Source organism: Hyla sarda, chromosome 4 (genome assembly GCF_029499605.1).
Source record: "Hyla sarda isolate aHylSar1 chromosome 4, aHylSar1.hap1, whole genome shotgun sequence".
In the NCBI taxonomy this organism is placed as follows: Eukaryota; Metazoa; Chordata; class Amphibia; order Anura; family Hylidae; genus Hyla; species Hyla sarda.
This window is the reverse complement of record NC_079192.1, coordinates 352,990,188-353,134,366: the sequence shown is the minus strand read 5'-3', so window position 1 is coordinate 353,134,366 and position 144,179 is coordinate 352,990,188. Positions and strand designations below refer to the sequence as shown.

Sequence of the window (144,179 nt, the reverse complement as noted above, 5' to 3'; positions counted from 1 at the left end):
CTAGTCCCTGGTTTACCAGTTTGTTTTCAAGTACATGTAATTATTAAGGGGCTTCCTTCCGCCCTAATTAATTACGCTAATAATTGAAATGGTCTAACTTTATTAAGACTAGTCATGGACACATACTTTACAATTCTAAATTCCTTCTAGTACAACTATTTCCAAAATAGGTTGAGACATGTATCAGGATTATTGTTTTGCTTTTGTATCCCTTATTTAATTTAGTGTTATTATTTATTTTCTCATTTTCCCTATTATTGTGCACTTATGTGAAAATGTGAATGTTATTTTATTTTCATTTTATTTTTGAAAAATAAACAGTTATATAAAAAAACAAATATATATATCCTTTTTTTTTTTTTTTTTTGGCAACACCACAGTGAACACTCATCATGTGAGAAGGACAAGAAATAAGGGTGGGAATAGTACGGTATGTGGTGCTGTCTGACTACAGGGAAAAATACTTACCGGTGAGTAATTACCGGCTTTCCACCCGTCACGACAGCACCACCAGAGAGAATACAAGAGAAGTATTAGGCAAGGACCACCACCTGAAGAACTTTGCGCCCAAAAGCCAAGGAGGATAGATAGTCAGCCCTGGGCCTATAGTGCCGAAGAAAAGTATGTGGGGACGACCAAGTAGATCTGAGCAATAGAAGCACCTCATTTCTCTGCCCATGATGAGGCGACAGCTCTAGTAGAGTGGTCTCTCAGGTTAGTTGGTGGAGACAGACTTGCAGAGGAATAAGCTGCAACAATGGCTTGCCTAACCCATCTAGCATTAGTATCTGCTCTGACACTATTGATAAGAATGGACCGAGTGGGGGCTTCCAAATGTGATTGACTGTGCTGCTATATACTTTGCCAACTGTCGACACAAGAAGATATACACCACACAGAGGATGTTGGTATACACTCTTTCTTAGCAGGAAGCTCTGCTGCTCCCAAAAGAGTTCTGCTTTATTACAGGAAGTAAATTTGGTTTTTACATTCGGAAGAAAGGAGGGTTGGTTATGATGTCACAATTAGCATGTTACATTTGGATTGGTTGTTCAACTATTGTGTCCCTATATATAGGCATATCTAGTGTCCATTAATTTCTTGGCAGAAATTCTCTGTTCATCAGATATTTAGTCTTTTACTCCCGCATGGCGTCATGGCAAGGTCTCAATCCGGAGTCACGAGCAGATAGCATTCGGATGTATATGGGTTAAAGGGTAGGGGAACAGATATTTTTTCCAGCTGCAATGGCATATTAATATTAGTATATCGATCAGTCATTAGAAACATAAGGGTCATCCCTATCACTATTTCCCCTATTTGGACCTGCAAACTGAATAAACAATTTATCAGATTTCCTAAAATTTTTGGTCCTTTCTAAATATTCTATAACACATTTGTGGACATCAAGCAAGTGGAACAGATTTTCATCTTCGGAAGATGGATTTGCACAGAAGGACGGAAGGACAACTTCTTGAAATAAATGGAAATCAGACAACTTTAGGTAAAAAAAAGCAGAATCAGTTCTTAAAATAATCCTATCATCTAATATTGGAATGCGACCGGCGGCGTCGGAAAGCTGGGGGAAGACGCTGGCCAGGAGCCTTGTGTGGAGAACGGAACTCACCACCATCAGGACAGAGGTGGGTTTTTGCCCCTGATGGTGTTCTAAAAATGTGAGCCAAGGACAAGGTGGGCTTAGGAATGTGCAGGATGCATTATGAACGTTTTAAAGAACTGACTCCTGTCTCTCCATCTGGCTTATACAGCTGCATTACAACACTGCTGCACTGTAATAGTGACCCCTGCAGCTGCTCCTGTCGTTTGAAAAAGAAAGTCTGTGGAAGTGGAAAAAGCTACAGAACTGTGAGTTGTTGGATTAAGAATTTATCCTTGTTTGGAAATTTTGTAAAGACTGTAGTGTAAATAACAGCAGACTACATGTGGGAGATACTAACATACTAAGAAGGTGTCCCCTTCCCCCTCCCTCCTTGTGCCAATCTTATATAGATACATTGCTATACTGAACAAGATATATACCAAGCTTCAGTGGGTACGGTGGATAGAAGGAAGAAATAAGACACTAAAGTTGGGCCATGCCATTTGGTTTTCCCACGAGAAAAAGAGTAGAATTAAACCTTAAACCCTGTTCTTGTGGAGGTAAAGGAACCAAAACACCTTTGTCTATTAGGGATAATACTTCTCCCTGTAAAGAAGACTGACCTGAAAGTCCTGGAGGAGATTTAGTGACCAAGAAACGAGTAGGTGGCAAACTAACAAAATCCAGACAGAGACCATCCCGAATAGTTTGAATTATCCAAGAACTACTACTCAAGGAATGGGGGTTAGGTTTTTTGGTGGAAGTACTAGGCTGATTGAACATAAGGCCACTCCCCTTACAAGAAAATTTCCACTTGTTAGAAAGATCCCTATTCTTACTCTTAACACCCTCTCTCTTTCCTTTAAAGTGAAAATGCCTATTTTGTTATAAAACAGAGAATTTGAAAGCAGGAGTTTGAGATCGCTGTGAGTGTTACTTTTCGTACACTGTACAGACTTTAACTCACAAGGTCTACTTAGAATTTCATTCTAATAGTTACTATCTGTTTTTGGCTGTTAATCTGTGAAATCCCCATAACTAGATGGCCTTCATGTTGGAAAACGCAGTCCGGTGTACATCTTGTGCAATGTATGCAATCCTTGAACAGCAGTTTGAAGGTGCATATTGTTGTGGGAGATGCGTGTGAGTTGTTCATTTGGAAGCCCAGATCCTGGATCTAGAGGAGCAACTGGCAACATTGAGACTCATTGACAACTTGGAGAGGAGTCTCCTGCTCACTGAGCAAGTACTCTCTGGGGTAGAGGTGGGGGAGGATAGTGGGATGGAGGTGCAGGACAATCAGGAAGTTAGCTGGGTTACAGTCAGAAAACAGGGTAGAGGGAAAAGTGTCAGGGAGGCTAGTCGTGAACTTGCACACCACAACAACTTTGCCCGGTTTGCGGATGAGGGGGATGCCATTACAGAGCTAGCAGTACTGCAGCAGGACTCTGCCTCTGACCACCAGGGGGTGTCTGCTCCAGTAAGAAGGGAGGAGTGCAGGGCAAGCCAGATAGGTACTGGTAGTGGGGAACTCAATAATTAGGGGGACAGACAGGGCGATCTGTCACAAAGACCGGGATCGCCAAACAGTGTGCTGTCTTCCTGGCGCTGGAGTTCGGCACATCGTGGATCGGGTTGACAGGTTGCTGGGTGGGGCTGGAGAGGACCCAGTAGTCATGGTACATATTGGCACCAATTACAAAGTAAGAGGAAGGTGGAGTGTCCTTAAAAATGATTTCAGGGATTTGGCCGCAAGCTTAAGGCAAGGACCTCCAAGGTAATATTTTCTGACATATTACCTGTACCACGAGCCACACCAGAGAGGCAGCGGGAGATCAAGGAGTTAAACAAGTGGCTCAGAAGCTGGTTTAGGAAGGAGGGGTTTGGGTTCATGAAGAACTGGGCCAACTTTGCTGTCAGACACCGGCTCTACCGTAGGGATGGGCTGCATCTCAATGGCTGTGTTTAAACTAGGGACAGTTACCTACAACAGAGGGGGGAGATAGTGTAGATAGAGAGGAGGGACTTATTAATGTACCTGGGGTGGAGTGGAGGGAGGGGTTAGAATAGTTAATAGGGATATGCTTCATAGGAAAAAAAAAAACATACATCAGTGAAATGCATGTTGACTAATGCCAGAAATAGGAAATAGTGATCAGAATATAATACATTATAACTTGTTCTTCAATAAGGGAATCTCGCGAGGGGCCACAAAAACAAAACTTTAGGAAGGCAAAGTTTGATCAACTCAGAGAAGCCCTTAACAATATAAAATGGCATAGTGTCCTCAAAAACAAGAATACTGACACTAAATGGGAGACTTTTAAACATATCTTAAATTCTTACTGTAAGAGGTGTGTATATATATATATATATATATATATATATATATATATATATATATACATATACACACCTTATGGGAATAAAAGTATCAGAAATAAAAGAAAACCAATATGGATGAATAAAAATTTTAAAGTATCCCCTAGGGATACTCCCTAGGGGCGGAGCCATGACGTCACGCTGATCCGGCCCCTGTATCACCCGTCATTACGCACAGAGCGAACTCGCTCTGCGCAGTAATGATAGTGGGGTGCCACAGCGGCGATCCCCGGGGTCCCCAGCAGCGGGACCGCGGCGATCTAACATCTTATCCCCTATCCTTTGGATAGGGGATAAGATGCCAGGGGCGGAGTACCCCTTTAAGGGGGCAATAAATGACAAAAAGAAAGCATTTAAACTACTAAAACAGGACGATCGTGAAGAAACATTAAAAAGCTATAGAGAAAAATGTAGAATATGTAAAAAAAAAATTAAAAATGATAAAAGCTGCAAAAATAGAGACAGAAAGACTCATTGCTAAAGAGAGTAAAACTAACCTCAAAATGTTCCTTAACTATATAAATAGCAAAAAGGTTAAAAATGAAAGTGTTGGCCCTTTAAAAAACAATAAAGAAGAAATTATAAACAGGGATCAGGAAAAAGCAAATATATTAAACAAATTATTCACTGTATCCACCGAGGAAAATGAAATGCCAGGTGAAATACAGCGAGATAAGGTAAACTCCCCAGTACAGGTCACCTGCCTAAACCAGGAATAAGTACAGTGCAGCCTACAAAAAAATCAAAATAGACAAGTCGCCAGGTCCAGATAGCATTCACCCCCGTGTTCTAAGGGAATTAAGTAATATAATAGACCGACCCCTATTTTTAATATTCAGGGACTCTATAGTGACAGGGACTGTTCCCCAGGACTGGCAAATGTGGTTCCAATATTTAAAAAGAAAGGGTCAATAGGTGACCCCGGGAATTATAGGCCTGTTAGTTTAACCTTGGTTGTATGTAACTTGTTTGAGGGTTTCTTAAGAGATGCTATTTTGGAGTATCTTGATCATTATAAGTGCATGACTCTATATCAGCATGGCTTTATGAGGGATCGGTCCTGGGGGAATCACTGGATGATGTTGTATATCTGGATTTTTCCAAAGCTTTTGATACGGTACCACATAAAAGATTGGTACATAAAATTAGAAGGATTGGGCTGGGGGAGAATGTGTGTAAGTGGGTAAGTAACTGTCTCAGTGATAGGAAACAGAGGGTGGTTATTAATGGTACTTATTCTGATTTGGTGGCTGTTACTAGTGGGGTACCACAGGGGTCAGTCTTGGGTCCTGCTCTATTTAAAATATTCATTAATGACCTTGTAGAGGGTTTGAATAGTGTTGCTCACGAATATTCGCAATTCGAATTTTATTTGCGAATATCGCATATTCGCGAATTCGCGAATATTCGCGAATATAGCGCTATATATTCGTAATTACGAATATTCGTTTTTTTTTTTGTTTTTTTTTCACAGTACACATCACAGTGATCATCCCTCTCTGCTTCCAGTTTATGTGGTGTAAGAAGGCTCTAATACTACTGTGTGAGACTGGCGTGCGAATTTTCGTATATGCGAATATTTGCATATGCTAATTTTCGCATATGCGAATTTCAGCTTATGTTAATTTATTGTACATGCAAATTTTCGCATATGTTAATTTTCGCACCCGCAAATATTCGCATGTGCGAAAATAAAACGAGAATATTACGAATATGCGAATATTCGCGAATATGACGAATATTCGTCCATATATTCGCGAATATTCGCGAATTCGAATATGGCCTATGCCGCTCAACACTAGGTTTGAATAGTAAAGTAGCAATCTTTGCAGATGATTAGTGTTGCTCGCGAATATTCGCAATTCGAATATTATTCGCGAATATCGCATATTCGCGAATTCGCGAATTTCGCGAATATAGCGCTATATATTCGTAATTACGAATATTCGTTTTTTTGTTTTTTTTTTTTTCTTCACAGTACACATCACAGTGATCACCCCTCTCTGCTTCCAGCTTGTGTGGTGTAAAGAAGGCTGTAATACTACAGTGTGAGACTGGCGCGCGAAAATTCGCATATGCGAAAATTAGTGTATGCTATTTTTCACATATGCGAATTTCCACATATGCGAATTTTCGCATACGCGTATTTTCGCATACGCGAAAATAAAACGAGAATATAACGAATATGCGAATATTCGCGAATATATGACGAATATTCGTCCATATATTCGCGAATATTCGCGAATTCGAATATGGCCTATGCCGCTCAACACTACAGATGATACTAAACTCTGTAAAGCGGTAAACACTCTAGAGGACTGTGCACTATTTCAAATGGATCTGGATAGGTTGGAGGTTTGGGCTGGGAAGTGGAAGATGAGGTTCAACACTGATAAATGTTGAGTACACTTGGGACGACTGATGTAGAAAAGGACTTAGTGGTCTTAGTTAACAGTAAATTTAGCTGTAGTGACCAGTGTCGTGCAGCTGCTGCCAAGGCAAATACAATCATGGGGTGCATCAATAGGGGCATAGATGCCCACAACAAGGAAATAATTCTACCACTGTACAAATCCCTAGTCAGACCACACATAGAATACTGTGTACAGTACTGGGCACCAGTGTACAAGAAAGATATAGTGGAGCTGGAGAGGGTTCAAAGATGGGCAACCAAGGTAATACGGGGAAATGGGAGGACTACAATACCCAGAAAGATTATCAGATTTGGGGTTATTTAGTTTGGAAAAAAAGAAGGCTTAGGGGCGACCTAATAACGATGTATAAATATATCAGGGGACAGTACAGATATCTATCCCATGATCTATTTATACCTAGGACTGTATCTATAACAAGGGGGCATCTTCTACATCTAGAGGAAAGAAGGTTTCTACACCAGCGCAGACAAGGGTTCTTTACTGTAAGAGCAGTGAGACTATGGAACTCTCTGCCAGAGGAAGTGGTCATGGGGAACTCTGTAAAAGAGTTCAAAAGGGGTCTGGATGCATTTTAGGAGAGTAATAATATTGCTGGTTATGTATACTAGATTTATACTAGACAAAACGTTGATCCAGGGATTTATTCTGACTGCCATACTTTGAGTCGTAGAGAAAGGCGCCTCATGTGCGGGATCAGTAGATCTTGCAGGTGGGGGTAGGGGACGGTAATTCCCAAGCCGCTTACCAAAGTTGGTTGTGCGCCCACACACAACAAGGTTAAGAGCAGAAGAGATATAGAAGAAGGTCCACTGCAGCCCTCCTGGGTAAGAGTAAAATTAAAAACGAATGACCAGGGAGTCAGGAGTTTGTCTGGCGCAGAGAGGAACCATCAAGGCAGCCAAGTAAAATCAATGGATTTATTAGATGCAACGCGTTTCGCTGCGCATGCGCAGCTTCATCAGGTCGGGAAGGAATTTTTACCTCGAGTATGAGGGTTTTTTGCATTCCGTTGGATAAACTCAGTAGGGACTCATTAGGTATATAGGTTGAACTTGAAGGACTCTGGTCTTTTTTCAACCTTATGAACTATGGGGGAGATTTATCAAAACCTGTGCAGAGGAAAAGTTGCCCAGTTGCCCATGGCAACCAATCAGATTTCTTCTTTTATTCCTAGGAATAAAAGTCTTCTTATCCGGAGTCTCCCATTCTCTCAATTAATTGAGAAATGGTTCTACGAACCGGAAAAACTCGACGTTTCCTTTCTTCTAGGCCCTCGAACATGATCTCTTGAATAGACTTCTGCTCTTTAATCTCCTCAAGCCCCATGGTGGACCTCACGGCTTTAAATCAATTGCTCAGAATCCTCAGACAGAAAAAGAAGCTTTCCTGACAAAAGAAATACCTGAATCAGAATAAATAGAAACCACACCTTCTTCCTCCTCTATCACCAGGAACAGAAGTTGCCATTTACCAGCTGCAGAGGGGTAACTACTGGGAGAAACCCTTTAAGGGCGGATTCTATCTGGCTTTTAACCATCTCTTGCATCTGCATAATTAGTGACGGGGATTCTAAAATTTGACATAAAAAATTTTAATTAAACATTTTTCCCTTTTTTTCTTTTTAAAATACACCTGCACCAATGATCCTATTAATGCAAGCCTTACAGTTAGGCTTAGTATAATCAGGTGTTAACGCAATTCTACACATAAGGCATTCCCTTTGTTTAGTCTTAACAGCTTTCCTAGGAGTATCCTAAGAAATGAGAATTTTCTTTATGAGAAAAAATGGACAAAAAAAAAAGAGCCCTGACCCTCACCCTTCCGCTAGAAACGGTACCATAGAAGCAGTCCTGGAATCCCCACGGTCCTGCTTGGAAGAATCGTCCCCAATGGAGCTCATATTCCTACACACTTCTCCCTCCTGGAGGCCAGACGCAGCTGCTGGGGGGCACAAAACGGAAACCCCCCAACCAGGGCGTTATCGCAGGCCCAGATCACTCTCCCAACTCGGAGAGAATAGCCTCCTCTGGACCCCCAAGTAATTAACTTTTAATACCCCCCCCCCCCCTATAAAGGGCCTCCTCCCTTAGGCCATATTGCTTTTTTTCTTTCCTGTGCAGGACAGCAGGACGGCGCAGGCTCTATCTCTATGAGCCTGCATGGAATGGTCGGTGTCTCCAGCCTTCGGTTCGGAAGTTTTTCCGTGACGACTCTGGGATTGGCGTGAACAGGAATTTGTTTTGGCATGTGGTTGCGGACGCTTTCGCCAGGCTCCATGCTTGTGGCGTTCTTTTCCAATTCCAGCGCTGGAGCTCCGTGAAACCGGTGTGGATGCCGCTGACTGGCATATATTACTGTATAAGCTGCCCGTAATCTTTGATCTTGAGGTTAGGGAGGATATATACTAATTTATTTATAGAAATAACCTATTAATGTCTTGTTTTACTTCGCTGACATCTATTCACAGAATGTGTCACTTCCGGGGGCGGAGCTTGTTTAAATTTTGTGCCCGCTCCCCTATTTAAGGCAGCTCCTCTATGCTGCAGGTCTCTTGCTGCCTGGCTGCGAGATTGAAGTATTTGCTGTGTGGTTTTTTGCCTTTGTTGGTGCATTAGTCTCTTCAGGTAGTCGCCGCTGCAGTTTATGCGCGTTCCGCATTAGGCTTTGTTTTATTTTACTGAACTTACTTTCTCTTTCTAGAGATGTCTACTCCACCTAGTGGTGAATTATACACTGGGAGTCGCAAGGCTACTTCAAAGAGACGCCATCTCACTTGTGCGGAATGTGGAACCCCCCTTCCGGATTCCTATGAGTTACACAGGTGTCCTGGGTGCCGGCCACCTCCTAATCCAGCTGAACCTACTGTCCAGGACATGTTAGTCTGGATGAAGGAATTCATGGGAAACTAAAAAGTGTTTTTTCTGCTAAAAGGCCTAGAATTTTCTCTACTGAAATAAAGCAACAGACAGCACTCTGTAGTGTGATACAGTTGTTAAACGGAGTTAGGGTAGTAGAAGTGGTGCTTACCACACAAAAGGTGGATATGGAGGTCACCAAATTGTCCAAAAGAGTTCTGGTCCCTGCTGATGATGGAAGCAATCTGCAGGATCCCCTGGACAGGAAGGTGGATTCATTTCTAAGATGTTGTTATTCGGCTCTTCTGCTAATGTGGCTATAGCATCATCTGAGCTCGCTGAATTTGCTAAAGACTGAGATCTCCATATACAATCGGATATTGAAGGGAATGTTCCCAGAGAAGAAATTCTGGACTCATTCAAAACCCTGCTTCTTAGTCTGGATTTTCTCTGTCGTCCCTACAGCACCTTAGATTGGCCGCAAAATCCATGGGCCTTGCTTCCGCAAGTAGGCGTCCTTTATGGTTAAGCCCCTGGATGGCGTATAATTCCTCCACGTTTAATTTGTGTGGTCTTCCCTTTGAACCCGCTTGAGTTAGACCGAAGTATGGAAGGCTTTGCCGACAAAAAAGGCAAATGCCTTCCTGTTCAGAATTTTCGCGGCCGAGGTAGAGGAAACGGGGGTAGATACCAGGGCCCTTCTAGGTCTCAGAAGCGCCAATCCAAAATGTGGTGGAGGACGCAGTCGTGGTAAAGACCGCAAATCTGACCAATGGCCAATGACATAGTTTCCACCCACGGTTTCCCTCCCCCTTCCCTTCTAAGTTACATAGTTACATAGTTAGTACAGTCGAAAAAGACATATGTCCATCAAGTTCAACCAGGGAATTAAGGGGTAGGGGTGTGGCGCGATATTGGAAGGGATGAGATTTTATATTTCTTCATAAGCATTAATCTTATTTTGTTCCAGGAATGTATCTAACCCTGTTTTAAAGCTGTTAATTGTTCCTGCTGTGACCAGTTCCTGAGGTAGACCGTTCCATAAATTCACAGTCCTCACGGTAAAGAAGGCGTGTCGCCCCTTGAGACTAAACTTTTTCTTCTCCAGACTGAGGGAGTGCCCCCTCGTCCTTTGGGGGGGGTTTAACCGGGAACAGTTTTTCTCCATATTTTTTGTATGGGCCATTAATATACTTATATACGTTTATCATATCCCCCCTTAAACGTCTCTTCTCAAGACTAAACAATTGTAACTCCTTTAATCGCTCCTCATAGCTAAGATGTTCCATGCCCCATATTAGTTTAGTCGCGCGTCTCTGCACCCTTTCCAACTCCGCAGTGTCCCTTTTATGGACAGGTGCCCAAAACTGAACAGCATATTCCAGGTAAGGCCGTACCAATGATTTATAAAGGGGGAGTATTATGTCCCTGTCCCTTGAGTCCATGCCTCTTTTGATACATGACAATATCCTGCCGGCTTTGGAAGCAGCAGCCTGACATTGCATGCTATTCTGTAGTCTGTGATCTACAAGTACACCCAGATCCTTCTCTACCAGTGACTCTGCCAGTTTAATCCCCCCTAAGACATACGATGCATGCAGGTTATTAGTACCCAGATGCATAACCTTACATTTATCCACATTGAACCTCATTTGCCAAGTGGATGCCCAGACACTTAGTCTATCCAAGTCATCTTGTAACTTATGCACATCCTCTATAGACTGTACTGTGCTACAAAGCTTGGTGTCATCTGCAAAGATAGAAACAGAGCTGTTAATACCATTCTCTATATCATTGATAAATAAATTAAACAACAGCGGTCCCAGTACTGAACCTTGGGGTACACCACTAATAACCGGGGACCAATCAGAGAACGAATCATTGACCACCACTCTCTGGGTACGATCCATGAGCCAGTGTTCAATCCAGTTACAAACTAAAATTTCCAAACCCAAAGACCTTAACTTACCTGTCAGACGTCTAAGTTCTCAGGTGGAAAGTCTATACACCAATCCCCCTCCAGTAGGAGGTCATTTAAGTTTGTTTCTAAATACCTGGATGCACGAAATCCAGGATCCTTGGGTCCTAGATGTAGTCAGGTCGGGCTACAAAATAGACTTTATTTCCCCCCCACCAAGGAAGTTTGTTTTGACCAAGTTATTACCCTAGCCAAAACAGACCATTCTAGAATATTCTGTTCTTCAATACATAGAGAAGCATGCACTGGAGGTAGTTCCCACCCCACCCCCATCAGAGGGGGTTAGGGGTCTACACCCTTATCTTCCTGGTCCCAAAGGCATCAGGGGACTGGCACATGATTATCAACCTTCGTTTCCTGAACAGTTTTATAAAGAAAAGACGGTTCAGAATCTGCATCCTGGACCCTCAAGATTTTATGGTTACTATTGATCTGAAGGATGCCTACCTTCACATTTCTATTCATCCTTCTCACAGGAAATTCTTGAGGGATGCTGTTACCATAAAAAGGTATGGTAAAGCATCTCCAGTCCGCTGTTCTGCCTTTCAGCATTACTTCTGCTCCCCACAACCTTTACAAAGGTTGTGGCTCGGGTGGTCTCTGCTCAGACTAAAAGGTCTAGAGATCATTCCTTATCTAGGTGACTGGCTTCTAAAAGCCACTACTCTAGACGTTTTACAGTCTCATCTTCATCTGGCTCTAGATGATTTTCTCCAGCATTTGGGCTGGATTATAAACTGGGAAAAGTCCGAAAATGTCCCTTTCACCTCCAGGAAGTTCCTGGGCTTTGTAGTCGACTCCTCTCAGATGACTGACTACAGAGAGGAAAGGTTGAGTCACAAGAGCCGCAAAGTTCTTGCTGAGTCCTCGCAAGGTCTCCATCAGAACCCTGATGAAGATGTTGGGTTCATATGTTAGCATCTGCAGAGGCAGTTCCCTGGGCCCTATGGCATCTCCAACCGCTTCAAGATCAAGTCTTGACAGTCTGGAATCGCAACCCCATGGGGTTGGTCAGAAAGTGCACCATGTCTCCCGAAGTCCATGAATCCCTCAAATGGTGGATGGGTCGGACATGAATCCTTGATTCAACCTCGTTTGATCACTTTGACTGCATGAGAATCATGACCAGGGTACTTGGAACTAGTGCTGGGAAGTATGGCCTAAAATGAATATCACGGTATTTTTTCTTATCGCGGTATTACCGCCTGTCCCCCCCCCCCCCCCCGCGAGCGGGGTCCCTGTGCCCACTAGCGGTGTCAAATGTGCCCCCCGTGAGCGCGATCGCTACCATCACCGCTAGCGGGGTCCCTTTGCCCACTAGCGGTGTCACAAGAATGCTGAGCGCGGCTCCGTTCCCCGTCCCTGTCAGCTCTCAGGGTACGGGAACAGATTTAAAAGCCTTGCGCGCATCTAACGTAGTACTGCGCAAATAGCGTAAGGCTAACGCTAGGCTCCTAGCGCTGCCTATGTTAGCCCTACGCTATTTGCGTAGTGGTGCGCCTGCGCAGTACTATGTTAGCCGTGCGCGAGGCTTTTAAATTTGTTCCCGTACCCAGAGAGCTGACAGGGATGGGGAACAGAGCCGAGCTCGGCATTCTTGTGACACCACTAATGGGCACAGGCATCCTGCTAGCGATGATGGTAGCAATCGCGTTCGCGGGAGGCATTCTTGTGACACTGCTAGTGGGCACAGGGACCCCACTAGCGGTGATGATAGCGTTCGCGGGAGGCATTCTTGTGACACTGCTAGTGGGCACATGGATCCCGCTAGTGGTGGGGATTGATCATGCTCGCGGGGACACTGGCTGACAGGCACAGCGGGAGGCCACAGAAGCACACCGGGACAAGTGAGGGCACCGCGCTGGGCTCTACCATTCATCCGGAGGGTGGGGGAGGTGCCCGACAGGTATAGCGGTATGGGCAAAAATCCATACCGTGGGAGAAAGAAAAAAAAACGGCATCCCGTTCATACCGGTATACTGCCCAGCACTACTTGAAACCCTCAGGAGAGGCTTCTCTCATCCAACATGTGAGAGCCGAGAGCAGTTTGTCTAGCTTTCCACCACTTCGCACCCCTTATTCTAGGGAAAGCGATAAGAGTTTGGTCAGACACCACCACTGTGGTGGCTTACATCAACAGACAGGGTGGCACGAAGCCTCAAGTGCTCCTCAAGGAGTCCGGACTAATTCTCTCTTGGACAGAGACCAACATAACCCACCTTTCAGCAGTCCACATCAAAGGAGATCTCAACATAGTAGCTGATCGTCTAAGTCGCAGCCTTCCAGTCCAAGGCGAATGGTCCCTGAACAAAGATATCTTCAAGATGATAACTCTACGGTGGGGAGTGCCAGAGATAGATCTCACGGCAACTCCTCTGAACACCAAAGTGAACAGGTTTTACTCTCTTTACAAAGAGGACAATCCTGTGGCGATAGATGCTGTGTCCATTCCCTGGAGGTTCAGGCTGGCCTACATATTCCCTCCACTTTCCATGATACCAAAGGTATTGATGAAAGTCAGGCAAGACGAGATCTCTGTGATTACCATCATACCATTCTGGCCCAAGAGGTCCTGGTTCACCCAGCTCATGAGGATGAGTCAAGGGTGTTATTGGAGGCTTCTCCCCCCCCCCCCCCCCATGCAGAACCTTGTGTCTCACAACACAGGCTCTTGCCTAGATCTGAGGAGACTCAATCTGACAGCCTGGAGATTGACAGGACCCTACTAGGTAGTGGGCTTCCTGCAGTGGTCTTGAGAACCATTGCACACTCTAGAGCAGAGTCAACAAACAAAAGTTTATTCCATGATAAATCGGATTTTCCTTCAAGGGTGTGCTACAAAAGAGGTAGTAGCCTCAGATCCTCCTCTTCCTGCACTACTACATTTTCTTCAGGATGGCCTCGACAAGAGTCTTAACCCATCCACTTTAAAAGTTCAAGTTTCAGCACTATCTGCCTCTTTAGGCAGTTCTTTGTCGTAAGAACGCCTAATCAGAAGATTCCTCAGGGGGGCTGAAAGACTCAAAAGAGAACTCCGGAATATAAAAATTGTCCCCCATACTGCTGGCAGTAAAAAAAAAATAAAGATGTACATACCTACCTTCGCGCCTCCAGTCTCTGCAGTGATCCTCTTCCTGGTTGCCGGTGGTCAGAGAATCACACCGCGCTCAGCCAATCACAACGAAGTCCCATTCAGCCGGCGATAGGCTGAGCGGCAGTGTGAGAACGCTTCAGGACACAAAATTCTTCACAACACCGGCAGCTGCTGCCGGGGCCGAAAAACGTCACACTGAGTAAGACTCTCGGACCACCGGCAACCAGGAAGAGGATCGTGGCGGAGACCGGAGCCGGTTACCGGAGGAAGAGAATCAACTCTGCTGTGCTGGGGGAGAGAATCCTGGAAGGGGTGGCTGAGTATTTAAACTAGGTGAGTGGGGGGAGGATAATAAAGCAAAGAAAGCAGACAGTGGGATGGATAGGTTAGAGAGGGGTCAGGACATAATGGTGGGTGAAGAGGAGTCCTGTGGGGGGAGGTTAAGAGCAGTGGATAAGGAGATTCATGCGTTACAAACCAGCTGTAAAAATAAATGTAGCCCGAAAAATTGTAATCCCAATAATTCAAAAAATTCCATTAGCCCCAATAACTCAATAACTACAATAAGCCCCATTAACTCAAAAAAATACCGTTAGCCCCAATAACTTAAATAACAACGTTAGACGCAATAACGCAAAAAATCCCATTAGCCCCAATAACTTAAATAATAATCGCAATAGAAGAAGGAAATGATGTCCGCACTCACCATGCCGTAGAAAATTGGATATGCTTTATTAGCATCTTCAGAGTTCCATAAGAAACAAAATCCAAAACACCCGGTTGCAGGGAGGGGGAGCTGCTCCTGGCAAGGAGACTGGGAGCGGCTGTCAGGAACAACAGCACCGTTTACCGTTATCCACGCTTCTTCCGGTTCCTGGTTCTCTGGAATACTTTTCAGGTATATATTGGGAAAGACGGGAAGGGGAGGTGTGAACCCATCACCAATATAAAATACCTCATAAGAATACAATAAAAGTTAAGAACAGAGAGGACAGTATAAATCCTATTATCATGGATACTTATTGTTAACTACTGGACCATATATTATAATTTATAGAAAAGAACTAAGATCGTTCCGATCGTTAAATCCCATTGGGCCCAATGCCTTTAATTTAATTATCCATCTAGCTTTGCTTTGAATTAATTTAAGGTGCCTGTCCACACCTTGCGGTTGTAGCGGGATATGTTCTATTCCTGCGAATTTCATGCATTCAAACTTTCCTTCGTGATTTTCTTCTATATGTGTAATAAGACGTGTCGCTCCTATTTTAGATTTTAATGAGTAAATAAGTTCTCTGAACCTTGTGTTTAAGTTTCTTTTAGTTTGTCCAATATAATATTGTCCGCAAGGACATACTATGCAATACACTACAAATTGCGATTTACATGAAATAAATTGGTTTACATTGATAACATTACCTCCTAATTGAAATGATTTCTTTTTTTAATAGAAAAGTACAATATTTACAATGCTTGTTATTTAGCCAATCGGATTTATTAACGTTATTTTTTTTATCTTTTTTAATTACATCTGCTATTGTTTTATTTTTTCGAAATGTAATAATAGGTTTGTTTTTTGCTATATCTGATACAAGAGGATCCTGTTCCAGCATATACCAATTTGATCCTATAGAATTTTTTATGGCAGTGTTCATAGGGCTATTTTCGAACGAAAAAATACATTTTTTCTGTTTGAAATTGGATTGTTTTCTCTTTTTTACTCTGTTGGGAATTAGTAGCTCTTCTCTTTCTCTGGATTCTGCTTTCATAAATGCTTTATCAATTACATTTTTTGGATAATTCCTTTCTTTTAGTCTTTTTTTCAGATCTTCTGCTTGTTTGTAATAGGTGGTTGGATCACTATTTATTCTTTTTAGTCTGACAAACAGAGTATGGAATATTATTTTTAATATAATAAGGATGCGAGCTTTGATAATCTAGTAGGGAATTTCTTGCTGTAGTTTTTCGATAGCCCTCTGTTTTTAACACATTATTTTCTATATTTAAAGTCACATCTAAGAAGTTCAGAGATTTGCCTCCATATTCATGAGTGAACAACATATTCATGTCATTTAAATAATGTACAAATTCTTCAAATTGTAATTCATCTCCGTCCCAAATAATAAGGATGTCGTCCACATATATCAGGAATCCCCTCACAAAACGTGTGAAGGGATTCCTGAGAGTGTGGACGTAGGCCTGTTCAAATACTGCCAGGTATATATTAGCCAGTGTACATGATACCGGTGACCCCAACGGGGTTCCATGAATTTGTCTATACCATTCTTCGTTAAACATAAATGTGTTATTACTTAAAATGAATTCAAGGGCTTCACTAACAAAATCTATGAAATCTTTTGATTTTCCTGAATGTGAAAGAAAATGGGTCATAGCTCGTATCCCTGCTTCCCAGGGAATACGCGTATAGAGACTTTCCACATCTAGCGAAACTAGTTTGTATGAATCTTGCCAAGTATACAGTTCTAAAATACTGAGTAAATCACTTGTATCTCTAACATAAGAATGAATACTGGGGAGCAAGGGTGAAATTAACCATTCAATATAACTAGATAAATACTGTGTCGCTGACCCGATCCCCGCGACAATAGGTCGGCCGGGGGGTCGGGTCAGCGACTTGTGAATTTTTGGGAGTATATACCAAGTAGCGGGTTTTGGATGATCAGGTAGGAGTTTGGCAGCAGTGTGTTCAGTAAATACATTATTTTCTATAGTTTTTCTCAAAAGAGAGCGTAATTTGTTAATAATTTTAGAGGTAGGATTCGTAGACAATTTTTCATAAACGTTTTTGTTGTTGAGCTGGAGCATGGCCTCGGCGTCGTGGTCGGCTCTTGGCCATACTACCACGGCGCCGCCCTTGTCCGCTCTAGAAACAACTAAATTATCATTTGAACTTAACCATTTAATGGCTTCCCTGTGTGGGATAGACAAATTAATAGTAGGTTCTGGATAAATCAATGCATATACATCTTTTTTTACTGTCTGCCAAAACAGATCGAGACTACTGCCTGGTGCAATACCTGGGCAGAATTTCGACCTGTTCCCTCCTTTGAATGCTTCCATGTCTGGGGATTCTATTATTAGATTATGTATGGGCAGATCATTCGACATAAGTTCTACCAGCATGGAAACATTCATGTCATCAATTTCATCAAAATCTTTTGTAATAGGAAAACCCAATGAGCTAATATTACAAGGTTTTTCACCTTCTTTTTTATTTTTATCGATATCCCCTGTGTTATATTTATTTTATTTTTCTTTGCTGTTAGTGACCTTAAAAAATCTTTCCAAACTAATTTTTCTCATCGCCTTAAATAGATCTATTTCGAAAGTCTCTTCCTTGAATTTTTCACATAGTCCATAATTCAGTCCTTTTTGAAGAACTTCCAGACAAGCTTTAGATAAAGTAATGTCCGCAAGGTGTGGACAGGCACCCTAAATTAATTCAAAGCGAAGCTAGATGGATAATTAAATTAAAGGCATTGGGCCCAATGGGATTTAACGATCGGAACGATCTAAGTTCTTTTTTATAAATTATAATATATGGTCCAGTAGTTAACTAAGTATCCATGATAATAGGATTTATACTGTCCTCTCTGTTTTTAACTTTTATTGTATTCTTATGAGGTATTTTATATTGGTGATGGGTTCACTCCTCCCCTTCCCGTCTTTCCCAATATATACCTGAAAAATATTCCAGAGAACCAGGAACCGGAAGAAGCATGGATAACACGAAACGGTGCTGTTGTTCCTGACAGCCGCTCCCAGTCTCCTTGCCAGGAGCAGCTCCCCCTCCCTGCAACCGGGTGTTTTTGATTTTGTTTCTTATGGAACTCTGAACACGCTAATAAAGCATATCCAATTTTCTACGGCATGGTGAGTGCGGACATCATTTCCTTCTTCTATTGCGATTTTATCAGGACTGTTACCTGTGTATGTCCAGCACCTTATCCAGCCACACCCGGGAATACTGATTAGATGTTTGCATAGTGGTTTTTCAGCAGTGCCCACCCACTCCTCTCTTACTACTATTAACTTAAATAATAACGTTAGACCAAATAACTAAAAAAATCCCATTAGCCCCAATAACTTAAATAGTACAATTAGCCCTTATAACTCAAATAATAACATTAACCCCAATAACTCTGAAAATCCCATTAGTGAGACTATATGTGTAAAACTTAATGGAAATGTAAAGTGTATGTTCACAAATGCCAGAAGCCTAGCAAATAAAATGGGGGAGCTTGAGGCCTTGATACTGGAGGAACATATTGATATAGCTGGGGTCACTGAGACATGGCTGGACTCCTCGCATGACTGGGCTGTTAATCTGCAGGGGTTTACATTGTTTCGCAAGGATAGAATGAACAGAAAAGGTGGTGGAGTCTGTCTGTATGTAAGAAGTGGTATGAAAGTCAGTGTGAACGATGCCATAGTGTGTGATGATTCTGAGGAGGTGGAATCACTGTGGGTAGAATTACAAAAGGAGGGAAATACTGAAAAAATTATATTTGGTGTATTCTACAGACCCCCTAATATCACTGAAGAGATGTGGTACCAATCTTCAAGAATGGCTCTAGGTCTTCGCCAGGCAATTATAGACCGGTAAGTCTAACGTGCATTGTGGGTAAATTGTTTCAAGGACTTATAAGGGATTACATACAGGAATACATAGGGGATAATAGTATTATAAGTGATAGCCAGCATGGGTTTACTAAGGATAGAAGTTGTCAAACCAATCTAATTTGCTTTTATGAAAAGGTGAGTAGAAGCCTTGACAGAGGAATGGCTGTGGATATAGTGTTTCTGGATTTTGCCAAAGCGTTTAACTTACCTGTCAGACGTCTGTGAGGGACAGTATCAAGGTCCTTGGGCTTGGAAACTTAAGTTTGTAACTGGATTGAACACTGGCTCATGGATCGTACCCAGAGAGTGGTGGTCAATGATTCGTACTCTGATTGGTCCCCGGTTATTAGTGGTGTACCCCAAGGTTCAGTACTGGGCCCGCTGCTGTTTAATTTATTTATCAATGATATAGAGGATGGTATTAACAGCTCTGTTTCTATCTTTGCAGATGACACCAAGCTTTGTAGCACGGTACAGTCTATAGAGGATGTGCATAAGTTACAAGATGAATTGGATAGACTAAGTGTCTGGGCATCCACTTGGCAAATGAGGTTCAATGTGGATAAATGTAAAGTTATGCATCTGGGTACTAAGAACATGCATGCATCGTATGTCTTAGGGGGGATTAAACTGGCAGAGTCACTGGTAGAGAAGGATCTGGGTGTACTTGTAGATCACAGACTACAGAATAGCATGCAATGTCAGGCTGCTGCTTCCAAAGATGGCAGGATATTGTCATGTATAAAAAGAGGCATGGACTCGAGGGACAGGGACATAATACTCCCCCTTTATAAAGCATTGGTACGGCCTCACCTGGAATATGCTGTTCAGTTTTGGTCGCCTGTTCATAAAAGGGACACTGCGGAGTTGGAAAGGGTGCAGAGACGCGCGACTAAACTAATATCTCAGGAACATCGTAGCTATGAGGAGCGATTAAAGGAGTTACAATTGTTTAGTCTTGAGAAGAGACGTTTAAGGGGGGATATGATAAACGTATATAAGTATATAAATGGCCCATACAAAAAATATGGAGAAAAACTGTTCAAGGTTAAACCCCCCCCAAAGGACGAGGGGGCACTCCCTCCGTCTGGAGAAGAAAAGGTTTAGTCTAAAGGGGCGACACGCCTTCTTTACCGTGAGGACTGTGAATTTATGGAACGGTCTACCTCAGGAACTGGTCACAGCAGGAACAATTAACAGCTTTAAAACAGGGTTAGATACATTCCTGGAACAAAATAACATTAATGCTTATGCAGAATTATAAAACTACATCCCTTTCCCTTATCCCCTTACACCCTTCCCTTCAACTCCCTGGTTGGACTTGATGGACGTATGTCTTTTTTCAACCATACTAACTATGTAACTGGCTCCAGAAAGTTAAACAGATTTGTAAATTACTTCTACTAAAAAAAATCTTAATCCTTTCAGTACTTATGAGCTTCTCAAGTTAAGGTTGTTCTTTTCTGTCTAAGGCTGGGTTCACACCGTATACGGTTTTCCGCAAAAAAACGTATACGGCCGTATCCGAAACCGTATGCATAGACAATACATTGTAAACCGTATTCCAAATTTTGTGTACGGTTGCATCCGTTTTGCCTCGGATACGGTTTTGCCGATTTTTCAATCATAGGCAAAAACTCTGTCGACCACGTTTTTGACTCCAGTTGGAAAACTGTATGCGATTCTTTTAACATTGTTGTCTATGAGAATCGTACACAGAATTTCAGAATGCGGATGCACGCGGTTTTTCTAATCCATTTTTGGAGTTGACACATGCGCAGAAGGAATTTCTATAGTACAATAGTAACTTTATTAAATTGCTTGAAAACTACCGTATTTATCGGGGTATACCACGCACCGGCCTATAACACGCACCCTCATTTTACCAAGGATATTTGGGTAAAAAAAGTTTTTTACCCAAATATCCATGGTAAAATGAGGGTGCGTGTGTGCGCGTGTTTACCCCGATACACCCCCAGGAAAGGCAGGGGGAGAGAGGCCGTCGCTGCCCGCCGGCACCGATAGTCAGGGGGACAGAATGGGCAGCGGCGCCGATAGCCAGGGGGAGAGAAGGGCCGGCAGCAGGGCTCTAGACCCCAGGAAAGGCAGGGGGAGAGAAGCCGGCAGCGACGGCCTCTCCCCCCCTGCCTTTTCTGGGGGTGTATCGGCATATAACACGCACATAGACTTTAGGCAAAAAATTTTAGCCTAAAATGTGCGTGTTATACGCCGATAAATACGGTAATTCCAACAAAATAGCAAAACCGTTGGCAAAAACGGATGCAAACGGATAGAACCGTACATACGTTTTGGAACCGCATACGGTGAAAAAACTTATTTGGAGTCATACGGTTGTATACAGTTGCATACGGTTTTTACCATACTTTTTTTAGCGGAAAACCGTATACGGTAACCGTATTTGAAAAACGTGGTGTGAACCCAGCCTAAGTGCTCTCTGATGACACCTGTCTCAGGAAACACCCAGTTTAGAAGAGGTTTGCTATGGGGATTTGCTTCTAAACTTGGCGTTTCCCAAGACAGGTGTCATCAGAGAGGACTTCGACAGAAAAGAACAACCTTAACTTCAGAAGCTCATAAGCACTGATAGGATTAAAGGGTTTCTCCCTTGTTTATACTGTTTTTTGTTATGTTTGTGTGTTATGTGTGTATAATTATGTGTTTTTTCTATGTGTGTTGTGATTATGTATATATGTATTTTCTTACCTGTTGTGAAGATCCGGAAGCTGGTCCCTTTTTCTTCCAGTGGCTTGCTGTGTACCTCGGCCTCCGCCATGTTGTTTTTGGTACGTGGGATGTCGGGGTGTGTGTTCTTGCTTCTGTCCTTCCTATCTTCTGACGTCCGAGGCAAATCTTTTTTTCCTGTTTCTTCTGTGGCTCAGCGACAAATCTGCGGCCTCTTCCGGCGCATGCGCAGGTAGTTTGTTTTTTTAACCAATAAAGTTTTTTTTGTCTAATTGACAAACTGTCTGCGCATGCGCGAGTACAGGTCTACGCTAATAGCATAGCTTCGCGCAAGCGCAGACAGTTTGTCAATTAGACAAAAAAAACATTATTGGTAAAAAAAATTTAAAAAAAACTACCTGCACATGTGCCGGAAGAGGCCACAGATTCGTCGCTGAGCCACGGAAGAAACAGGAAGAAAAGATTCGCCTCGGCGTCAGAAGATCTCCCCGACACCCCCCCGACATCCCACGTACCGAAAACAACATGGCGGAGGCCGTGGTACACAGCAAGCCACTGGAAGAAAAAGGGACCAGCTTGCGGATCTTCACAAAAGGTGAGAAAATACATATATACATAATCACAACACACATAAAAAAAAAAAACACATACTTATACACACAAACATAAAAACAAAAAACAGTATAAACAAAGGAGAACCCCTTTAAGATTTTTTCATAGAAGTAATTTACAAATCTGTTTAACTTTCTGGAGCCAGTTGATATATAAAGGGGGAATTATGACTTACCGATAATTCGGTTTTCTTGAATCATCACATCAGCACCACAATGAGATTGCTCCCCATTGACCCTAAAGGAACAGGAAGCACAAAGAAGTTAAAAGGCCCCTCCCCGGACAACCCCTCAGTGTTTACAAATTACTAAGAAGCATACATATAAAGAACTAAACATACGTACACTACTTAGGGAGGGATTAAAGGGTGCTGATGTGATGATTCAAGAAAACCGAATTATCGGTAAGTCATAATTCCCCCTTTTCATATCATCATCACCACAATGAGACATACCAGATAAATGATGTCTAGGGAGGGACTACAGCTTGCAGCACTTTCCGTCCAAAGGCCAAATCCTGAGACGAGGCTACATCCAATTTGTAGTGTTTAACCTCCCTGGCGGTATGATTCTTTCTGGAAATTTGTACCAAAAGCGGTACAATTTTTTGCACTGAATTTCACATCTCCCCATCACATTCCCCCTCCCTTGTCACACCCCCCCCCCGTCACATTCTCCCCCCTCCTTGTCACATCCTTCCCCCCTTGTCACATCCCCCCCTTGTCACATCCCCCCCCTTGTCACATCCCCCCCCCTTCATGTTACATTCCCCTCCCCCTGTCAAATCCCCCCCTTGTCACATCCCCCCCCCTTCATGTCACATTCCCCCCTCTTGTCACATTCCCCCCCCCTTCATGTCTCATTCCCCCCCCTTGTCACATCCCCCCCTCTGTCACATTCCCCCCTTTGTCACATTCTCCCCCCATGTCTTGTCCTGCAGCAGTATACACTGGGTTTGCCGGGCAGATTTCAAACCTAGTGTATTTGCTGCAGAACAAGCCCTTTCCCCTTCAGCCAATCACAGGCTTTACACCACTGCGGCCTGTGATTGGCTGAAAAGTGAAAGGTCCTGTAAGATGAATAGAGCAGGGACCAGAGCGCACGGAGGGGAACGACATCTTCAGGGACCGGGACTAGGTGAGCAAAAGGTTTTTTTATTTTACTACTTTTTCCTTTTACATTTAGCTCAGTGTTTTTCTGACAGGGTGCCTCCAGCTGTTGTGAAACTACTACTCCCAGCATGCCCGGACATCCTTTGGCTGTTCGGGCATGCTGAGAGTTGTAGTTTTGCAACAGCTGGAGGCCCCCTGGTAGGGAAACACTGACTTTTAGTATTTTTCTTTACCTGCTCTGGCCGGCCCCCGCAACAGGAGCTGACCAGAGCAGATAATCGCAAGTTTTCCCGGGGGCCGCATCGCTATATCGCATTGCTTTTGCGATATATCGTGCAGCCCGGCCGGGAACTCTGTAATTCTACCCCGAGCGTGACTCGGGGTTACCGATCCTGGCAGGGAAAATTAACCCCGAGTCACGCTCGGGAATACCGCTCAGGAGGTTAAAGAAGGTGTGAGGTGTCGACCAAGTCGCTGCTCTGCAAATCTGCTCCAATGAAGCAGAAGATTTTTCAGCCCAGGAGACTGCCATTGCTCTGGTTGAATGAGCTTTTAGCTGTTCAGGAACTTGTTCTCCAGATCTTCTGTAAGCTTCAGCAATAGATGACTTCACCCATCTGGCAATAGAGATTTTAGAGGCTTTCTTCCCTTTATTAGGGCCCTGGAACTGAATAAAGAGATTTTGATCTTTCCTCCAATCCTTTGTCTGTTGTAGGTAGAAAAGGATGATTCTCCTGACATCCAAGGAATGGAATATCTCTTTTTTATTTTTGGGGGAATTACAAAAGGTTGGTAAGATAATATCTTGAGACCTGTGAAAGTTTGTTACCACTTTCGGTAAAAAAGCTGGATTTAGTTTCAGTATAATTAATTCTGTCTTCAAGCACGGTAAGGTAGGGTTCTTCAATTGATAATGCTTGAATCTCACTTACTCTTCTTGCAGTTGTAATAGCTGTCAGGAAGACTGCTTTCCAAGTTAGGAATTTTATAGAAGAGTCTGAAAGTGGTTCAAAAGGTTCCTTGGTGAGACTAGAAAGCACTAAATTAAGATCCCAAGGCTGAGACAGGTTAGATATTTTCGGCTTCAGTCTTTACACAGCAGCAAAAAATCTTCTGACCCACTTATGCTCCGCAATACTTGTATCAAAAAAGCAACCTAAGGCTGCTGCCTGTACTTTCAAAGTACTGATTGATAATCCTTTGTCAAATCCTTCTAGAAGAAAGTTTAAGATTTGTGGTATATCAGGGTTCAGAGGGTTTGGAGGGGAAGAACCACACCAGGAGACAAATTTTTTCCATTGTTTCCAATAAATAGCCGAAGTAGAAGGTTTTTTGTTTTTTAATAGAGTATCTATTACTCTGTGGGACAGGCCCCTCTGAATCAACACTGACCGCTCAAAAGCCAGGCTGTCAACTGCAGGTTTGTTAGATCCTTAAACAGTAGAGGACCCTGCTGCAGGAGATCTTCTCTTACTGGTAGAGGGTAAGGGTGATCTATGGAGAGATGTTGAAGTAGAGTGTACAAACCTCTTTTGGGCCACCTTGGGGCTATGAATATCACTTTGGCCTTCTCTATCCGTATCTTCTGTAGAGACCTGCTGATCAGAGGGAAAGGAGGGAATGCATAGGCTAAGCTGAAGTTCCAACTTTGTTGAAGTGCATCTACTCCCTCGGGGAGATTGCCTGGAAACAGGGAAAAGAATTTGTTTACCTTCCGATTTTTCCTTGTGGCAAATAGATCCACTTCTGGAATGCCCCACTTCAGGACAAGATCTTGAAAAACTTGTGGATTGAGTTTCCATTCTCCTCGATTGATCTGATGTCTGCTTAAATAATCTGCTTGGATATTTTCGCTTCACTTGAGATGCACAGCAGAAAGTGACAATATCTTGTCCTCCGCCCAAAAAAAGATCTTTGCTGTCAAGGCTTGTAGAAGGCTGTGTCTTGTTCCTCCCTGATGATTTAGGAAGGCTACTGTGGTAGTGTTGTCGGTGTAAACCTTCACATGATGATTCCAGATTTGGTGTTGAGAAGCCTTCAGCGCCTTGAATACGGCTTTCAGTTCTCTGAAGTTGGAGGAGTGCAGACGAGTTTCCTCTGACCAAGTGCCCTGTAGGTAAGAATTCTGAACATGTGCGCCCCAACCCCTTTGACTGGCCTCTGTTGTGACTGTCACCACAGGAAGGGGAACCCAGGTACTCCTTTTTCCAGGTTTTTCCTCTTCATCCACCAAATGAGAGAATTTTTGACAGAAAGAGGAATTTTCATCTTCTCCATTGAACTCTGCGAGCGGTTCCAGACTTTGAGAATGTGTTTCTGAAGGATTCTTGTGTGACTCTGGCACCATGGGACTGCTGGAATGCAAGAGGTCATGGAACCCAACAGGGACATCGCATTCTTGATTGTGGAGGAATTTGCATGGTGGAAGACTTTGATCTTTTGGATTAGAGCAGTAATCTTTTCCTCGGGAAGGAAAGTCGTTTGCCTGTCCGAGTCTAATATCATCCCTAAAAACAATTTTTGTTTTGCAGGGAGGAGATTCGACTTCTGGAAGTTTATGATCCAGCCCAAATCCTGTAAAAAGAGAATTGTTGAGTTTACATGTTGGGACAGAAGTTCCTTGGACTTGGCAATAACTAGGAGATCGTCCAGATATGGAATGAGTAGGATTCCCTTTTGTCTCAAGGATGCCACTACTTCTATCATAACCTTGGTGAAGATTCTCGGGGCTGAGGATATGCCGAATGGTAGAGCCTGGAATTGATAGTGGAAGGTCATAAGATTTTTGATTACAGCAAATCTCAGGAATTTTTGATGTTTTGGAAAAATTGGCACATGAAAATAGGCGTCCCTTAGATCTATGGTTGCCATCCAGGCATACTGAGGTATCAGGTGAACGGCTGTTTTGAGAGTCTCCATCTTGAAGCGTTTGTATATTATGAAACGGTTCAGATGTTTTAGATTTATTATAGTTCTGAAAGAACCATTTGGTTTGGGAACAAGAAAAAGGCGAGAGTATTGGCCCTGTTCTTGTTCCTCTAGAGGAACAGGAATGACTGCTCCCAGAGCCAACAAATCCTGAACGCCTCGAAATAGCTGGTTGTTTAGAGACTCTGTGCTGAGATTTGTTGTGCGGAAAGATTGAGGTGGAGGGGAGACAAGCTCTATTTTGAACCCGTTCTTGATGGAATTTAGAATGAACTGGTTTGTTGTTATATCCTTCCACTGATGGTAGAATAGAGTTAGTCACCCCCCCACCGGAGGCAAGTCACTGTTTTTTGTCAGGGTTGTTAGGGTTGAGCAGGAAGTCTCGCCCCTTACCTCGTTTAGGATAACTCCACCTTCCAGACTTTCCTTTTCCTCTATACTCCTTCTGTCTATTTCTGAAGGGACGAAAATTCTTCTTTGGTTTTGAAGATTTCTCTTCAGGAAACTTCTTTTTGTCGTCTGCCGCTTTCTGTAGGATGTTATCTAAGACAGATTCGAACACCAGTTTACCTTCAAAAGGAATAGAGCATAGTTTAGTTTTAGAGACAGAATCTCCCTGCCAATTTTTCAGCCAAAGAGCTCTTCTGGCAGAGTTGGATAAGGCCGCAGATTTTGCTGCCATTCTTACTGACTCAGCTGACACATCCACTAGAAAAGCAGTAGCTAGCTTCAGCATAGGGATAGAAGAAAGAAGTTGGTCTATGGGTGTCTTATTTTCAATATGGTCTTCTAATTGACCCAGCCATAGAAAAAGGGATTTTGCCACGCTTGTAGCTGCAATGTTGGGATTTAATAAAGCCGATGATGCATCCCAATTTTTCCTAAGAATTCCTTCCATCTTCCTATCCAAAGGTTCCTTCAATTGTGAGGAATCTTCAAATGGGAGAGAAGTTTTCTTGACCACTTTAGGCACTTGAATATCTATCTTGGGAGCTTCACTCCATAATTCAGTATCCTCACTACCAAAAGGGAACCTTGCTTTAAATTCTTTAGATAACATGAGCTTTTTATCTGGTTCTTTCCATTCATCCATAATTAAACTTTTCAGGTTCTCATGAATAGAAAACGTATTTTGTTTCCTAGGTTTTAACCCCGCAAACATTTCATCCTGCACTGAAAGGGTAACCTTAGGGTCTTCTATATTCATGGTACTTTTTACGGCATTTAGGAGAGTATCCGTATCTTCAGCCGAAAGATAGTATCTCTTATCCTCAAATTTTTTGGAGGAAGAAGGAATATCATTCTCTGACTCCAGGTTAGAAGATAAGGCATCTACCATATTTATCGGCGTATAACATGCACTTTTTAGGCTAAAATTTTTAGCCTAAAGTCTATGTGCGTGTTATACGCCGATACACCCACAGGAAAGGCAGGGGGAGAGAGGCCATCGCTGCCCGCTTCTCTGCCCCTGCCTTTCCTGGGGTCTAGAGCCCTGCTGCCGGCCCTTCTCTTTCCCTGGCTATCGGCGCCGCTGCCCATTCTGTCCCCCTGACTATCGGTGCCGGCAGCCAGGGGAGAGAAGGGGCAGCGGCACCCATTGCCAATGCCGCTGTCCCGTTGCCTCCCCCCATCCCCGATGGCATAATTACCTGTTGCCGGGGTCGGGTCCGCGCTGCTTCAGGCCTCCGGCGTGCGTCCCCAGCGTCGTTGCTATGCACTGCACGGCGCATGACGTCAGTGTGCCGCGCCGTGCAGTGCATAGCAACGACGCAGGGGACGCACGCCCCAAGCGGGCGACGGCCTCTCTCCCCCTGCCTTTCCTGGGGGTGTATCGGGGTATACACGCGCACCCTCACACGCACCCTCAAACTTTTTTTTACCCAAATATCCTTGGTAAAATGAGGGTGTGTGTTATAGGCCGGTGCGTGGTATACCCCGATAAATACGGTATTTCAGAATCTGAATCAGAATCCACATTAATTGTAGGCTTAGATTTTTTAGCAGGAGGAGGATCACAAGAAGTTGGCTTCAGCAGAGCAGCTGCCACTGAGGCCTGGACCTGTTGATTAATTAGTGACCTTAATTCGTCCATAAAAGATGGAGTCTCCTGCTGAACAATCCTGGCCGTACAGGAATGACATAAGGATTTAAGATGTCCTTCAGGTAATTTTTCAAAGCAAATGGCACATTTCTTAGGCTTGACTTTTTTGGGGTGTCCTTGTCTGCCTAAAAAAGGAGAAAAGGAATACCCATAAATAGAGGAATAAACCTCACAAGATAAGTGAGTGACACCCCCCCAAAGGGGCCAGATACTCACTGGGCTGATCGACTTCCCTAGCTCCGCAGACTCAGAGCGAATTGCAGAGGTAGCGTCCATTCTAGCAGAAGACATAAAATGGGTGAGTCTTACCTTTAAAAAGCCCAGCTGATTCGGGTTTTGGCACCTCCCAATCGGCATCCCCACGTGCAGCACCGCCCGGCGATGATTCAAAATCCGCGCCGAGAGAAGAGGCGGAACTTCCGGTCTCCGGCAATCCCGGCACCCCGCGTGCAACATGACGTCACACGCCAGCGCCGGAACCGCCGGAGACCAGAAAAGACCAGGTGGGACACGTGCGTGCGTCCGAGGTCTCCGCACGCCTATCTCCCCGCCACTTAAACTCACCGAGCGCCGCGGCGGGGACTTGGAGGGTCCGGGAGGCTAGCGCAGAGCGCGCGACCCGGAGCGGCATCCTGAGAGGGGGAGATCCTAGGACGATCGACCTCTGCCGCCTGGCTTGGCCCACATCGATCCTGACACCAGCCCCAGGACCAAGAGGTAAAACCTCAATGCTTCCTAAAGGAACAGGAAACACTGAGGGGTTGTCCGGGGAGGGGCCTTTTAACCTCTTTGTGCTTCCTGTTCCTTTAGGGTCAGTGGGGAGCAATCTCATTGTGGTGCTGATGTGATGATGATATGAAAAAAAAAAGTTTTTTCCCTGGATAACCCCTTTAAAGCCTCTAAACCCTCTCTAAGCAGATGGATTAAAGAGGCAATCCGGGAGGCTTTTGTAGCCCAGGCGTGAACTTCTCCTGCCGTTGTCACGAATAAAGTGTGTGTGTGTGTGTGTGATATTATAATATTTATTTATATATACATACACACAGAGTCATGGCCTTAAATGTTGGCACCCCTAAAATTTTTCAAGAAAATTTTGTCTTTCTCACAGAAAAGGATTGTAGTAACACATGTATGTATGTAAAAAGCTCCTTGGGTTCACATGTCCGTGCCCTGCAGGTCTTCTCACAGACACCCTCTGCCGCCTCTCCCTGCACCTCCCCCCTCCTCCTCAGTTCCGAGGGCAGAGAAGAGAATGCAGCCCCTGGGAGGAGGGGGATAGCAAATGGGCATGCTGGGAATTTTAGTTCTGCATCAACTGGAGGCAACCTGGTTGGGCACTATAATGAGCACCACAGCTTCTGTATTTCTTCGTTTCCTTCATCAGGCTCACAGGGAGGCCGTCATGGACATGCAGGGGCGCTCTGAGCATCCCTGCGAGCCCAGTGCTGTCTTTCAACCCAATAATGGTTGCTTCGGGGCATTGCTAGGAAGGAGAGACGTTGGCAAGTCACATGGTGTCTATCTCGGAAGGTGGGGGCTGCAGAAAGAGGGACAGCAGCTGAGACGGAGATGCCTCAATGGGAGCAAGACCAACGTTTTCATGAAATTTTAAAAGGTAATATGAATGGTGAAAGGACACAACATTTTTAATGTATGTAAGTTTAATAAAATAAAAACTGGGAAGGTGGGAACTAATGTAAGATTAATAATATTAACTGGAATACCCCTTTAAGTGTTACATGTTCTGCAATTGAAGCACATATGCATAGGATTTCTTTTTAATTTCATCCAGTATAATAGAGAATACTTTTAATGCTAGCCATGCATACTGTATTACTCATTCCAACATGTCTGCTACTTATCTGCTATTGGGAGAAACACAGTGTCATTGGTACCCCTTAAAAATCGGTGTGACTAATCTAAAGGTGTATAATCTGGAAAGATTTGTTTATAGCCCATAGTTAACAGTGCAATACCATACAAATCAGGGAATAGACTTATAAAAAACCCTATTTACATGTAATGTGGCTTTGGGAGACATGCTTTATTATTCTGTAGATCCTCAGAAAACATGATGCGGATATCATCTTTTTCATTGGTGTATTATATGCAGCAGCATGTGAACATGCCCCAGCATATTATAATTAGGGATCGACCGATTATCGGTATGGCCGATATTATCGTCCGATAATCACGATTTTGGGCATTATCGGTATCGGCAATTATCTTGCCGATAATGCCCCGCCCCCCGCACCGCCCCCACCGCACCGCGACCGCCAGCCCCCCCTCCGACCCACCGCACCCCCACCGTGATGCTGGGCGGTATACCGGTATGGATTTTTGCCCATACCGCTATACCGGTCAGGCCCCTCCCCACCCTCAGAGTCAAAACAAAAATTAAACTTACCCGTAATGGGGGTGGTCCGGGCCATCCATCCTTCCTTCCTTCCTGTAGTGTCCGGGGGCGTTCCGGGTGGAGGGTGAACCGGTCCGGGCTGTCCTTCTCCGGTGGTCCTCTTCTCCACTCCAGACAGGCTCCGGCCTAGTACATTGCATAGACGCCGCTACGCCGTGATGTCACGTGCGTCACTGCGCAGCGGCGTCTATGCAGCGTACTAGGCCGGAGCCTGCCCGAAGTGTAGAAGATGACCGCCGGAGAAGGACAGCCCGGACCGGTTCACCCTCCACCCGGAACGCCCCCGGACACTACAGGAACGATGGATGGATGGCCCGGACCACCCTGACAGGTAGGGGAGAGAAGCGGGTGGCGGCGGCGGCCTATGGCCTCGCAAAAGCCAATGCAGATCATTGATTTAAAGCGCCCGCTTTAAATCAATGATCTGCAGCGGTGTCGCAGGGGGTTAAATAGCCGATAACTTATACCGGAATATCGGTATAAGTTATCGGCTATCGGCCCTATCCTGCACCGATTATCGGTATCGGCCCTAAAAAAACGATATCGGTCGATCCCTAATTCTAATACAGCCCATATAGGTAGACTGATTTCTGGTTGGCTCCTTAACCCGAGTAGGATCTTCCCACAACTTCTATAAAACCAAGCTTATACATATTAACGCCACACATGCCTTCTCTATACCCAAACTACTAAAATTGTAGTAGACCTATTTAAAGTAGGGATGAATGCAACTTTGGTCGTCAAAAATTATCAGCTAAAAATGGCATTATTGGCCTAAGGCTGAAAGAGAATTTTGGAGCTGAAAAGTATTGGTGGGCATCCCTACCAAAAGGGAGTGGCTTAAAGGACTGTGGCAGAAGGAGGAGGCCAGTGGAGGAAGGAGGGGATGGAAGGGCTGACAACTTCCTGTTGGCTCCTTGGTGACTGGTCTACATGGCCCAAGCATCTTCAATTAAACCAACACTTTGAGGGTGAGCTGGGAGAACGATGACCGTGCCTGCCCTGCTCACCGCATTGACTGCCAGTACCTACTATGTATACACCTCGCTGCCCAGCACCCGGACCAAGCCCTGGAAGCTTGTGCTGCTGGATGCCACCTTAACATGTGCCCAGGATATGGCAAATGCACTGTGGTGTGTGCAGGGAATCACCGGCCACTAAAAATCCGAACCAGCTGTTTCCTGCACAGGCATGCACTTTCACAAGCTGTCAGCTTGAAAGGTGTGTGCCTATGCAGGAAACAGCTGTTGCTGATTTTTATTCACTGTCTGCAAGCAGCTCCCTGCTGCAGTTTTTGTAATGCACCGAACAAGAAATCAACATAAAGAATATTTCCAGATGGGTGAGAGACTTTTTTTTTTTTTTTTTTTTTTTTTTTATACTTTGCTATTGAATTGATGTACTTCTCATTTAGCCTCTACAGGTGAAAAGAAGCCCTGCAGAGGCTCAGTTTGGGAAAAGTTTGTTAAAGGAGATCTACGGGATTGAAAATTTTATCCCCTATCCTAAGAATAGGGGATAAGTTTCAGATCGCGGGGGGTCTGACCGCTGGGGGCCCCCCATGATCTCCCGTACGGGGCCACGGCTCTCTTCATAGAGAGTGCGTGTCGACCACCGCACGAGGCGGCGGCTGACACGCGCCCTCCATTTACTGCTATTGGAGAGCCGAATCGCTGCCTTCGGCAATTTCTGGCTCTCCCATAGCAGTGTATGGAGGGGGCATGTCGGCCGCTGCTTCGTGCGGTGGTCAACACGCCCTCTCTAACCAGAGAGCCGGGGCCCCGTACGGGAGATCGCGGGGGGCCCCAGCGGTCGGACCCCCCGCAATCTGAATCTTATCCCCTATCCTTAGGATAGGGGATACATTTTTCAATCTTGTAGTTCTCCTTTAATGCAGTGTTTTCCAACCAATGTGCCTCCAGCTGTTGCAAAACAACAACTCTCAGCTGAAGGTACACTATTTGGAAAACACTGCTCTGTAGCACAACATGTGTGGGTGAAGCACAGTGTTTACCAAATAGTGTTCCCCCAGCAATGAGAATTATCTGTGTCTCTATAGCACGTTTAAAAGTACAGCTCAGGCTGCTTTCACACTGTGAAATAGTTCCGTTTAGGAACTTCCGCCAGAAGTTCGGTCACTATATCGGCGAAACCAGTAATTTTTCCGCCACGATGTCCCGTCACTATATAACGCCCGTAATGAATTACGGGCATATGCGGGTGCAAACGGGCAGTTACAAAACCCCATAGGCTGCAATGCCGTCACGGCCGTCAGGGGTTTTGTAACGGCCGGGTTCCACCGATATAGTGACGGAACTTCTGGCGGAAATTCCTAAACGGAACTATTTCACAGTGTGAAAGCAGCCTCACACACAACATGTCCTGATAGCCTTTGGCTTTCATGCATGCTCTTTTGCACAACATGCGTGGGAGTCGTAGTTTCGGTTAAAATGTTCATTACGGTGCACCACTAATTAAAAGTATATTTAACTATTGTAATTAACTACAGGACCATGTCATATGTAAAAACAATACAAAATGTTTATTTAATAAGAATTCATTTTTTCTTCAATTTTATTTGGGTAACTGGTACACAATCAACAGTAATAGTTTCTGTAAAATTCACAAAAACTTTTTCCAAAGAGCAATATAATAAACTGTGGCCTGATGTTCCTTGGAGGTCAATAGAGAAATATAAAATGCTATACCTACAGTTTTGTTTTTTTCTACTTTGTGGCATTTTCCTTCACTTAGGATGCTGTCAGTGGCAGTTTTGCAAGAATGCAGGTATAGTGTTTTACTCCCATAGACCTCATGGGAGAAAAACATGCACGCAACATGCCGCAGTTTTTTTTCCAATAATAAACAAAGATATGAATAACTTCAATCGAAAAAAAAAAAAAAATTCCAATAGTATTCACAGTGTTGAATAAAAACAGTGTGCTTATCTTGTGGAAAATAGTGACAAATAGTCCTGATAAATCAACATTCATGATAAACGATCCAGATGTCAGTTATTCTATAGTAAAAAAAAAAAAAAAAAACAGAACATTAATACATCAAGTAGTACTAAAATGCACCCAAGGGAGATACTTTTGGTAATTATGTACATGTATCGTACCCGTTTCATAATTTCATCTCTTGTTGTAAACTGTGGTGCATCTTCAACTTCAATCCCTTCTGCCATACTCTGCACCCTTTCCAAGAGTTCTTCACTATATCTTGAGAAAAAAAAAATAAAAATAAAATGTCTCCATTGCTTCCAAATTTCCAGAAATGTTACCATAATTATTACTTGCAGGCAATTTGTATACATTTGCTAACATTTACATACAAACATGGCAGGAAACAATATATTATGATGCATTACATGTTGCTGCTTGATATACAGGTCAAATCTTAGTGACAGTCTCCCTTTTAACCCCTTAACGACCACGGACGTAAAAGTATGTCCTGGTTTGGCTGTACTTCGCACACCAGGACGTACATTTACGCCGTGCATGACCGCGAGCATCGGAATGGTGCTTGCGACATACACGGCAGGTTCCGGCTGCTAGCAGCAGCCAGGGACCCGCCAGTAATGGCTGACATCCGCGATTAACCCCTCAGATGCCGTGATCAATACAGATCACAGCATCTGCGACAGTGCGGTACTTTAAATGGATGATCAGATTGCTCGCAGTGGGTCTTCTGCTCTGGTCCGAGATAGAGCAGATCAGGGCAGATGATCACCGATAATACTGATCAGTGCTATGTCCTATGCATAGCACTGAACAGTAATAGCAATCAAAGGATTGCTATAGATAGTCCCCTAGGGGGACATAAAGTGTAAAATAAAAGTTGAAAAATAAAAAAAGTTAAAGAAAAATTCCATCCCCCAATAAAAATGGTCAGTTTTTCCCCCTATTACCCCCAAAAAGCGTAATTTTTTTTAAAAATAAACATATGTGGTATCATCGTGTGCGTAAATGTCCGAACTATCTAAATATATTGTTAATGATCCCGTACGGTGAATGGCGTAAACGTAATAAAAAAAATAAAAAAAAATGCTGCTTTTTTGTCCCATTTTATTTAAAAATATTAAAAAATGATCTAAATGTTTTATATATGCAAATGTGGTATCGATTAAAAGTACAGATGACGGCGCAAAAAATGAGTCTTCATACCGCCCTATACATGGAAAAATGAAAAAGTTATAGGTCGTCAAAATAGATTAGATTACTAATTTGTACAAAACGTTTTTTTTTTTTTTTTTTTTTTTTAACGGTACAAAAATATTATCTAGCCATGGGTATCATTTAGGGATGTTATTTTTTAAGACCGAGTACGAGTACCGATACTTTAATTCTAGTACTCGCCGACAGAGTACGAGTACTTTTATTTTAAAGGGAATCTGACACCAGGGTGAGCCGGTTTCTGGCGCTGCTTACCGTGCTGATATGTGGGTTCTTGTTGTGTGTGATGGAGGCGGCTGCTGTAGTATGAGCCAAGATTTCTCTCATCTCCATTGGACAGAACAGGGAATTTGCATTGGCGACGAGACCGATTTCTCCAGAGCGATTGCGCCGACGTTCACATGGTGAGCAGCGGTAGAAACCAGGTCACCTGCACTATCTACATATAAATTGAAGTTAGTGCAGGTGACTTTGCTGTAAGATTTCCTTTAATAGTGGGTAGTATCCCCTTGTAGGTAGTATAGATAGCTGCAGACTTAAGTAGCAACCCCCCGTGTAGACTGCAGCCCCCCCCCTTGTAGACAGGGCCCCCTCTTGTCCCCCTTGTAGACAACAGCCCCCCCTGTAGACAAGGCTCCCTCTTGTCCCCCTTACAGACAGCAGCCCCCCCTTTGTAGACAGTGGCCCCCCTCCTTATAGACAGGGAGAAGCCCCCCCTCCATGTAGACAGGGAGAAGCCCCCCCGTGTAGACAGGGAGAAGCCCCCCCCCCCCCTGTAGACAGTGCTCCCTCTTGTCCCCCTTAAAGACAGCAGCCCCCCTCCCCTTATAAACAGCTCACCTGCGGCTGTCCTCTGGTGTTGCCGCTCCGCTGTCCCGATTGCATCTTTGCGTCCTATGGAGGAGCATGTGACATACACGTCACTCTGCTTCCTCCGTAGCGTTACGCTGGGAGGAGGAATGATGTTTATGTCACATGCTCCTCCATGGAATGCCGTGATGCGATCGGGAGAACGGGTCAGCGGCCGCACAGCTGTAGGTGTCGGACATGGTATCGGGGACATTAACCTGTTAAGGACCCAGGGCGTACCTGTATGTCCTGAGTCCGCTCCTGATCTATAACGCGGGGCCACGGTGTGTGACCCGTGGCTAATAGCGCGCCGCATTGATCGCGGTGCCGCGCACTATTAACCCTTTAGACGCAGCATTCAAAGTTGAACGCCGCGTCTAAAATGAAAGTGAAACCATGCCGGTTAGCTCAGGGAGCTGTTTGGGATCGCCGCGGTGAAATCGCAGCATCCCGAATAGCTTACATGACAGCCGGAGGATCCCTACCTGCCTCCATGTTGTCCGATCGCCGAATGACTGCTCAGTGCTTGAGATCCAGGCACGAGCAGTCGAGCGGCAGAATCATCGATCAGTGGTTTCTTATGAGAAACCACTGATCAATGTAAAAGATCAGTGTGTGCAGTGTTATAGGTCCCTATAAATAAAGATGAATAAAGATCATTTAACCCCTTCCCTAATAAAAGTTTGTATCACCCCCCTTTCCCCATTAAAAAAAAACCCAGTGTAAATAAATATATGTGGCATCGCTGCGGGCGGAAATGTCCGAATTATAAAAATATATCTTTAATTAAACCGCACGGTCAACGGCGTACGCGCAAAAAAATTCCAAATCCAAAATATTGCATTTTTTTTGTCAATAAGTCCTATCAATGCAAAAATGGTACCGCTATAAAATTCAGATCACGGCGCAAAAAATTAGCCCATATACCGCCCCATATGCGGAAAAATAAAAAGGTTATAGGGGTCAGAAGATGACAATTTTAAACGTATAAATTTTCCTGCATGTAGTTTTGAATTTTTTCCCAGAAGTACGACAAAATCAAACCTACATAAGTAGGGTATCATTTTAACCGTATGGACTTACAGAATAAAGAGAAGGTGTCATTTTTACTGAAAAATGTACTATGTAGAAACTGAAGCCCCCAAAAGTTACAAAATGGCGTTTTTTTTTTCAATTTTGTCACACAATGATTTTTTTCCCCGTTTCGCCGTACATTTTTGGGTAAAATGACTGAATTCATTACAAAGTAGAATTGGTGGCGCAAAAAATAAGCCATCATATGGATTTTTAGGTGAAAAATTTAAAGAGTTATGATTTTTTAAAGAAAGAGGAAAAAAACAAATGCAAAAACGGAAAACCCCCGGGTCCTTAAAGGGGTACTCCGGTGAAAACCTTTCTTTTAAATCAACTGGTGGCAGAAAATTAAACATATTTATAAATTACTTCTATTAAAAAATCTTAATCCTTCCTGTACTTATTAGCTGCTGAATACTACAGAGGAAATTATTTTCTTTTTGGAATGCTCTCTGATGACATCACGAGCACAGTCCTCTCTGCTGACGTTATTATAATAATAATAATAACGCTTTATTTATTGTTGTCCTTAGTGGGATTTGAACCCAAGTCCCCAGCACTGCAAGGCAGCAGTGCTAACCACTGAGCCACCATGCTGCCCTTAGCATACATCTGCTATGCATGGTTGCTAAAATGGACAGAGATGTTAGCAGAGAGCACTGTGCTCGTGATGTCATCAGTGTTCCAAAAAAGAAAGGAATTTCCTCTGTAGCATTCAGCAGCTAATAAGTACTGGAAGGATTAAGATTTTTTAATAGAAGTAATTTACAAGTATGTTTAACTTTCTGCCACCAGTTGATTTAAAAGAAAAAAGGTTTTCACCGGAGTACCCCTTTAAGAGGTTAAACGAGTCCCAGGCACCATGCAAATGCAGAGTAACATCCCTGTTACCGAGACTAGTATTGGTATCAGGACATCCCTAGTATCATTTTAATCATATTGACCCACAGAATAAAGAACACATGTCATTTTCACCATAAAGTGTACAGTGTGAAAACAAAACCCTCCAAAATGTGCAAAATTGTGGTTTCCATTTAAATTTCGTCCCTAAAAAATTATTTTGGGGGGTTTGCCGTACATTTTATGGTAAAATGAGAGGTTTCATTACAAAGTGTCACGCAAAAAACAAGCCCTTATATGGGTCTGTAGATGGAAATATACAAGTTATGGATTTTAGAAGGCAAGGAGGAAAAAACAAAAAACGCAAAAATAAAATTGGCCTGGTCCTTAAAGGGAATCAATCACTTTTTACCCCCTGTAACTATAAAAAACACGTCCTAGAGCATGTAACCATTGTTCCTACCATGTTTCTGTAGTGCATGGCAATGAATGAAAAGCTCCGAAAATCAACTTATAAAATGTCCTGCGCTGTATGTTAATTTCTGTAAGTAGTCCATTGGGCGGTGCTGCATTCCTATTTAGTCACCGTGGCCAGAGCTGAAATCACGCCCCTCCCGTCCTAAACACGCCTACATGGGCGTGATTAACCCCTTAAGGACCAAGGGTGTACAGGTACGCCTTTTCTCCCTGGTACTTCAGGACCAAGGGCATACCTGTACGCCCGTGGGAATTTCGGTCCCCGCCGGGCGGGGATCGGGCTGGGGTGACTGCTGATATCTATCAGCAGGCACCCCGCGCAAATGCCCAGGGGGGTCATTAGACCCCCCCCATGTCGGCGATCAGCGCAAATCGCAAGTGAATTCACACTTGCGATTTGCGCCGATTCCGGGTCATTACGGGTCTATGGTGACCCGGAATAGAAGGGGGATCGCGGGTGTCCTAGACACCCACGATCCCCCTGTAGCGATAGGAGTGAGGTGGCAGAGGTGCCACCCCTCCTATCTCTGCTATTGGTGGTCTAGACGCGACCACCAATAGCAGATCAGGGGCGGGGGGTTTACTTTTGGTTTCCCCGTTCTGCCCTCCCACAATAGGCGGGGCAGGACGGAGAAATCGACAGGGACCGGCGCCAAAGATCCACTTACCCATCGGCGACGGCAGCGGGCGATGATCGGTGGAAGAAGAAGAGGACGGCGACGCAGCTCCCTGGATCCGACGGAGGCCGATGAGTTACTTAGCAACATCTGGAGGGCTACAGTCAGACCACTATACTGGTCTCTAAACTGTAACCCTCCAGATGTTGCAAAACTACAACTCCCAGCATGCCCAGAGAGCTGTTTAGGCTTGCTGGGAGTTGCAGTTTTGCAACAGCTGAAGATCTATAGTTTGAGACCACTGCAAAGTGATCTCTATACTGTGCACCTCCAGATCTTGCAAAACTACAACTCCACAGTTTGGAGTCCACTGCAGTCTCTAAACTATAGCTCTCCAGATGTTGCAAAACTGCAACTCCCAGCATGCCTAAACAGCAAACAGCTGTCTCTGCATGCTGGGAGATGTAGTTGCGATCCCTCCAGCTGTTGCATAACTACATCTCCCAGTATGCCTTTCGGCGATCAGTACATGCTGGGAGTGGAAGTTTTGCAACAGCTGGAGGCACACTGGTTGGAAAATACTGAGTTAGGTAACAGAACCTAACAAGGTTTTCCAACCAGTGTGCCTCCAGCTGTTGCAAAAGTACAACTCCCAGCATGCACGGTCTGTCAGTACATGCTGGGAGTTGTAGTTTTGAAACAGCTGGAGGTTTGCCCCCCCATGTGAACGTACAGGGTACATTCACACTGGCGGGTTTACAGTAAGTTTTCTGCTTCAAGTATGAGCTGCGGCAAATTTTTCGCTGCAGCGCAAACTCCTAGCGGTAAATTCACTGTAAACCTCCGCCAGTGTGAACGTACCCTAAAAACACTACACTACACTTACACATAATGAAGGGTAAAACACTACATTTACACCCCCTTACACTGTCCCCCTAATAAAAATAAAAAACGTATTGTACGGCAGTGTTTCCAAAACAGAGCCTCCAGCTGTGGCAAAACAACAACTCACAGCATTTCCGGACAGCCACTAACTGTCCAGGCATGCTGGGAGTTTAGCAACAGCTGGAGGCACCCTGTTTGGGAATCACTGTCATAGAATACCCCTATGTCCACCCCTGTGCAATCCCTAATTTAGTCCTCAAATGCGCATGGCGCTCTCTCACTTCAGAGCCCGGTCGTATTTCAAGGAAACAGTTTAGTGCCACATATGGGGTATCTCCGTACTCAAGAGAAATTTCACTACTAATTTTGGGGGCTTTTTTTTTTCCCTTTTACCCCTTATGAAAAGGAAAAGTTGGGGTCTACATCAGCCTGTTAGTGTAAAAAAATTTTTTTTTTACACTAACATGCTGGTGTTGTCCTTTACTTTTTATTTTCACGGGAGGTAAAAGGAAAAAAAGACCCCCAAAATTTGTAACACAATTTCTCCGGAGTACGTAAATACCCCATATGTTGGCGTAAAATGCTCTGCGGACGCACAACAAGGCTCAGGAGTGAGAGCGCACCATGTACATTTGAGGCCTAAATTGGTGATTTGCACAGGGGTGGCTGATTTTACAGCGGTTCTGACATAAACCCCAAAAAAATAAATACCCACATGCCCCATTTTGGAAACGACGCCCCTCACGGAACGTAACAAGGAGTATAGTGAGCCTGAACATCCCACAGGTGTTTGACAAATTTTCATTAAAGTTGGATGGGAAAATGAAAAAAAAAATGCTGGTGTCACCCTAAATTTTTCATTTTCACAAGGGAAAAAAAAAAGCCCCCCAAAATTTGTAACCCAATTTCTTCGGAGTAAGAGCATACCCCATATGTGGATGTAAAGTGCTCTATGGGTGCACTACAATGCTCAGAAGAGAACTAAGTTTACAAAGCCCCCATGGTACCAGAACAATGGACCCCCCCATATGTGACCCCATTTTGGAAACTACACCCCTCATGTAATGTAATAAGGGGTACAACAGTGAGCATTTACGCCCCACAGGTGTCTGACAGATTTTTGGAACAGTGATCCGTGAAAATGAAAAATTGAAAAATTTTCCATCTGCACAGCCAACGGTTCCAAAGATCTGTCAAACGCCAGTGGGGTGTAAATGCTCACTGCACCACTTATTAAATTCTGTGAGAGGTGTAGTTTCCAAAATAGGGTCACATGTGGGGGGGGGGGGTCCACTGTTCTGGCACCACGGGGGGCTTGGTAAATGCACATGGCCCCTGACTACCATTCCAAATTAATTCTCTTTCCATAAGCTCGATGGTGCTCCTCCTCTTCTGAGCATTGTAGTTCGCCCGTAGTGCACTTCCGGTCCACTTATGGGGTACCTCCATACTCAGAAGAGATGGGGTTACAAATTTTTGGGGGTATTTTCTGCTATTAACACTTGCAAAAATGTGAAATTTGGGGGGGAAACACATTTTAGTGAAAAAAATATATATTTTTTTTTTACAGGTGCAAAAGTCGTGAAACCCGTGTGGGGTATTAAGGCTCACTTTATTCCTTGTTACGTTCCTCAAGGGGTCTAGTTTCCAAAATGGTATGCCATGTGAGGTTTTTTTGCTGTTCTGGCACCATGGGGGCTTCCTAAATGCGACATGCCCCCCGAGCAAAATTTGCTCTCAAAAAGTCAAATATCACTCCTTCTCTTCTGAGCATTGTAGTTCGCCCGTAATGCACTTCAGGCCAACTTATGGGGTACCTCCATACTCAGAAGAGATGGGGTTACAAATTTTGGGGGGTATTTTCTGCTATTAACCCTTGCAAAAATGTGAAATTTGGGGGGAAACACATTTTTGTGAAAACATTTTTTTTTTTTTTTTTTTTACATATGCAAAAGTCGTGAAACACATGTGGGGTATTAAGGCTCACTGTATTCCTTGTTACGCTCCCCAAGGGGTCTAGTTTCCAAAATGGTATGCCATGTGAGGTTTTTTTTGCTGTTCTGGCACCATAGGGGCTTCCTAAATGCAACATGCCCCCCAAAAACCACTTCTGAAAAACGTACTTTCCAAAATCCCCTTGTCACTCCTTCGCTTCTGAGCCCTCTACTGCGCCCGCTGAACACTTTACATAAACATATGAGGTATGTCCTTACTCGAGAGAAATTGGGCTACAAATATAAGTATACATTTTCACCATTTACCCCTTGTAAAAATTCAAAAATTGGGTTTACAAGAACATGAGTGTAAAAAATGAAGATTGTGAATTTCCTCCTTCACTTTGCTGCTATTCCTGTGAAACACCTAAAGGGTTAAAACACTTACTGAATGTCATTTTGAATACTTTGGTGGGTGTAGTTTTTATAATGGGGTCATTTGTGGGGTATTTCTAATGTGAAGACCCTTCAAATCCACTTCAAATTTGAACTGGTCCCTGAAAAAAAGAGAGGTTCAAAATTTTGTGAAAAATTGGAAAAGTGCTGCTGAACTTTGAAGCCCTCTGGTGTCTTCCAAAAGTAAAAACACGTCAGTTTTATGATGCAAACATAAAGTAGACATATTGGAAATGTGAATTTAAAAAAAAATATTTTGAATATCCATTTTCCTTACAAGCAGAAAGCTTCAAAGTTAGAAAAATGCAAAATTTTCCAATTTTTCATCAAATTTTGGGATTTTTCACCAAGAAAGGATGCAAGTTACCACAAAATTTTACCACTATGTAAAAGTAGAATATGTCACGAAAAAACTATTCGGAATCAGAATGATAACTAAAAGCATTCCAGAGTTATTAATGTTTAAAGTGACAGTGGTCAGATGTGCAAAAAACGCTCTGGTCCTAAGGTGTAAAATGGCCTTGTCCCAGTGGAATCAGCTCGTGCAGTTACAGAAGCAAGGAGTGCGAGTCTGCAGACTGCTGGAGTGCCGCTGGGTCCTAGTGCCAGCCGGATACATACACTCTCCTGCTGTCCGTGGAGAGCATAACATCTAGAGATCGGCGAGGGACACATATTGTAATTCAATCCTCCTGTCTTCTTAGGTAGATTACCAAATGTTAGGTGTATGTATTAAATTACTGTATTTATCGGCGTATAACACGCACTTTTTAGGCTAAAATGTTTAGCCAAAAGTCTATGTGCGTGCATACCCCGATACACCCCCAGGAAAGGCAGGGGGAGAGAGGCCGTCGCTGCCCGCTTCTCTCCCCCTGCCTTTCCTGGGGGTCTAGAGCCCTGCTGCCGGCCCTTCTCTCCCCCTGGCTATCGGCGCCGCTGCCTGTTCTGTCCCCCTGACTATCGGTGCCGGCGCCCCATTGCCGGCGTCGATAGCCAGGGGGAGAGAAGGGGCAGCGGCACCCATTGCCGGCGCCGCTGCCCCGTTGCCTCCCCCCATCCCCGGTGGCATAATTACCTGTTGCCGGGGTCGGGTCCGCGCTGCTTCAGGCCTCCGGCGTGCGTCCCCTGCGTCGTTGCTATGCGCTGCACGGCGCGGCGCATGACGTCAGTCTCGGCCTTTTGGCTAAGATCAAGTGTAGTATCTGTTCTTATCAGTTTTCATGCCGGTGGTACACTACGCCGGTATGGGGCTGGTGGGGATGGGTGCTGCATGGAGGATGCAGGTGTACCAGGGCTTTCCGGGGCTGGTTCTGAGGAATCAGCTCGACGGCTGCCCCGATGTGACCTGTTCCCTCCGGGTCTCGCCATGAGGCTGAGAGGGTCTAAAGCCGAGGTACTTTTTGTGCCTCGGGGAGTGGTGACCCCGAGGTGCCGAAACTCACTGGGAGGAAGGACTCACTGAGTTGAAGCACGGGCACCATAATCTCTTCACCTTGTGGCACTCACCTCTTGATTCCCGGCCTTCTGGCTAGGATCAGAGAAATTTTAATAGATCCGGCCGGATGTCCGGGCAGTATATCTGCACACATTCACTTATTTATTTCTTTTTGTCTCACTGTCACTTTTTGCGTGTTGTGTGTTCACAGGATTTGTCAGGATGCGGTAGCCCTTCTGGGTGTCCCTCCTGGCGGTCTAGGGGAGGTGTGTGTGGCCATTAGGTTCCGCACCTCCCTGCAAACACCCCGGGTACTCCTGCTTTGGCAGGGTACCTACCGTTATCGGCTCTGCGGGCAGATACCTTGGCTAACGCCAAGGGGGATGTCGGGAGCATTTGTGGTCCCCTAGTAGCTTCGGCGAAAAGGGACATCGAACCTGGAACCACGCAGGTACCTTTTGGTCCGGAGGCGAAGGGTAAGGTTTGTTGGGGGGCCTCTCTCCTGTCGGAGAAGGGCTTGCGATAGACCGCATCCTTTGTGCACGATTTTTTAGTGTAACACGTTTGCACTTTTTCTTGCACTTTGGGTGAATCGAGAGCACGTTCCTCGGCTTTAGATAAAAAAAAAAAAAAAAAAAACTGAACTCTACAGTGTGTAAGATCTGCCCAGGAGCTGCAAAGGGGAGCTGAAATATCCTGCACAATGTCTAGCATATTATTTAGCACGATGCACTGAGGGCATTATGACTCTACAGCCCTGTTTCCCAACCATGGTGCCTCCAGCTGTTGCAAAACTACAACTTTTAGCATGCATGAACAGCCTTTGGAGTTTTGCAACAGCTGGACACACCCTGGTTAAGAAACCCTGCTCTACAGACAAGCTCCGCTCAAAGGGAACTGAAATATTCAGCTCTATACAGCTATTATACATTATCTTAGTGTCCCCCAACCAGGGCGCCTCCTGCTGTTGCAAAACAACAACTCCCAGCATGCCTATGGCTGTGTGGGCATGCTGGGAGTTGTAGTTTTGCAACAGCTTGAGGCAACCTGGTTGGAAAACAATGATCTATCCTATTTATCCATCTATCTTTCTCAGACAGATATATTTTTCACAATCAGGGTGCTTCCAGCTATTGCATAACTACAACTCCCAGCATGCCCAGGCAGCCAAAGGCATGCTGGGAGTGGTAGTTTTCAACAGCTGGAGGCACCGTGGTTGGTAAATACTGATCAGTATTTCCCAACCACGGTGCCTCCATCTTTTGTAAAATACCACTACCAGAATGCCTTTAGCTGTTTGGGCATGCTTGGAGTTCAAGTTTTGCAATAGCTTGAGGCACCCTGGTTGGGAAATGCTCTCATATCTACCTACCCATCTCATATCCAGACTGGCAGGCCATGCACCTAGGCACTGCCCAGGGCCTGAGAGGGTTCAGCCACTGCCAGCACCTTTTTTTTCCCCTTAAATCTACCTTCAGCCTACTTAGACACTGGGCAAGAAGGGGGGCCAGCATCCAGCCTCAAATTTCAAGACTAGTTTAAGAGCCCCCTCCCCCACATGCCCCTACTCAGACCCTGGGATGGGCTGTGGGTCCTTTAAAATCAACACAGGTGCTGCCAGGGGTGGACATCAACTGGGGGCACTATACACTGGAAGCATTACCTACCTGGGGGCTACTTTTGACTGGGGGCATTACCTACCTGTGAGCATTACCTACTGGCTACTGGGCGCATTGCCTACTACCGACCTACCTGGGGACATTACCTAATACCACCTATGGGGGGCATAGCTTACAACCTGCCTACTGGGGGGGGGGGGGGGGGGGCGGGTTTACCTACCTGATTCCATTACCTAGCTACTGGGGGCACTACCTAACAGGGTAGGGATAACTACCACCACCCAATCCCTCTACCCTTTCCCCACAACACACTTACTACTTCTCCTTCCTATTATGCAGGGCACCATGGTGGGAATTATTTGGGGCATGTGGGGAATGTGCTGAAAAAGTGCAGAGCCTAATATGTTTGTTGTCTGGCAGATTCTGTGGAGAAGAGTCATGGTTGGAAGAAGACTTTAAGGCAATCTGAGCAAGACAGATGAAAAAGGAAAGAGAGCGATGCCAAGAAGATGCCTCCTGTGAGTCAGTAAATGTAACTGCACTGTAATCACACAGTCTGCAGGGCCTGTGTACAGCTGGGGTTACTACTATATGGGTTTTGTATGGGGAATATTGATATATGTTCAGTGATTTTTATATAGTCACTATACGGTGGTAATAGTAGAGGTCAGGTTGTGGCAGTATTATTCTACTAGTACTATTATTGTTAACATTGGTCAGTAACAGTATTATGGTACAGTATAAAGTGATATTTCCTCGTTCCTTTCTCATTAACCCCTTAAGGACCTAGGGCGTATGGATACGCCCGTGGGAATTTCGGTCCCCGCCCCACACCGGGCAGGGACCTGGGTGACTGCTGATATCGATCAGCAGGCACCCCGCGCAAATGCCCAGGGGGGGCGCAATTCGCAGGTGAATTCATACCTGCGATTTGCACCGATTCTGGGTCATACGGGTCTATGGTGACCCGGAATATAAGGGGGATCACGGTTGTCACCCACGATCCCCCTGAAGGGATAGGAGTGAGGTGGCAGGGGTGCCACCCCTCCTTTCCCTGCTATTGGTCACCAGAAGCGACAACCAATAGCAGATCAGGGGGCGGGGGGTGGTTAACTTGCGGCAGCGGGCGGCGATGTCGTGCGGCTAGCTTGCTGGATCGTGCGGAAGCCGGTGAGATGCCTCGCAACATCTTGAGGGCTACAGTCCGAGACCACTATACAGTGGTATCTATACTGTAGACTTCTAGCATGCCCACACAGCAGTTTGTTTTCTGGGCATGCTGGGATTTGTAGTTTTGCAACACCTGGAGGGCCACAGTTTGGAGATCACTATGCAGTGGTCTCTAAACTGTAGCCCTCCAGATGTTGCAAAACTACAAATCCAAGCATGCCCAAACAGCTGTCTCGGCATGCTGGGAGTTGTAGTTCCGTACCTCCAGCTGTTGCATAACTACATCTCCCAGCATGCCCTTCGGTGATCAGTACATGCTGGGAGTTGTAGTTTTGCAACAGCTGGAGACACACTGCTTGGAAAATACTGAGTTAGGTAACAGAACCTAACTGAAGGTTTACAACTCCCAGCATGTACGTTCTGTCAGTACATGCTGGGAGTTGTAGTTTTGAAACAGCTGGAGGTTTGCAGGGTACATTCACACGGGCAGGTTTACAGTAAGTTTCTTGACGTTTGAGCTGCGGCAAATTTTTCGCCCCAGCGCAAACTCCTAGCGGGAAACTCACCGTAACACGCCAGTGCGAATGTACCCTAAAAACACTGCACTACACTAACACATAATAAAGGGTAAAACACTACATATACACCCCCTTACACTGTACCCCCCCAATAAAAATGAAAAACGTATTGTACGGCAGTGTTTCCAAAACGGAGCCTCCAGCTGTTGCAAAACAACAACTCCCAGCATTTCTGGACAGCCACTGACTGTCCAGGAATGCTGGGAGTTTAGCAACAGCTGGAGGCACCCTGTTTGGGAATCACTGGCATAGAATACCCCTATGTCCACCCCCATGCAATCCCTAATGTAGTCCTCAAATGCGCATGGCACTCTCTCACTTCGGAGCCCTGTCGTATTTCAAGGAAACAGTTTAGGGCCACATATGGGGAATATCTGTACTCGGTAGAAATTGCACTAGAATTTTTTTTAATTTTTTTTTTTGGGGGGGGGGGGGGGCTTTTTTCTCCTTTTACCCCTTATGAAAAGGAAAAGTTGTGGGCTACACGTGTCTCAGGAACCGCCCAGTTTAGAAGGTTTGCTATGGGGATTTGCTTCTAAACTGGGCGGTTCCTGAGACACATTTCATCATAGAGCTCTTAAATGCAATATAAAAAGGAGGTCCCAGCACTCACCGATGCAAGCAAAAAGAAGATTTATTGTATATCCAAATCACAGGACGCGTTTCGACACTTAGCCTCTCTGCTGTCAGCAGAGGAAGGCTAAGTGCCCAAACGTGTCCTGTGATTTGGATATACAATAAATCTTTTTGCTTGCATCGGTGAGTGCTGGGACCTCCTTTTTATATTGCATCACAATTTTTCCTCGTGCACCACGACCACTCAGAAGTGCCGACCATTTCTTCACTATCATAGAGCTCTTAGCCAGAAAAGAACAACCTTAACTTCAGAAGCTCATAAGTACTGAAAGGATTAAGATTTTTTAATAGAAGTAATTTACAAATCTAATGAATTGTTTGCAAGTCCAATTAGCTGTATCCAATTAGCCAACTATAGTATACGGGATAGGTATGCTGCTGTGACCTCAGAGTACACAATACCTGCTGCGTGGAGGTGCAGACCACTAGCTGAAAGTAACTTGTATCAGCTAGTTGAATGAAGTAGAAAGAAGTCGCACTCACCAACCAGGAGCAGTATACAAAGTCGTGTCCTTTATTCACACCGGCAGAGTGGAATAATAAAACACGGTCACTCACCCCCCACCCCCCCCCCCCCCCCCCCGTGAGTGATCGTGTTTTATTGTTCCACTCTGCCGAGCGAGAGCAGCCGCTCTCAGGATGCGGGGGCACACCACCAGAGGTGACCAGAGTTTCGCGTCACAGCTTGACGCTTCTTCCGGCCAATAAGGTGTACGCCTACCTGCACAGGTAGGTAAGTATTTATACAGCTTCAAAACAGAGGAGGGGGGGGGGGGTTCGTGGTGACCGTAACACATTACTATAGAGTGTAAAGAAAACCACATACCATTTTAAAATCAGGACATTGCATGAACACCACTTAAAACAAAACCACCTAACAGAGGTAGCAGATTCACAGAAAAGCTGACAGATCTTGTTTGTCATTCATCCCCGTCGGTCCCATGGCTTTTAGCTTAATAATCCAGAAAGCCTCCCGGCATAGAAGGAAGGCATGTTTATCTATGCCGACGGGGACGTTCTCTATTCTCTCGAGTCCGGCAAATTTGAGCCCCTCGCTCACACCGCCATGACATTCATTCATATGAGCAATGAAGCGAGGGGACCCCTTACCTGATCGAAGAGAGTAGAGATGCTCTCTCACACGTGCATTTAATTCCCCCCCCCCCCCCAATAAAAATGAAAAACATCTGGTACGCAATCCCTAATTTAGGGATCAAATCACTTCTATATGGTCTCTCTCACTTCGGAGCCCTGTTGTATTTCAAGGAAACAGTTTATGCCCACATATCGTGCATTTCCGTACGCAGGAGAAATTGCGTTACAAAATTTGGGGGGCTTTTTCTCCATTTACCCCTTACAAAAAGGTAAAGTTGGTGTCTACCCCAGCTTGTTATTGTAAAAAAAAAATTTTTTTTTTTTACACTAACATGCTGGTGTTGCCCAATACTTTTTATTTTCACAAGAGGTAAAAGGAAAAAAAGACCCCCAAAATTTGTAACTCAATTTCTCCTGAGTACGGAAATACCCCATATGTGGGCGTAAAATTCTCTGCGGGCGCACAAGGCTCAGGAGTGAGAGCGCCATGTACATTTGAGGTGATTTGCACAGGGGTGGCTGATCATTACAGCGGTTCTGACAAACACAAAAAAACAAAACAAATTAAAAAAACGCCCACATGTGACCCCAATTTGTAAACTACACCCCTCACGGAACGTAACAAGGGGTATAGTGAGCCTTAACACCCCACAGGTGTTTGAAGAATTTTTGTTGAATATGAAACATTTTTATTTTTTCACTAAAAAATGCTGCTGTTATCCCAAATTTTTCATTTTCACAAGGGGTAATAGGAATAAAGCCCCCCAAAATTTGTAAACCCATTTCTTCTGAGTATATAAATACCCCATATGTGGATGTTAAGTGCTCTGCGGGCAAACTACAATGCTCAGACGAGAAGGAGCGCCATTGGGGTTTTGGAGAGAGAATGTGTCTGGAATTGAAGGCCACGTGTGTTTACAAAGCCCCCATAGTGCCAGAACAATGGACCCCCCCCCCCACGTGACCCCATTTTGGAAACTACAACCGTCAAGTAATGTAATAAGGTGTACAGTGAGCCTTCACACCCCACAGGTGTCTGACAGATATTTCGAACAGTGGTCCGTGAAAATGAAAAATTTTATTTTTCGTTTGCACAGCCCACTGTTCCAAAAGTCTGTCAAACACCAGTGGGGTGTAAATGCACCCCTTATTACATTCCGTGAGGGGTGTAGTTTCCAAAATGGGGTCACGTGGGGGGGTTCCACTGTTCTGGCACCATGGGGGGGGCTTTGTAATCGCACATGGCCCCCCGACTTCCATTCCAAACAAATTCTCTCTCCAAAAGCCCAATGGCGCTCCTCCTCTTCTGAGCATTGTAGTTTGCCAGCAGAGCACTTGATGTCCACATATGGTGTACTTCCATACTCAGGAGAAAATGCCCCCAAAATTTGTAACCCCATTTCTTCTATTACCTCTTGTCAAAATTGTACATTTTGGGAAAAAACTGCATTTTAGTGAAATTTTTTTTTTTTCATTTACACATCTGACTAACAAAAAGTCGTCAAACAAATGTGGGGTGTTAAGGCTCACTGTAACCCTTGTTACGTTTCTTGAGGGGTGTAGTTTCCAAAATGGTATGCAAGGTGTTTTTTTTTTTTTTTTTTTTTTTTTTTACTGTTATGGAACCATAGGGGCTTTCTAAATGCAGCATGCCCCCCAAAAACAGTTTCAGCAAAATTCACTCTCCAAAATCCCATTCTCTTCTGAGCCCTCTAGTGCATCCACAGAGCTCTTGACATACACACGAGGTATTTCCTTACTCGAGAGAAATTGGGTTACACATTTTGGGGGGGCTTTTTCTCCTTTTACCCCTTGTAAAAGTTCAAAAACTGTGTCTACAAGAACATGTTAGTGTAAAAAAAATTGAGATTTAGAATTTTCTCCTTCACTTTGCCGCTATTCCTGTGAAACACCTAAAGGGTTAACAAACATTCTGAATATCATTTTGTATACTTTGAGGGGTGCAGTTTTTATAATGGGGTAGTTTATGGGGTATTTCTAAAATGAAGACCCCCTCATATCTACTTCAAAACTGAACTGGTCCCTGAAAAATTCAGATTTTGGAAATGTTGTGAAAAATTGGAAAATTGATGCTGAACTTTGAAGCCCTCTGATGTTTTCCAAAAGTAAAAACATGTCAACTTTATAATGCCAACATAAAGTAGACATATTTTATATATGAATCAATATAGAATTTATTTGGTATGTCTATTTTCCTCACAAGCAGAGAGCTTCAAAGTTAGAAAAATGCTACATTTTCAAATTTTTCATAAAATTTTGTAATTTTTCACCAAAAAATGACGCAAGTATCGACGAAAATTTACCGCTATGATAAAGAAGAATGTGTCACGAAAAAACAATCTCGGAATCAAATTCATAAGTAAAAGTATCCCAGAGTTGTTAATGCTTAAAGTGACAGTGGTCAGATGTGCAAAAAATGCTCTGGTCCTTAAGGCCAAAATGAGCTTGGTCCTTAAGGGGTTAATGTTTAAAAGTGACAGTGGTCAGATGTTAAAAAAAATGGCCGTGTCCTTAAGGTATAAATGGGCTGGGTCCTTAAGGGGTTAAGGACCACAGGTTTTTAAATTTTTTGCACTTTAGTTTTTTCCTCCTCACCTTTTAGATAACGCTTAAAAAAAATTTTGCGCCACCAATTGTACTTTGTAATGACAAATCATTACAACCAAAATTTATGCCGAAACCAGAAAAAAAATTTGTGGGGCAAAACTGGAACGCTATTCCAGTCGCTATTTTGTAAATTTGGGGGCTTCCGATTCTACGCAGTGCACTTTTTTGTAAAATGATTTATAGTTTTTTTTTATTTTACTTCAAAAATGTTATACTAAAATTATAACTACATGCACCAAAATGAGTGTGTTTACAATTGTCCTCTTCTGACCCCTATAACTTATTTTTCTGTATATCACTTTGTATGTATACTCAAAGAAAAATTATCAAAAAAGTGACCAAAAATACGCAATTTTGGACTTTGGATTTTTTTTTTACATGTACGTCATTGACCATGTGGTTTAACCTCTTAAGGACCAAGGACGTACCGATACGTCAGAGTCCTTTCCCTTTCTATAACGCGGGGCCACGACGTGGGCCCGAGTCATAGCGTGTCGGGCCCGGCCTCTAACAACGTCCGAGACCCATGGCTAATAGCGCGCGACAATGATCGCGGTGCCGCGCGCTATTAACCCTTTAGACACTGCGTTCAAAGTTGAACGCCGCGTCTAAAGTGAAAGTAAATCTTTGCCGGTTAGCTCAGGGGACTGTTCGGGATGTCCGTGGCGAAATTGCGGCATCCCGAACAGCTCTGGGACATGAGGAGGGTCTCCTACCTTGCCTCCTGGTGTCCGATCGCCGAATGACTGCTCAGTGGTTTCCTATGAGAAACCAATGATTAATGTAAAAGATCAGTGTGTGCAGTGTTATAGCCCCCTATGGGAGCTATAACACTGCAAAAAAAAAAAAAAAAAAAAGTGAATAAAGATGATTTAACACCTCCCCTATTAAAAGTTTGAATCACCCCCCTTTTCCCATTTAAAAAACATAAACAGTGTAAATAAAAATAAACATATGTGGTATCACCGTGTGCGGAAATGTCCGAATTATAAAAATATATTATTTAAACCGCACAGTCAATGGCATACGCGCCCAAAAATTCCAAAGTCCAAAATAGTGTATTTTTGGTAACTTTTTATATAATGAAAAATGAATAAAAAGCGACCAACAAGTCCGATCAATACAAAAATGGTACCGCTAAAAACTTCAGATCACGGCGCAAAAAATTAGCCCTCATACTGCCCCATATGCAGAAAAAGAAAAGTTATAAGTGTTAGAAGATGACAATTTTAATCATATACATTTTCCTGCATGTATTTAAGATATTTTTCAGAAGTATGACAAAATCAAACCTATAAAAGTAGGGTATCATTTTAATCGTTTAAACTTATTATTTGTGTTTACATTTTTTTTTTGTTTGAAAGGGGAAAAGGGGGGTGATTCAAACTTATTTAGGAAGGGGTTAAATCACATTTATTAACTTTTTTTAATTTAAGATTTTTAACAATTTTTACACTATGTTTTAGCCCCCATGGTGGACTATTACTTGCAATCCTTTGATTGCACACACTGTTCAATGCTATGCCATAGCATAGCATTGATCAGTGTCATCTGCATGGAGCACAGTAAGGCACCTCCCGCTGTCCTCACAGCTATTCGGGATGCCACAATTTCACCGTGGCTGTCCCGAACAGCTCCGCTGAGCTAAAAGGCATTGATTACTCCCATTTTAGAGACCAACATCAACTTTGATCTTGGCATCTAAAGGGTTAATACCGGACATCAGACCGATCGGCGATGTCCAGTATTCGCGGCGGGTCCTGGTTGTTTATAGCAGTGTTTCCCAACCAGTGTGCCTCCAGCTGTTGCAAAACTAAAACTCCCAGCATGCACGGACAGCCTGGGAGTTGTAGTTTTGCAACAGCTGGAGGCACACATGTTGGGAAACACTGGATAGCAACTGGGACACAGCAGATACAAAGTGCGCTCAGCTTCTGAACTATAAAAATATTGCGGTGCGGTGGGTGGTGCGGGGCATTATCGGCAAGGTAATTGATAATATCTGCCAAACCCATAATCGGTCGATCCCTACTACAGAGGAATAAATGGCAATAGTAGAAAGAACAATCCCGGCACTCACTGTAATCTTCTACCAAGTGAAATGTGTTTATTGAAAAACACGGTGCAAACACAATATGACGCGTTTCGGCCAAAGCCTTTATCAGACTGACTGATTGTTCTTTCTACTGTATGGAGGTCATACCGGCACGTGGAGGCCACACATACTACTGAGCCTCATTTTGACTTGTTTTAAGGACATTCCATCAAAGTTGGATAAGCCTGTAGTGTGGTTTTCCATTTTGATTTTGAGTGTGACTCCATATCCAGACCTCCATGGATTAATAAATTTGATTTCCATTGATAATTGTTGTGTGATTTTGTTATCAGCACATTCAACTATTTAAAGACAAAAGTATTTCACATACAATTAGTTCATTTATTCAGATCCAGGATGTGTTATGTATGGACTATATATTTCAATCTTTAGATAGCAAATACTGATCAGTGTTAGCAAATTAGTCTTTACAACAAGTATTCCCTGGGTTGAGTAGCACATTGTAAAATTAACTGGGATTATAGCTGTGCAATTTAGAGACTTAAACCATTCAACATATCAGACTCTCCAAATTCAGTGCAAAATTAAGTTGAGATGAAAGGGGATTATCATTTTCTATGGAATGGCAAATAAAAGGATGGAATGCCCATAGGGTATAATAGGAAGGTGAATGCCCATAGAAAATAATGGAAATTTAATACTTGAACTAAAGACGCAATGATCTGTCAGTAGCATCAACTGTCACACAGGCTTGTAGTGCAGGTGATGCTGATCAAAATGATACTCAGGGCGACCAGATTCACCCAGCTGTTCCGCCGCAATTTGCCTTTTTATGCAAATGAGGGCCTTGGGACATGGGCTCCGAACAGAGCTAGGGGAACGCTGACCTCATCTTCGCTGCTCCGCCCAGCTCATCAACATTCATAACCCCCCTCCCTGCTCTTGCACCCAGTGTTAATGTACGGCGCATGCGCAGCTTCCTGGGTACTCCCGGAGGTGGTGATGTAAAGTTTTCTTCGATTTGTAGAAGTCTGCATGATCAGCGTATGTTTGTGAATGCGCAGTTTTTCTGGGGCAGTCCATAAAAAACTGTGCGCACGTGCAGTTTACTACGGACTCCGCGTTCGTAGTTAGAGTAGGTAACAGTGTAGCAGGCAGGGAGTGAGGGTTAACCAGCGTAGGGTTAGCATAGTGTAACATCATTGTAGCATAGCTAGCATATCTTCGGTTTTAAAGTAGGGCTGCAGCTAACAATTATTTTAATAATTGATTAGTTGTGGATTCTTTCATCAATCGGAAAAAATTTCAAAATGCCCAAAAAAGGGGTTGAGTTGATTCTACTTGAAAAATTATGTACAATGGCCATATTAAAAGTTTCTAGCAATTTGGGATTTTTTTTTTTTTTTTTTATAACGTTTACCGCCGGTTGCTGTACAGGATCATTATTAATGATCCTGTACAGAAACCAGCATAAATTTGATATTGCCACATAGGTAACTGTCTGAATTAAAATGTTCATGATTCACTAATACTTTAATACAGTAACCCCCCCGACCTACGATGGCCCCAACATATGATGCAATCGACATACGATGGACTCACAGAGGCCATCGCATTTCGATGTCAGCATCGACATACGATGCTTTTATATGTCGGGGCCATGGCATTAACTGCTATCTGACAGCGCAAAATGTTTAAGCTGCTGTCGGATAGCAGTTTAAGCAGCCCGGACAGGTTCACTTACATATCCCCGCTGCTCCAGGTCCTCTTCGCGATCCTCCGGCATCTTTTGAATCTTCTCCAGGGTCCGGGCCTCGCTTTCCGGCGTCGTTATTACGTCACTACGCACGCCGTGCCGGCGCAACAGCGTAATAACGTCACCAGAAAGCGAGGCCCGGACCCTGCAGAAGATGCAGAAGACACCGGAGGATCCGAAGAAGACGCCGGAGCAGCGGGACAGCATCAGGAGCCCCTGGGACAGCATCGGGAGCGGTGAGGATGCGGTCCGGAGCGGCGGGGACAGGAGAGTATAACTTCCTATACTTCACATTGCACGGATCCCTCAACATACGATGGATTCGACAAACGATGGGTCGTTTGGAACAAATTACCATCATATGTTGAGGGACCACTGTAGTTCAGAAAGTTAGCAATGCGGCAGTATCACATATGTAAAAAAAATAAAATAAAATACTATATATATATATATATATATATATATATATATATATATATATATATACACACATACACATATACACATACACACACACACACATATACATACATACACACACACACACATATACATACATACACACACACACACACACACATTATATATATATATATATATATATATATATATATATATACATATACATACACACACACACACACACACATATACACACACACACAGAAGAATTTAATGAACAGTGGCACACCAGGTGTCAGCAAAAAAAAGGTGATTTATTCAAAAAAACATGTTAGGCAACGTTTCAGCTGGCTCACCCAGCCATTATCAAGCAATAAATGACTCACAGTGATACATATATATATAGGGTATACAATCATTAACGTCTAATATATTAGTGTACAAACAAGTGAAAAAATACATGAATCATAATAAATATAGTCATAAAACAGTGTTTAAGATGCACATGTACATGGTCTGGAAACCCGATCATGTTCAAATGTGGATCCGCATAGACAGTATGAAAGTGTATATTATAATTACATAATAGTTGTGCACAGGTGGATATTTCCAAAGTGGGGCGGGAACAGAGTGGCTATACTTAACCCCTTAAGGACCAAGGACGTACCGGTACGTCCTTGGTCCTGCTCTTCTGATATAACGCGGGGTTACACAGTAACCCCGCATCATATCACAGCGGGCCCGGCGTCATAGTGAAGCCGGGACCCGCCTCTAATAGCGCGCAGCGCCGATCGCGGCGCCGCGCGCTATTAACCCTTTAGCCGCGGCTAAAGTTCCCGGCTAGCTCAGTCGGGCTGTTCGGGATATCCGCGGCTAATCGAGGCATCCCGAACAGCTGACAGGACAGCGGGAGGGCCCCTTCCTGCCTCCTCGCTGTCCGATCGCCGAATGACTGCTCAGTGCCTGAGATCCAGGCATGAGCAGTCATGCGGCAGAATCGTTGATCACTGGTTTCTTATGAGAAACCAGTGATCAACATAGAAGATCAGTGTGTGCAGTGTTATAGGTCCCTATGGGACCTATAACACTGCAAAAAAAAAAGTGAAAAAAAAAAAAAGTGAATAAAGATCATTTAACTGGTAGAGAAGGATCTGGGTGTACTTGTAGATAGACTACAGAATAGCATGCAAAGTCAGGCTGCTGCTTCCAAAGCCGGCAGGATATTGTCATGTATCAAAAGAGGCATGGACTCAAGGGACAGGGACATAATACTCCCCCTTTATAAATCATTGGTACGGCCTTACCTGGAATATGCTGTTCAGTTTTGGGCACCTGTCCATAAAAGGGACACTGCGGAGTTGGAAAGGGTGCAGAGACGCGCGACTAAACTAATATGGGGAATGGAACATCTTAGCTATGAGGAGCGATTAAAGGAGTTACAATTGTTTAGTCTTGAGAAGAGACGTTTAAGGGGGGATATGATAAACGTATATAAGTATATTAATGGCCCATACAAAAAATATGGAGAAAAACTGTTCCAGGTTAAACCCCCCCAAAGGACGAGGGGGCACTCCCTCCGTCTGGAGAAGAAAAAGTTTAGTCTCAAGGGGCGACACGCCTTCTTTACCATGAGAACTGTGAACTTATGGAACAGTCTACCTCAGGAACTGGTCACAGCAGGAACAATTAACAGCTTTAAAACAAGATTAGATACATTCATGGAACAAAATAACATTAATGCTTATGAAGAAATATAAAATCTCATCCCTTCCCCAATATCGCGCCACACCCCTACCCCTTAATTCCCTGGTTGAACTTGATGGACATATGTCTTTTTTCGACCGTACTAACTATGTAACTATGTAACTCCTCCCCTATTAAAAGTTTGAATCACCCCCCTTTTCCAATAAAAAAAGAAAGTGTAAATAAAAATAAACATATATGGTATCACCACGTGCGGAAATGTCCGAATTATAAAAATATATCATTAATTAAACCGCTCGGTCAATGGCGTGCGCGCAAAAAAATTCAATAAGTCCTATCAATACAAAAATTGTACCGTTAAAAACTTCAGATCACGGCGCAAAAAATGAGCCCTCATACCGCCCCATACACGGAAAAATAAAAAAGTTATAGGGGTCAGAAGATGACAATTTTAAACGTATTAATTTTCCTGCATGTAGTTATGATTTTTTCCAGAAGTCCGACAAAATCAAACCTATATAAGTAGGGTATCATTTTAATCGTATGGACCTACAGAATAAATATCAGGTGTCATTTTTACCGAAAAATGTACTACGTAGAAACGGAAGCCCCCAAAAGTTACAAAACAGCGTTTTTTTCAATTTTGTCGCACAATGATTTTTTTTCCCGCTTCAACGTAGATTTTTGGGCAAAATGACTGACGTCATTACAAAGTAGAATTGGTGGCGCAAAAATTAAGCCATCATATGGATTTTTAGGTGCAAATTTGAAAGTTATGATTTTTTAAAGGCAAGGAGCAAAAAACGAAAATGCAAAAACAGAAAAAACCCCGGTCCTTAAGGGGTTAAACGCAAGGAATTACAATGGATCTATGAACTCAATACTTTGAAACCCTCTGGCTTTAATGTAGATTTTCATGTAACAAAAGAAATTTATAATACATAACCATATTGTACCTCCTATTCTTGCTTGCTACCTCTCTGTATTTTTGACTGTATATTTTGCTTTTATATTTATTCTCTTTTCTATTTTTATTTTCAGATCACTGGACACTGGAGATGGGATACACTCACAAATATTTGTACACCCTATATTTTTCTTTATTTAACAACAGCACACGCCCCTACAGCAAGAACCTTATTTACATCTAATCACCTAACCATCAACGCATATGATAGCCACCCGAACAACACAGAAGAAAATAGGCTGCACTTCTTCACATGGTGCAAAACAGCGCCCCCCGAAACCCGGCTCATCAGGGATACTGGTGCTCTGGAGAATAGGAGGTTCAGGTTCGCTAGACGGGGACGGGGCTCCGGCCTCCGCCTGGCTATACCTTGCGCTTGATCGCGTACTGAAGACTGCTGTGCTCCCTATGAGTATGTGTGTGCCCATAACCAAGATGGTTGACGGTGTCTATGTTCTTGGTCTTGCGCATGCGCCACGGCGCTTGACACGCAGGATAACATGATACTCTATCAGAGTCGCTGCTTCCGGTTCCTGTTTGTTGGCGTGTGCTGTCTCCCTTGGTAATGGCGTCCTCGTGGCCACTTTTGTATATATTCCTGGTGAGTGGATTCATCTCCCCGCCCAGTTGATAATGATTTTAATATCCACCTGTGCACAACTATTATGTAATTATAATATACACTTTCATACTGTCTATGCGGATCCACATTTGAACGTGATCGGGTTTCCAGACCATGTACTCAATGTGTATGTGCATCTTAAACACTGTTTTATGACTATATTTATTATGATTCATGTACTTTTTCACTTGTTTGCACACTAATTAATATATTAGACGTTAATGATTGTATACCCTATATATATGTATCACTGAGTCATTTATTGCTTGAAAATGGCTGGGTGAGCCAGCTGAAACGTTGCCTAACACGTTTTTTTTTTAATAAATCACCTTTTTTTGCTGACACCTGGTGTGCCACTGTTCATTAAATTTTTCTGTATTTTGGAGTGGTCCCCAACCTAGACCCGACACAGTAGGCACCCGAGCACCTTTTCTTACCCCGGAGTGCTGCAATCTAATTTAATCTCCTCCCCCTCCCCCTCTATATAGATCACTCCTATACACATGGGGGTATGTGCAGACTGCAGAGCATTGCACCTGACCCATTGTGCGGCTGTGTTTCTCTTTTTGTGTTGCACATTTGTAGTCTCTCCCTTCTTCCATGGTCAGCACGCCGCTCCAACCATTTGGCCCAGGCCTTTTTTAATTAGCAGGAAACTGCATAAGGCTAAGTTTCCACTTGGATTTTTTCTGGCAGTTTTTAAAAAACTGCCACTGTAGCTTTTGAGCCAAAGTCAGAAGTGGATCCATAAGGGATGAGAAGTATAAGTCCTTCCCTTATATGTTCTATTCCTTTTGAATCCACGTCTTGCTTTGGCTCAAAAACTGCAGTGGCAGTTTTCCAAAAACTGCCAGAAAAAAAAAAACAAATGGAAACTTAGCCTTAGGGTTTCTTTCTACCATTCTCACAGCCCTCTGGCAGTGAGCACATGCTAGGTTTCATACTGGTGTGGTTCTCTGTGGTGGCCATTGTTTCTGTGATGCTTTGTCTGTGGGGTGGAGTGGCCCAGAGCCAGGGGCTTTTTTCCCCATACAAGGATGTATGAGGGCTCATTTTTTGTGCCATAATCTGTTTTTTGTATTGGTATTGATCTGACTTCAATTGCTTTCAACATTTTTTCTGGGATATTATAAAAACTGCAATTCTGTGTTTTTTTTTCTACATTTACATCATTTACCGTACAGAATACATAATGTTATATTTTAATAGTTTGTACAGTTACGCACCAAGCGATATGTTTACATGTTTTATATAGGAAAAAGGGGTGATTTGAACTTTTAATATGGAAGTGGTAGCAGAGGTAATGTAGCAGAGGTAATTAATGTAGCAGAGGTAATTTCACTTACCTACATTAACCCCTTAAGGACCAAGGGCGTACAGGTACGCCTTTGCTCCCTGGTACTTAAGGACCAACGGCTTACCTGTACGCCCGTGGGAATTTCAGCCCCTGCCGTGCGGTGGAAGACTGCTGATATCAGCAGGCACCCCGCGCAAATGCCCAGGGGGGTCATCAGACCCCCCCATGTTGGCGATCGCCGCTAATCGCAAGTGAATTCACACTTGCAATTTGTGGCTATTCCGGGTCATACGGGTCTATGGTGACCCGGTGATCCAGAATATATCCCATCCCTGCTATTGGTGGTCTAGAAGCAACCACCAATAGCAGATCGGGGGCGGGGGGGGGCTTTACTTTCGGTTTCCCCGCTCTGCCCACCCACAATAGGCGGGGCAGGACGTGGAACAGACAGAGGTCCGGCGCCAACGTCCGGCGAGCGAGGCTGCGGGAGAAGATCGGTAGAGGAGATCTGAGTCCGGCGTTATCGTCCGGCTGGCTCCCTGGATCCGGCAGAAGCCGGTAAGTTGCCTAGCAACATCTGGAAGGTACAGTTTAAGACCACTATACAGTGGTTTCTAAACTGTAATCCTCCAGATCTTGCAAAATTACAACTCCCAGCATGCCCAGACAGCTGTTTGGGCATGCAGAGATTTGTAGTTTTGCAACAGCTGGAGGGCCACAGTTTGGAGATCTCTAAATTGTAGCCCTACAGATATTGCAAAACTGCAAATCCCAGCATGCCCAAACAGCGAACAGCTGTCTCGGCATGCTGGGAGTTGTTGTTGCATACCTCCAGCTGTTTCATTACTAAATCTCCCAGCATGCCCTTCGGCGATCAGTACATGCTGGGAGTTGTAGTTTTGCAACAACTGGAGGCACACTGGTTGGTAAATACTGAGTTAGGTAACAGGGAGTTGTAGTTTTGAAACAGCTGGAGGTTTGCGCCCCCCCCCCCCCCCCCCCGTGTGAATGTACAGGGTACATTCACTCAGGCAGGTTTACAGTAAGTTTCCTGCTTCAAGTATGAGCTGCGGCAAATGTTTCACCGCAGTGCATACTCCTAGCAGTAAGCTCACTGTAAACCGCCGCCTGTGTGAATGTACCCTAAAAGACACTACACTAACACATAATAAAGGGTAAAACACTACATATACACCCGCTTTCACTGTACCCCCCAATAAAAATAAAAAAACGTATTGTAAGGCAGTGTTTCCAAAACGGAGCCTCCAGCTGTTGCAAAACAATAACTCACAACATTTCCGGACAGCCACTGACTGTCCAGGCATGCTGGGAGTTTAGCAACAGCTGGAGGCACCCTGTTTGGGAATCACTGGCGGAGAATACCCCTATGTCATCCCTAATTTAGTCCTCAAATGCGCATGGCGCTCCCTCACTTCGGAGCCCTGTTGTATTTCAAGGAAACAGTTTAGGGCCACATATGGGGTATTTCCGTACTCGGGAGAAATTGCACTACAAATTTTGGGGGGGGCTTTTTCTCCTTTTACCCCTTATGAAAAAGAAAAGTTGGGGTCTACACCAACCTGTTAGTGTAAAAAATTTTACACTAACATGCTGGTGTTGGCCTTTACTTTTTATTTTCGCAAGAGGTAAAAGGAAAAAAAAAGACCCCCAAAATTTGTAACGCAATTTCTCCTGAGTACGGAAATACCCCATATGTGGACGTAAAATGCTCTGCGGGGGCATAACAAGGCTCAGGAGTGAGAGCGCACTATGTACATTTGATACCTAAATTAGTGATTTGCACAGGGGTGGCTAATTTTACAGCGGTTCTGACATCAACGCAAAAAAATACCCACATGTGACCCCATTTTTTAAATGTAACACGGAATGTAACAAGGGGTGCAGTGAGCCTGAACACCCCACAGGTGTTTGAAGAATTTTCTTTAAATTTGGATGGGAAAATGAAAATGCTGGTGTTACCCAAAATTTTTCATTTTCACAAGGGAAAATGGGAAATAAGCCCCCCAAAATTTGTAGCCCCATTTCTTCTGAGTAAGAACATACCCCATATGTGCATGTAAAGTGCTCTGCGAGCGAACTACAATGCTCAGAAGAGAAGGAGCGTCATTGGGATTTTGAAGAGAAAGTGTGTCTGGAATTGAAGGCCACATGTGTTTACAAAGCCCCCATGATACCAGAACAGTGGACACCTCACGTAATGTAATTAGGGGTACAGTGAGCATTTACGCCTCACAGGGGTCTGACAGATTTTTGGTACAGTGGTCCGTGAAAACGAAAATTTTAATTTTTCATTTGCTCAGCCCACTGTTCCAAAGATCTGTCAAACGCCAGTGGGGTGTAAATGCTCACTGCACCCCTTATTAAATTCTGTGAGGGGTGCAGTTTCCAAAATGGGGTCACATGTGGGGGGGTCCACTGTTCTGGCACCACGGGGGGCTTTGTAAACACACATGGCCCCTGACTTCCATTCCAAACAAATTCCCTTTTCAAAAGCTTAATGGCGCTCCTCTTCTGAGCATTGTAGTGCGCCAGCAGAGCACTTGACGTCCACACATGGGGTATTTCCATACTCAGGAGAAAATGACCCCCAAAATTTGTAACCCCATTTCTTCTATTATTCCTTGTAAAAATGTAAAGTTTGGGGAAAAACCGGCATTTTAGTGAAAAAAAAAAAAATTCTTCATTTACACATCCAACTTTAACAAAAAACCGAGGAGTCGGAGGAAAATTTGAGTACCTGGAGTCGGAGTCTGCAAACAATGCACCGACTCAGACTCCTACTAAATTTAGATTGGAATAAAAAAAATAAAATAAAAAAAGCAAGTTTAAATGTTGTCCCAATTCACAAAAAGTTATAATTAATGACTTCTCTACTGTAAGAATAAAGACCAATGCTTGCAGTGCCTCACGTAACCGCAAAACAAAACAAACACGTTAAGTGACCGTGAAGACGCATGCTTTTCATGTGCTTCACTATATGGCACGCAACGCACAATTAGGAGCGGCAATACTTATACTTTCCATAGTGTTGTGTTCTGCTGTTACAGGGAACCCATGGGTAACCTAGCCTCTCACTGATAAGGGATTAAATAAATATGTTTTTTGCAGGACTAGAGACACTTGTATAAGTGAAGGGAATGGAGGGTTAATAGTTCAAGACTGAAGATTTAAACCATTGGGAAAAGGCTATAAAAACTTGTAAACTCGTTTGTTAGCTTAAAGGGGTACTCCGCCCCTAGACATCTTATCCCCCCCCATCAACAGGATAGGTGATAAGATGTCAGATCGCCGGGGTCCCGCTGCTGGGGACCCCCTGGATCGCCGCTGCAGCACCGCGCTCTCATTACTGCACAGAGCGAGTTTGCTCTGTGCGTAATGAAGGGTGATACAGGGGCCGGAGCATAGTTACGTCATGGCTCCGCCCACTCAATACAAGTCTATTGTATTGAGGGAGCTGGCCGTGATGTCACGAGGGGCGGAGCCATGACGTCCCGCTGCTCCGTCCCCTGTATCGCCCATCATTACGCACAGCGTGAACTCCCTCTGTGTAGTAATGAAAGAGCACTGCCCTATCCTCCCACTGCCCTATTTTCAGCATTAGATCAGCACACAAACTGTTCAATACAGTAGACTGTTGGCTTCCCAGCCAGTAGTCCTGTGGTAATGACATGTATGTTGCTTTTCTTTCCTTCAAAGAATGCATAAAATACATTCGCATATTAATACAGAAGAGTCGGAGTCGGAAGTACAAAAAACTCTGGAGTCGGAACATTTATCTACCGACTCCACAGCCCTGCTTTGAAGCCCTCTGATGTTGTCCAAAAGTAAAATCATGTCAATTTTATGATGCAAACATAAAGTAGACATATTGTATTTGTGAATCAAAATATAATTTATTTAGAATGCCTATTTTCTTTACAAGCAGAGAGCTTCAAAGTTAGAAAATTGCTAAATTTTAAATTTTTTCATCAAATTTTGGAATTTTTCACTAAGAAATGGTGCAAGTATTGACAAAATTTTACCAATAACATAAAGTAGAATATGTCACGAAAAAATCTCGGAATGAGAATGAAAGGTAAAAGCATCCCAGAGTAATTAATGCTTAAAGTGAAAGTGGTCAGATGTGCAAAAAATGCTATGGTCCTACAGTGAAAATTGGCCTGGTCCTTAAGGGGTTAAAAGGGGTACTCCATTGGAACACTTTTTTCTTCTTTAAATCAACTGGTGCCAGAAAGTTAAACAGATTTGTAAATTATGCAATAATGTAGAAGCGGGAAAAAAAAACAGCTGCCTCACCGACAAGTTCTCTTCAGGTTCTCTTCTTTATTAATATACTCACATATTCATATAAATAAAACAAGGGAGGAGGATGGGACGGGGGGGGGGGGGGGGGTGTACACAAATCCGGCGACAATCTCTTTCACACGTCAAGCGTGCTTCATCTGGCCTGTAGTGGAGTATCACTTGCGGTTTCTTATACAGGTGAGTCTTTATTAGAGTGACATCAGAGGCTCTCACCTGACCTGATGTAGTCAACAGGGGCGTACCAAACTAATGGACTCACCAATCGGCTCCCTGACTAAATATCGCATCAGGTAAAGAAACGCAATTACACAACAGTAATATTGCAAGGTGACTATAAAACCAAGGGAGAACATATATTAGGTAGATTAAAAGCAAGGAGCATAATCTATCATTGAGACCGAGGGGACCAAAAGCAGCAGTTTCAAGATCCAATGTGTTTCTCTCTGTAACAGGAACTTATCCAGGTTTTGTTTTAACCCTTTCAATTCCTGCAAAGCGCAATGAATCAGGTTTACCGTTGTGGCATTCTAATACATGGGCAATGAAGAGAGGGGCTCCTTTCAGAGTGCATAAAGAATAAAAATGTTCGCGAATGCAGGCGTGCAACTGGCGAATAGTCTTGCTGATGTAGTAGTATCCACACAGGCAAAAAATGACAGACAATAAATTTAGTTCTGCAAGTGATTAGGTCTGTGACTTGGTGTAAACATTGGCCCATACGAGTAATTTTTAGTTCGGAAATTATAGTTTCTGCAGGCATAATTACCAACAAAAGTATATCTATCCAGTCAGGTATTCTCTCAGTTTTGCTTTTATTTAAGTTTCTCTTCAAAACTGTCCCTATTGTTTTATTCTGCCTGTAGGAGACGTGGGGTTTTCTGCCTGCAATTTCTTTAATTTCACTATCTCCCTCCAAAATGTGCCAATTCTGCCTTATTGCTTGTTCGACAACTTTATTCAAGGGGGAATTTTGAAAAGTAAAGGTGAACTTTTTGTTGTCGTAATCTCGAGGGGGTTTCTTTTTAGGAACTAACAGGTCTTCCCTCTTCAAACAATTAGCTCGTTCTCTACCCTGAATAATAAGGGTCTCTGGATATCGCCTCTCAAACGTTGGTGCCTGTATTTTGTAAGACAACACTTGTTCATTATTACTCTTCAAACGGACAAATTGCCCGTAAGTAACACCCTTTTTCACTGAAAAAGGGTGGGAACTCTGGAAGTGGAGGAGGGTATTCCTAGCAATTTCTTTACGATATCCCTCACTAATGATCTTATTCTCTACCACCTTAAGTCTGACTTCTAAAAACTCTAGCAACTCTCCCCCGAATTGAGATGTAAAAGACATGTTCACTGTGTTTACAGTATTCAGGTATGTGACGAACTCCGAAAACTGGGCAGGGGTACCTGCCCAGACAATCAGAATATCATCTACATACCTAGAAAAAGATTTTGTGTGTCCTATAAAGGGATTAGAAGAAGAATATACAAGTCTGTTCTCAAGGGCTGCCAAGAATATGTTGGCATACGTGCAAGACACCGGGGTCCCCATCGGGGTCCCGGTGTCCTGCCTATACCAACTGTCTCCGAACTTAAAAAGTGCTATTAGTTAAAATGAAATGTAAAGCATCATGCACAAAAGTAATAAACTCTTGTCTGTCTCTCTAAGAAAATCACAAACTGCTTGTATACCTGCAGTGTGAGGTATGCGAGTATACAAGCTTACTACATCAATGGAGCATAAGCTCCAATTTTGCTCCCACGGAATACTTTTAATTGTTTGCAACAAGTGTAACGTATCTTTGATGTACGCTGGAATCGATGTGAGCGAAGGACTGAGCAGCCACTCGAAATAGTGGGACAGATGTTCGGTGACAGATCCCACCCCCGAGACAATTGGTCGTCCAGGGGGTGGGGTCTGTCCCTTGTGAACCTTAGGTAGATGGTACCATATCACAGGCTTCGGGGTATCTGGTAGTAATCGTAATGCATTCTTTTTTGACAACATTCGTCTCTCTACAAAACCATGCAAAAGTGAACTTAAATTTTTAAGGATTTTCGGAGTGGGATCAGACTGTAATGGGGTGTAAGTATCTCTATCGTTAAGCTGCCTTTCGGCTTCTGCTAGGTACATTTCCTTATACAAGACAATAATACTCCCACCTTTATCTGCTTTCACTATAGTAATATCCTCTCTCTTTTTTAATTGGTGAAGAGCGTGGCTCTCCTCTGTAGATAGATTACTAGGTGCTTGTTTATACAGGACAGATTTGACATCTTTTAGTACTGCAATGTGAAAAAGATCCAGGTGACTCCCTGGATAAATCTGAGGATTGAAACTTGATTTAGTCCCTTTAGTAAATCTAGTGATGTCATTCTCTGTAACTGTATAAACATCACTGAAATCAGTTGCTAAGAAGCCTATACAATTCTGTTCTAAAATGGTACATTCAGCAGGAAAAACCCTAGTTTACTCATTGTAGCCGGGACATCGCCCTCACAGAGTGGCTGCTCAATTGTTGGTTTATTCGAAAAATATTTGTGTAAATTAATGTCTCTGACAGATTTTGCCAAGTCTTTCAAAAAGCACTGGATCGAACTGTTCGACTAGACCAAAATTAAGTCCCTTAGACAGGAGAGAGAGTGGCTTGATCGAGGGGTTCGGATGTCAGGTTAATCACGTTAGACAGTGGTGGCTGTCCTTTTAAATGTTCGCTTTTCTTTGGGTGGTTTTTGTCTTTGCCTCCTCTTCCTAAAGGGGGAGGAGGATTCACTTTTTCTTGTACAACTGCAGATTTCTGATGGTCTCTTTCAGGGATCCCTGAGGCTCCTGGTGGTTCTGGGTCTGGCTTATAACGGGCATTACGATGAAACCTTTTATTTATGGCAGAAGGTGGCTTAGTGTACCAGGTGAAAACTTTATCACTTTCATAGTCAGTCCTATCTCGCAGGAACTTTTCTCGTTTTTTGTTTTTCACATCTTCTTGCAGAGCAGTAAGTCTGGCTTGAAGCTTAGGGAAAAATAAACGCATCTGCTCTTCTGTTGCTTGTTTTTTTTTTTTTATATTCCGCTTTAATTTTCTTTAAACTGCAAGTGATACTCCACTACAGGCCAGATGAAGCACGCATGACGTGTGAAACAGATTCTGTCGCCGGATTTGTGTACCCCCAGTCCCGTCCTCCTCCCTTGTTTTATATGAATATATGAGTATATTAATAAAGAAGAAAACCTGAAGAGAACTTGTCGGTGAGTCAGCCGTTTTTTTCCGCTTCTACATTTTTGCACAGTTGATACTCATTGAAACCAGAGCACCACCGTTACTCCAGGTACAATAGACTCCTGCATATTCCTAGCCCGTGTGTCAGGCTTACTGGCCTCAGCAGTGCCGAACCAGCTTTGTGTTTACTGAGATTTGTAAATTACTTCTATTAAAATATCTTAATCCTTCCAGTACTGCGCTACTTTTATGATCCACAGGAAGTTCTTTTCTTTTTCAATTTTCTTTCTGCCTGACCACAGTGCTCTCTGTTGCCACCTGTCCCTTTTAGGTGCAGAGCAGGAGCAAATCCCCATAGAAAACCTATCCTGCTCTGGATAGTCCCTAAAATGAGCAGAGATATCAGCAGAGAGCACTGTTGTCAGGCAAAGGAAATTCAAAAAGAAAAGAACTTCCTGTGGATCATAACAGCAGCTAAGTACTGGAAGGGTTAAGATATTTTAATAGAATTTAATTTACAAATCTGTTTAACTTTCTGGCACCAGTTGATTTATAAAAAAAAAAAAAAAAAAAACATTTTAGAGTCCAGCACTCAAGGAGAATATTAAAACATATGCAGTTTTATTGAAGACTTCTTAAAGGGGTAGTCCAGTGGTGAAAAACGTATCCCCTATCCTAAGGATAGGGGATAAGTTTGAGATCGCGGGGTGTCCGACCGCTGGGGCCCCCTGCGATCTCTCTGTACGGCCCCGGCTCTCGGCCCATATAGCGGGTGTCGACCCCCGCAAGAAGCGGTGGCCGACACGCCCCTCAATACATCTCTATGGCAGAGCCGGAGATTGCCGAAGGCAGCGCTTCGGCTCTGCCATAGAGTTGTATTGAGGGGGCGTGTCGGCCGCCGCCTCGTGCGGAGGTCAACACGCCCCCTTCCCTCGGGCTGTTGGGGCTCCGTACAGGAGATCGCAGGGGGCCCCAGCTGTCGGACCCCCCGCGATCTGCAACTTATCCCCTATCCTTAGGATAGGGGATAAGTTGCTCACCACTGAGTCACCACTGGACTACTCCTTTAAAATGGCCATACGACTAGTATACAATGTATAAAATCAAAATATTTCACTGTAGTCTTTATCAAGGCTTGTGAATTTAACCTAAGACAATATACGGTATATAGGAATTGATTGAGGAATTGTATGATCCTGTTCATCATGTTGGTGATCGGTGCCCATGTTGGTGATCGGCGCAAATCGCACGTGAATTCACACCTGCGATTTGTGCCAATTCCGGGTCATACGGGTCTATGGTGACCGAGAATATAAGGGGGATCGCGGTTGTCTAAGACACCCACGATCCCCCCGAAGGGATAGGAGTAAGGTGGCAGGGGTGCCACCCCTCCTTTCCCTGCTATTGGTCACCAGAAGCGACAACCAATAGCAGATCGGGGGCCGGGGGGGTTAACTTTCAGTTTCCCCGTCCTGCCCACCCACAATAGGAAGGGCAGAACGGGGAAACCGACAGAGGACTGGCGGCAGAAGATCCACTTACCATCCGGAGGCTGCGGGCGACGGTGATCAGTGGGTGGCGATGTCGTGCGGCTGGCTCCCTGGATCCTACGGAAGCCGGTGAGTTGCCTAGCAACATCTGGGAGGGCTACAGTCTGGGACCACTATACACTGGTCTCTAAACTGGAGCCCTCCAGATGTTGCAAACCTGCAAATCCCAGCATGCCCAAACAGCAAAAAGCTGTCTCGGCATGCTGGGAGTTGTAGATGCGTACTTCCAGCTGTTGCATAACTACATGCTAGGAGTTGTAGTTTTGCAACAGCTGGAGGCACACTGGTTGGAAAATACTGAGTTAGGTAACAGAAGCCAACTGAAGGTTTTCCAACCAGTGTGCCTCCAGCTGTTGCAAAAGTACAACTCCCAGCATGCACGGTCAGTGGATGCTGGGAGTTGTAGTTTTGAAACAGCTGGAGGTTTGCACCCCCCCCATGTGAATGGAAACAACGTAACCCGCCAGTGCAAATGTACCCTAAAAACACTACACTAACACATAGTTTCTCTCCCCCCCCCCAATAAAAAACTTATTGTACGGCAGGGTTTCCAAAACGGAGCCCCCAGCTATTGCATAACAACTCCCAGCATTTCCTGACAGCCACTGACTGTCCAGGCATGCTGGGAGATTAGCAACAGCTGGAGGCACCCTGTTTGGGAATCACTGGTGTAGAATTCTCCTATGTCCACCCCTATGCAATCCCTAATGTAGTCCTCAAATGCGCATGGCGCTCTCTCACTTCGGAGCCCTGTCATATTTCAAGGAAACCGTTTAGGGCCACATATGGGGTATTTCCGTACTTGGAAGAAATTACACTACAAATTTTGGGGGGAGCTTTTTCTCCTTATGAAATGAAAAAGTTGGGGGCTACACCAGCCAATTAGTGTAAAAAAAAGAAAATTTTTACACTTACATGCTGGTGTTGCCCCATATTTTTTATTTTCACAAGCGGTAAAAGCAAAAAAAGACCCCCAAAATTTGTAACGCAATCTCTCGTGTGTACGGAAATACCCCATATGTGGACGTAAAATGCTCTGCGGACGCACAAGTCTCAGGAGTCAGAGCGCACCTTGTACATTTGAGGCCTAAATTGGTGATTTGCACAGAGGTGGCTGATTTTACAGCGGTTCTGATATTAACGCAAAAAAATAAATACCCACATGTGACCCCATTTTGGAAACTACACCCCTCACAGAAAGTAACAAGGTGTTTGACAAATTTTCATTAAAGTTGGATGGGAAAACATTTTTGATTAAAATGCTGGTGTTAGCCTAAATTTTTCATTTTCACAAGGGAAAATAGGAAAAAAATATGTGGATGTAAAGTGCTCTGCTTGGCCCACTACAATGCTCAGAAGAGAAGGAGTGCCATTGGGATTTTGAAGAAAAAATTTGTCAGGAATTGAAGGCCACGTGTGTTTACAAAGCCCCCATAGTGCCAGGACAATGGACCCACCCACATGTGACCCCATTTTGGAAACTACACCCCTCACATAATGTAATAAGGGGTACATTGAGCATTTATACCCCACAGGTGTCTGATAGATTTTTGGAACAGTGGTCCGTGAAAATGAATAAAATTTTTCATTTGCACAGCCAACTGTTCCAAAGATCTGAATAGTATGTGTATTGTAAATTTATAATTACCAGTCCTCTAAAGTACTATAAGTATAGGTTATAGAATAAAAAATAGAATAATGATGGTATAAGTATATATTTTGTTAAATATTATAAATATATAGAATATTTAATAAAAAAAAAAAAAAAAAAAAAAAAAAATTATATATATATATATATATATATATATATATATATATATATATTAGTTTATTAAATATTCTATATATTTATAATATTTAACAAAATATATACTTATACCATCATTCTATTTTTTATTCTATAACCTATACTTATAGTACTTTAGAGGACTGGTAATTATAAATTTACAATACACATACTATTCAGCTACAGGCCTTTTTAGGGTGAAGGCAACACCGTTAACCTCGGGTACTACATCTTATATCCTAGGTGAGCTACACAATTTTTTTACTTTCCATGCTGTTCCAAAGATCTGTCAAACTCCAGTGGGGAGTAAATACTCACTGAACCCCTTATTAAATTCTGTGAGGGGTATAGTTTCCAAAGTGGGGTCACATGTGGGAGGGGGGGGTCCACTGTTTTGGCACCGGGGGGGCTCTGTAAACACACATGGCCCCCGACTTCTATTCCAAACAAATTCTCTTTTCAAAAGCTCAATGGCGCTCCTCTTCTGAGCATTGTAGCGTGCCAGCAGAGCACTTGAGTTATACACATGGGGTGTTTCCATACTCTAGTTTTGCAACAGCTGGAGGCACACTGGTTGGAAAATACTGAGTTAGGTAACAGAACCTAACAGAAGGTTTTTAAACCAGTGTGCCTCCAGCTGTTGCAAAAGTACAACTCCCAGCATGCACGGTCTGTCAGTACATGCTGGGAGTTGTAGTTTTGAAACAGCTGGAGGTTTGCCCCCACTCCCCCATGTGAATGTACAGGATACATTCACACGGGCAGGTTTACAGTGAGTTTCCTGCTTCAAGTTTGAGATGCAGCAAATATTTCGCCGCAGCGCAAACTCCTAATGCGAAACTCACTGTAAACATCTGCCTGTGTTAATGTACCCTAAAAACACTACACTAACGCATAATAAAGGGTAAAACACTACATATCCATCCCCTTACACTGTCAATATAAAAGAAAAACGTATTGTACGGCAGAGTCTCCAAAACGGAGCCTCCAGATGTTGCAACACAACAATTCCCATCATTTCCGGACATGCTGGGAGTTTAGCAACAGCTGGAGGCACCCTGTTTGGGAATCACTGGCATAGAATACCCCTATGTCCACCCCTATGCAATCCCTAATGTAGTCCTCAAACGCGCATGGCGCTCTCTCACTTCGGAGCTCTGTTGTATTTCAAGCAAACAGTTTAAGGCCACATATGGGGTATTTCTGTACTCGGGAGAAATTGCACTACAAATTTTGGGGGCTTTTTCTCCTTTTACCCCTTGTGAAAAGGAAAAGTTGGGGGCTACACCTGCCTGTTAGTGTAAAAAATAAATAATTTTTACACTAACATGCTGGTGTTGCCCCATATTTTTTTTATTTTCTGTAGCGCAATTTCTCCTGAGTACGGAAATACCCCATATGTGGGCGTAAAATGCTCTGCGGGCGCACAACAAGGCTCAGGAGTGAGAGCGCACTATGTACATTTGAGGCCTAAATTGGTGATTTGCACAAGGGTTGCTGATTTTACAGCGGTTCTGACAAACGCATAAAAATACCCACATGTGACCGCATTTTGGAAACTACACCCCTCACGGAACGTAACACGGAGAATGGTGAGCCTTAACACCTCACAGGTGTTCGCAGAATTTTCATTTAAGTGGGATGGGAAAAAGTTTTCACTACAATGCTGGTGTTACCCTAAATTTTTCATTTTCACAAGGGAAAATAGGAAAAATGCCCCCCAAAATTTGTAACCCCATTTATTCTGAGTAAGAACATACCCCATATGCGGATGTAAAGTGCTCTGCTGGTGTACTACAATGCTCAGAAGAGAAGCACCATTGGGATTTTGGAGAGAAAACGTGCCCGGAATTGAAGGCCACGTGTGTTTACAGAGCCCCCATTTAATGTAATAAGGGGTACAGTGAGCATTTACACCCCACAGGTGTCAGATTTTTGGAACAGTGGTCTGTGAAAATGAACGCACATGGCCCCTGACTTCCATTCCAAAAAATTATTTTCAAAAGCTCAATGGCGCTCCTCTTCTGAGCATTGTAGTGCGCTAGCAGAGCACTTGATGTCCACACATGGGGTATTTCCATACTAAGAAGAAATGGGGTTACAAATTGTGTGGTCATTTTCTTCTATTACCCCTTGTAAAAATGAAAAATTTGGGGGGGGGGGGGGGAACAGCATTTTAGTGAAAATACCTTAGGGGCTTCCTAAATGTGACATGCCCCCAAAAAACCATTTCAGAAAAACTCACTCTCCAAAATCCCATTGTCACTCCTTCCCTTCTGAGCCCTCTACTGCGCCCGCCGAACACTTCACATACACATGAGGTATTTTCTTACTCGAGAGAAATTGGGTTACAAATTTAAGGAAGATTTCTCTCCTTTTACCCCTTGCAAAAATCCAAACACTGGGTCTACAAGAACATGCAAGTGTAAAAAAATGATTTTGAATTTTCTCCTTCACTTTGCTGCTATTCCAGTGAAACACCTAAAGGGTTAACACTTACTGAATGTCATTTTGAATACTTTGAGGGGTGCAGTTTTCATAATGGGGTATTTCTAATAAGAAAGCCCTTCAAATCCACTTCAAACCTGAACTGGTCCACGAAAAATTCCAATTTTGAAAATTTTGTGAAAAATTTGGAAATTGCTGCTGAACTTTGAAGCTCTCTGATGTCTTCCAAATGTAAAAAAAACATGGCAACTTTATGATGCAAACATAAAGTAGACATATTGTATTTGTGAATCAAAATTTAATTTATTTGGAATGTCTATTTCCCTTACAACCAGAGAGCTTCAAAGTTAGAAAAATGCTAACTTAAATTTTTTTTAATCAAATTTTGGAATTTTTCACCAAGAAATGATGCAAGTATCGACAATTATTTTACCACTAACATAAAGTAGAATACGTCACGAACAAACAATCTCTGAATCAGAATGAAAAGTAAAAGCATCCCAGAGTTATTAATGCTTAAAGGAGTACTCTGGCGCGCACTTTTTTCCTTTTATCCCGTCCGGGCTGCAAAATAAAAGAAAACACACTTTCTCTTACCTGCCAACGAGCCCTCGGAACTCCGGTACAGGTGTTCGGTCCCCGGGCGATGTCCCGCCTCGGCCGGTGATAGGCTGAAGCTCCGTGTGACGTGCCGGGCTAACAGGAAGAAGAATACAGCCCAGGGACCGAACACCTGTACCGGAGCACCGGGGGAGCGTATGCAGGTAAGAGAAAGTGTGTTTTCTTTTATTTTGCAGCCCGGCAGGATAAAAGGAAAAAAAATGCACGCCGGAGTACTCCTTTAAAGTGAAAGTGGTCAGATGTGCAAAAAACACTCTGGTCCCTAAGGCCAACATGGGCCTGTCCTTAAAGGGTTAAAAAATATCACATACAAGGGGCGTGGTTTGGTCGCCGAGCTTAATGGCCGCATAACTTCAGAGCTCCGTAGCTGATTCGCCGAAACTAGCGACTACTGCCTGCCAGCAACCCTACTCGCTGCTCCTACCGGACCGCAGGTCACTATAGGGAATATGGGCAGAAAGCGCCACAACAAGCCGGGGGATGGAGGAAGTTTAAAGCACTTTTTTGGCCCGGAGAAGATGGCCGCGCCAACAAGCAAAGATGGTGCGGCCTCTTCGCCGCCTCTGCACACTACCCCGCCCGCACAGCACTCCCGCTTGCCGCTGCCGCAGAAGCGACCAGGCAGAGGGCCCCCTGAAGGTAGGCGCCATTCCCCAACTACAAGGGCGGCTTCCACCTGCCTCTTACCTGCCCAGTGGATGAACTCTGATAGTGGGGGAGGGCGCACTATGGCCGCGACCGAAGGCAATTACGATACCCTGCCCCTTGAACCGTACAGTCTCAGAGATGCCGGGAGAAGACAGCAGCACCCCACACTGCACCACCTCGTCACCGCAGGTCAGCCGGGTGAAACAGAAGCTGAGACTTTCCTCGCCACTGATGGCGATTGGTCGGCTGCCCCGGCCAGCGCGGATGATGGTCCGGGTGAAGAGGCTGATATGTTTGCATCTTATGTGACTTCAGATAAACCGACCTCTGAAACTTCCCTTAAAGAGATGCTTCTTTTATTCCGTTCTTCCCTGCATAGGGAATTTTCTTCAATTCTGCAGCCTGTTCGCAATTGTGTGGTCGCACTGGAGGGAAAGATAACACATGTGGAGCACAAAATGGCGTCATTCGCCAAAGCCCATAACGAATTAGTTGACGCGCACAATGCCCTAGATGAAAAGTTAGACACCATGCTAAAAAATTTACCAATTAGGAAAACCGTAAAAGGCAAAATAATATTAAATTTATAGGTATCCCGGAGGATATACCCAACTCCCAAATAGCCAAGTATGTCCGGGAGCTGACCCGCCACTTTTTGCCTGACCTGAATGAGTACGAATATAGCATCGATAGGGCTCACCGTGTGGCTAAGCCGAAGTCTCTACCTGAGCATCTTCCTAGGGATATCTTAGCACGCTATACATTCTACAATACCAAGGACTTACTATTGCAGTACTCGAGGAAACGAAGGACTCTGCCTGCACCCTATGAGGACATTCAGCTGTTTGCGGATCTATCTGTGGCAACCTTACAGGCGAGAAGGAACCTACACCCACTAACACAGGAGCTACGAAAATGTGACATTCCGTATCGCTGGGGATTCCCCACGTAGTTACTTATACAACGTCACAATTAACTCCATGTTTTCACTTCAGCTGAAGCGGGTCTGGAGGCTTTGCTTAATTGGGGCTACCCAGTAGCGGACCGTTGTAACTCCCCTGACCGCAACTTGAATCCGGACTGATGATTGACTTTAACCAGGCTAGCGGTATTCCCGAGCGTGACTCTGGGTTAATTTTCGCTGCCAGAAGCGGTAACCCAGAGTCACGCTCTGGGTAGATTACCTTCTCCTGGGTAGATTACCTTCTGGGTAGATTACCTTCGCGTGGGTAGATTACCTTCTGGGTAGATTACTTTCTCCTGGCGATCCAGCGATGTCCCCGCTGTGATCGCCGGTGAGAGCCCCTGCGGATGCCTCCATCTGACTTCCTGGTTCCGTCTCTGTGAGCCGCAGCGGCTCATGGGGGCGGAACTGGGCGGTAAATTCAAATGTTTCAAAGCATAAAAGTGACACACACAAAGTCAGTGTCAGATTACACTGTATCACCTCAGATTTGACATTTGATCATCCTACACTGCCCTGCCTGCCCTTTTTGCTGTAATTTCTGCCCAAAAAAGACATTTTTTACCATGGCATCAAAGAGTCACTTTAGCATCTCCAAAGCGGGTTTGGATCAGATGAGTGACAGCGGCAGCGACACAGCCCCTCGCAGAATTGAGCGACAGTGATTCGTGGCAAGATTCGTCATCCAACTCTGACACTGACCAGAGAAGTGGCGACAGCGACGATTCTGCACCCGAGCTCCCTGATGTGCGCACTTGGTGCTCTATTGATTGTGGTATGGATGAGGTACCGCCGCCAAGATTTCCGTTTACTGGATCACCTGGGATGAAGGTAGACGTTGAGCACAATGATCCTTTGGCGTACCTAAAATTATTTCTCACAGATGATGTCATTGAAAAGATTGTCACTGCGAAATCAATACAACGGGCAGCAATCCGCTACTCTGCATAGCAAGTTTTCCAGGAACAGAAAATGGGAACCGGTGGCTAAAGAGGACATCTGGAAGTTTCTTGGGCTAATACTTCTTCAGGGTGTGGTAGGGAAACCCCTGCAGAAATGGTACTGGACTACCAATAAATTGCTGGCAACCCCATCTATGTTTTCCAAGAAAAAACTGAAAACAGGAGAAATGGTTGCCTGGCAGAAAGGAAAGATGATGGCAATGCGTTGGCGTGACAAAAAAAAATAAAAATAAAAAAAAAAAACACGTGTGCCTAATGAGTACAGTGCATAACACCTCCACTGCCATGGTCCACACAAGAGGTGGGAAAGATGTCATGAAGCCACAACTTGTTATTGACTACAACACCACCATGGGAGGAATCGATAGAGCCGATCAGGTGATGACATTTTATCCGGCTATGCGGAAACAACAAAAAAAATTACAAAAAAAAAAAATCTTCAGGCATATCCTGGAACAATTCCTCTGGAATGCCTATATACTGGACAGAGGAAAGAGTGACAAGCCTCTTGTTCATTCTGACTTTATCTGGAAGGTGGCGGAGCGGATTTTTGTGAACTACCTAACGCCATCAGTGGCCGAGAACAGATCTGGACGTCGTGCTGTTGACGTTCTCAACCCAGAACGCCTGACTGGTCGTCACTTTATGGATTACATCCCGCCAACCACAAAAAAGGCAGCACCTACAAGGATGTGCGTAGTTTGCTGCTCAAAGCAAGATGGCAATGGAAAAAAAATCCGAAAAGAAACCAGGTTCCATTGCCCTGATTGTGACGTCGGTCTATTTGCAGTCCCATGTTTCAATATTTACCACACCCAGGATGTTTACCAAATTTTCTTTGTTTGACAAATGTCATTATTTATTACATTATTGAATAAAATGATATTCTATTATTTATTAGATTATAATTCATGATTTATGTTTCGAACTTTATCACATCTGAGAGGTCTACTAGAGTCTTCTTTGGTCAGGTTTAAGTAATTACCGTATTTATCAGGGTATACCACGCAAGTTTTTTACCCAAATATCCATGGTAAAATGAGGGGGTGTGTGTGTGTGTGCGTGCGCGCATGCGTATACCCCGATACACCCCCAGGAAAGGTAGGGGGAGAGAGGCAGTCGCTGCCCGCTTCTCTCCCCCTGCCTTTCCTGGGGTCTAGAGCCCTGCTGCCGCCGCTTCTCTCCCACTGGCTGTCGGCGCCGCTGCCCGTTCTCTCCCCACGCTGCTTCAGGCCTTTAGGACGCACACCGGAGGCCTGAAGCAGCGCGAACCCGACCCCAGCAACAGGTAATTATGCAACCGGGGATGGGGGGAGGCATCTGGGCAGCGGCGCCGGCAATGGGTGCCGCTGCCCCTTCTCTCCCCCTGTCTGTCGGTGCCGCTGCCCCATTGCCGGCGCCGCTTCTCTCCCCCTGGCTATCGGCGCCGGCAATGGGGAACAGATAGTCAGGGGGAGAGAACAGGCAGTGGTGCCGATAGCCAGGAGGAGACAACGGCCAGCAGCAGGGCTCTACACCCCAGGGCAGGCAGGGGCAGAGAAGCCGGCAGCTCTGGCTGTCTCTGCACCTGCAAAGCCGCTGCAGTTCATTGATTTAAAGTGCCCGCTTTAAATCATTGAACTGCAGCGGCTTATCAGCGTATAACACGCAGGTAGACTGTAGGCTAAAAATGTTAGCCTAAAAAGTGCGTGTTATACGCCGATAAATACGGTACTAAGAATTGAAGGCCTACAATACATAACACCAAATTTCCATGCAAAAAAATGGTACCGCTTTTGGAACAAAATTCCTGACAATCATACCGCCAGGGAGGTTAAGGACCACGTGCAGGGTTGTCCGGGACTCCTTCCATCCCCATACCGGTTTGTTTTATACGATTTGGAGAAGTCTTGCTCGCCTTCTTCTGTTTTGATAAGTTCCTTATTTCCACACACCTCACAGTGTTACACACCGCCTGTCTCTGTTCCATTCTTCTTGTCTGCCCCTAGGTGGATAATTGTGATTGCATATATAGTCTCTTCTCTTTTTATTGTCTTTGTTTCTATTGTTTGTCTTTATTTTTAATTTCAGTTATTTTTCTCTTTTTTAGCAGTCTGTGGTTTGACTTTTGCTACTTGGATACTGGCACCGTCTACTGACTTGACGGAGTGGGACTAATAGCATCTCTTCTTCAGTGGGTATCACCCGGTGAGCGTCTTTTCGTTTCTACTCTTTTTGTCTCCTTCTCTTCACATCCCTACTCTTGTTTTCTTCCCTTTTCTAGGTGCATTCATGGGTCCAAAAATATTCTCGCTTAATGTAAAATGGTCTTAACAGCCTGTTTAGAATAAACTCCATGTGGCGTGAGGCTACGAGGTCAGAGGCTGATGTCCTATGCCTGCAAGAGAGACATATGTCAACTGTCAACCCCCCCGCCTTGCGCCACTGGAAGTTTCCTGTAGTTCTCTCCTCATCATTTCCAAAAAAGAAAAGAGGGGTTCTTATCGCGTTTAGTGATAGAGTAAAGGTGGACATTAAGGCGCAATATATCGACCCTCAGAGCAGATTTATAGTTGTGGTCTGCTCTTTAGACAATGCGGACTACACATTGGTGAACCTCTATGCACCCCACGTTAGGCAAAATAGATTTTTTACTAAACTTTGGCGTAGAATCCAGCTTATGCGCGAGGGTGCCATGGTCGTTTGTGGGGATTTCAATACCGTTGTTTCTACACAGATGGACCGGTCATCTGGAAGCGCAAGTAGCGCCTTCTGTCTAAACGCATACCTGCTTAAACACGACTTGTATGATATATGGCGTCTGCAGCACGCCACTGAACGCGACTATACACACTGCTCAGCAAGACACCACTCATACTCCAGAATTAACCTCATCTTGATTAGTAGAAACCTAATAGAGTAGGTGGTACACTCTGATATTGGGATTCAAATTTTTTTTGACCATGCCCCTACAGGGATGTGGAAATCCTATCGCCCGACGCCCGGGACAAGTAGTTTTGGGCACCGGGCAGGTGAATTTTTTTTTAATAGATTTAGCCCTGTATCGGGCTAGCAGGGACAGACCGACTTTCCCCTTATTTTTCTTTAATGCCGGTGTGAGGCGCAGGAGCCGATGCAAGTCTGTACCTCACACCGGCGCTCAGAGTGTATGGAGGGGGCAGTGGCGGCCCCCAGATGATTTCAGTAGCTGGGGGCCGCTGCTCAGAGCCCCCCAGCTGGTGTGAGGGGATCTGGTGTGAATTTTGCCGAAGCTAGAGCGGGGAGGAGCAAGGGCAGAGCCCGAGGATGGTCTGCAGGAGATGATTAGGCCACGCCCCCTCACATCCCTCCCAGAGGATGGAGAGCGCAGCTCTGAATACAAGAAGACAGGGGGAGAATGAGGACGTACACAGCCCCTCCGCTGCTCTGTCTACACAGGACCTCGCTTATCACAGGGAGGTTTCAAGTTTTCACGGGGGGGGGAAATACAGAGCGGGGATGTCACCTCACACTGGCATGTAAGTATGTATGATTGGGGGGGGGGGGGGAATCAGCAGCAGGTGTATGTATGATGTATGTGTCATGTGTATGTTGTCTGTATGATGTGTCTATGTGTGATGTGTGTATGTAATGTATGATATAGGGGGCAGCAGCCCGGTGTACATGTATATATGATGTATGTATGGTGTATGTGTGATGTGTGTATAATGTATGATGTGGGGGGGGGAAGGTGTATGTATGATGTGTCTACGTATGATGTATGTATGTAATATAGGGGCAGTGGCCGGTATATGTGTATGCATGTATATTTTGTACAGGGGCGGACTGACAAGTGCTGCCGCCAGTTGTGCTAATTTTTTTAATTTATTTTTAGTGTCTTCTGGCCACCCGCACTAAATTGCACCCCCACAATCCCACCCTTCATACTCACCCGCCGACCAAGAGCCCCACGGTTGCACACAAGCATGCCCGAACCAAAACTACAACTCCCAGCATGTTGCACCATAATCTAAACTGTAGAACTATAAAGTGTAACATGCTGGGAGTTGTAGTTTTGGTTCGGGTCAGCTGCATAGCCATAGGCTGCATCAGAGCATGCTGGGTGTTGTAGTTACTAACTGTTATTCCCAGTATTCCTTGACACAGCCTATGGCTCTGCAGCTGACACAAACCAAAACTACAACTCCCAGCATGTTACACAATAACCTTAACTGTACTACTATACAGTGCAACATGCTGCAACACCCACATAACCATAGGCTGCATCAGGGCACGCTTGGAGTTATAGTTATCTAGTAACTAAATGCAACATAATGACACAAATTAGCGTAAATAAAATGCACCACATAAACTGGAGAAGCAGAACACCCCCCAACACAGCTGCGTTCAGTGTTTTCCAATCCAAAGATTCCATATATAAGTCCCTATGAAGACTGAAAAATAGTGATTACCGTATATACTCGAGTATAAACCGACCCGAGTATAAGCCGAGGCCCCTAATTTCAACCCAAAATCCCAGGAAAAGTTATTGATTCGAGTATAAGCCTAGGGTGGGAAATACATCATCCCCCCCCCCTGTCATCATCCAGACCCCCGTCATTAACATCCTCATCATCATCATCATCACCCTGTCATCATCCAGACCCTCATCAGCCCCCGCCCCCCCTTCATCATCCCCTTGTCATCATCCCACACCACCCCCTCATCATCCTCTTGTCATCATCCGCCCTCAGTGGTCTTCAACCTGCGGACCTCCAGAGGTTTCAAAACTACAACTCCCAGCCGATGGCTGCCCGGGCTTGCTGGGAGTTGTAGTTTTGAAACCTCTGGAGGTCTGCAGGTTGAAGACCACTGCGGCCTTCGACATCATCCAGCCCCCTCTCACCCCCTTTAGTTCTGTACAGTACTCGCCTCCGCTCGGCGCTGGTCCGATGCTGCAAGACTGTCCGGTGAGGAGGTCGTCCGGTGGGATAGTGGTTCCAGGCTGCTATCTTCACCGGGGGCGCCTCTTCTCCGCACCCAGAATAGAGACGTTGCCTTGACGATGACGCAGAAGTACGTTGGTAATGAACGTACCTCTGCGTAGTCGTCAAGGCAACGTGACTATTCTGGGGCCGGGCCGAAAGCGCTTAGAAGAGGCCTCCCCGGTGAAGATAGCAGCCCGGAACCACTATCCCACCGGACGACCTCCTCTCCGGACAGTCCTGCAGCACCGGACCAGCGCCGAGCGGAGGCGAGTACTGTACAGAACTAAAGGGGGTGAGAGGGGGCTGGATGATGTCGAAGGCCGCAGTGGTCTTCAACCTGCGGACCTCCAGAGGTTTCAAAACTACAACTCCCAGCAAGCCCGGACAGCCGATGGCTGCCCGGGCTTGCTGGGAGTTGTAGTTTTGAAACCTCCGGAGGTCCGCAGGTTGAAGACCAGTGCGGGTGGAGAGTTCACTCGAGTATAAGCCGAGGGGGGTGTTTTCAGCACGAAAAATCGTGCTGAAACACTCGGCTTATACTCCAGTATATATGGTAAAATATTTTAAAAAGTGCGTATATATGTGAATAAGCCCCTTTCCTAATAAAAGTTCTGATAATCAATGGTTCCAATAAAAACTACAGATCACGGCACATAGGATTGCCCTCATACATCCCTGTATATAGAAAAATTGGAGTTATGGGGGTCAGATGGGGGCTTTTTTTTCTGGGCTTACCTCGGGCGTAAAAGGAGCTAGCTACAGCTCTCCTGCCGCTAATAGCCTGGCATGCTGCGATCTCCGTGGTTGCTATTAACCCCTTAAGGACCAGGCCATTTTACACCTTTGGACCAGAGCGTTTTTTTTTGCAATTCTGACACTGTCACTTTAAACATTAATACGTCTGGAATGCTTTTAGTTATGATTCTGATTCAGAGATAGTTTTTTCGTGACATATTCTACTTTAACATAGTGGTAACATTTTATGGCAACTTGCATCCTTTCATGGTGAAAAATCCCAAAATTTTATGAAAAAAAATGAAAATTTTGCATTTTTCTAACTTTGAAGCTCTCTGCTTGTAAGGAAAATGAATATTCAAAATAAATGTTTTTTTTTGGATCACATATACAATAGGTCTACTTTATGTTGGCATCATAAAATTGATGAGTTTTTACTTTTGGAAGACACCAGAAAGCTTCAAAGTTCAGCAGCAATTTTCAAATTTTTCACAAAATTTTCAAACTCACTTTTTTTCAGTGACCAGTTCAGTTTTGAAGTGGATTTGAAGGGTCTTCATATTAGAAATACCCCATAACTGACCCCATTATAAAAACTACCCCCCCCCCCCAAAGTATTCAAAATGACATTCAGTGAGTGTTTTAACCCTTTAAGTGTTTCACAGGAATAGCAGCAAAATGAAGATAAAAATTCAAAATCTTCATTTTTTACACTCACATTTTCTTGTAGACCCAATTTTTGAATTTTTGCAAGGGGTAAAAGGAGAAATTTTTACTGGTATTTGTAGCCCAATTTCTCTCGAGTAAGCACGTACCTCATATGTCTATGTAAAGTGTTCGGCGGGCGCAGTAGAGGGCTCAGAAGGGAAGGAGCGACAAGGGGATTTTGGGGAGAACATTTTTCTGAAATTGTTTTTGGGGGGCATGTCACCTTTAGGAAGCCCCTATGGTGCCAGAACAGCAAAAAAAAAAAAAAAAAAAAAAAAACACACATGGCATACCAATTTGGAAACTAGACCCCTCGGGGAACGTAACAAGTAATTAATTGAGCCTTAATACCCCACAGGTGTTTCATGACTTTTGCAAATGTAAAAAAAATAAATAAATTTACCTAAAATGGTCGTTTTCCCCAAAAAATTTACATTTTTACAAAGGGTTAAAGCAGAAAATACCACCCAAAATTTGAAGCCCAATTTCTCCCGATTCAGAAAAAACCCATGTGGGGGGTGAAAATTGCTATGCTGGTGCACTACAGGTCTCAGAAGAGGAGTAGTCACATTTGGCTTTTTGGAAGCAAATTTTGCTCTGGGGGCATGCCGCATTTAGGAAGCCCCTATGGTGCAAGGACAGCAAAAACAAAAAAAAAAACACATAGCATTATATTTTGGAAACTAGACCCCTTGGGAAACGTAACAAGGGGTAAAGTGAACCTTAATACCCCACAGGGATTTCACGACTTTTGCATATGTAAAAAAAATTATTTTTTTTTCCACTAAAATGTGGGTTTCCCCACAAATTTCACATTTTTGCAAGGGTTAATAGTAGAAAAGACTCCCCAAAATTTGTAACCCCATCTCTTCTGAGTATGGAGGTACCTCATAAGTGGACGTCAAGTGCACTGCAGGAGCGCCACAATGCTCAGAAGAGAAGGAGTCACATTTGTAAACTTTGCTGAAATGGGGGGGGGACATGTCGCATTTAGGAAGCCCCTATGGTGCCAGGACAGCAAAATACCCCCCACATAGCATACCATTTTGAAAACTAGACCCCTTGAGGAATGTAACAAGGGGTAAAGTAAGCCTTAATACCCCAAAGGGGTTTCACAACTTTTGCATATGTAAAAAATAAAATAAAATGTTCCACTAAAATGTGTGTTTCCCCCCAAATTTTAAATTTTTACAAGGGTTAATAGCAGATAAGACACCCCACAATTTGTAAATACATTTCTTTGGAGTAAGAACTGTTACGCCGAGCGCTCCGGGTTCCCGCTCCTCCCCGGAGCGCTCGCTTCACCTCCTCCGCTGCAGCGCCCCGGTCACGTCCTCTGACCCGGGGCGCTGCGATCCTGCTGCTAGCCGGGATGCGATTCGCGATGCGGGTAGCGCCCGCTCGCGATGCGCACCCCGGCTCTCCTACCTGACTCGCTCCCCGTCTGTTCTGTCCCGGCGCGCGCGGCCCCGCTCCCTAGGGCGCGCGCGCGCCGGGTCTCTGCGATTTAAAGGGCCACTGCGCCGCTGATTGGCGCAGTGGTTCCAATTAGAGTTATCACCTGTGCACTCCCTATATTACCTCACTTCCCTTGCACTCCCTTGCCGGATCTTGTTGCCTTAGTGCCAGTGAAAGCGTTCCTTGTGTGTCCCTTGCCAGTGTTTCCTGACCTTCTGCCGTTGCCCCTGACTACGATCCTTGCTGCCTGCCCCGACCTTCTGCTACGTCCGACCTTGCTTCTGCCTACTCCCTTGTACCGCGCCTATCTTCAGCAGCCAGAGAGGTGAGCCGTTGCTAGTGGATACGACCTGGTCACTACCGCCGCAGCAAGACCATCCCGCTTTGCGGCGGGCTCTGGTGAAAACCAGTAGTGGCTTAGAACCGGTCCACTAGCACGGTCCACGCCAATCCCTCTCTGGCACAGAGGGTCCACTACCTGCCAGCCGGCATCGTGACAGTAGATCCGGCCATGGATCCCGCTGAAGTTCCTCTGCCAGTTGTCGCTGACCTCACCACGGTGGTCGCCCAGCAGTCACAACAGATTGCGCAACAAGGCCAACAGCTGTCTCAACTGACCGTTATGCTACAACAGTTGCTACCACAGCTTCAGCAGTCATCTCCTCCGCCAGCTCCTGCACCTCCTCTGCAGCGAGTGGCCGCTCCTGGGATACGCTTATCCTTGCCGGATAAGTTTGATGGGGACTCTAAGTTTTGCCGTGGCTTCCTTTCCCAATGTTCCCTGCATCTGGAGATGATGTCGGACCTGTTTCCCACTGAAAGGTCTAAGGTGGCTTTCGTAGTCAGTCTTCTGTCCGGAAAAGCCCTGTCATGGGCCACACCGCTCTGGGACCGCAATGACCCCGTCACTGCCTCAGTACACTCCTTCTTCTCGGAAATCCGAAGTGTCTTTGAGGAACCTGCCCGAGCCTCTTCTGCTGAGACTGCCCTGTTGAACCTGGTCCAGGGTAATTCTTCCGTTGGCGAGTATGCCGTACAATTCCGTACACTTGCTTCAGAATTGTCCTGGAATAATGAGGCCCTCTGCGCGACCTTCAAAAAAGGCCTATCCAGCAACATTAAAGATGTTCTGGCCGCACGAGAAATTCCTGCTAATCTACATGAACTTATTCACCTAGCCACTCGCATTGACATGCGTTTTTCTGAAAGGCGTCAGGAACTCCGCCAAGATATGGACTCTGTTCGCACGAGGCGTTTCGTCTCCTCGGCTCCTCTCTCCTCTGGTCCCCTGCAATCTGTTCCTGTGCCTCCCGCCGTGGAGGCTATGCAGGTCGACCGGTCTCGCCTGACACCTCAAGAGAGGACACGACGCCGTATGGAGAACCTCTGCCTGTACTGTGCTAGTACCGAACACTTCCTGAGGGATTGTCCTATCCGTCCTCCCCGCCTGGAAAGACGTACGCTGACTCCGCACAAAGGTGAGACAGTCCTTGATGTCTACTCTGCTTCTCCACGTCTTACTGTGCCGGTGCGGATGTCTGCTTCTGCCTTCTCCTTCTCTACAGTGGCCTTCTTGGACTCTGGTTCTGCAGGAAATTTTATTTTGGCCTCTCTCGTCAACAGGTTCAACATCCCAGTGACCAGTCTCGCCAGACCCCTCTACATCAATTGTGTAAATAATGAAAGATTGGACTGTACCATACGTTTCCGCACGGAGCCCCTTCTTATGAGCATCGGATCTCATCATGAGAGGATTGAACTTTTGGTCCTCCCCAATTGCACCTCGGAGATTCTCCTTGGACTTCCCTGGCTTCAACTTCATTCCCCAACCCTGGATTGGTCCACTGGGGAGATCAAGAGTTGGGGGTCCTCTTGTTCCAAGAATTGTCTAAAACCGGTTCCCAGTAACCCTTGCCGTAACTCTGTGGTTCCTCCAGTAACCGGTCTCCCCAAGGCCTATATGGACTTCGCGGATGTTTTCTGCAAAAAACAAGCTGAGACTCTACCTCCTCACAGGCCTTATGATTGCCCTATCGACCTCCTCCCGGGTACTACTCCACCCCGGGGCAGAATTTATCCTCTCTCTGCCCCAGAGACTCTTGCCATGTCCGAATACGTCCAGGAGAATCTAAAAAGGGGCTTTATCCGTAAATCCTCCTCTCCTGCCGGAGCCGGATTTTTCTTTGTCTCCAAAAAAGATGGCTCCCTACGTCCTTGCATTGACTACCGCGGTCTTAATAAAATCACGGTTAAGAACCGCTACCCCTTACCCCTCATCTCTGAACTCTTTGATCGCCTCCAAGGTGCCCACATCTTCACTAAATTGGACTTAAGAGGCGCCTATAACCTCATCCGCATCAGAGAGGGGGACGAGTGGAAAACGGCATTTAACACCAGAGATGGACACTTTGAGTATCTGGTCATGCCCTTTGGACTGTGCAATGCCCCTGCCGTCTTCCAAGACTTTGTCAATGAAATTTTTCGTGATCTATTATACTCCTGTGTTGTGGTATATCTGGACGATATCCTAATTTTTTCTGCCAATCTAGAGGAACACCGCCGGCATGTCCGTATGGTTCTTCAGAGACTTCGTGACAACCAACTCTATGCCAAAATTGAGAAATGTCTGTTTGAATGCCAATCTCTTCCTTTTCTAGGATATTTGGTCTCTGGCCAGGGACTACAGATGGATCCAGACAAACTCTCTGCCGTCTTAAATTGGCCACGCCCCTCCGGACTCCGTGCTATCCAACGCTTTTTGGGGTTCGCCAATTATTACAGGCAATTTATTCCACATTTTTCTACCATTGTGGCTCCTATCGTGGCTTTAACCAAGAAAAATGCTGATCCCAAGTCCTGGCCTCCTCAAGCAGAAGACTCCTTTAAACAACTCAAGTCTGCCTTTTCTTCGGCTCCCGTGCTCTCCAGACCTGACCCTTCCAAACCCTTCCTATTGGAGGTTGATGCCTCCTCAGTAGGAGCTGGAGCTGTTCTTCTACAAAAAAATCCTTCCGGGCATGCTGTCACTTGTGGTTTTTTCTCTAGGACCTTCTCTCCAGCGGAGAGGAACTACTCCATCGGGGATCGAGAACTTCTAGCCATTAAATTAGCACTTGAGGAATGGAGGCATCTGCTGGAGGGATCAAGATTTCCTGTTATTATCTACACCGACCACAAGAACCTCTCCTACCTCCAGTCGGCCCAACGGCTGAATCCTCGCCAGGCCCGGTGGTCTCTGTTCTTTGCCCGATTTAATTTTGAGATTCACTTTCGTCCTGCCGATAAGAACATTAGAGCCGATGCTCTCTCTCGTTCCTCGGATGCCTCAGAAGTTGATCTCCCTCCGCAACACATCATTCCACCTGACTGCCTGATCTCCACTTCTCCTGCCTCCATCAGACAGACTCCTCCAGGAAAGACCTTTGTTTCTCCACGCCAACGCCTCGGAATCCTCAAATGGGGTCACTCCTCCCATCTCGCAGGTCATGCGGGCATCAAGAAATCTGTGCAACTCATCTCCCGCTTCTATTGGTGGCCAACTCTGGAGACGGATGTTGGGGACTTTGTGCGAGCCTGCACTATCTGTGCCCGGGATAAGACTCCTCGCCAGAAGCCCGCTGGTTTTCTTCATCCTCTGCCTGTCCCCGAACAGCCTTGGTCTCTGATTGGTATGGATTTTATTACTGATTTACCCCCTTCCCGTGGCAACACCGTTATTTGGGTGGTCGTTGATCGATTCTCCAAAATGGCACATTTCATTCCTCTTCCTGGTCTTCCTTCTGCGCCTCAGTTGGCTAAACAATTTTTTGTACACATTTTTCGTCTTCACGGGTTGCCTACGCAGATTGTCTCGGATAGAGGGGTCCAATTCGTGTCTAAATTCTGGAGAGCTCTCTGTAAACAACTCAAGATTAAATTAAATTTTTCCTCTGCATATCATCCCCAGTCCAATGGACAAGTAGAAAGAATTAACCAGATCCTGGGTGATTATTTGCGACATTTTGTTTCCTCCCGCCAGGATGACTGGGCAGATCTCCTTCCATGGGCCGAATTCTCGTATAACTTCAGGGTCTCTGAATCTTCCTCCAAATCCCCATTTTTCGTGGTGTACGGCCGTCACCCTCTTCCCCCCCTCCCTACCCCCTTGCCCTCTGGTCTGCCCGCTGTGGATGAAATTTCTCGTGACCTTTCCATTATATGGAGAGAGACCCAAAATTCTCTCTTACAGGCTTCTTCACGCATGAAGAGGTTCGCGGATAAGAAAAGAAGAGCTCCCCCCGTTTTTTCCCCTGGAGACAAGGTATGGCTCTCCGCTAAATATGTCCGCTTCCGTGTCCCTAGCTACAAGTTGGGACCACGCTATCTTGGTCCTTTCAAAATTCTGTGTCAAATTAATCCTGTCTCTTATAAACTTCTTCTTCCTCCTTCTCTTCGTATCCCTAATGCCTTTCACGTCTCTCTTCTCAAACCACTCATCCTCAACCGTTTTTCTCCCAAATCTGTTCCTCCCACTCCTGTTTCCGGCTCCTCGGACGTCTTCTCGGTCAAGGAGATTTTGGCTGCCAAAAAGGTCAGAGGAAAAAATTTTTTTTTAGTAGACTGGGAGGGTTGTGGTCCTGAAGAGAGATCCTGGGAACCTGAGGACAACATCCTTGACAAAAGTCTGCTCCTCAGGTTCTCAGGCTCCAAGAAGAGGGGGAGACCCAAGGGGGGGGGTACTGTTACGCCGAGCGCTCCGGGTTCCCGCTCCTCCCCGGAGCGCTCGCTTCACCTCCTCCGCTGCAGCGCCCCGGTCACGTCCTCTGACCCGGGGCGCTGCGATCCTGCTGCTAGCCGGGATGCGATTCGCGATGCGGGTAGCGCCCGCTCGCGATGCGCACCCCGGCTCTCCTACCTGACTCGCTCCCCGTCTGTTCTGTCCCGGCGCGCGCGGCCCCGCTCCCTAGGGCGCGCGCGCGCCGGGTCTCTGCGATTTAAAGGGCCACTGCGCCGCTGATTGGCGCAGTGGTTCCAATTAGAGTTATCACCTGTGCACTCCCTATATTACCTCACTTCCCTTGCACTCCCTTGCCGGATCTTGTTGCCTTAGTGCCAGTGAAAGCGTTCCTTGTGTGTCCCTTGCCAGTGTTTCCTGACCTTCTGCCGTTGCCCCTGACTACGATCCTTGCTGCCTGCCCCGACCTTCTGCTACGTCCGACCTTGCTTCTGCCTACTCCCTTGTACCGCGCCTATCTTCAGCAGCCAGAGAGGTGAGCCGTTGCTAGTGGATACGACCTGGTCACTACCGCCGCAGCAAGACCATCCCGCTTTGCGGCGGGCTCTGGTGAAAACCAGTAGTGGCTTAGAACCGGTCCACTAGCACGGTCCACGCCAATCCCTCTCTGGCACAGAGGGTCCACTACCTGCCAGCCGGCATCGTGACAAGAACATACCTTATTTGATGATTGAGGCTTGGCGGGTACACAATCCCCCCTCAAGGAGCGTTAATAGGGGGGGGGAGCACTGAGCCCTAAAATAGGGGAACACTATGGGGGACAACGGGCCGTAACTGGGGTAGACAGGTGGGGTACAGTGGGCCAGAAAATTATAAAACAATAAAATAGGATATGTTCCCAGAATGATGACCCAGAGCATAGCCAAAACTAAAAAAAAAATAAAAATATGCCCGCCCCAAACCCTATGCTCTGAATCATCATTCTGGGGAAGTGATGTGTGTGGCCGTCCCTAACCTGTTGCCTCAAATGCGCACCCGCTCAGGTGGAGAGAGAGCGCTGCGCATTTGAGGCAACATAAAAAAGTCCCTGATGATAGTGACTCAGTGACCTAAGGCCCATTTCTGAAAAAACACCCCCAGAGGTCTTATCAGTTTTTTTTTTTAACCCCTTAACGACGCAGGATGTATATTTTCGTCCTGCGCCGGCTCCCGCGATATGAAGCGGGATCGCGCCGCGATCCCGCATCATATGGCGTCGGTCCCGGCGCTCATCAACGGCTGGGACCCGCGGCTAATACTACACATCGCGGCGATGTGCGGTATTAACCCTTTAGAAGCGACGGTCAAAGCTGACCGCCGCTTCTAAAGTGAAAGTGACCCGCCCGGCTGCTCAGTCGGGCTGTTCGGGACCGCCGCGGTGAAATCGCGGCGTCCCGAACAGCTTACAGGACACCGGGAGGGCCCTTACCTGCCTCCTCGGTGTCCGATCAGCGAATGACTGCTCCGTGCCTGAGATCCAGGCAGGAGCAGTCAAGCGCCGATAACACTGATCACAGGCGTGATCAGTGTTATCGGCGCTTGACTGCTCATACAGCCCTTATACCGCCCTGTACGTGGAAAAATAAAAAAGTTATAGGGGTCAGAAGATGACATTTTTAAACGTATAAATTTTCCTGCATGTAGTTTTGATTTTTTCCAGAAGTGTGACAAAATCAAACCTATATAAGTAGGGTACCATTTTAACCATATGGACATACAGAATAATGATAAGGTGTAATTTTTACCGAAATATGCACTGCGTAGAAACGGAAGCCCCCAAAACTTACAAAATGAAGTTTTTCCTTCGATTTTGTCGCACAATGATTTTTTTTTCCGTTTCGCCGTGCATTTTTTTGGGAAAATGACTAATGTCACTGCAAAGAAGAATTGGCGACGCAAAAAATAAGCCCTAATATGGATTTTTAGGTGGAAAATTGAAAAAGTTATGATTTTTAAAAGGTAAGGAGGAAAAAACGAAAGTGCAAAAACTGAAAAACCCTGAGTCCTTAAGGGGTTAAGGATTTTTTGGCCAATTTAGCGATTTATGGGGGTTATATTTTGGAATGTACTCTGGACTTGGTACATTGGTCAAATTATGGAAAATTCAAATAAAAAGGGAAAATTTAGTGCTCCATGGAAGCGTGATACTCCCTGAAGCAGCCTATGCAGAGGCCCGGATTATCTGGGCAAGTGTCACATTGGTACCTGGTGTCCTTCCGAATCCCCCTCCTGTAACACACTCTGCATCTTTTCTGGGATCGCCCCTTCTTTCCACTGTGGGGGACCTCACCTGGAAAGTGTTTGCCTGGGACGATCCTGACGCCTATTACTCTAGACCCTTGGGAAGTCCGGCCTGATCTTTCCCGGTCAGCAAAGATCAGGAACCTTAGGACTTCTTCTTGGTACCGGAGGAATGTCCCTGTGTTGCCAGCGTACTGGGACAGTACAAAAGCGTTGTACATGGCAACCTGTACCAAGTAGACCGCAACTGTTTTGTACCATGCCCGTGTTTTCCGCAAAGCATTATATGGCTTGAGGACTGGATCAGAAAGATCTACTCCCCCCATATACCGATTGTAGTCCAGAAAACTATTGGGCTTGAGGACCGGTCCCACGGTACCTCACACAGGGACAGGTGAGCTGCCGTTCCCATGAATAGTGTTGAGCATAAGGACATCCCTCTAATCCTTATACTTCACCAACAACAGGTTATCATGGGTGAGGGCACGGGACTCACCCTTGGGGATAGGCGTCTGGACCAAATTTTGAGGGAGGCCTCTTTGATTCTTCCGCACGGTCCCACAAGTGGACGTGGATCTGGTGAAAAGGGATTTGAACAGAGGGATGCTGGTATAAAAGTTATCAACGTAAACGTGGTAACCCTTATCTAGCAATGGGTGCATAAGGTCCCAAACGATTTTCCCGCTAACACCCAGAGTGGGGGAACAATCTGGGGGTTCAATACAGGAATCTCGTCCCTCATATACTCTAAACTTGTAAGTGTACCCGTAGGTACTCTCACAAAGTTTGTAGAGTTTCACGCCATACCGTGCCCGCTTCGAGGGAATATACTGGCGGAAGATGAGTCTCCCCTTAAAACTGATGACAGACTCATCTACCGAGAGGTCCATGAGCGGTACGTAGGCCTCCAAAAATTTGGCCCCGAAGTGATCGATGACTGGCCTCACTTTGTAAAGCCGGTCATGGGCGGGATCACCTCGGGGCGGACATGCCGCATTATCTGCATAATGCAGGCATTTCCGAATGGCCTAGAACCGCCTCCGTGACATCGCCATACTGTAAAGCGGGGTCTGGTAGAGGACGTCCCCGCTCCAGTAATGATGAGCACTTTTTTTTTTGTCCAGGCCCATATGCAGCGTGAGGCCTCAAAATGTCCTCATTTCCACTGCATCAATGGCGCGCCATTCATTGGGCCTGACCAAAAGCGAATTTGGGTGGTGGGCAATGAACTCCTGGGCATACAAGTTCGTTTGCTCCACCATGTGATTGACCAGGCTGTCAATGAAAAAAAACTTTAAAAAGTCCAGATCAATGAAGCTATCCATGTCAATCCGGATTCCTGAGTCGCCAACAAACTCAGGAATCCGTGGCTGATAACCCTCTGGGGGGCTGCAGACAGGGGCACCGGAAGGGGGCTCCGGTGCACTTGTCTGGGGGGGCCGGACTCCTATTACGAGCGGCATTGCCACTCATACTAGTGTTGGCCACTGGGTCACTCATGGGGGGTGCGTGGCCTCGCCTGGCGGCGTCTCCGCCACCTTACAGGGGACTCATCATCACTACTAGATGATGAGGAGGGCGATGAAGAACACATAAAAGTAGGATCTTCATCGTCCTCACTGACAGATTCGGAGTCGGAGGCTAAAAAAGCGTAAGCCTCCGCTGCCGAAAATGCCCGGAGGGCCATCACCTTTTTTCTACGGTGGCGGGGGGAGGGGCAGTGGCGGCGAAGTATGTACTGTGTGGTGCTTGGTGTAAAAAGTGTAGAACAGTAATAGAAATGAAAAAAAAAAGCTGCGGACAAAAAATAAAAAATAAAAAAGGGGTGGCAAACGCAGCTCCCTGAACCCCTAATAGGACCCGGGGTAAGGGATTAGACCCTAATAGGACCCTGGGGGACCTATTAGGGGGTCAGGGGGGTACTTTTTACTTTTATTTCACTTTATAACTTATTCAACTCCTACCTGTCCCTGCAATGATCTTACCCTATTCTAAGGCTCCTGAGGGGGCTCCGGAACTCCGAGGGGGGATCCACGGCTTCTTCTCCCTGCTGCACCCGCTGACTGAACGAAAACAGCGGGTCCAGCAGCGGAAGGAGCCGTTAACCCCATCCTCTGCCACTCTACTATTGGCCAGACGATTGCCGGCCAATAGCAGCGTTGCTGGGGCGGTGACAGTATTGTCACCGCTCCCCAGCAACGGCAGGTGATTGGCAGCGAATTGTACACCGCCGATCACCGTTTATTCCCGGGTCATCGGGTCACAAGTGACCCGAATTGCCGAAGATCGCTTGCGTGATTTCACAAGCGATCTCTGGCGATTGCCGACATGCGGGGGTCCCATTTGCACGGCATGCCTGCTGAACGATTTCAGCAGGCATGCTGTTCCGATCACTGCCCGGCGCGCGGCGGGGACTGGAAAACGCCATGACGTCCTGGGACGTCATTGGTCCTTAAGGCCCAGGGTGCCATGACGTCCCAGGACGTCATTGGTTCTTAAGTGGTTAAACCATTCGATCACCTCTGTCTAAGTTGACAGCAGTGTCTAAAGGAATTTTATATCCATCCCTGGTGGTCTAGTGGGGTGGATCAGGCTATTTTGGTTGAAATTATTTCATCTACCAGGACAAGTGGATTTTCTTGAAAGACAAGTAGATTGTGTTCTGCTTTAGTCCCTTGGACATGTAGTTTTTTTTCAATTTCCACACCCCATATAGATAGATCGATATCTCCCTCTCTCCCTCCCCCTCTCGAGTACCCCTTCCTAATCCTTGTTGTTGTGGAAAATCAACAAAGGAGGAAGCCTTTGACCTCCTATCCCGACCTGTAATATGTGTAGCAGGTATTGAAATATCTCCAGCCGTACAGAAGTTATGTGAGAACATACATTTCCCATTGATTTGCATGGGACTTTAAACAAAATCCCTGACCCTCACAAATGGGGGTAGTTAAGGGTTAAATTAACTATCCTATATTTTAAGTGGACAAATAAGTGACATGTGACCAAGTATTATTGAACTATCTCCAGTCGTTTGGAAGTTATGCAGTAACATATTTCCCATAGACTTGTGAGGGACTTTAACCCCTTCAGGACGGAGCCCATTTTGGCCTTAAGGACCGGAGCGTTTTTTGCACATCTGACCACTGTCACTTTAAACATTAATAACTCTGGAATGCTTTTAGTTATCATTCTGATTCCGAGATTGTTTTTTCGTGACATTCTACTTTAACATAGTGGTAAATTTTTGTCGATACTTGCATCCTTTCTTGGTGAAAAATCCGTAAATTTGATGAAAAATGTGAAAATTTTGCATTTTTCTAACTTTGAAGCTCTCTGCTTGTAAGGAAAATGGATATTACGAATACATTTTTTTTGGTTCACATATACAATATGTCTACTTTATGTTTGCATCATAAAATTGACGTGTTTTTACTTTTGGAAGACACCAGAGGGCTTCAACGGTCAGCAGCAATTTTCCGATTTTTCACAAAATTTTCAAACTCAGTATTTTTCAGGGACCAGTTCAGGTTTGAAGTGGATTTGAAGGGTCTTCATATTAGAAATACCCCATAAATGACCCCATTATAAAAACTACACCCCCCAAAGTATTCAAAATGACATTCAGTCAGCGTTTTAACCCTTTAGGTGTTTCATACGAATAGCAGCAAAGTGAAGGAGAAAATTCACAATCTTCATTTTTTACACTCACATGTTCTTGTAGACCCAATTTTTGAATTTTTACAAGGGGTAAAAGGACAAAATTTTTACTTGTATTTGTAGCCCAATTTCTCTCGAGTAAGCACATACCTCATATGTCTATGTAAAGTGTTCGGCGGGCGCAGTAGAGGGCTCAGAAGGGAAGGAGCGACAAGGGGATTTTGGAGAGTACGTTTTTCTGAAATGGTTTTTGGGGGGCATGTTACCTTTAGGAAGCCCTTATGGTGCCAGAACAGCAAAAAAAAAAAAACACATGGCATACCATTTTGGAAACTAGACCCCTCGGGGAATGTAACATGGGATAAAGTGAACCTTAATACCCCACAGGTGTTTCACGACTTTTGCAAATGTAAAAAAAAACATTTTTACCTAAAATGCTTGTTTTCCCAAAAAAAAATTATTTTTAAAAAGGGTAATAGCAGAAAATACCCCTAAAAATTTGAAGCCCAATTTCTCCCGATTCAGAAAACACCCCATATGGGGGTGAAAAGTGCTCTGCTGGCGCACTACAGGTCTCGGAAGAGAAGGAGTCACATTTGGCTTTTTGAACACAAATTTTTCTCTGGGGGCATGCCGCATTTAGGAAGCCCCTATGGTGCCAGGACAGCAAAAAAAAAACCCACATGGCATACCATTTTGGAAACTAGACCCCTCGGGGAACGTAACAAGGGGTTAAGTGAACCTTTATACCCCACAGGTGTTTCACGACTTTTGCATATGTAAAAAAAAATATTTTTTTTTACCTAAAATGCTTGTTTTCCCAAAAATTTTACATTTTTAAAAAGGGTAAAAGCAGAAAATACCCCCCAAAATTTGTAACACAATTTCTCCCGAGTACGGCGATACCCCATATGTGACCCTAAACTGTTGCCTTGAAACAGGACAGGGCTCCAAAGTGAGAGCGCCATGCGCATTTGAGGCCTAAATTAGGGATTGCATAGGGGTGGACATAGGGGTATTCTACGCCAGTGATTCCCAAACAGGGTGCCTCCAGCTGTTGCAAAACTCCCAGCATGCCTGGACAGTCAACGGCTGTCCGACAATACTGGGAGTTGTTTTGCAACAGCTGGAGGCTCCGTTCTGGAAACAGTGGCGTACCAGACGTTTTTCATTTTTATTGGGGAGGGGGGCTGTGTAGGGGTATGTGTATATGTAGTGTTTTTTACTTTTTATTTTATTTTTTTGTGTTAGTGTAGTGTAGTGTTTTTAGGGTACAGTCGCACGGGTGGGGGTTCACAGTAGTTTCTCGCTGGCAATTTGAGCTGCAGCAGAAAGTTTGCGGCAGCTCAAATTTGCAGCCAGATACTTACTGTAATCCTCCGCCCATGTGAGTGTACCCTGTACGTTCACATTGGGGGGGGGGGACATCCAGCTGTTGCATAACTACAACTCCCAGCATGCCCGTTGGCTGTCGGTGACTGCTGAGAGTTGCAGTTTTGCAACAATTGTAGGCACACTGGTTATGTATCACTGAGTTTGTGACCTAACTCAGTGTTTCACAACCAGTGTGCCTCCAGCTGTTGCAAAACTACAACTCCCAGCATGTACGGTGCATGGTGTACGGTGACTGCTGAGAGTTGTAGTTTGCAACAGCTGGAGGCACACCGGTCGTGAAACAGTGAGTTAGGTTAAAAAAAACTCTGAGTTTCACAACCAGTGTGCCTTCAGCTGTTGCAAAACTACAACTCTCAGCAGTCACCGACAGCCAACGGGCATGCTGGGAGTTTTAGTTATGCAACCAGCAGATGCACCACTACAACTCCCAGCATGCACTTTAGCTGTTTGTGCAAGCTGGGAGTTGTAGTTATACAACAGCTGAAGGTACACTTTTCCATAGAAAGAATGTGCCTCCAGCTGTTGCAAAACCATAAGTCCCAGCATGCCCATAAGGGAATGCTGGGAGTTGTGGTGGTCTGCCTCCTGCTGTTGCATAACTACAGCTCCCAGCATGCCCTTTTTGTATGCTGGGAGCTGTTGCTAAGCAACAGCAGGAGGCTGTCACTCACCTCCAACGATCCAGGCGCTGCAGGTCAGTCCTGCCGCCGCAGCTGCTCCTGGGGCCCCGATCCCAACAGGGGTGCCGGGGATCGGGGTCCCCAGCACCCGGGGTGCACGTCCCGCACCCGCTCACGTCCTCCAGAAGAGGGGCGGAGCGGGTGCGGGAGTGAAACCCGCAGCAGGCGCCCTGATTGGTCGGCCCGTAATCCAGCCGACGAATCAGGGCGATCGTGAGGTGGCACCAGTGCCACCTCACCCCTGCAGGCTCTGGCTGTTCGGGGCCGTCTCGAACAGCCAGTAATTCCGGGTCATCGGGTCACTGGAGACCCGATTGACCCGGAATCGCCGCAGATCGCTGGACTGAATTGTCCAGCGATCTGCGGCGATCGCCGACATGGGGGGGCATAATGACCCCCCTGGGCGATATGCCGGGATGCCTGCTGAACGATTTCAGCAGGCATCCGGCTCCGGTCCCCAACCGGCTAGCGGTGGGGGCCGGAATTCCCACGGTCGTATGGATACGCCCTCGGTCCTTAAAGGACAAGTCTCACAGTAAACAATTGTTCGGCTTTTAGTGCTGAAGGTAAAGTTATACAGGTTTGTAAATCACTTCCATTACCAATGCTGCTTAGAAACAAGCTTTATCTGCATTCTTCTGTCTGACAGGAAATTCAGCTGTTCCAGGTTTTCATGACTTTCAACCCCCTATCCAGACTGTTATCAGCAGCATCCAGGGGCCGTGACGTGACAATTACCCAGAAAACCCCTGTGCTGCAGAGAGCTCCCTGAGTTCGGCCTTAGCCCCTCCCATCTGATGAATATTCACACTGTCCTCCCTCTGTTCTGCAGGGATTGGCTGAGCAGCACTGCCTATATGTCGGCTGATTCAGATCATAGTTCTCTCCCCTCTCCTTGCTAATGTTTTTACACTGATAACGGAGGAGAGGGGGGAGGGAGCTGCCAGCGTAGGGCTGTCACACTGAGAATGGAGGGGAGGGAGAGTAGAATTGTCACACTGAGCACTGGGGAGAGAGGAGTGCAGGGCAGAGGAGGGGGGAGGTGATTGTGCCACTGTAAAGCTGTTTCATTGAGAGGAGGAGGGGGAGGGAGTGATTTTACAGTGTAAAACTGCAGCTTCAACTCCAGGGTCCCTCTCTCTGAGCACTGAGATTACATTTTGTTTTCTCGTGGCCACCCTGCTGTATAGGGCTATGATTGGAGCTCAGTGTTATGTGGGAGTGACTAACATAAGTTAGGGGAGGTAACAAGTTCTCTGCTCAGGCAGCTGAGAGCAGGAAATGAGAGCAGTGCATGCAGGGAAATGTAGTCTTTGAGATCACAGGCATAGCCACCATAACCAGGAAGTAACTGCAATTTATGAGCTGAATAGCCGGTGAATGGGGGACGGGAAAAAAATCACAAACATGTCAGAGAGGTGGTAGGTGAATATACTATGGAATGGCTAGGTATTTTTTTTTTCTTTGCTGCATGGGATATCTTCTTTAAGGACTCGGGATGCAGGGCGTATCCATACGCCCTATGTCCTGAAGAGGTTAAACAAAAACCCCGACCCTGTCAAATGGGGGTGAGTAAGGGTTAAATTACCTTATGTTTGTGAATTATCTTATGTTTGTTGTTGACATATAAGTAACATGTGTGCCAAGTTTCATGTCAATACCTTTAGCCGTTTGGACGTTTTCGTGGAACATACATATATACATTGGGGGACATGTATCATTATTTGTGTATGGTAGAAGCATTTTACCCCTTTTCCCGAATTCTAAATTAGGTGCAGAAGCGCAAAATTTATCAATCAAGCGTAATGAGCTTCATAAATTATGGGTAAATGTAGTAATCTCCTCAATCCACTCTTTGGAAAATAGAATCGATGATTTAGAGCATCTTGCTACGTTAAGTCCAAGATGGCTTATATTTGCGCAAAAAAAAAAAACAGCACTTGCGGCAAAATTTTTGGTGTAAAGGAAAAGTATGCAGTTAATAAATCCATGTGTACTATAGATGTCACTCCAAGGTACCCTGATTCGGCCACATCTGGAGGACATGCTGTACCAAAACGTGCGCAAAAAAAGGGCTTGCGCAAAATTTTGCGCAAAAAAATACACACAAAACAAGGGTAAAATCTTTGATACATGTCCCCCATTGAGTATATATATCTACCGTATTTATCGTGGTATAACACGCACAGGCCTGTAACATGCACCCTCATTTTTCCAAGGCAATTTTGGTAAAAAAAAGTTTTTTTTTACCTAAATATCCTTGGAAAAATGAGGGTGCGTGTGGTGTGTGCAGGTGTACCTCGATAAACTGTTTCTGGCGGCTTCTGCAGTTCAATGATCTAAAGCAAGCGCTTTAAATCATTGACGTGCAGTGGCTTCTGTGGGGCCAGAGTGCCGCTGCTCTATTCCCTCCCCGGTTTTATAGTTAAATATCCCACTGCCACCAATGCCAAATTACCTCCCCGTCCCTGGTTTTATAGTTACATGTGCCCTTCATGCTCCGGCAGTCTCCTGATCTGTCACTGTGCGCCTCGCACTGACTGACTAGTGACGTCGTGTTGAGGACATCACTCGTCATTACGCAGCGCAGTGACAGATCAGGAGAGAGCCGAAGCATGAAGGACCGCAGTCCCCAGGGCACATGTAACTATAAAACCGGGGACGGGGAGGGAATTGGGCAGTAGCGGCGGTGGGATATTTAACTATAAAACCGGGGATGGGGAGGGAATCGGGCAGTGGCAACTCTGGCCAGGCAGAAGCTGCTGCAGTTCAATGATTTAAAGCACTCGCTTTAAATCATTGAACTGCAGCGGCTTTTGCATGGTCACAAACAGTCTATCAGCGTATAACACGCAGATAGACTTTAGGCTAAAAATTTTAGCATAAAAAATGCGTTTATACGCCGATAAATACAGTATCTAAAACTCAATGTATGTATGTTCCGGCATCACGTCCAAACGGCTAAAGATATTAACATGAAACTTGGCACACATTACTTATGTCAACAACAAACATAGGATAGGTGATTTAACCCTAACTCACCCTCATTTGCCAGGGTCGGGGTTTTTGTTTAAAGTCCCATACAAGTCTATGGGAAATACATGTTACTGCATAACTTCCAAAGGTCTGGAGATATTTCGATAATACTTTGTCACATGTTACTTATATGTCCATTTAAAATATAGGATAATTTAACACTTAACTACCCCCCCATTTTTGAGGGTCAGGGTTTTTGATTTAAGTCCCATGCAAATCAATGGGATAGGAGGTTGGGATATGACAACAATATATGAGGACAGGATTTGAAGTCAAAAGCTTCCTCCAAACATTTTCCGGCCTGTTTGGGTATACGGCACTCCCAGTGTCCCGTTCGGCGGGGCCGCACAGAAAGGTGACCTCCTGCGCTGTGCAGCACCTACGTGCAACGTCAGGTGATGTCACACGTCTGCCTGGCAATCGCGTAGCTCCCGTAAAGTAGCCACGGTTGGAGCTGTGGTACTTTACAGAGAGCTGCCATGGCCATACCCAGCTTTGCGCTGACAAACACTGGCCAATGCATGGCCAGTATTTGTCAGTGCATTGCATACAACCGCACAACCTGTGGCATACCCCAAGGGGTACGCGTACCACCAGTTGAGAATCCCTGTTCTAGAACACTTTTTCCTATGCAAAAGCCCTTCAACAAATAATGGAATTATGCAGTATGAGCAAAAAAAAAAAAAATTAAAAAAAATCATATATAGATTTATCTGAATGTTATGCACTCACTCATCTTCTACAGTCTGCAAAGGCCAATAACGGGGTCTTTCACTATCAAGAGAATAATAGAGTCGCCGAACATCTCTACCTGCAGCCCATAAACACGTGATTGGCCCAGACCATAGACAGCGCCAGCAGTTTGTCCATTTCATCTTCTCCCTGGAAATGTTCAAGGTTTCTTGACAGAAACTCCTCCCTGGCTCTCCATTGTTTATCGCTCTCGCAGAAACTCTGAAACCGCCTTAAGAAAGCTGCTTCCATCTTTGTGTTACGGAGTAACAATTCACCTTCTCAAAATTGATTGCGTCATTTCCGGCGACGTAAGTTCATCTGGTTCTGATACTGCGCAGGTGCAAGCGCGAACCCCCCTGCTCGCTGTGTTGCCAAACATGACGTCACTCACAAGCTGAAGTCAGCGATGGCTACTCATCGTGCTTCTGCTGAACACAAAAGCAAAAGCAAGATTAGTAGAAAGGCTCTGCCATCAATTGCTATTGACTGTGTTTGAAGTCAAATTTGGCAACAGAGCGAAAATGGCGCAGTACCAGGACAAAGCTGAGCTCGGTGTTATCGGAAGTGACGACTGTCCCACATTCTGAAAAGGTTCACTGTATCTCCACACTTCCGGTTTATTTTCTATGATAACGACGGTATGCTCAGTTCTGTCGAGTTTCTATGGTGTAATGAAGTGTTAGGCAACAGCTACAAGCTGTTTCTCCTTTCAGCATGTGTGTTGGTGCCATCTCATGGCCAATGTTAAAAAATATTTATTTCATTGTCGTTTAACCCCTTGATGACCAAGCCCATTTTCACCTTAAAGGAGTAGTCCAGTGGTGACTCAGTGGTGAACAACTTATCCCCTATCTTAAGGATAGGGGATAAGTTGCAGATCGCGGAGGTCCGACTGCTGGGGCCCCCTGCGATCTCCTGTACAGAGCCCCGCGGGAAAGGGGCGTGTCGACCTCCGCACGAAGCGGCGGCCGACACGCCCCCTCAATACAACTCTATGGCAGAGCCGAAGCCCTGCCTTCAGCAATCTCCGGCTCTGCCATTGAGATGTATTGAGGGGGCGTGTCGGTCAGGCTGACCACCAATGGCGGGCGGAGGGGTTAGAGTTCATTTCCCCCGTTCATTGCGCACCGATCGAAGTCGGTACAGAGTGGGGGGAACACTGGCGGCGAGTGGGGGGACATGGCCCGGCATACCCGGACCGGCGACGGAGGCGGCGGCATCCCGGAGCGGCGGCAGGAGGAAGAGCGGAGGCCGGAAAGTGCGGCTGAGAAGGCTGCAGTGAAGATCGCGGTAAGTGATCTTCACTGTGGCCTTCTAAAAGCTGCAAAACTGCAACTCCCAGCATGCCCACACAGCCAAAGGCTGTCTGGGCATGCTGGGAGTTGTAGTTTTGCAACATCTGGAGGGTCACAGTTTGGAGACCATTGTGTAGTGGTCTCTAAACTGTGGTCCTCCAGATGTTGCAAAACTACAACTCTCAGCATGCACTGACTGTCTGGGCATGCTGGGAGTTGTAGTTTTGCAACATCTGAAGTGGCACAGTTTGGAGACCACTATATGGTGGTCTCCAAACTGTAGCCCTCCAGATGTTGCAAAACTACAACTCCCAGCATGCCCAGACAGTCAGGGATGCTGGGCGTGTAGTTCTGCAATATCTGGCCCTTCAGATGTTGCAGAACTACAACTCCCAGCATGCCTGGACAGTCTGGGCATGCTTGGAGTTGTAGTTTTGCAACATCTGGAGGGCTACAGTTTGGAGGCCACTGTTCTTCCCCAGTTGTTGCATAACTACAACTCCTAGCATGCCCAGACTGTCCAGGCATGCTGGGAGTTGTAGTTCTGCAACATCTGAAGGGCCAGATATTGCAGAACTACACGCCCAGCATCCCTGATTGTCTGGCCGTGCTGGGAATTGTAGTTTTGCAACAGCTGTAGGCACACTGGTTGGGAAACACTGAGCTAGAGTCTGTTTCCTAACTGAGTGATTCCAACCCGTGTGCCTCCAGCTGTTGCAAAACTACAACTCCCAGCATGTACGGTCTTTCAGTGCATTCTGGGAGTTGTCATTTTGCCACAGCTGAAGGTTTGGGGCGCCCCCCCCCCCATGTGAATGTAGTTCAAGGAAACTTACTGTGAACCCCTGCCTGTGTGAATGTACCCTAAAAACATTACACTAGCAAATAATAAAAAGTAAAACACTACACATACACCCCCTTACGCGTCGCCCCCCCCCCCCCCCCAATAAAAATGAAAAACGTCTCATACGGCAGTGTTTCCAAAACGGCGCCTCCAGCTGTGGCAAAACCACAACTCCCAGTGTTGCCGGACAGCCATAGACTGTCCTGGCAGGCTGGGAGTCTTGCAACAGCTGGAGGCACCCTGTGGGAGACACTGCTGTAGGGTTTTGGTGGAGACAAGCCCCATCCTTGTAACCGGTAGTGTTGCTCGCGAATATTCGCAATTTGAATATTATTCGCGAATATCGCATATTCGCGATTTCGCGAATATAGCGCTATATATTTGTAATTACGAATATTCGTTTTTTTTTTTTCTTACAGTACACATCACAGTGATCATCCCTCTCTGCTTCCAGCTTGTGTGGTGTAAAGAAGGCTGTAATACTACTGTGTGAGACCGGCGTGCGAAAATTAGCATATGCTAATTTTCGCATATGCGAATTTTCGCGTACGCTAATTTTGTATATGCTAATTTTCCCATGTGTTAATTTTCGCATACGCGAATGTTCGCATATGCGAAAATAAAACGAGAATATAACGAATATGCGAATATTCGCGAATATATGACGAATATTTGTCCATATATTCGCGAATATTCGCGAATTCGAATATGGCCTATGCCGCTCAACACTAGTAACCGGGTCCACCCCTACTGCAAATTCCTTATTCAGGCCTCAAATGAGCATGGCGCTCTCTCACTTCAGAGCCCTGTCGTATTTCAAGGCAATAGTTTAGGGCCGCATATGGGGTATCTCCGTACTCGGGAGAAATTGCGTTACAAAGTTTGGGGGGATTTTTCTCCCATTACCCTTTGTAGAAATGGTAAATTTGGGGAAAAAACCTGCACTTTAGTGAATTTTTTTTTTTTTTCATTTACACATCTGAATATAACGAGAAGTCGTCTAACACCTGTGGGATGCTAAGGCTCACCGGACCCCTTGTTACGTGCCTTGAGGGGTGTAGTTTCCAAAATAGTATGCCGTGTGTTTTTTTTTGCTGTTCTGGCACCATAGGGGCTTCCTAAATGCGACATGCCCCCAAAAACCATTTCAGCAAAACTCACTCTCCAAAATCCCATTGTCGCTCCTTCCCTTCTGAGCCCTCTACTGCGCCCACCGAACACTTTACATAGACATATGAGGTATTTCCATACTCGAGAGAAATTGGGTTACAAATTTTGGGGGGCTTTTTCTCCTTTTACCCCTTGTAAAATTTCAAAAACTGGGTCTACAAGAACATGCGAGTGTAAAAAATTAAGATTTTGAATTTTCTCCTTCACTTTGCTGCTATTCCTGTGAAACACCTAAAGGGTTAACAAACTTACTGAATGTCATTTTGAATACTTTGAGGGGTGCAGTTTTTATAATGGGGTAATTTATGGGGTGTTTCTAATATGAAGGCCCTTCAAATCCACTTCAAAACTGAACTGGCCCCTAAAAAATTCCGATTTTGAAAATTTTGTGAAAAATTGGAAAATTGCTTCTGAACTTTGAAGCCCTCTGATGTCTTCCAAAAGTAAAAACATCTAGAGAGAGGGAGGAAGGCGCCTCATGTGCGGGATCAGTAGATCTTGTAGGTGGAGGTAGGGGACGGTAATTCCCAAGCCGCTTACCAAAGTTGGTTGTGCGCCCACACACAACAAGGTAAAGTGCAGAAGAAGTAGAGAAGAAGGTCCACTGCAGCCCTCCTGGGTAAGAGTAAAATCAAAACCGAAATACCAGGGAGTCAGGAGTTTGTCTGGCGCAGAGAGGAACCATCAGGCAGCCAAGTAAAATCAATGGATTTATTAGATGCAACGCGTTTCGCTGCGCATGCGCAGCTTCATCAGGCATGACAAGAGAAGGCTGGTAACAGATATATATACCTCCAGGAATTAACCATTAGAGTACTTTTTGAAAGAGTTGTTACATAAAATTACAAATCCACATATGAATGTGACAATGTATGAAAAATATATAAATAGATATAAATAAATATAAATAGACAAAAGTCACAAAGATAATAATGAAACAATAATGTAAAAGCACAATGGAATCATATAAACATATATATATATATATATATATATATATATATATATATATATATAATTATCATACAAAGCAGCACCTCCTCGTATCCAGGTGATTGGGTGCAAGCCCTTGAACCTCGGTGCTCCGGTCCTCTTTAGATATAAATGGATATAGGCAGCACACCAAAATGGGTGAAAAAAGTAAGTGCTTTTATTCCAAGGAGAATTGACCAATTCTCCTTGGAATAAAAGCACTTACTTTTTTCACCCATTTTGGTGTGCTGCCTATATCCATTTATATATATATATATATATATATATATATATATATATATATATATATATAATATAATTATCGCATGTGGTGTGAATATACCACCACAAGCGACTCAAGCAATCACACCGCCTAGTCACCGGTGCGGCATTCAACAACGCAAGTTGGATATTATTTTAATATATATAATATAAAAGAATAAGGACCTATAAGGTGCTATGTATGATAGTTCAAAAGAGTAAAAAATTGATTTGTATATCACATTATTAAATGAAAAATAAACAGTGCGGTAAAGCAAATCGCAACTGACCAGAGGGTGATGTATAAACACTATTTAGAGAAAGTGAAAAAAATAAACTAGAATAACTAGTGCGGTATTGAATACAGCACCCGGCGAAAACGCAGGGTGTGAATATTCGTAAAGATTCAAATTTACAAACATTATATAAATAAATAAATAAAAATAAAAAATGCAAAAGTTACTGTATGCAGAAAGGAAGGAAAAACAAAATGCGGAACATGGATAATAAAACATAAAGAATAATAGATACACAGTAGGGCGCTCCAGGGTGAACAGCACAGAAGGAACAACGAAAAAAAACAAAAAACGATCAAGATATAATATTTTGGAGATTAGTCCATTGAAAGAAATGGAAAGTTTTTAAACCCTAATTTATCAGATTATTTAACGGTATGGATACATTCATTAAAACCTTGAGGGTGCAAAGTATGTAGTTTGTGGATCCAGAAGGATTCACGATTATTTAATCTTTGTATTCTGTTAGGTAAATGAATGGGGATGGTTTCTAAAATAATTAATTTCAAAGTTTCGGTATTTTTTTGATGGTGAAGAGTGAAGTGTCGGGACAAACTATGCAACAAAAAACCATGTTTTATGTTCCATCTGTGTTTGTTCATCCTGGAGCGCACCGTTTGTGTGGTGCGGCCAACGTATTGGCGGTCGCAATCACAGGTTAGTAGATAGATAGCAAAAGTAGTGTCGCAATTTAGTGAATCTTTTATTTTAAATGTTTGTTGTGTGGAAAAGGAAGAAAAAGTATCAGTTTGGATGATCCATTCGCAACAAAGGCAGCGACTTTTTTTTACAAGCAAAACAATACGGTTTAATGGAACACGTGTTCTGTGGTATACGATGTTCGGAAAATCTACTGGGGGCTAATAAATTGCTAAGATTTTTGGAACGTCTGTAGGTGACATTAGGAACTGGGGGAATTATTTGGTTTAGAATTTTATCATTTTGAATAATGGGCCAGTTTTTAGTTAGTATTTTTCTGATATTAGATGCCTCAATATTGAAATTCGTAACATAGTTATATCTAAAGGGGTTGTGAGGCTGATTGGAACTAGATTTTTTGGAAATAGATGTAACCAGATCAGATTGTTTTTTATCCTTCACCTTCATGTATGCCTTAGTTAAGAGCGATTTAGGATAGCCCTTCTGTATGAAGCGTTGTTTTAAAACCTCAGCTTGAGAAATAAAATCTGAATCAGAAGTACAGTTTCTGCGAATTCGTAAATACTGGCCGAATGGCACCCCTCTTAGCCAGCTTGGATAATGTGCACTGTCGAACTGTAAAAAAACTGTTAATATCAACAGATTTGAAAAAAGTCTTCGTGGAAATAGTGCCATCGACTGTTTTATGGATATCAAGGTCTAAAAATTGAATGGAGTTTTCTGCATAATGCATAGTGAATTTTATGCCCCATGTATTAGTATTCAGCTCATGTACAAAGAGGTCAGCTTCATGTTTGGTACCTACCCAGATCAAGAAGAGGTCGTCAATATAACGACGAAAAAACAAACAAACTTAAAATACAGGGACTGTGCCATAACTAAGGACTCGAATCGCCCCATAAACAGATTTGCGTAACTGGGGGCGAATCGAGTCCCCATGGCACAGCCCCTGTTCTGCCGATAAATGGTATGATTGAATTCAAAAACATTATTAAGAAGAATAAATCTAATGGACTCCAGTAAAAATTCTGATTGACTAGGGTTTAGTGAGGGGTCCTCTTGTAAAAAATGTTTAATTGCAGGAACACCTAAATCAGTGGAGATGTTAGAATAGAGGGAGCACACATCCAGGGTAAGGAAACTATAATGGGGGGGGGGGGGGGTAGGGATAGGGCATGTAGTTCAGAAATGAGCTGAGCTGAATCTCTCAAATAGGATGGTAAATGTAAAACAAAAGGTTGGAGAAATAAATCTATAAAGTGGGAAAGGTTTGCAGTAATCGAACCAATACCAGAAATAATAGGTCTACCAGGGGGATTGGTTAAGCATTTATGTAATTTGGGTAAATAGTAAAAAATAGGTAAATTATAATTTTTGATATTGAGAAATGTGTGCTCCCTCTTATCCAACAATTGATTTTCTACAGCTCCACCTATAAGCAAACAATATTGTGAAAAAATATGGGGAGAAGGGTCATTGGAAAGTGGGGTATAATATTCAAGATCTGATAGGATTCTGAGGGCTTCATTTTTATAATCAGCAAAAGTAAAAACATGTCAACTTTATGATGCAAACATAAAGTAGACATATTGTATATGTGAATCAAAATATTATTTATTTAGAATGTTTATTTTCCTTACAAGCAGAGAGCTTCAAAGTTAGAAAAATGCTACATTTTCTATTTTTTCATCAAATTTTGGAGTTTTTCACCAAGAAACGATGCAGGTATCGACAAAAATTTACCACTAACATAAAGTAGAATATGTCACGAAAAAACAATCTCGGAATCAGAATGAAAAGTAAAAGCATTCCAGAGTTATTAATGCTTAAAGTGACAGTGGTCAGAATTGCAAAAAATGCTCCCGTCCTTAGGGTTATAATGAGCTCCGTCCCCAAGGAGTTAAAGGAGTAGTCCAATGCTGAAAAAACGTATCCCTATCCAAAGGATAGTGGATAAGTTTCAGATCACGGGGGTCCAACCACTGGGGCCCCCCGCGATCTTCTGTACCGGGCCTCGGCAGCCTGCGGGAAGGAGCATGTTGACCACTGTACGAATCGACGGCTGACATGCCCCCTCAATACAACTCTATCGCAGAGCCGGAACACTGCCTTCTGCAATCTCCGGCTCTGCCATAGCGCTGTATTGAGGGGACGTGTCGGCCGCTGCTTCTTGGGGTGGTCGACGCCCGCTATCTGGCCAGCGTAAAGGAATTCACGGGGGGGCCCCAGCGGTCGGACCCCCCGCAATCTGAAACTAGTCCCCTATCCTTAGGATAGGGGATACGTTTTTCAGCACTGGACTGCTCCTTTAACCCCTTAAGGACTGAGCCCTTTTTTGCAATTCTGACTACTGTCACTTTATGCATTAATAATTCTTGGATGCTATTACCATTTATTCTGATTTCGGGAGAGTTTATTCGTGACATATTCTACTTTAAATTTTCATCGTTACTTCTTTTCTTGGTGAAAAATGTTGCATTTTTCTAAATTTGAAACTCTCTGCTTGTAAGGAAAATGGATATTCCAAATAAATTATATATTGATTCACATATACAATATGTCTACTTTATGTTTGCATCATAAAGTTGACATGTTTTTACTTTTGGAAGAAATTAGAAGGCGTCAAAGTTCAGCAGCAGTCTTCCAATTTTTCCCAAAAATTTCAAAACCTGAATTTTTCAGGGACCAATTCAGTTTTGAAGTGGATTTGAAGAGCCTTCATATTAGAATTACCCCATAAATTACCCCATTATAAAAACTCACCTATACACTTGCATTGAGGGGCGGGGTGTGACGTCACACGGGGACGGAGTTGTGATGTCATGATCTTCCGTCCCGGTGATCAATATGGACTCAGCCTGAGGACCTCCAGCGGTTCCGGAAGACGCTACAGGTAGGTGTTGTATGGTAGATCCAGGGGGTCCCCAGCAGCGGGACCCCAGCGATCTGACATCTTATCCCCTTTCCTTTGGATATTAGAAGAAATTTCTGTTACTTGTCCACTCTTCTCCCCATCTGCTCTCTCCCATCTTGCCCTACCATCGTGTAGAGGAAGCAACACACCACGAGGACAATCCTACTCCCCCATCTGCTCCCTCCGGTCTCCCCCTCCCATCGTGCGAAGCCTTTTGGACAAACAAGCCTGCGAAACTGTACAGGAAAGGCATAGTAGGGGGGTGGGAACTTATGCTAATTACAGAGGTAATAAAGCTAAGTGAAGGACTGAATAAAGGCAGAGAAGCATTTGAAACCGACATGGTTTGTTTGATTTACTTCGGTATATAGATTCTGTATATGGATTTGGACAGGAGTAAGATAGCTACAAGTGCACTGATAAAATCTATATCAGGGGTAATAGGAGAAAATGCCCCCAAAAATTTGTAACCCCATTTCTTCTGAGTATGGAAATACCCCATGTGTGGACGTCAAGTGCTCTGCTGGCGCACTACAATGCTCAGAAGAGAAGAAGCGCCATTGGGCTTTTGGGGAGAGAATTTGTTTGGAATGGAAGTCAGGGGGCCATGAGCATTTACAAAGCCCCCCGTGGTGCCAGAACAGTGGACCCCCCTCCACATGTGACCCCATTTTGGAAACTACACCCCAGACAAAATATAATAAGGGTTGCAGTGAGCATTTACACCCCACTGGCGTTTGACAGATCTTTGTAACAGTGGGCTGTGCAAATGAAAAATAAAATTTTTCATTTTCACAGACCACTGTTCCAAAAATCTGCCAGACACCTGTGGGGCATAAATGCTCTCTGCACCCCTTATTACATTCCGTGAGGGGTTTAGTTTCCAAAATGGGGTCATATGTGGGGGGGTGGGGTCCACTGTTCTGGCACCACGCATGGCAAGACAGCCGTTTGCTGTTCGTGCATGCTGAGATTTGTAGTTTTGCAAGATTTAGAGGGCCTCGGTTTAGAAACCACTGCACAGTGATCTCCAAACTGTGGCCCTCCAGATGTTGCAAAACTACAAATCCCAGCATGCCTAGACAGCAAACTTCTGTGTTGGCATGCTGGGAGTTGTAGTTTTGCGACATCTAAGGAGTTACAGTTTAGAGATCACTGTATAGTGGTCTCCAAACTGTAGCCCTCCAGATGTTGCTAGGCAACAACTCACTGGCTTCCGTAGTCTGCACCAGGGAGCCGCACTTCATCGCCGACGATCGCCGCCAGCAAGTGACAGCCGGTCACATCACGGTTCCCCCTTTCTGCCCGGACTACCGTGGGTGGGCAGAGCTGAGGAACCGAACTTTAACCCCCCTGCCCCCAATCTGCTATTGGTCGGTCGGCTTCTGACTGACCAATAATAGGGATAAGAGGGGTGGCACCGGGTCACCGGAGACCCGTATGATCCGGAATCGCTGCAGATTGCCGGTCTGAATAGACCGGTGATTTGCGGTGATTGCCGACATGGGGTTTGCACGGGGTGCCTGCTGAATGATTTCAGTAGGTATCCTGATTGTGTCCCCGTCCGGTGATCATCAGGGAAGGGAATTCCCACGGGCGTACAGGTACGCCTTTGGTCCTTATGTGTCATGGTGTACACCCTTGGTCGCTAAGTGGTTTGAGGGGTACTCTGCTAGAAAGGTGTTTTTTACCACCTTAAGAACCAATACAAGTAAACCTGTATTTCCCTGAAAGACCAGGCCTGTTTTTTCAAATCGGGGATGTCTCAATTTATTAGAGAATAACTCTGGTAATGTTTTGCCAATTACAATAATTCTGACTTAGTTTTTTTGTCACAAGTTATCCTTTATGTACATAGTAAAAGTAAGCCAATATCATTTGTAGTTTTTTTTTTGCAATGCAAAAAATCATGTAATAAAAAAAGTTTTTTTTTTGCTATCTTAACACTAATAGGTTGCATATATTTATACTTTTTGACCAAATAGCTAATTAAACTTATACTTTCAGATGTCTACTTTATTTTGAAAGCATTTCTTTTGTTTTTAATGAACATTTTAAATGAATTAGAAGCCTAGCAATTTAACCCCTTCCCGACCTATGACATACCTGTACGTCATGGGTGGCAAGGTGTTCCCGACCCATGACATACAGGTACGTCATAGACATTACTGCCGCTACTCGCGACATCCCGCAGCGCCCGGAAAGATGGTGGCTATCACTGATAGCCAGCCATCTTACCGTGCGACCACGGGGGGTTTCATCCCCCACCCCCCCCCAGCGATCGCTGCTATCAGCTGGTCAAATCTGACTAGCTGATAGCAGCGTTTCGCTATCAGAATACTTAGCAGCGCGGTGTGTGAGTCCGGATCACGGGGATCAGGACACACACCGCTCTGCTAAGTGTCCCTGTCCCGTCCCCCGGCGTCACTTACCCGTCGGAGCGGTGTCCCGAGTGGTCCCCGCGTCCTCCGTGCGGTCCCGGCGTCCTCCAGGCGGTCCCGGCGGCGCTGCGTCCCGGAGGTGAGTTTCCGGCAGCAGTGCAGCATCTTCATTGGCAGCAGTGAGATCGCCGTAAAGCGATCTCACTGCTGCCTCTGAGAGTTTCAAAACTGCAACTCCCAGCATGCCCAGACAGCCTTTGGCTTTCTGGGCATGCTGGGAGTTGTAGTTTTGCAACATCTGGAGGTCCACAGTTTGGAGACCACTGTATAATGGTCTCCAATCTGTGCTCTTCCAGATGTTGCAAAACTACAAATCTCAGCATGCTCAGTCTGTCCAGGCATGCTGGGAGTTGTAGTTCTCTAACATCTGGAAGAGCACAGATTGGAGACCATTATACAGTGGTCTCCAAACTGTGGAGCTCCAGATGTTGCAAAACTACAACTCCCAGCATGCCCAGACTGCCCAAGCATGCTGGAAGTTGTAGTTCGGCAACATCTGATCCTTCAGATATTGCCGAACTACAACTTCCAGCATGCCTTGGCAGTCTGGGCATGCTGGGAGTTGTAGTTTTGCAACATCTGGAGGCACACTAGTTGGGAAACATTGTCCGTTTCCTACCTCAGTGCCTCCAGCTGTTGCAATTGTTGCAAAACTATAACTCCCAGCATGCACTGACAGACCATGCATGCTGGGAGTTTTAGTTTTGCAACAGCTGGAGGCACACTGGTTTGGAAACACTAAGTTTGGTTGCAAAACACTTGAAAGTTTATTACTTAACTTAGTGTTTCCAAACCAGTGTTCCTCCAGCTGTTGCAAAACTACAACTCCCAGCATGCACGGACAGCCAAAGGGCATGCTCGGAGTTTGCAACAGCTGGATGTTTGCCCCCTCCCCCCAATGTGAATGTACAGGGTACACTCACATGGGCGGAGGTTTACAGTGAGTGCTGCAAGTTTGAGATGGCGCAAATTTTCAAACTTCCAGCGGCAAACTTGCTGTGAACCTCTGCCCATGTGACTGTACCCTAAAAACACTACACTACACTGACACTAACCTAAAATAAAAAGTAAAAAACACTACATATACACATACTCCTACACAGCCCCCCTCCCCCCAAAAAATGAAAAACATCTGGTACGCTACTGTTTCCAAAACGGAGCCTCCAGCTGTTGCAAAATAATAACTCCCAGTATTGCCGGACAGCCATTGACTGTCCAGGCATGCTGGGAGTTTTGCAACAGCTGGAGGCACCCTGTTTGGGAATCACTGGCGTAGAATACCCCTATGTCCACCCCTATGCAAATCCCTAATTCAGGCGTCAAATGCGCATGGCGCTCTCACTTTGGAGCCCTGTCGTATTTCAGGGCAACAGTTTTGGGACACATATGGGGTATCGCCGTACTCGGGAGAAATTGCCTTACAAATTTTGGGGGGCTTTTTCTTCTTTAACCCCTTATGAAAAGGTGAAGTTGGGGTCTACACCAGCATGTTAGTGTAAAAAAATAAATTTTTTACACTGACATGCTGGTGTTGCCCTATACTTTTCATTTTCACAAGAGGTAAAAGGGAAAAAAGACCCTCTAAATTTGTAATGCAATTTCTCCTGAGTACGGAGATACCCCATATGTGGGCGCAAAGTGCTCTGGGGGCGCACAACAAGGCCCAGAAGGGAGAGTGCACCATGTACATTTGAGGCGATTTGCACAGGGGTGGCTGATTGTTACAGCAGTTCTGACAAACGCAAAACAATAAATATCCACATGTGACCCCATTTTGGAAACTACACCCCTCACGGAATGTAATAAGGGGTGCAGTGATTATTTACACCCCACTGGTGTATGACAGATTTTTGGAACAGTGGTCTGTGAAAATGAAAAATAAAATTTTTGATTTGCACAGTCCACCGTTTCAAATATCTGTCAAACGCCAGTGGGGTGTAAATACTCACTGCACCCCTTATTACATTCCATGAGGGGTATAGTTTCCAAAATGGGGTCACATGTGGGGGGGTCCACTGTTCTGGCACCATAGGGGCTTCCTAAATGGGACATGCCCCCCAAAAACCCTTTCAGAAAAACTCACTCTCCAAAATCCCATTGTCGCTCCTTCCCTTCTGAGCCCTCTACTGCGCCCACCGAACATTTTACATACGCATATGAGGTATTTCCTTACTCGAGAGAAATTGGGTTACAAATTTTAGGGTGATTTCTCTCCTTTTACCCCTTGTAAAAATTAAAAAATTGGGTCTACAAGAAAATGCGAGTGTAAAAAATGAAGATTTAGAATTTTCTCCTTCACTTTGCTGCTATTCCTGTGAAACACCTAAAGGGTTAAAACACTTACTGAATGTCATTTTGAATACTTTGGGGGGTGCAGTTTTTATAATGGGGTCATTCATGGGGTATTTCTAATATGAAGATCCTTAAAATCCACTTCCAACCTGAACTGGGCCCTGAAAAATTACGATTTTGAAAATCTTGAGAAAAATTGGAAAATTGCTGCGGAACTTTGAAGCCCTCTGATGTCTTCCAAAAGTAAAAACTTGTCAATTTTTTAATGCAAACACAAAGTAGACATATTGTATATGTGAATCAATATGTAATTTATTTGGAATATCCATTTTCCTTTCAAGCAGAGACTTTCAAAGTTAGAAAAATGCTAAATTTTCAAAATTTTCATGAAATTTTTAGATTTTTTACCAAGAAAGGATACAAATATCAGTGAAATTTTACCGATAAAATAAAGTAGAATATGTCACGAAAAAACAATCTCGGAATCAGAATGATAAGTAAAAGCATTCCAAAGTTATTAATGTTTAAAGTGACAGTGGTCAGATTTTCAAAAAATGCCCAGGTCATGAAGGTGAAAATGGGCTGGGTCATGAAGGGGTTAAAGGGGTACTCTGGTGAAAACCTTTTTTCTTTTAAATCAACTGGTGGCAGAAAGTTAAACATGTTTGTAAATTACTTCTATTAAAAAATCTTAATCCTTCCTGTTCTTATTAGCTGCTGCATACTACAGAGGAAATTCTTTTCTTTATGGAATGCTCTCTGATGACATCACTAGCACAGTTCTCTCTGCTGACGTTATTATAATAATAATAACGCTTTATTTATTGTTGTCCTTAGTGGGATTTGAACCCAAGTCCCCAGCACTGCAAGGCAGCAGTGCTAACCACTGAGCCACCATGCTGACCTTAGCATACATCTGCTATGCATGGTTGTTAAAATGGACAGAGATCACAGCACAGAGCACAGTGCTCGTGATGTCATCAGTGTTCCAAAAAGAAAGGAATTTCCTCTGTAGCATTCAGCAGCTAATAAGTACTGGAAGGATTAAGATTTTTTAATAGAAGTAATTTACAAATATGTTTAACTTTCTGCCACCAGTTGATTTAAAGGAAAAAAGGTTTTTCACCTGAGTACCCCTTTAACTGGAAATTTTGAAAAATGTGAAAAGTACCGTACATACTTGAGTATAAGCCGACCTGAATATAAGCAGAGGCCCCTAATTTCACCCCAAACACCCAGGAAAAGTTATTGACTAGACTATAAGCCTATGGTGGGAAATCATCCCCCCATGTCATCATCCCCCATGTCATCACCCAGACCCCCGTCATCATCACCCCCATCATCATCACGCTGTCATTTTCACCTCCGTCATCATCCCCCTCGTCATCATCCCCCTCCTTCATCATCACCGCCTGTCAATCCCTTCATCAGTGGTCTTCAACCTGCGGACCTCCAGATGCTGCAAAACTACAACTCCCAGCATGTCCAGACAGCCATCGACTGTCCGGGCATGCTGGGAGTTGCAGTTCAGGTTGAAGAGCACTGCGGCCTTCGTCATCATCCGGACCCCCCCCCCCCCTTTAGTTTTCTACTCACCTCCCCTCGGTGGGAAGGAAAAGTGAGCTGGTCCGGGCCATCTATTCTGCAGGGACCATCCGGTGGGGAGGGTTAGTCGTCCCGGCATGTCCATTTTCACCGGGAGGCCCTCTTCTTTGCTCCGGGCCCGGCCTAGTGACGTTGCCTTGACGACCACGCACAGTGACGTTCATACGCAGGGACGTCTGCTGCGCACGGACGTCCTTGTGCGTCGTCGTCAAGGCAACGTCACGAGGCCGGGCCCGGAGCGGAGAAGAGGGCCTCCTGGTAAAAATGGACAGGCCGGAACGACTAACCCTCCCCACAGGACAGTCCCTGCAGCATAGATGGCCCGGACCAGCTCACCCTTCCTTCCCACCGAGGGGAGGTGAGTAGAAAACTAAGGGGGGGGGGGGGGGGGTCTGGTCTTCAACTGGGCATGCTGGGAGTTGTAGTTTTGCAACATCTGGAGGTCCGCAGGTTAAAGACCACTGAGAAGGGATTGACAGGTGGAGAGCTCACTCGAGTATAAGCCGAGGGGGGCATTTTCTGCATGAAAAATCGTGCTGAAAAACTCTGCTTATACTCGAGTATATACGGTACATCTTTTTTGTATGTGCTATTCAAGGTTTGCAGAAATTTGAAGTTTGTAGAACATAGGAAACCTCCCCCCCCCCCCCCCCCCAATGACCTCATTTTAAAAACTAGACCCCTCAAGGTATTTGCTAGGGGGTATAGTGAGTATTTTAACACCATAGTTTTTTGGCAGGAATTATTACAAAGTCAGTCTAGTTGCTTTTTTTCACAAATGCATAATTTGTGGGACATATTTTTTTGTACATCGCTTCTGATATTGAAAGAAATGCACCCTAAATTTTATTGAGCTGCTCGGCCCGTGTTTGGAAATAACCCTGCTTAGGCCATATTTGGTTCCTTGGCCGTGTGGTTGGACCCAGAAGGAGAGGAGCGCCATTTGGCTTTCAGGGCATCATTTTAGGGTGAATGGATTATAAGCCGCACTTCATGCCTGCAAAGGGTTTTAGCTGCCAGAACCATACAGAACCCCCACAAATGAACCCATTTTGGAAATGACACCCCCTAAAGTATTCATCTAGACCAAAAAAGAGTACTTTGAGTCCTTTTTGTGTGGCTGGAATGGTTGCAAAGTCAGTGTAAAAAAAAATAATTTTCTTTTTTTTTTCCACAAATGCATCATTTGTGGGACATATTTTTTGTGCATTGCATCTGAAAAGTAGAAAATGTGCCCCATATTTTATTACACTGTTCGTACCGTGTTTGGTAATACCCGCGCTTAGGCCATATTTGGTCGCATGGCCACATGGTGGTACCCAAAAGGAGATGAGCACATTTTGGCTTTCAGGATATCATTATACAAATTATAGGCCACACTTCATCTTGCAAAGTATTCTAGCTGTCAGAACAATACTGCACCCCCAGATGTGACCCCATTTTTTAAACTACGCCCATTTTTTCCCAACAAATTCTTTATTTGTGGGACATCATTTTGGTAAGTCGCTTTTGAAATTGAAGAAATGTGCCCCATATTTTATCACGCTGTTCATCCCGGGCTGGGCAGTAACCCTACTTAGGCCATATCCGGTTGCCTGACCGCCTGGTAGGACTAAGAAGGAGAGGAGCCCCCTTTAGCTTTGAGGGTATCATTATATAAATTATGGACCCCACCTCATGCCTGCAAAGGATCGGAGCTGTCAGAACAATACTGCACCCCTGCAAGTGTATTGGTTAGACCAGGGACCACTCTGATCGGTCCTTGGTTGGCTAGCAGTGACGCGCGGCTATCTTTGACAGTTAAGGTTCCTGATGGATATATCTGTCATGTTGTGGAAATAAGCATCAGCTCATGGCCAATATATCCATCACTGGCCGTTAAAAAAAAATATTGAAAAACCTGGTTTATTTTGTTGGAGGGAGAGGTTGGGGGGGTTGGGTGATAGTCCCCATTCATACTGCATTTCTGCAGTATAGGTGTCCGTTGTCATGTCAAAAAAGGGATGCCAATGTATTCTCATTCAGAAATTAATGGAGCTGCTACAGTATACTTCATCATCACTTTTTTTGACATGATGCTGACGGATACCTCTAATATAGTAACATAGGGTAACATACAGTGCATCCGCAGCATATTTCACACAGCAGAAGCCCCCCGGCAGTCAACAGGACAAGATCACTGCTGTAAAGGAATAGAGAGGGCGCTACCTAGCGCATTACCACTAAAAACCAGGGTGAACAGAGGTAATTACAATGCTCACCCAGATTGTTACACTCGCCAAGTGTAACAATGGAAAAAAACTTGTGTGTAAGTATGCCGGCAGCCGGTCCACCTTAAGATAGATGCACAAAGAACACAAGGAGCCTCCAAGGAGGTGGCGGACATCAGGAGGTGCTGGACACACTCGGAGGGTAGAAACAACTTTAATCACCCATCATGCAACGCGTTTCACAGATTATCTGCTTCATCAGGCCTGATGAAGCAGATAATCTGTGAAACGCGTTGCATGATGGGTGATTAAAGTTGTTTCTACCCTCCGAGTGTGTTCAGCGCCTCCTGATGTCCGCCACCTCCTTGGAGGCTCCTTGTGTTCTTTGAAGATCACTGCTGTGGCTGGGTAGCTCAGTATGTTCGCTCATGACTGCCGGCGGGAAATCCGTCGCTATGAGTGGACACACAAAGCTACCAGCAGGGAACTCATTATTGTGACTGCTGGCAGGCATCCCCAGTATATGCTGCGGCTGTGTGCCGTGTGATCCTACACATTATGCATTTTTATTTTTCATTATATTTATTAAACAAATGTATTTACATTTTTAATAAAAAAATTTTTACACTTATTTTTTTTACACTTTTATTTTATATAATTTTTTTACACTTTTTTTTTTTAATGCTTTGGAATACTTAGTATTCCAAAGCATTGCAGTTATTTGCTGCCTGCAAGTATTACACTAGCAGGCAGCATATCAAGACATGCCTCTGGCACGAGAGGTCTGGCAGATCTGAGGGTCCTTGTAAAGTCCCCGGCTGCCCAGGTTAACCAGCAGCACCCCACAATCTTTGCAGGGTACTACAGGAGAGAGACAGAGGGAGCCCCCTCCCTCTGTCAAAACTCCTTACAGCTCGTGGTTCCTTCTAGACTTGTGCACTAGAAAAATTTTCTACTTTGGTAATGTTTTCGGTTTAGATTTTTCGGATGTATTCGGGTGTTCGGTCTGATTTTTCGGATACATTCGGTATTCGGGTACATTCGGTAAATTTTTTTATTCTTTTTTGGACTTTAGCGATCCTAAAAAAATTATGGAGATAAGTTTTTTATTAAAATTTCGTAGGGTACCATAAAAAAATAATAATAAAAAAGATACAGTAGTGATGGAAAAAATTGTATCCAACGAAATGTATCTTTTTTATTATGAAATGTTTACAAATTTTTAACCCCTTAAGGACCAAGGGCGTACAGGTACGTCCTTGGCCCTGCTCTCCTGATATAACGCGGGGTTACACAGTAACCCCACGTCATATCATGGCGGGCCCGGCGTCATAGTGAAGCTGGGACCCGCCTCTAATAGCGTAACCCTTTAGCCGCGTGCTCAGAGCTGAGCCGCGCGGCTAAAAGTGAAACCGAAAGTTGCCGGCTAGCTCAGTCGGGCTGTTCGAGATAGCCGCGGCTAATCGCGGCATCACGAACAGCTGACAGGACAGCGGAAGGGCCCCTACCTGCCTCCTCGCTGTCCGATCGCCGAATGACTGCTCAGTGCCTGAGATCCAGGCATGAGCAGTCATGCGGCAGAATCATTGATCACTGGTTTCTTAGGAGAAACCAGTGATCAATGATGAAGATCAGTGTGTGCAGTGTTATAGGTCCCTATGGGACCTATAACACTGCAAAAAAAAAGTGATAAAAAAAAGTGAATAAAGATCATTTAACTCCTCCCCTATTAAAAGTTGGAATCACCCCCCTTTTCCAATAAAAAAAAACACAGTGTAAATAAAAATAAACATATATGGTATCACCGCATGCGGAAATTTCCGAATTATAAAAATATATAATTAATTAAACCGCTCGGTCAATGGCGTGCGTCCAAAAAAATTCCAAAGTCCAAAATAGTGCATTTTTGGTCACTTTTTATATCATTTAAAAATGAATAAAAAGCGATCAATAAGTCCTATCAATGCAAAAATGGTACCGTTAAAAATTTCAGATCACGGCGCAAAAAATGAGCCCTCATACTGCCCCATACACGGAAAAATAAAAAAGTTATAGGGGTCAGAAGATGACAATTTTAAACGTATTAATTTTCCTGCCTGTAGTTATGATTTTTTCCAGAAGTCCGACAAAATCAAACCTATATAAGTAGGATATCATTTTAATCGTATGGACCTACAGAATAAAGATAAGGTGTCATTTTTACCGAAAAATGTACTACGTAGAAACGGAAGCCCCCAAAAGTTACAAAACTGCGTTTTTTTTTCAATTTTGTCGCACAATGATTTTTTTTCCGCTTCACAGTAGATTTTTGGGCAAAATGACTGACGTCATTACAAAGTAGAATTGGTGGCGCAAAAAATAAGCCATCATATGGATTTGTAGGTGCAAAATTGAAAGAGTTATGATTTTTTAAAGGCAAGGAGCAAAAAACGAAAATGCAAAAACGGAAACCCCCCCGGTCCTTAAGGGGTTCAACAGGGATCAATTTATGTGAGCGGGTAAAGCACAAAAAATGTAGCCGAAAATAATAAAAATGTAGTGTGTGCGTGTTTTTCACTTTTTTTAAAACATTTTTTTGGTAGTACTATTACTCCCAGCATGGAACACACTGTTCCATGATGGGAGTAGTAGTTACCTGTACTAATTGACAGATCGCCGGGGTCCCTTGCGATCCTCTTGTATAATTTATAGATGCGGCGGCCGCTCTTCTATGGTCCCCTGCACTCACGTATATATGCACATATTCATATTTCCCGCAGAGAGCTGTGATTGGTCAGATGGTTCCAGCCAATCACAGCTCTCTGTGAGGAATAGGAATATGTGTATATATACCGCCGTGCAGGGGACCATAGGAGAGCGGCCGTCGCATCCATACATTATACAGGAGCATCACAGCGGGTGTCAGCAGTGATACCCGCAGTGATCTTTCCTTTACTACAAGTACTACTACTCCCAACATGGAGTACACTCTGCTCCATGCTGGGAGCTGTAGAATCTGCATTAATAGACAGATCGCAGCGGGTGTCAGAAGTTACACTCGCTGCGATCTGTCTATTAATGCAGGCACTACAGCTCCCAGCATGGAGCAGAGTGTGCTCCATGTTGGGAGTATTAGTACCTGCAGTAAGGGACAGATCCCAGCGGGTGTCACTCCTCCTGACACCCGCTGCAATCGTCCTTAAGTGGATGTCGGGATCAGCTGTTCTCAGGGCTACAGAGCCGGGAGAACAGCTGACGCTGAGCCGTAGGTATACATCGTATATCTACTGCCCAGCAAGAAATTACAGTGAGCCTGAATTGTGTATACAGTATACACATTGCTGGCTCACTTAACCCCTTGCTGAGCTGTGCGCTATGCGCAAGCCCAGCAAGGAAAGAGTTAACTTACACTGCTGGACAATGTAGGTTAACCCTTTGGGCGGTATACACTATATACAGCTATCTATAGATAGCTGTATATAGTGTATACAGAAGACAAAGTCCGCTTACTTCCCTCGAGTACCGGGCAGGTCTGTGTAGCTCCGCCCCCTAGTGATGACGTCTTAGGGAGGCGGAGCTACAGAAGGGAACTAGGCTAGTTAATCTGAAGCTCTGTTCACATTGTCCGTTTTGTATAATGTGAACAGACCCTTCTGGCAGTGTCTACCCAGACAGGGAGACTCCAGCTGTTGCTAAAATACAACTCCCAGCATGCCCAGACAGCCAAAGGCTGTCTGGGCATGCTGGGAGTTGTAGTTTTGCACCAATTGGTGGCTCCCTGTTTGGGTAGACATTGTATCATGGGTGCTCTCCCCAGCGGACAGCGCCAAAAATGTCATAACCAATTTTTTGTGTTTTTTTTCTTCTCATTTCAGATCTGTGTATGCAGAGGATTACGGCGTATTTTTTTTCTTTTAATAAAATGGTTAACGAGGGCTGTGGGGGAGTGTTTTTTTAAATAAAATAATTTTTCCAATGTGTTGTGTTTTTTTTTTTAATTGAATTTTCAGGCTTAGTAGTGGAAGCTGGTCTTATTGACTGAATCCATTACTAGGCCAGGGCTTAGTGCTAGCCCCAAAAACAGCTAGCGCTAACCCCCAATAATTACCCCAGTACCCAGAGCCGGTACCAACAGGCCCGGAGCGTCAAAAATGGCGCTCCTGGGCCTAGGCGGTAACAGGCTGGCGTTATTTAGGCTGGTATATAACAATGGTCCTTGCTCACCCTGGTAACGTCAGGCTGTTGCTGTTTGGTTGGTATTGTGCTGAGAATGAAAATACGGAGAACCCTATGCATTTTTCATTTTTTTTTATTTAAATAAATAAAAATAAAAAACGCATAGGGTTCCCCTGGAAAAATTATTTTATTGAAAAAAACACTCCCCCACAGCCCTCGTTAACCATTTTATTAAAAGAAAAAAAAAATCCGCCGCAATCCATCGAATCCGCAGTAATCCTCTGCATACGAGAAGAAAAAAAACACAAAAAATTGGTTATGACATTTTTGGAGCTGTCCGCTGGGGAGAGCACCCATGATGCAATGTCTACCCAAACAGGGAGCCACCAATTGGTGCAAAACTACAACTCCCAGCCAGGGGCGTACCTAGAACATTTGGCACCCGGGGTGGACCCTTTGTTTGGCACCCACCCCCCGCCCACCACACACACGCACCCCCCTTAATTACACCCCCTCCCTCCCCTCCCCCCAGGGGCAGACTGATAACACTCGGGGCCCCCGGACCAAAAAAAAAAGGCAAGGGCCCCTGCTAGGCTCTGCAGCTTGTCAATCTTCTGCCACACTCCTATTCCACCCAAATCCCTCACACAATAAATAAAAATTTATATATGTAAGAAACACTTTAACGTAAGTAAATTTCCATGACCAATAATACTGGTATACAAGGAGTAAATATATACCACCACACAATAACTGGATAATACTGCCATACTGTACTGAATAAAACCACTATATACAGACCAGTATACTATAAGGAATCTGTATACAATATAAGTGATCATATACAGGACTGTCACGATGCCGGCTGGCAGGTAGTGGATCCTCTGTGCCAGAGAGGGATTGGCGTGGACCGTGCTAGTGGACCGGTTCTAAGCCACTACTGGTTTTCACCAGAGCCCGCCGCAAAGCGGGATGGTCTTGCTGCGGCGGTAGTGACCAGGTCGTATCCACTAGCAACGGCTCACCTCTCTGGCTGCTGAAGATAGGCGCGGTACAAGGGAGTAGGCAAAAGCAAGGTCGGACGTAGCAGAAGGTCGGGGCAGGCAGCAAGGATCGTAGTCAGGGGCAACGGCAGAAGGTCTGGAAACACAGGCAAGGAACACACAAGGAACGCTTTCACTGGCACTAAGGCAACAAGATCCGGCGAGGGAGTGAAGGGGAAGTGAGGTGATATAGGGAAGTGCACAGGTGTAAACACTAATTGGAACCACTGCGCCAATCAGCGGCGCAGTGGCCCTTTAAATCGCAGAGACCCGGCGCGCGCGCGCCCTAGGGAGCGGGGCCGCGCGCGCCGGGACAGAACAGACGGAGAGCGAGTCAGGTAGGGGAGCCGGGGTGCGCATCGCGAGCGGGCGCTACCCGCATCGCGAATCGCATCCCGGCTGGCAGCGGAATCGCAGCGCCCCGGGTCAGAGGACGTGACCGGAGCGCTGCCGCGGGGAGAGTGAAGCGAGCGCTCCGGGGAGGAGCGGGGACCCGGAGCGCTCGGCGTAACAGTACCCCCCCCCTTGGGTCTCCCCCTCTTCTTAGAGCCTGAGAACCTGAGGAGCAGACTTTTGTCTAGGATGTTGTCCTCAGGTTCCCAGGATCTCTCTTCAGGACCACAACCCTCCCAGTCCACTAAAAAAAAATTTCTCCCTCTGACCTTTTTGGCAGCTAAAATTTCTTTGACCGAGAAGATGTCCGAGGAGCCGGAAACAGGAGTGGGAGGAACAGACTTGGGAGAAAAACGGTTGAGGATGAGTGGTTTGAGAAGAGAGACGTGAAAGGCATTAGGGATACGAAGAGAGGGAGGAAGAAGAAGTTTATAAGAGACAGGATTAATTTGACACAAAATTTTGAAAGGACCAAGATAGCGTGGTCCCAACTTGTAGCTAGGGACACGGAAGCGGACATATTTAGCGGAGAGCCATACCTTGTCTCCAGGGGAAAAAACGGGGGGAGCTCTTCTTTTCTTATCCGCGAACTTCTTCATGCGTGATGAAGCCTGTAAGAGAGAATTTTGGGTCTCTCTCCATATGATGGAAAGGTCACGAGAAATTTCATCCACAGCGGGCAGACCAGAGGGCAAGGGAGTAGGGAGGGGGGGAAGAGGGTGACGGCCGTACACCACGAAAAATGGGGATTTGGAGGAAGACTCAGAGACCCTGAAGTTATACGAGAATTCGGCCCATGGGAGGAGATCTGCCCAGTCATCCTGGCGGGAGGAAACAAAATGTCGCAAATAATCACCCAAGATCTGGTTAATCCTTTCTACTTGTCCATTGGACTGGGGATGATATGCAGAAGAAAAATTTAATTTAATCTTGAGTTGTTTACAGAGAGCCCTCCAGAATTTAGACACGAATTGGACGCCTCTATCCGAGACAATCTGCGTAGGCAATCCGTGAAGACGAAAAATGTGTACAAAAAATTGTTTAGCCAACTGAGGTGCAGAAGGAAGACCAGGAAGAGGGATGAAATGTGCCATTTTGGAGAATCGATCAACGACCACCCAAATAACAGTGTTGCCACGGGAAGGGGGTAAATCAGTAATAAAATCCATACCAATCAGAGACCAAGGCTGTTCGGGGACAGGCAGAGGATGAAGAAAACCAGCGGGCTTCTGGCGAGGAGTCTTATCCCGGGCACAGATAGTGCAGGCTCGCACAAAGTCCACAACATCCGTCTCCAGAGTCGGCCACCAATAGAAGCGGGAGATGAGTTGCACAGATTTCTTGATACCCGCATGACCTGCGAGATGGGAGGAGTGACCCCATTTGAGGATTCCGAGGCGTTGGCGAGGAGAAACAAAGGTCTTTCCTGGAGGAGTCTGCCTGATGGAGGCAGGAGAAGTGGAGATCAGGCAGTCAGGTGGAATGATGTGTTGCGGAGAGAGTTCAACTTCTGAGGCATCCGAGGAACGAGAGAGAGCATCGGCCCTAATGTTCTTATCGGCAGGACGAAAGTGAATCTCAAAATTAAATCGGGCAAAGAACAGAGACCACCGGGCCTGGCGAGGATTCAGCCGTTGGGCAGACTGGAGGTAGGAGAGGTTCTTGTGGTCGGTGTAGATAATAACAGGAGAACTTGATCCCTCCAGCAGATGCCTCCATTCCTCAAGTGCTAATTTAATGGCTAGAAGCTCTCGATCCCCGATGGAGTAGTTCCTCTCCGCTGGAGAGAAGGTCCTAGAGAAAAAACCACAAGTGACAGCATGCCCGGAAGAATTTTTTTGTAGAAGAACAGCTCCAGCTCCCACTGAGGAGGCATCAACCTCCAATAGGAAGGGTTTGGAAGGGTCAGGTCTGGAGAGGACGGGAGCCGAAGAAAAGGCAGACTTGAGTCGTTTAAAGGCGTCTTCTGCTTGAGGAGGCCAGGACTTGGGATCAGCATTTTTTTTGGTTAAAGCCACGATAGGAGCCACAATGGTAGAAAAATGTGGAATAAATTGCCTGTAATAATTGGCGAACCCCAAAAAGCGTTGGATGGCACGGAGTCCGGAGGGGCGTGGCCAATCTAAGACAGCAGAGAGTTTGTCTGGATCCATCTGTAGTCCCTGGCCAGAGACCAAATATCCTAGAAAAGGAAGAGATTGGCATTCAAACAGACATTTCTCAATTTTGGCATAGAGTTGGTTGTCACGAAGTCTCTGAAGAACCATACGGACATGCTGGCGGTGTTCTTCTAGATTGGCAGAAAAAATTAGGATATCGTCCAGATATACAACAACACAGGAGTATAACAGATCACGAAAAATTTCATTGACAAAGTCTTGGAAGACGGCAGGGGCGTTGCACAGTCCAAAGGGCATGACCAGATACTCAAAGTGTCCATCTCTGGTGTTAAATGCCGTTTTCCACTCGTCCCCCTCTCTGATGCGGATGAGGTTATAGGCGCCTCTTAAGTCCAATTTAGTGAAGATGTGGGCACCTTGGAGGCGATCAAAGAGTTCAGAGATGAGGGGTAAGGGGTAGCGGTTCTTAACCGTGATTTTATTAAGACCGCGGTAGTCAATGCAAGGACGTAGGGAGCCATCCTTTTTGGACACAAAGAAAAATCCGGCTCCGGCAGGAGAGGAGGATTTACGGATAAAGCCCTTTTTTAGATTCTCCTGGACGTATTCGGACATGGCAAGAGTCTCTGGGGCAGAGAGAGGATAAATTCTGCCCCGGGGTGGAGAAGTGCCCGGGAGGAGGTCGATAGGGCAATCATAAGGCCTGTGAGGAGGTAGAGTCTCAGCTTGTTTTTTGCAGAACACATCCGCGAAGTCCATATAGGCCTTAGGGAGACCGGTTACTGGAGGAACCACAGAGTTACGGCAAGGGTTACTGGGAACCGGTTTTAGACAGTTCTTGGAACAAGAGGACCCCCAACTCTTGATCTCCCCAGTGGACCAATCCAGGGTAGGGGAATGAAGTTGAAGCCAGGGAAGTCCAAGGAGAATTTCCGAGGTGCAATTGGGGAGGACCAAAAGTTCAATCCTCTCATGATGAGATCCGATGCTCATAAGAAGGGGCTCCGTGCGGAAACGTATGGTACAGTCCAATCTTTCATTATTTACACAATTGATGTAGAGGGGTCTGGCGAGACTGGTCACCGGGATGTTGAACCTGTTGACGAGAGAGGCCAAAATAAAATTTCCTGCAGATCCAGAGTCCAAGAAGGCCACTGTAGAGAAGGAGAAGGCAGAGGCAGACATCCGCACAGGCACAGTAAGACGTGGAGAAGCTGAGTAGACATCAAGGACTGTCTCACCTTTGTGCGGAGTCAGCGTACGTCTTTCCAGGCGGGGAGGACGGATAGGACAATCTCTCAGGAAGTGTTCGGTACTAGCACAGTACAGGCAGAGGTTCTCCATACGGCGTCGTGTCCTCTCTTGAGGTGTCAGGCGAGACCGGTCGACCTGCATAGCCTCCACGGCGGGAGGCACAGGAACAGATTGCAGGGGACCAGAGGAGAGAGGAGCCGAGGAGAAGAAACGCCTCGTGCGAACAGAGTCCATATCTTGGCGGAGTTCCTGACGCCTGTCAATGCGGAAAAACGCATGTCAATGCGAGTGGCTAGGTGAATAAGTTCATGTAGATTAGCAGGAATTTCTCGTGCGGCCAGAACATCTTTAATGTTGCTGGATAGGCCTTTTTTGAAGGTCGCGCAGAGGGCCTCATTATTCCAGGACAATTCTGAAGCAAGAGTACGGAATTGTACGGCATACTCGCCAACGGAAGAATTACCCTGGACCAGGTTCAACAGGGCAGTCTCAGCAGAAGAGGCTCGGGCAGGTTCCTCAAAGACACTTCGGATTTCCGAGAAGAAGGAGTGTACAGAGGCAGTGACGGGGTCATTGCGGTCCCAGAGCGGTGTGGCCCATGACAGGGCTTTTCCGGACAGAAGGCTGACTACGAAAGCCACCTTAGACCTTTCAGTGGGAAACAGGTCCGACATCATCTCCAGATGCAGGGAACATTGGGAAAGAAAGCCACGGCAAAACTTAGAGTCCCCATCAAATTTATCCGGCAAGGATAAGCGTATCCCAGGAGCGGCCACTCGCTGCGGAGGAGGTGCAGGAGCTGGCGGAGGAGATGACTGCTGAAGCTGTGGTAGTAACTGTTGTAGCATAACGGTCAGTTGAGACAGCTGTTGGCCTTGTTGCGCTATCTGTTGTGACTGCTGGGCGACCACCGTGGTGAGGTCAGCGACAACTGGCAGAGGAACTTCAGCGGGATCCATGGCCGGATCTACTGTCACGATGCCGGCTGGCAGGTAGTGGATCCTCTGTGCCAGAGAGGGATTGGCGTGGACCGTGCTAGTGGACCGGTTCTAAGCCACTACTGGTTTTCACCAGAGCCCGCCGCAAAGCGGGATGGTCTTGCTGCGGCGGTAGTGACCAGGTCGTATCCACTAGCAACGGCTCACCTCTCTGGCTGCTGAAGATAGGCGCGGTACAAGGGAGTAGGCAAAAGCAAGGTCGGACGTAGCAGAAGGTCGGGGCAGGCAGCAAGGATCGTAGTCAGGGGCAACGGCAGAAGGTCTCGAAACACAGGCAAGGAACACACAAGGAACGCTTTCACTGGCACTAAGGCAACAAGATCCGGCGAGGGAGTGAAGGGGAAGTGAGGTGATATAGGGAAGTGCACAGGTGTAAACACTAATTGGAACCACTGCGCCAATCAGCGGCGCAGTGGCCCTTTAAATCGCAGAGACCCGGCGCGCGCGCGCCCTAGGGAGCGGGGCCGCGCGCGCCGGGACAGAACAGACGGAGAGCGAGTCAGGTAGGGGAGCCGGGGTGCGCATCGCGAGCGGGCGCTACCCGCATCGCGAATCGCATCCCGGCTGGCAGCGGAATCGCAGCGCCCCGGGTCAGAGGACGTGACCGGAGCGCTGCCGCGGGGAGAGTGAAGCGAGCGCTCCGGGGAGGAGCGGGGACCCGGAGCGCTCGGCGTAACAAGGACGATATGGTGGTACATATCAGCTGTACACAGGATGTGTACACCATATAAGCGATTACAGTTTCCTTACCTCTTTCCTTTTCTTCTCTGTCCGGATAAGACATCTGCAGGAAAAACATGTCAGACTCTGCATATATTCAGTGCCCTCTCCTCCTCTACAATCTTCCCATCTATAGGCCCACAAACTTTAATAATGCCCTCCTTGGTGTCCTGCACAGTAAAAGGGCAGGTAGGTAGCCAGGAAACACCCTCTTTCCCATAGGTAAATGCAGAGTTACACCCCCCCTCTTTCCCATAGGTATTTGCATAGGTATATGCAGAGTTACACTCCCCCCCCCTCTTTCCCATAGGTATATGCAGAGCTACCCCCCCTCTTTCCCATAGGTATATGCAGAGATACACTATATACCTATGGGGAAGGGGGGTGTAGCTCTGCATATACATATGGGAAAGAGGGGGGGTAGCTCTGCATATATTTATGGGAAAGAGGGGGGGTAGCTCTGCATATACCTATGGGGAAGAGGGGGGGGATGTAGCTCTGCATATACCTATACAGAGCTACACCCCCACCCTCTATACATCTATATTATAATAAAATAATAAATGTAAAAAAAAGTGGTTCTGTTTCACAGTGATCTCACCAGCAGAATAGTGAGTACAGCTCTGGAGTATAATACAATACTCTGGGTCCTAAGGCAGTGTTTGCCAACCCAGGCGCCTCCAGCTATTGCAAAACTACAACTCCCAGCAAGGCTAGACAGCCAAAGGCTGTCCGGACATGCTGGCAGTTGTAGTATTGCAACAGCTGGAGGCTCCCTGGTTGGGAAACACTGGGTTAGGCCTTAAGGCAGTGTTTGCCAACTGGGCACCTCCAGCTGTTGCAAAACTACAACTCCCAGCATGCCTAGACAGCCAAAGGCTCTCCGAGCATGCTGGCAGTTGTACTTTTGCAACAGCTGGAGGCTCCCTGGTTGGGAAACACTGGGTTAGGCCTTAAGGCAGTGTTTGCCAACCCAGGCGCCTCCAGCTATTGCAAAACTACAACTCCCAGCATGCCTAGACAGCCTAAGGTTCTCCGGGCATGCTGGCAGTTGTAGTGTTGCAACAGCTGGAGGCTCCCTGGTTGGGAAACACTGGGTTAGGCCTTAAGGCAGTGTTTGCCAACCCAGGCGCCTCCAGCTATTGCAAAACTACAACTCCCAGCATGCCTAGACAGCCAAAGGCTCTCCGGGCATGCTGGCAGTTATAGTTTTGCAACAGCTGGAGGTACCCTGGTTGGGAAACACTGGCTTAGGCCCTAAGGCAGTGTTTGCCAATCTGGGTGCCTCCAGCTGTTGCAAAACTACAACTCACAGCATGCTCGGACAGCCAAAGGGTTTGAAGGGGGGAGGTAGAAGGGGCAGGCAGGTGGGGGGGTTAACTATGGGGGGGAGCTGGTTACCTGTACGGCCACAGTAGCGGGAGGCCTGGCGCTGCAACATTCTGCTGGAGGGCGCATGCTCATCTCCAGCGCGCTCCTCTCTGCCGACACCACGTCTCACACATCATCACTAACGTGATGACACCTCTCCTAGGCAGCCACAGCGGCGGCCGGTCAGTCCGCCTCTGGCACCCCCCTTGAGAGTGGCACCCGAGGCGGGCCGCCCCCCCTAGGTACGCCACTGCTCCCAGCATGCCCTGACAGCCTTTGGCTGTCTGGGCATGCTGGGAGTTGTAGTTTAGCAACAGCTGGAGTCTCCCTGTCTGGGTAAACACTGCCAGAAGGGTCTGTTCACATTATACAAAACGGACAATGTGAACAGAGCTTCTGATTAACTAGCCTAGTTCCCTTCTGTAGCTCCACCCCCTAATGGCGTCATCACTAGGGGGCGGAGCTACACTAACCTGCCCGGTACTCGAGGGAAATAAGCAGACTTCGTCTTCTGTATACACTATATACAGCTATCTATAGATAGCTGTATATAGTGTATACCACCCAAAGGGTTTACCTACACTGTCCAGTAGTAAAAGTTAACTCTTTCCTTGCTGGGCTTGCGCATAGCACACAGCTCAGCAAGGGGTTAAGTGAGCCAGCAAAGTGTATACTGCAAACACATTGCTTGCTCACTGTAAGTTCTTACTGGGCAGTAGATATACGATGTATACCTACGGCTCAGCGTCAGCTGTTCTCCCGGCTCTGTAGCCCTGAGAACAGCTGATCCCGACATCCACATAAGGACGAACGCAGCGGGTGTCAGGAGGAGTGAAATCCGCTGGGATCTGTCCCTTACTGCAGGTACTAATACTCCCAACACGGAGCACACTCTGCTCCATGCTGGGAGCTGTAGTACCTGCATAAATAGACATATCGCAGCGAGTGTAACTTCTGACACCCACCGCGATCTGTCTATTAATGCAGTTACTACAGCTCCCAGCATGGAGCAGAGTGTACTCCATGTTGGGAGTAGTAGTACTTGTAGTAAAGGAAAGATCACTGCGGGTATCACTCCTGACACCTGCTGTGATGCTCCTGTACAATGTATGGATGCGGCAGCCCCTCTCCTATGGTCCCCTGTATGGCCGTATATATACACATATTCCTATTTCTCACAGAGAGCTGTGATTGGCTGGAACCATTTGGCCAATCACAGCTCTGCGGGAAATATGAATATGTGTATATATACGTGAGTGCAGGGGACCATAGAAGAGTGGCCGCTGCATCTATACATTATACAAGAGGATCGCAAGGAACCCAGGCGATCTGTCAATTAGTACAGGTAACTACTACTCCCATCATGGAACAGTGTGTTCCATGCTGGGAGTAGTAGTACTACCTAAAAAATGTTTTAAAAAAAGTGAAAAACAAGCACACAGTACATTTTTATTATTGTCGGCTACATTTTTAGTGCTTTACCCGCTCACATAAATTGATCCCTGTTTAAAAATGAATAAACATTTCATAATAAAAAAGATACATTTCGTTAGATACAAATTTTTTCATCACTACTGTATCTTCTTTATAATTTTTTTGTTATTAGAATGAATTCTTTACGTTCGTTTACGGATAACGAATGCATTCGTTATTTACAGCAAGCATTCGGTAAATAACGAATGCATTCGGTAAATAACAAAGGCATTCAGTATTTTGCTATTCGTATTATCATGGCTATTCGGGAATGTTCAAAATATGTTTTCGTGCATTCGGATCGGTCCGAATGCCCGAAAACGGTAAAATTCGGTAAATTAGACATTCGTGCCGAACCGAATTGCACATGTCTAGTTGCTTCCGATCCTACAGTGCGGCAGGCTCCCGCCAGCCGGGGATCACACACAGCACCCTACAATCACGCTGCAGGGTGCTGCAGGGAAGACAGAGAGAGCTCCCTCTGAAAAACACTTACAGCTCCCGGTCACTTCCAACCGCAGCTGTAAGGCTGCTTTCACACTATGAAAAGTACCCGTTATATAACGCCCGTTATATATCATAATACCCGTTATAAAATCGTGGGCGATCGCGTGGTTAAAAGGCCATTAGAAAATCCCTAACGGACGTTAGAAAATCCCATTATAGTCTATGGGATTTTTACATTATTAGTTTTAACCTGTTATCGCCCATTATTAATAACGGATGTTATTTTATGACAAAAGATAAAAATGGGAGAAATAGTGCATGCACTATTTCTTTTGTTTAATCGCCCATCACAAAATAATGTCCGTTATTAATAACGGGCGATAACGGGTTAAAACGGCTATTAGAAAAATCCCATAGACTATAATGGGATATTCTAACGTCAGTTAGGGATTTTCTAATGGCCTTTTAACACTGCAAGCGCCTGCGATTTTATAATGGGCGTTATAGAACGGGTACTTTTCATAGTGTTGAAACAACTTAAGCGTTAAACTGCCGGAACCGAAGTTTGCTTCAGTCTCGGCAGTGTGGCAGGGTCCCAGCTGTGTGTTACAGCCGAGTGCTGCCGCAATCTCTTGGGTGCTCTGGGCAGCACCCACGCGAATTATGGACGTGTATACTCGTCCTGGTGCAGGAAGTGCATCCTGCCTGGTCGTGTATACACGTCCATGGTCGTTAAGCTGGTACATCAACTGATGCCAGAAAGTTAAACAGATTTGTAAATTACTTCTATTTAAAAATCTTAATCCTTCCAGTACTAATCAGCTGCTGTATACTACAGAGGAAGTTATTTTCTTTTTTAATTTCCGTCCTGTCTGACCACAGTGCTCTCTGCTTATACCTATGTCCACTTCAGAGGTAGGTTTGGTTTTCTATGGGGATTTGTTCCTGTTCTGGACAGTTCCTCACATATACAGAGGCCATCACATCGCCTCTTATAGACTTGCATTGATAGTCCCAATCAGCTCCGCTGAACTGCCAGGATTCTTTCACTTTCATTTTAGATGCCACAATCATCTTTGATCACGGTGTCTAAAGGGTTAATGCCGGGCATCAGCCTGATCTGTAGTGCCTGGCATTAACCCTCAGTCCTGGCTGCTGATAGCAGTCGAGACCCACCGGGTTAAAGGCGTTCTCCGAGAACGCTTTCCACGCTGGTAACAGGGTATGCTCTGAGTCCTTAAGAACTTGGGAATGGGGGCATCCCCAAGTGGTGAAAGGACAGCTGCAGTGAAATAAACTTATCCCCTATCCGCTCGACAGACAACGGGATAACAATGCCCTGTACCATTTTATCTCCCCTTTATACCCTGTGCCACTTTATTTGCCCTGTGCCTTGTGCCAAATTATCCCCCCTTAGCTCCCTGTGCCACATCATTTCCCCTTGATTCCCCCCACTGTGCTATTTCATTCCCTCTTTATTACCCTCAGTGCGCATTCATCACCCCCCCCCCTCTTTACCACTTCCTGTGCCATTTCATTTCCCCTTTATCCCCCCGTGCCACTTTATTCCACCTGTGACCTGTGTCAAATCATCCCATCCTCACTCCTTGTGCCACATGACTTTCCCTTTTGTTATTACCTGGCCAGCAGGCTCAGGTTTAACCTTCTCCTGATGTCCTCTGCACAGCACTTACTGAGAGCAGCAGCGGTGGCTGCGGGCACTGATGAATAACGTCAGAAGCTTAATTTGTCAGTGCCCACAGCAGCTGCTGCTCACAGCCTCTCAGTGAATGTAGTGCAGAGGACGTCAGGAGAACGTCAAACCCGCTGAGAGCCCCTGCACCTGAGCCTTCATGCCATAAGAACAGCAGGGGGAGGAAGAGAAGGGGGAAATTGATGGGGCACAGGGGGTGAGGGGGGGGGATAATTTGTAGACTTGTACACTAGAAAAATTTTCGTTTCATTTCGTTTCGTTTTTTCGTTTTGGAAAAAAATTTCGGTTCGGCAATATTTTCGGTTTAGATTTTTCGGATACATTCGGTATTCGGGTATTCGGGTTGATTTTTTTCGGATACATTCGGTATTCGGGTACATTCGGTAAATTTTTTATTTTTTTGGGGACTTTAGCGATCCTAAAAAATTATGGCCATACCTTTTTTATTAAAATTTCGTAGGGTACCATAAAAAAATCATAATAAAAAAGATACAGTAGTGATGGAAAAAATTGTATCTAACGAAATGTATCTTTTTTATTATGAAATGTTTATTCATTTTTAAACAGGGATCAATTTATGTGAGCGGGTAAACCACTAAAAATGTAGCCGACAATAGTAAAAATGTAGTGTGTGCGTGTTTTTCACTTTTTTATAAAAATTTTTTTAGGTAGTACTACTACTCCCAGCATGGAACACACTCTTCCATGATGGGAGTAGTAGTTACCTGTACTAATTGACAGATCCCCGGGGTCCCTTGCGATCCTCTTGTATAATGTATAGATGCGGCGGATGCTCTCCTATGGTCCCCTGCACTCACGTATATATACACATATTCATATTTCCCGCAGAGCTGTGATTGGCCAGATGTTTCCAGCCAATCACAGCTCTCTGTGAGAAATAGGAATATGTGTATATATACGGCCGTGCAGGGGACCATAGGAGAAAGGCCCCCGCATTCATACATTATACAGGAGCATCACAGCGGGTGTCAGGAGTGATACCCGCAGTGATCTTTCCTTTACTACAAATACTACCACTCCCAACATGGAGTACACTCTGCTCGATGCTGGGAGCTGTAGTACCTGCATTAATAGACAGATCGCAGCGGGTGTCAGAAGTTACACTTGCTGCGATATGTCTATTAATGCAGGTACTACAGCTCCCAGCATGGAGCAGAGTGTACTCCATGTTGGGAGTGGTAGTACTTGTAGTAAGGAACAGATCCCAGGGATGTCACTTCTCCTGACACCCGCTGCGATCCTCCTGAGGTGAATGTCGGGATCAGCTGTTCTCAGGGCTACATCCTATATCTACTGCCCAACAAGAACTTACAGTGACCCTGCAATGTGTATACAGTATACACATTGCTGGCTCACTTAACCCCTTGCTGAGCTGTGCGCTATGCGCAAGCCCAGCAAGGGAAGAGTTAACTTACACTGCTGGACAGTGTAGGTTAACCCTTTGGGCGGTATACACTATATACAGCTATCTATAGATAGCTGTATACAGTGTATACAGAAGACGAAGTCCAGCTTACTTCCCTCGAGTCCCGGGCCGGTCCGTGTAGCTCCGCCCCCTAGTGATGACATTGTTAGGGGCGGAGCTACAGAAGGGAACAAGGCTAGTTTATCTGAAGCTCTGTTCACATTGTACGTTTTGTATAATGTGAACAGACCCTTCTGGCAGTGTCTACCCAGACAGGGAGACTCCAGCTGTTGCTAAACTACAACTCCCAGCATGCCCAGACAGCCAAAGGCTGTCTGGGCATGCTGGGAGTTGTAGTTTTGCACCAATTGGTGGCTCCCTGTTTGGGTAGACATTGCATCATGGGTGCTCTCCCCAGCGGACAGCGCCAAAAATGTCATAACTAATTTTTTGTGTTTTTTTTCTTCTCGTTTCAGATCCGTGTATGCAGAGGATTACTGCGGATTCGATGGATTACGGCGGATTATTTTTTTTTTTACCTTTAATAAAATGGTTAACGAGGGCTGTGGGGGAGTGTTTTTTTAAATAAAATAATTTTTCCAATGTGTTGTGTTTTTTTATTTTTTTTTATTGAATTTTCAGGGTTAGTAGTGGAAGCTGTCTTATTGACGGAATCCATTACTAGGCCAGGGCTTAGTGCTAGCCCCAAAAACAGCTAGCGCTAACCCCCAATTATTACCCCGGTACCCACCGCCACAGGGGTGCCGGGAAGAGCCGGTACCAACAGGCCCGGAGCGTCAAAAATGGTGCTCCTGGGCCTAGGCGGTAACAGGCTGGCGTTATTTAGGCTGGGGAGGGCCAGTAACAATGGTCCTCGCCCACCCTGGTAACGTCAGGCTGTTGCTGTTTGGTTGGTATTGTGCTGAGAATGAAAATACGGGGAACCCTATGAGTTTTTTTTTTTTTATTTAAATATAAAAAAAATAAAAAACGCATAGGGTTCCCCGAATTTTCATTCTCAGCACAATACCAACCAAACAGCAACAGCCTGACGTTACCAGGGTGGGCGAGGACCATTGTTACTGGCCCTCCCCAGCCTAAATAACGCCAGCCTGTTACCGCCTAGGCCCAGGAGCGCCATTTTTGATGCTCCGGGCCTGTTGGTGCCAGCTCTTCCCGGCACCCCTGTGGCGGTGGGTATCGGGGTAATAATTGGGGGTTAGCGCTAGCTGTTTCTGGGGCTAGCACTAAGCCCTGGCCTAGTAATGGATTCCGTCAATAAGACAGCTTCCACTACTAACCCTGAAAATTCAATAAAAAAAAAAAAAAAACACAACACATTGGAAAAATTATTTTATTTAAAAAAAACACTCCCCCACAGCCCTCGTTAACCATTTTATTAAAGGAAAAAAAAATCCGCCGTAATCCATCGAATCCGCAGTAATCCTCTGCATACACGGATCTGAAACGGAAAAAAAACACAAAAAAAATGGTTATGACATTTCTGGCGCTGTCCGCTGGGGAGAGCACCCATGATGCAATGTCTACCCAAACAGGGAGCCACCAATTGGTGCAAAACTACAACTCCCAGCATGCCCAGACAGCCTTTGGAGTTGCAGTTTGGCAACAGCTGGAGTCTCCCTGTCTGGGTAGACACTGCCAGAAGGGTCTGTTCACATTATACAAAACGTACAATGTGAACAGAGCTTCAGATAAACTAGCCTTGTTCCCTTCTGTAGCTCTGCCCCTAATGACGTCATCACTAGGGGGCGGAGCTACACGGACCGGCCCGGGACTGGAGGGAAGTAAGCTGGACTTCGTCTTCTGTATACACTGTATACAGCTATCTATAGATAGCTGTATATAGTATATACCGCCCAAAGGGTTAACCTACACTGTCCAGCAGTGTAAGTTAACTCTTTCTTTGCTGGGCTTGCGCATAGCGCACAGCTCAGCAAGGGGTTAAGTGAGCCAGCAATGTGTATACTGTATACACATTGCAGGCTCACTGTAAGTTCTTGCTGGGCAGTAGATATACGATGTATACCTACGGCTCAGCGTCATCTGTTCTTCCGACTCTGTAGCCCTGAGAACAGCTGATCCCGACATTCACATCAGGAGGATGGCAGCGGGTGTCAGGAGGAGTGACATCTGCTGGGATTTGTCCCTTACTGCAGGTACTAATACTCCCAACATGGAGCACACTCTGCTCCATGCTGGGAGCTGTAGTACCTGCATTAATAGACATATCGCAGCAAGTGTAACTTCTGACACCCGCTGCGATCTGTCTATTAATGCAGGTACTACAGCTCCCAGCATGGAGCAGAGTGTACTCCATGTTGGGAGTGGTAGCACTTGTAGTAAAGGAAAGATCACTGCGGGTATCACTCCTGACAGCCGCTGCAATCCTCCTGTATAATGTATGGATGCGGCGGCCGTTCTCCTATGGTCCCCTGCACGGCCGTATATATACACATATTCCTATTTCTCACAGAGAGCTGTGATTGACTGGAACCATCTGGCCAATCACAGCTCTGTGGGAAATATGAATATGTGTATATATACGTGAGTGCAGGGGACCATAGGAGAGCGGCCACAGGAAGCCTGTAAGTTGCCTAGCAACATATAGAGGGCTACAGTTTGAGACCACTGTACAGTGGTCTCTAAACTGTAGCATTCCAAATGTTGCAAAACTACAACTCCCAGCATGCCCAGACAGCTGTTTGGACATGCTGGGATTTGCAGTTTTGCAATAGCTGGAGGGCTACAGTTTGTGACCACTCTACAGTGGTCTCTAAACTGTAGCCCTCCAGATCTTGCAAAACAACAACTCCTAGCATGCCCACACAGCTGTTTGCTGTCTGGGTATGCTGGGATTTGTAGTTTTGCAACATCTGGAGGGCCACAGTTTGGAGATCACTGTGCAGTGGTCTCTAAACTGTAGCTCTCCAGATGTTGCAAAACTGCAATTCCAAGCAAGCACAGACAGCAAACAGCTGTCTCGGCATGCTGGGAGTTGTAGTTACGTACCTCCAGCTGTTGCATAACTACATCTCCCAGCATGCCCTTCGGCGATCAGTACATGCTGGGAGTTGTAGTTTTGCAACAGCTGGAGGCACACTGGTTGGAAAATACTGAGTTAGGTAACAGAACCTGCAAAAAAGAAAGGGGATGTGCAGTTCACAATTAACTAGCTGAGGTAAGGAGGTTGTAAGGAGGTGTTGGGTAATATAGTAAAAATTAAACATAAACCAACCCCTCAAAGCTAGTATCAGAAAAACTGATACATAAATATAACTGGTTAGATAAATTAAATTAAGACCGTGCTTCAATTATATGATGCAAATAGTATAAAATTTATTAAAATACAAATATAAGCAAATTAAAGCAAATTAAACCTCATTGCACAAGGCCCTTGTGCAGAGGTAATATAAAATAATATCACAACTTAATAAACACTGATTGCTAGCACTATTTTCATAGAGAAGATGATCATCCAGAAGATAATCCAGACAATGATAGAATGTCCTGTATTTAGAGTCCCGTATTTAAAGTCCTGATATGATGATAAGATATAGATATAGTTACCAGCCTGGTGGATGGCACATCCGTGGTCTCCTTAGGACAATAGGTGAGGTCCGCAATAATTGGGTGGTGTACAACCCTGGCATGCGTTACTGCGGCGGTCTGCCTGCCACAGACCAAGATGCAATTAGAATTATGCCGCTCCCAAGGTGCTCGCTGATAGATGGTAACAAGCGGCTTCTGGATACGGACCTCGTGGCGTCCTATGGCGTGTGACGTCACAGGAAATCGGCAAGATTACCTGGATGCTGGATCAGGATAATACGGCTGGCTGGATAAGAACCTTTGGCTGCTTTCGGGCTAGTCTGGAAGTCCTCAGGTAAAACGCGTGAAACGCGTTGGTACTTTACACCAGAGTATATCCTCAATCAGAATATGATAAGTATCAGCTTCCCTTTATATACATCATGTGAGAACCTATCGGATTTTCTTTTTGGCTGAGCATACTGGCTTTAACTTTCGGTGTCATGTGCTAAAACCTGAGATTAATTTACATACAGAGACGGATATATGTGAGTTAATTCTTATATGTGAGTTAATTATATGTGAGTTAATTCTTATACAATATGCAGATACTATATAAGTGATATCAGGCCAATTGTGGTTTTTGAGGTGGTCTGCGATATTGACAGCTTGGTATTAGTGATCGAATCTCTGACCAACTATATATATATTTTCTGCTATTCCTGTGTATGATATTATATTTTACAACTTGTGGAGTACTTACCCTTATACACCAATATTTTTCTATCTCTCTGTATGATATCTCCATCTCCCATACAAGAGTATTAGGTGACAGGACGCATCCACATTAAATAAGTACCCCCCATTGTAGGATTAACCTAGGTGGTAACCCCGCATATCCTCTACCTGAGTATCCACTACTCGCCGACTGGTATATAAATACAAATAGCCTAGGGTATCCAATAACTATCCTATAGCCAGACAGGGCTCCCCAGTGAGATAGTGAGACTCTTTCCCCTCTGTGTTAGATAAGGGCACTCTAGGGACGGTCTAGCTTTAGGTTCCGGAGCGGGGCCGCCCTTATCAGGGCGTTCACTCCGCCTAGCGGCAGGAATAGCTGTAGGGTGGTTATAGGGTAAGTGTTAAGTAGTGGCTGCACGCACCAATTGGAATATACATTTCCCTATAGCACCCTGTCCCATCTTTTCCCTACCTTTTTACCCACCCTTTAGGTAGGTATTCATTTCACAATATTATCTGATTGAGCAATACTCTGAGTGTATTTTTACTATATCTTTTGTAAGACTGCATTTATCACCCATCATTGGGACTGTATGCAGCAATATATATATTTTTTCTATTTTTCAAGTTTTCTTTGTGTGTTGGCCACTGGATCTATAATGGATCCGTTTTAAAATGGATTATTATTAAAGTTTAATGTTTTAGTGTTTTTTCTGTGAATCTGTTTTGAGTACACTAAAATCCTATTATATACAGTGACTTGTTGTCTCAATGTTCCCTGCATATGGAGATGTTGTCGGACCAATTTCCTACAGAACGGTCTAAGGTGGCGTTCGTAGTGAGTCTTCTATCTGGAAAGGCTTTGTCTTGGGCCACACCGCTCTGGGACCGCAATGATCCTGCCACAGACACTGTCCAGTCCTTCTTCGCTGAAGTCCGTAGTGTCTTCGAGGAACCAGCCCGAGCTTCTTCTGCCGAGACTGCCCTGCTGAACCTGGTCCAGGGTAATTCTTCAGTAAACGAGTACGCTATCCAATTTCGTACTCTCGCTTCCGAATTATCTTGGAATAACGAGGCTCTCTGCGCGACCTTTAAAAAAGGCCTATCTAGTAACATCAAGGATGTGCTGGCCGCACGAGAGATTCCTGCCAACCTGCAAGAACTTATCCATTTGGCCACCCTCATTGACATGCGTTTTTCTGAGAGACACCAGGAGCTCCGCCAGGAAAAAGACCTTGATCTCTGGGCACCTCTCTCACAGTATCCTTTGCAATCTACCCCTGTGCCTCCCGCCGAGGAGGCTATGCAAGTGGATCGGTCTCGCCTGACCCTTGAAGAGAGGACTCGCCGTAGGGATAACAATTTATGTCTTTTTTTTTTTTTTTTTTTATTTACATGAGAATTTTATTGAGAAAATTGTACAAATGGAAAGAAATCGTACATAAAATGATAATAACAATCGTAAATTACATCAAGTCACAGTTGTTATATAGACTAGGAAAAAGCCGAATCCAGGCTAATTGTAAATAAAAGTTAGATACACAACTCTGTACAGTAGAATCGATATATTCTAAACATGAACAAAGAATAAAAAGGAAAAGAACTGGATATGAACCATATCAGGGTACTCATCACCACGGTAAGTAAAAGATATATTTGAAGAAAAGTACGGCATTGTACGGCATTGGTATTGGTCATATCTGCACTGTGTTATGGGAACTATTCAACCATATATCCCATCTGGACAGGAAGATGCGGTCATTTCCCAAGGCACACGCTGTTTTATATTCATGCCAGCAGTTCGAGTTAATACTAAATATGATTTCCTTGACCATGGGAATCTTTGCTGTTTTCCATTTCCTAGTGATATTATGTCTTGCTGCTATGAGTGCGTGAGCAACGATGGTCTTATGAAAAAATTAGTAAGCATCAATGCTTATGTTAAGTAAAGCCAGGGCGGGGTTTAATATTATCGGCAGACCACACATCTGAGAGAGGAATCTCCCCAATTTTCTCCAAAATATAATCAGTTGTGGGCAGTCCCACCAAACATGCAAGAAAGAGCCTGAGTTTGGGCATCTCCAGCATGTGTCAGGGGAAGGGGTAAATTGGGCAAGGCGAGAAGGGGTTAAATACCACCTATATAGTAATTTTTTTGTAGTTTCTAGGTGGCTAGCGCACTTGGAGAATTTAGGGACAATAGAGTGAGCCCTATTCCATTGATGATCTGTGAACTCACATTTTAGATTGGATTCCCACTTACTCTTATAGGAGGTGGGAACTTCCAAAGTAGATCTCAAAAGGAAGGCATAGCCCCAAGAAATGTTGTGTCTCACTAGGGATGCGTCCATCAACCAATTAATGAGCGGAGAATTATTGTTTTCTAAGGGCAGTGACACAGATCGCAGTGCATGCCGAATCTGGAGGAATTTGTAAAACTCCTTATGGGGAATATGAAATCTATCATGCAGCGAATCAAATGTCGCACAACCATCACTATCCCAGACCTCAGCAATAGAATGCACACCCTTCGAAATCCAGCTCCGGATGTTGATATCAGGTATGTGAGCCATAAAACTATACATGGATGATTGGAGTACATCAACAGCGCACAACTTGTGTTTAGTAATATAACAATTCCAACTATGAAGAGTGGCCTCTAAAGTGGGGTGTGTGTAGGAAAAACTAGTTTTAAATATGTGTGCCGCAACAAGAAAATGGTTAACAGGGACATCCCCAAGTAGTGATGTTTCCATCGTTACCCACAGTTTGGATGTGTCATGTATCCACAGACTTTTGAGTTGATCTAGGTGGACCACCCTGTAGTAGTGAGAGATTGAGGGACAACCAACACCACCCTCTGTAACGGGGGAAACAAGTGAGCTAATCTTTATCCTAGATTTTCTCCCAGCCCACACAAATCGCATTATGATAGATTGGATCTTTCTCAAATAATGGGGAGGAAGGTAAATAGGAACATTTCTAAACGTATATAAAATTTTGGGTAAGATTATCATTTTGATGGCCGCTATTCTACCCAACCACGAGATGCCCATAGTTGGTAAATTCGCTACCGTGTTATTCAGGTTTTTTAGCAAAGAAGAATAGTTGGCCTCAAATAGTTTACTACATGGGAATGTCAATTGGATACCTAGATAGGTAATAGAGTCTTTAGCCCAGGGGAACGAAAAGCGGGATTTAATAATTTGGGTTACCTTAGAGGGAATACCTAGGTTAAGAATCTGGGATTTGTTAGTATTTATTTTATAATAGGAAATATCCCCAAATTTTTTTTAGGTCTGTACTATATTAGGTAGGGAAGTTAAAGGATCCTTACAGATGATGATGACATCGTCCACAAAGAGACCAATGAGGTGTTCTCGGTTACCCAATTCCACACCCGAAATCAAGGGATTCATTCTAATTGTTTCAGCCAAAGGTTCCATCACTAAGGCAAATATTAGTGGGGAGAGTGGGCACCCCTGGCGGGTTCCATTAGTAATTTTGAAGGGATGTGAGAGAAAGCCAGAGGTGAACACCGAAGCAGAGGGTTGGGAGTATAAAGCCAATATGGCAGACTTAATATGGTTAGTAAGCCCAAATTTAGAGAGGACAGAGCCCAAATATCCCCAGTTCACCCTGTCGAACGCCTTCTCCGCGTCAAGTGTCAGCAGTAAGGAAGGCGTCCGACAGGTCTCCACATGGTGGATCAAATCAATAAAGCGTCTTGTACCGTCCACTGTTTGTCTCTGTTTAATGAATCCAACTTGATCATTTTTAACCAGGGAAGGAAGTATGTGATTAAGTCTATTTGCAATAATTTTGGCGTAAATTTTTAAATCCACATTTAATAGTGAGATGGGGCGGAAATTTTCTGGTTTGTCCGGGGACTTTCCTGGTTTGGGTAAGGTGACTATTATGGCCTTTAGCATTTCGGGTGGAATATAGCCTGTGAGAAACATTTCATTATACAGGGGGAGAAGGTGGGTAGAGAGAATTGTTTGGAATCTTTTATAGTATTCTCCTGTGAATCCGTCGGGCCCAGGGGATTTATTTGGCTTTAAGGAGGAGACTACCGACGAAAGTTCAAGAAGGGTTATAGGACTATTAAGATCTGCTAAAGTTTCCGCCTCCACTGACGGAAGGTGAATAGCGTCTAGAAAAGATTTTATGGAGGGTATTTTGTGTTGAGGCGTATCCCCATCAGATTGTAGATTATATAATTTTTCGTAATATTCGGCCAAAGTGTCAGCTATTTTCTGCGGGTTAACCACTTTCTCCCCGTCGGAAGAGTAAATATATGGGATTTTAGTTTTAGCAGCCTTGGATTTAAAGCGATTCGCCATCAACCTTCCTGCCTTATTGCCCTGCCAGTAGTAATGGGTATTTAGTCTTTTAAGATAGAAATTGAATTTATAGTGTAATAACTGGTATAATTGAAACCGGAGGGAAGATAACTCTTTTAATATATTGGGGTCTCTAGATATTTTATGGTTGTCTTCAAGGTTTTTAATAGTGTTAGTAAGATCTAGCGTCTTGGATAACCTAGATTTTTTCTGGTCAGAGGCCAGTTTGAGACAGATTCCCCTAAAGACTGCTTTATGTGTGCACCAATTGGTAAAGATCGAGGTGTCTGCTGGGTCATTAAGTTGGAAGAACTCATTAAGCTCTTTTTCAATCAGGCTGGAAGAGGCTACGTCTGATAATAGGGAGTTATTAAGTCTCCACAGCGAGACAGTTGGTTTATTAAAATCCTCACTAATAGATATCGTAACTGGGGCGTGGTCTGACCAGCTAATAATACCTATAGCTGAAGAGGA

The 144,179-nt window shown here is 45.1% G+C and overlaps 1 protein-coding gene and 1 pseudogene across 1 annotated transcript; one reads left to right on the top strand and one right to left on the bottom strand.

Annotated features, from left to right (window-relative positions):
- Positions 1 to 33,773: 33,773 nt before the first annotated feature.
- On the bottom strand, positions 33,774 to 101,540 carry CDKN2AIPNL (CDKN2A interacting protein N-terminal like). Its single transcript, XM_056516606.1, has 3 exons — positions 101,072 to 101,540; positions 33,981 to 34,080; positions 33,774 to 33,878 (listed from the first exon to the last, which is right to left on the bottom strand). Exons 1-3 carry the CDS (start codon positions 101,242 to 101,244, stop codon positions 33,870 to 33,872), a joined length of 282 nt encoding a protein of 93 aa, XP_056372581.1. The 5' UTR covers positions 101,245 to 101,540; the 3' UTR covers positions 33,774 to 33,869.
- Positions 43,336 to 43,455, top strand: LOC130267934 (U2 spliceosomal RNA; annotated as a pseudogene).
- Positions 101,541 to 144,179: the final 42,639 nt, after the last annotated feature.

Excerpts from the sequence above, each read along its gene's own strand:
- CDKN2AIPNL (XM_056516606.1), bottom strand. The coding sequence starts at position 101,244 with ATGGAAGCAGCTTTCTTAAGGCGGTTTCAGAGTTTCTGCGAGAGCGAT. Across the intron at positions 34,081-101,071 it reads CACGTGTTTATGGGCTGCAG|ATATAGTGAAGAACTCTTGG; the intron begins GTAGAGATGTTC and ends TTTTTTCTCAAG.